We start from the raw sequence: 144,179 nt of genomic DNA on the forward strand, positions 1-144,179 counted from the left end.
AAGTACATTGTTCTATGAAAAAGTTGAGTCTTTTTTTTTAACATTTGTATGGAAATACTATTACTATATAATCTAAGCTTAAGACCTATTTTAGGCTCTAAATGTACATAATACAATTCGACCCAGCGGTTTGTACTAACATTGTTTTATTGCAGTTGCTTCAAACTTGGTTAACTAACTTCCATGCCAAGTGAATCATAAAGCGTCAGCCGAACGACTTTAATTATAACTGTTCGAACACTTAAACAACTTAATGAACTGTATATAAAATAGTAACTAACTTTAATAAATTACTTGTAAATTTTACGAACGTCACTGCAGTGCATGAAATATGGGCCATAAATTCTTCAAATTCGTTAAACTGACGGATCGACTGGGGTAATTCTAACTTATTTGATAAATGCGTAAGTTGGATGGATTTTTGTTAATATTTAAAAAAAAAAAAACTCCTTAATTGATTCGAATGACGTTTCGATCAAAGATAGATCATATCTTAATTCTTAATTTAACACATAGGATTCTCTATACTGATTCATATGAGAAAAGCCGCAAGAAATAGCCGGTAATTCATAAAAAGGGGTACTTCTGACTAATATTTTCTTATTTAGCATAGTTTCTAAAATTCTTAATTTGTTAATATGATGGAATTTTTTATAACAGATACCTGATGCGAAAAAATAATAAAACGCGTACTATATGGGATGGAAAAGAATATAGGCTACTATTTAATTATTTATTTATTTTTTGTCTCGGTTTGTAAACATATTCAGGTCACGCAAAATCGGGGGTAACAGCTACTTCCAAATACTTTTAGTTCCCAAATTCTACTCTAATGTTGGGGTACTTCTCAAGATAAGAAAAGAAAAGGTAAGATTATTTTAATCTACTTTGGAAAGTAATCTGATTAGCTAATATTAATTTTTGCAAATAACTTGTTTATTTTAACTTAAATTTTTTTCAAATCGATTAAAAGGTATTGAAATCGAAATTTTGTAAAAGTAACAAAATTAAAGATTTTTAATTACCAGAAAATTCCCTTCCCTTATGATTTCCGTTTTATCTTTGGTCCCGACGGTTTCTGCCATCCCCGCTCATTGGCCACTTTTCCGGCCGTCAAAGAATTTTATAAATTAAGTGAAAGGTTTTGATTACAAAAAAAAAAAATGTAAAAAATTTTGCTTTCTTTTACATGACTGTCAAAAAAAGCAATGTAATCCTATTATAATTATAAACGTGAAAGTATGTAACTGTGGATAGATGCATGCATGGATGGACGGACAGACGAATGGAGTTAGTTTTTCATGCAAAAAATTTTTAACTGATTTGAATGAAAATTGGTGTACAAGTAGGTTATGTCCTAACTTAGTATACAGAATGCTTTATATAGTTACTGATTCATCAGGCAAAGCGGGATATAGCTAGTGTTTTCTAATCCCATACATATTTACTGTTAGTACCGCACGGGGAACCAATACAAGGCTTGTAATGAACGTACTGTGGTCTGGTTCAGATTTTTTTTAAGTAATTTAGAATGACAAACAAGCTAATGGCCCACCTGATGGAAAGTGGTAACCGTCGCCTATAGAGATGCGCAGTACTATGGACATAACAGGGTATACTGTTACGCCCTGTATCATGGGCATGCGTTGCCATTCCTGAGGACTCGGCTGTTATTCCTCTGTACCCTGTAAATCCACTGCCATATGTTACCTTTCAAATCGAAACACAGCCATGCAGAAACAACTGCTTTATGGTAGAAACACGGATGGGATAGAGGTGCCCATGCAAACGACTTTTGTACAAAATCTCCCTCTGGTAAGATTCGCAATTCGGTTGTACTTTTTAGGTTTATTACCTCATAACATCGTCAGTTATAAACCGAATTGGATTGAAAAAGATATACTTACAAATTGGCCCCATAGAAATTTTGTCAATTTTTACTTTTATTTATTTTTGAAGACTCAATATCCAATGTAGTCTCTAAGGAAAATTTACGCGATTGAAAATCTTGAATCCTAAATATAGATTAAGACCTTAACAATTTTATATTTTAAATTAGCGACCCGCCCCGGCTTCGCACGGGTGCACATTACATCACATCACATTAAGAACCTTTAAAATCACCAGTGTTTCTCTACTATATTATGCATGTATTATACATATAAACTTTCCTCTTGAATCACTCTATCTATTAAAACCGCTTTAAAATCCGTTACGTAGATTTAAAGATTTAAGCATACATATGGACGAACAGACACCGACAATGTCTTTGTTTTATACTATGTAGTGATGAAGACCCAATACCCAATGTAGTCTCTAAGGAAAATCTACGCGATTGAAAATCTTGAATCCTAAATATAGATTAAGGCCTTAACAATTTTATATTTTAAATTTGACGAGCTCCCAGTAAGCTAGAGAGGCAATAATCTTCTAATCTTTCACTTTTTAACTGGGAGGGTGGCTTGGAAATTATTCGCTTCGTATCACAATAAAGAATCCGGGGCAAATTATTTTTTTTCCTCGAGCAAAGAAAAAAAAAAGGATAAATTGCGTACTTGGTCTTGACAGAGCAGTCATTATGGGCAAGTTTTATGTTCAACACTTTATCATTGGATGAACGAAGGTACGCTTAGCTTACTACGGTTTCCTCTTGTTTTTTTTTTTTACAACACAGGGGGCAAGTGAGCGTGCAGCTTACCTGATGGTATCATGGGCGAAACAGTATACTCTGTTATGTCCATGGTACTGCTCATGTCTATAGGCGACGGTTACCACTCTCCATCAGGTGTGCTGTCAGCTTGTTTGCCATTCTAAATTGTATAACAAAAAAAAATGGTAAGTGACTACCGCCACCCATGATCACCCGCAACACCAATGGCATTGCAGGTGTGCTTCCGGCCTTTTAAAAAGAAATGTGCTCTTTTCTTGAAGGTTATGATGTCGTATCGGTTCGGAAATCTTGTATTAAACAAGTTCATATTCTGCTGTTTTGTTTGTTTGAAATTAAAGTATATTATACTAGCGAATCGCCCTGGTTTTGTATGATGATTATATCAGTCTTTAACTGTCCATTGCTGAATATAAGCCCCCCTAGGTGGTTCTTGCCAGTAGTTGCCTTGGCAGACGGATTGGCAACCGCAGTTAAGTTCTGGAGATGTTTTAAGAGGAACGCTGCTAGTCACCTTACGACACCCACGGGAAAGAATGGGGTGGCCTATTCTATACTGGGACCACACGGCTTAGGTATAGGTAGATAGTATAGGTATAGGTAGATAGTAAAACTGGCGGGGCACCAGTGAGGGATGATAGGTGACGATGCATAGACAGGTCAGTTAGCCCATCGTGATGAATACACTTGGAATTCAGCACGATGGTTTCCATTGGGAACTACGTGAAGGTCGACCTGGTTAAGTATATTGCTAGCAATGGGGTCCTTAGTCTCCATTGTTAAAAATCCCTTCCCACCTGGTGAGAGATGACAGGTGAGGATGAAGTTAGATCACTTGATTTATCGTGATGAATTCACCAGGAATTAGCAAATGTCGAGTTATAAATAGTAGGGGCTGTCCAACTGGTATCTTGAAAGGAAAAATTTTGCAGATCAATTTTCTTTTTAATGCCTTAGTAAATAAGGGAGATTTTACCGTTGCAAAATAATAAGAGACTTTGGAGAAAGAAGAATATTATGATAAACACATTGAAGGAATTCTTTGCATGTCGTTCGAATTTAAATATCACGTATGTGTCTTAATACGTCGCTTGTCTTTGAAGATTTTGCTTCGCCACGAGGAAAAAGAAACACAATGTGTTGTTTTAAGTAAATTAATGCATAATATGAGTAATGTTATTTTATAAGGAAATAAAATGAGAAAAAATCTCTTTTATTAGGAAAATTCGCAGTGTACTTTTCAAAGTACAGGAAGAATAATTGTAATAGACATTGCGTTTAATCAACTTAATTTTTTTTTATGCAACTTAGAATGGCTAACAAGCTGACGGCCCACCTGATGGAAAGTGGTAACCGTCGCCTGTAGACATGAGTAGTACTATGGACATAACAGAGTATACTGTTTCGCCCATGATGCCATGATACCCCCCATGCGTTGCCATTACTGAGGAGTCAGGTGTTATTCCTCTGTATCCTGTAAATTCACTGCCATATTCCATCCTTCAAATCGAAATAGAGGCATGCAAACACAACTGTTTCACGGTAGAAACACGAATGGGACAGAGGTGCTCGAGCAAACGACTTTTGTACAAAGTCTCCCTCTGGTGTGGTGGGGGTGTTTGTTATTTCTTGCGCCGTAATAGCTTAACAAAGCACTATGAAATTTGATATATTATTTCCATATATATATATATATATATATATATATATATATATATATATATATATATATATATATATATATATATATATATATATATATATATATATATACTATGGACAAAAATATGTCTGCGGCCACGCAAACGAAGTCTCTTGTAAAAGCTAGTATTCATATAACGCTCCGATTTCTACGGCTGAAATTAGTCTTAGAAGCTTACTATGCTTAATTTTATATTTAGTCCTTTGCTGTTTCTTTGAATTTGAACCTTATTACTACAATCATAAAGAGCCAATTCCAATGATGTTGATCGGAGCATAAAATCAACATATACGGATTATTGACGGGACTATCAAGGACGTCGCTTACAGAGGATTTGCCTAATTCATAGTGCAAGTGTCGTCGATACAGTGACGCGTGGAGATTCAACCCTGGCATCTTTTACACCGAGCTGTAATTTTGTATGAATTATTTATTTTATTTATTTATTTCCTTATTATCGTGTCTTTATTAGACAGATTCCAAATCGACAAGGTACAACAAACGACACTGGTTTGGATTTTACAATAAGGTTGTGGAATGAGCTCCCTGCCGAGGTTTTCCCAAGAGACTACAGCATGGGGTTCTTCAAATGGGCGGTAAAGAGGTTTCTTCAGGGTCGGCAACGCACGCGTAATACCTCTGGTATTGCAGGTGTTCATAGTCTACGGTAACCACTTACCATCAGGTGAGCCGTATGCTTGTTTGCCACCTCAGTGGTATAAAAAAAAACATAAAATAGACATTCCAGCTTTTGTGAATTCTGTCAGAGAACATTAAAAAGAGATCAGTAGCTGCATTAGAAATGTTATTTGATAGAACAGGTGCTCGAATGAAAGGTGTATGTAGTTTTTTTTCTAAATCCCAAATCTATACGAACACACGGGAATATTCTGATGGTTAATTTCGGCCACAAAATACACTGCTATTCAAAAAAAGTATATAAAAGTAGTATAAATTAAGTTGTGTTGTTATATAATAAAAATGAATTAACTTGGTAAAACTGATCATGTTTCGGTAATTCAGCTTATGTAGAAACAGTTATATACGCACAGATTATAAAAAAAAAAAACTTAAATTAGCAGTTACAAAAAGCCGGAACATCGTATGTTTCCGTGGAAAAGCACAAAGCTCAACTCTTCTTTCTCAGCTCTTCACTCTCGAGGGCCGGTTTATTTAACAAGTTCCACGACTGGGATTGTAGTTCTTTTTAACCAACTTCAAAAAGACGGTCATTTTCAACTATTCTACATCGGGACCACACGGCAATTTCAAATTTTAGAACAAAAGTATTTATCCTAAATCCTATCCTTATTTGTATATAATAATTACTCACATGAGATAAATTTATTTAAATAATTAAAATGTCGAAATATATTGGAGAAACATTTAGTTTTACTTATAGAACACTCCCTTAATGTGTATATTATTACTTCTCCTTAAGTTGCCATCTCCTACCGAAAAGGGCGATCATTATGTCAATCTTTACTATATCCACTGCTATCCTGAAAAGGGATCTGGTGTTAATTCCGAACCACTGTCTTAGATATTTTAACCAGCCATCTTGGATGTTTCCCTGTATTATAAGTTGCAGAAGACTGTATTTTCTATTATGTGTCTTAAGTCTGTACCTAGGCGACTAACATTACAGTGTTTTACAATATTTATTAATTCTGCCTTTTTGTCTATTCTCTGTAGAACATTCTCTTTACGTATATTTTTACACTACGGTGTGATTTGTGTACGAAAACACCATATTGACGTGAGTGGATTAATTCGGCGTGTCGAACACATAGAGCTATGTACTTAATACAGTACATTGTTGTTGGTACCATTTGTCATGGATGAATGGTTATTGCATAGCTTGTTACCCTGCATTTCATGTGCTTACTATGCCATGAATAATGAGCTTTTTATATCTAAGTATAGAAGGAAGTTATAATTATATTGTTCCATATAAAAAATACCGACTTAACCCTTAAAAAAGCCTGATTTTTTAAATCAAATTTAAAAATATATAAGTGTACCCGTTACTGTGTTTACTAATGGGGAAAAATAGTAAAAAAAAAAAACAAAACGATATTTTTATATATTTATTTTGAAAAAAACATTTGGTAACATGTAAACTGCCAAATATTAAAATAAAATCGATTGTAGGCGCCCAATGCGATTTATAACTCTGGTATCAAATTTGAAACTTCTGGTATTTAAGGATTAAATCGAGATAAAACCAGTTATTTTGATTTTTAAACTAAAGTACTGAACCGATTTCGATAAAATTTGTATAAGACTGAAAGCGTATTCTTTCAGATAATTTTTTAAAGGAGAATAGATAAATATATAGTAGGTGTTTTTTTTTTAATGATATAATAATTGTAACCCCGCCAGAGTTATCGGTATACGTTGGCGGGGTACCAGTGAGAGGTAATAGGTGAGGATGAAAACAGGTCAGTTAGCCCATCGTGACGAATTCAACAAGAACTGTTCACGATGGTTTCCAGGGGGAACCACGTGGCGGTTGACCTGATATATATTGCTAGCAATGGGGCTGTCAAACTCCAGTTCTAACAAACCCTTTCCCCCCTAGTATAGGTGGTGTTATAGGCCGTATGGTCCCGGTATAGAACAGGCTACCCCTTCCTTTTCCGTGGTGTAGGTGTCGTAAGAGGCGACAAAGGAAGGCTGAGGGATAGGCAGCAGCGCCCCTCTTACATCTCCAAAGTCTAACTGCGGTTGCTAATCCGCCTGTCAAGTCTAGCAACTACGGGCAAAACCCCCCAAAAGGGAGGCTTATATTCAAAAGTGGACAGATGATGATGATGATGATGATGATGATACTTGATGTTGTCGATGCATGAATTGTTCAGTTCCTAGCAAAATGGCGACATTTGCATGCTATTCTGTAAATGGCTAAATATGCTCGAAATTTTATGTAAAACTAGCTGTTGCCCGCGACTTCGACCGCGTTTCCGTCGTTTTTCGTAAAATAAGTAGCCTACGTCCTTCCTCGCGGTTCAGTGGTTTTGATGTAACACACACATTTCCCTTCACTGCTCTGCTCCTATTGATAGTAGCGTGACGAAAAGTATACTATAACCTGCCCAGGAGTATGGAGAATAATTGTACCAAGTTTCGTTAAAATCCGTCGAGTAGTTTTTGTTTCTGTAACGAACATACAGACAGACAGATAAAAATTTTACTGATTGCATTTCTGGCATCAGTATCGATCACTAATCACCCCCCGATAGTTATTTTGGAAATATATTTCATGTACAGAATCGACCTCTCTACAGATTTATTATAAGTATAAATAAGACCACCGACACTTACTCTGTTTAACATAAATAAATTTATTATTACCTACTTAAAAAATGTAATGTTTCAAATTGCTTTATAAATGACGGAGTACTGAGGTAACAAACAAAAAACTAAATGAAGAACCTCTTCTTTTTAAGTCGGTAGAAAAATAAATAAATCTTAAAACAAAAAAAAAAACCTTAAAAAGCGAAACCGGTCAAGTGTTTATTATAATAATTTATAGAATGTTTATAAATATATATATATATATATATATATATATATATATATATATATATATATATATATATATATATATATATATATATATATATATATATATATATATATATGTTTATGCAATGATATCTATATTATTTTGTCTCTGGTCGTTTGTTTTGTCTATTTATTAAAACAGTAACCCTCGACGCAAAAAGTCATAAGTTTGACGTGTCTGAGTATTGTTTTTATACCATGAATGTCGCAAACGTACTGGCTGTTGGTAAACTGTCACTGTGGCGATAGGGGGGGGAGCTGTTCGTAATGCGGACTACAAGTCCCATTATCAGCAATATACCCTGTCAGGTTGACCTCCACGCGGTTCCCTTTGGAAACCATCGTGTGATTTTTTTTTATACAACTTAGAATGGCAAACAAGCTGACGTCCCACCTGATGGAAAGTGGTAACCGTCGCCTATGGACATGTGATTCAACAAAACTTTGTTACTACCTGATTAATTACATTTCATGACTTCATCGCGACACTAAACTCTGTCTATTCCAAAAAAGTAATATCAAAATTGGTTCAACATGCGTAAAGATGTGCCACCTTTACAAAAAACACAGATGAATCGAGAAATCCCTCCTTTTTAAATTTTATTATATGTAATAACTAGTATCAGATTGTGATAATTAACATGTTTATATCAAACTCATATTTGATAATAAGAATTACGTATGCATATGCAAAGACTTGTTTGGTTTTATTTTTTTCAACCGGTTTTCCTCGTCGGTTCAATGTTGCAGTAAATTAATATAAATCGTCTTTTTGCTGCATGACTAATATTTGTTTTAACATTGTTCACTTAATTATTTGTTATGCGCTATTGCGACGTAGAGAAAGTATTTATTTATTAATTTTTTTAGAATGAAAATGATTGGTATGTTCAGATGACTGATTGTCTATGGTAATGGTAGACAAAAGCAAGGCATCAGTGGTGGATGAAATGAAGAAGTTAGGTTAGTAGGCCAATTGTGGTAAATTTACTGGGAATTAACCATGTTTTTCAGAGGGAACCGCTTGGAGGTCTAGCTGTCAGGATAAGTACCATTCCTCTCTCCGACAATAACTGACTATTTATACACCTTGTTGTATCAGTTTTTTTTATGGTATATACATATAAACTAAGGTCGAATAAAATACGAAAATATGGTTTCACCATGTATGTCGTAGTAGCCCAAATAGGCTACAGCAGAGTGATAGTTTTGCCTAAAAGCAAAGCACTGATTTTCAGCTGCAGCCTAAAGTTAGGCTACACGGACGCGTACAACAAACCCAGTGTATGTGACCCTATGTGACCAATTTAACAGCCAAAGATAAAATTGTATTATATAGATACATACTTACATAAATGATGTATAAATAATATATTTTATTAATTAATTAATCATACAATATAAATAATATACCAAAATAATTATATAGAAAGCAAACCTTTTTTTAAAAGGATTATATAGATTTGTTTAAAGTTGGTTAAATAGACATTTCTAACAATGACTTAATATTCAATATTGCATGCAACATTCATACGTCAGAAATTTTAAGATGGTAGTCAGAATCGACATACTGCAGTGAACTGATTGTTTAAATCCTTCGTCAGTTCTAAATAAAAATAAATTATATATATAAATATTATTTCCATAGCATTTATACTTTAGTGTTGTGTATTATAATATTTATTCTGTTTTATTTTTAGTGTTGTTATAAAATTAGTGTAGTGTATAAATTGTGTTTAAACATGAATATGTTACTATTACATATTGTAGTTCTTAGTAACATACTAAAATATGGACAAACACAGATTGCCTTAAATGCTCCTATAGTAAGAGAATACCCTTGCAAAGCAAGTCAGAAATTTGACGCAGTATTTGAAGTGGGTTTGCCCAAGGATCAAAATAAATATTACTTAAATATTTATGAGGAATTTCCTGCTCAATCCCGTATCGGAATTAAGTTCGATTCCGAAGCTATAATAACTACATTGGTGAATAAGAAAACACTATTTTATATATTGCTAAGTATAATAATATTATATTATACTTATATTACAATAATAAATATAGTATAAGTATAATATCAGCGGGTAATGTAGTTCAGGAAAGTTGAGTATGACATAAAAAGGAACTTAGCAAAGGAATTTAATTTTTTTTTATGAAATTTAGAATGGCTAACAAGCTGACGGCCCACCTGATGGAAAGTGGTAACCGTCACCTATAGACATGAGCAGTACCATGGACATAACAGAGTATACTGTCTCGCCCATGATACCCACCATTCGTTGTCATATATAAGAATAAACATACTCGTACATTCATGTATAAAAAAATATGTACACATGCACACACGCACACACGCACACACGCACACACGCACACCCGCACACCCGTACTCACGCACACACGCACACACGCACGCACGCACGCACGCACTCACGCACGCACGCACGCACGCACGCACACACACACACACACACACACACACACACACACACACACACATTTTTTTTACATTCTTTTCGTATCAGTGTGTAATGATAAAGTAATAATATATAATATTATAACTAAACGTTATTGATAAGATTTTTTTCATTTCAGTTTGAAAAGCCTTACCTTGGACAGCTTTCAAATAGGGTGAGTAATTCTATATGTTGATAAATGTATATATTTTTTTATATACTGTGAAATCGTGTGAGTGGTCACGTGACATAATAGTGGTAAAAAGTGTGGACTTTTTACCACTATTGTGGCCCAAAATAAGAAATTAATAAGTGTACTATGTCCACAATAATAGCTACTGCATATCTACTATGTATGAGAAATGCAATAAACATTTTAACTTATATTTTATATATCAAAGTATACAATCAATTCTCAGCAGCAGTATTTTTTTATACAACTTAGAATGGCAAACAAGCTGACGGCCCACCTGATGGAAAGTGGTAACCGTCACCTACAGACATGAGCAGTGCCATGGACATAACAGAGTTTCCTCCCACGAACACTCAGGTTATGGAATGAGCTCCCTGTCTTGGTTTTCCCAAGAGCTTACAGCATGGGGTACTTCAAAAGGGGGGTAAAGAGGTTTCTTTAGGGTCAGCAATGCACGCGTAATACCTCTGGTATTGTAGGTGTTCATAGGCTACGGTAACCACTTACCATCAGGTGGGCCATATGTTTGTTTGCCACCTCAGTGGAAAAAAAATACTGTTTCGCTCATAATACTCCCACGCGTTGCCTTCCCTAACGACTCAGGTGTTATTCTCCTGTATCCTGTAAATTCAAATTTCCGAATAGATATAACATTGAAACCTTTAAGAAATGAGCATATTCCTTCCTAAAAAGTTGGTAACATACCTGCAAATTCTCTGATGTTGCAAGTACCTATGGGCGACTATAATTACTTGTCATCAGGTGAGCCGCATGCTCGTTTGCTCCCTATGTTATAAAAAAAATATTTATAGAACAAACCTCACTTTGTTTTAAATATTTTTCAGATCGGTGACACTGCAGCTAGAATAGGAACATTTGCATCGGATTATGAAGTTTTTATAACGATTTCAAATCCAATGTCCGAGATGAGTATTCTTGTTAGAGGACCTGATATAGGAACAGTGCCATATCCTATGTCTATTATTATAAACTCGGTAGAATACTGTGAGAATCCAAATCCAGTAAGTATTACTTACAAGTAGATTTAGTTCCAAAAAAACCGACTTCAATCGTGGCAAACTCAGATGTTTTGTTATAAAATCAAATTACTAAATCAATTTTGACGAAATTTTTATGAGATCTACCTGTAAGTACATCCTTTCAAGTGAAAAAAGAATTTTTCAAATCGGTTTATAATTGACAAAGTTATGAGGTAACAAATATAAAAAAAAATACATTCAAATTTCAAATATTCGACTTTTTGAAGTCGATTGAAAATAAGCTATTTTTTTTATATACCACTGAGGTAGCAAACAAGCATACGGCCCACCTGATTGTAAGTGGTTACCGTAGTCTATCAACACCTGCAATACCAGATTATTACGCGCGCGTTGCCGAACCTGAAGAAACCTCTTCACCCCCCTTTTGAAGAACCCCAAACTGTAGTCTCTTGGGAAAACCTCGGCAGGGAGCTCATTCCATAACCTGAGTGTTCGTGGGACTAGATATCTGCATCCTAATAGTTTTCACACACTGTGAAGACTGATGAGAAATCGGAATCCACGGAACACTTGATGTGCAACTGCGATTCGTTGGCAAGTATGCGTATCAGTCTCTGGGAACGGCTTATCCAGAGCCGGGGGACTACAGATATTTTAAACCGCGGTATATCGTTAAGGTAACACATAGGACCTATGAAATGATGGTAAAAGGCAGGGGAAAGCACAAAAGGTCCTGATGGGTGGCCGTGCAATGGATTAGCTGACCCTATATGCGAAAATAAAATAAAATAAGATCTTAATAGTCTATTATTATTTTAATGGGTGAAAATGGAATAGTAACCCCGTTTGGGCCATGTTTTATATTTATTATCTCATAGCTCCCTCAGTTCTAAACCGATTTGGAAAATCCTTCTTTCATCTGAAAGTATATACTTACAAATTCGTTTAATAGAAATTATATCAAAATCGGTTAACTAATTCAGTTTTTAAATCAAAATATCTAGATTTATCACAATTAAATTAGACTTTTTTGTAGTTTTATATCCTTTAACTGTCATATATAAACCCCTAAAGGTTTGTTGACAGATTCATTGAAGGATACAAAGGATCCGCGATTGCGGCTCTATCAGTACCGTCCAGTTCCTGTGGGAGACGTAAAGTGCAGCATACAGAGCTAATTGTCAATGGCCGACCAACCAAGCCTGGAGACTGGCCATGGCACGGAGCCATTTACAGACTGGAAAAGTCCAATGTGAAATACATTTGTGGTGGAACACTTATATCAAAAAGTTTTGTTATAACAGGTTAGCAATAGTATTGAGCTAGCTCCAGTACTGTACGAATTATCGTCATCATTATATCAGCCATTACTTGTCCACTGCTGGACATAGGCCTCCTCCCTAGACTGTCATAAGGAATGGTCTTGAGTCACCTGCATCCACTGACTCCCTGAAATTTATTGGTTAAATTTATGAAAAAGTGTAAACACGTTATTATTATAGAGCAAACTAAAACGCAATGCATTTCAGGTTGTCACTCCATACTGCATATTAGCATACACAGTACGGAGTACGGAGTCGACAATCAAGACCCTTTCTTTTGTCGGGTTTTCGACCTATGTGACCAGGCCATTGCCACTTCAGCTTGTTTATCATTCAGGCTATTTCGGTCACTTTGGTCCTTTTGCGGATATCTTCATTTTGGATTCTGTCACGCAAAGAAACTCTATAGGTCTTTTAGTAATTTGGCATACGTATAGGATCATATTTCGGGTCATCACTGGCAACACACACTCTATGTACACAGTATGTTAATTAACGTACGTACGTACGTATTTCCTTTCCCGTGGGTGTTGTAATAGGCGACTAAGGGAACTTAATAGCTCGACCATTACAATGGCAGCAGCGTCCCTTTTAAAAAATCAAAGACTAACGACTATTGATTACCAGTTTGCCTAGCGTGGCAATTACTGGCAACACCTCCCAATACGAGAGGCCTATGGGCTCAAAAGGACTTGTATCCAGAGCCGTAAAACATATTAATGAAAAAAAAAGAGAGGCCTATATTCAGCAGTGGACAGTTTGCTGATATGATGCTGATTGTACATTTACCAATTTTTAAAAGTAATATTTTCCACGTTTTAAATTCAAATATTTTTAAATTTAATGATTTTTTTTTTAGTATTAAATTTGGGTGGCAATCTAACTATATTTTATTATTACAATGAGATAAATAAATCTGTAATTGTACTCTGAGATTTAACAACCATATCCCATCTGTTCTAGAAGATTTTTCATTTAAAATGTACTTGGTAATAGAATATCATTTACTAGATTGCATCTCATTATTGAATTGGATTGAATTTTGAAGCAATTTCAATTCATACAAAATTCTGTTTTAATTTAAATAGTTGAATTCGTTTAAAACATTTCAGCTGCACATTGTTCGACAATCAATGGCGGGCCTGTGTTGCCAGAGATAATGAGCGTCATTTTTGGAAAGTACAATTTGATTGGTGGCGATATTGCAATACAAGAGCGAGAGGTGAATTTGGTTAATGCAACTTTGTATTAAAATTAAATTTATGTCATGATGTAACGCACACATTGGCTTTTTAAATTTTATTTCATTCTAATACCAAAAGATGTTATTTTTTTTTTTTCATTTGTCTATGGAACAGGTTAGCTTTTTTTGTTTATCATGCGTCCTTTTGACCAATGTCGAGCGCGTTCTTTTTTTAAATGTTTTAAATAATGTTTACAGTTGAATCAATAAGGTTAGAATCAAACATACATACATACATACCTGTCACGCCTGTCTCCCATTAGGGTAGGCAGAAACAATGGAACGCCAAATGCTTCGATTCAAACAAACCTCTTTCGCTTCTTCCACATTCATTTATCTTTTTATACACGCTCGCCGGTTACGGGTACTTTTAATTTGGCCCTTCTTCAGCACGTCGCCTATTTGGTCAACATACGTCCGTCTAGGGCGGCCCCTACCGACATCTCCATTCATATACAACATAATACACTAAATCTCGCCTCGTCGCCTAAGTTGAAGCAAGATAAATTTATCTCTTGAGTTATATTAAATAGAAATTTAATCTATACTAATATATAATGGAAAAAAGTTTGTTTGCACTAATTTTGCTATTGACTGCTGTTAGTCGAATTTGAAAAATTCATTTTGCTTTTAATAGTTAATTTCTTGTGAAAGGTTATTCAATAACATGATATGTGTTTGCATGGCTGTGTTTCGGTTTGAATGGTGGGATATGGCAGTGAATTTACAGGGTACAGAGGAATAACACCCGAGTCCTCAGAAATGGCAACGCATGGGGGGTATCGTGGGCGAAACAGTATACTCTGTTATGTCTATGGTACTGTTCATGTCTATAGGCGACGTTCACCACTTTCCATCACGTGGGCCGTTGGCTTGTTTGCCATTCTAAGTTGCATAAAAACAAATCAAGGAAAGAAATAACAAAAATTGTGACAAAACCATTTAATATGGTTTTAAAACTTAACAGAACAGATTTTGATAAAATTTCGATGAGACTAGTCTAGTCTATCTAATCGGTATTTATTTTTTTATTTTATTTATTCATTAGTACGAATATGTGTAGGTACACGGCGGACTTAATGCTAAAAGCATTCTCTCCCAGTCAACCATAGGGAAGTGTCAGAATACACGAATGCGGTACTAGTATATATTGATATACATACATACTAAAATTACATATATAAACGAATAAATATATATGAATAACAAATATACTTACACATATATGACATATACTATATTATACACGAAATTGAGAATAATATAAAGTACTTGCTGTATTATAAGTATTATTCTTTTAAATAAAAATATGGGAAATTGGACTTTGAATCAATAAAACAACCTCTCCAATATTATTTTATATTGGTCTTCTCTACTGTGCTACTAGGAAGTCAATGCAAGTCTGCTCTCTAGCTCATAGAAGTATCGCTCGATAAGTAGTGGGGCGGTGACGTAGGAAAGTGAAAGTTAAATACATGAGTCATTCAATATCGGTCTTTAGTCAAATGAGACATTAATTATTGCACATTAATTTAAACAATATCAACAAAAAAAATCCAGATCGGTTTATAACTGATAGAGTTATGAGGTAAAATACATAAAAAAAAAATATAACCGAATTGATTCAGAACGTTCTTTTTTTTGAAGTCGATTGAAAGTTCAAGTCAATATCCAAACAATACAATTATTAATAACGTTAATGAATTTACTATTATTTTGTTTCAAATTATGAAAATTTTAATATCCATTATATTATTGAAATTTGATAATACTTTTACATCGTTAAATATTTAACACAAATTAAATTAATTTTAATATTTATTTACTCTTAATTGTTAATGGATCTTTAGTGATTGTGAATTCAAGTACTTTTATAGTCATAAAAGGGATGTCTGGAAAATAGGATTTAAATAATTAAGCATACCTATTTTGTCTATTTCTATCTATCTATCTATTTAAGAGCTGCGCTCTTGTCGGTGGAGTTCTTGCCACTCACTACGATTTTCAGCGAGTCTCTTCACCTCTTGATACGACATGACACCAACTCCTTCTTGATCTGCCTGATGTAACTATGTCTCGGTCTCCCTCTCCCCCTCCTTCCTTCTATCTTACCTTCTATTATAATGTTCATAAGTTCGTCGTGTCGTATCAAGTGTCCCAACGTTTTTCCCCTTCTGTCCTCAATAGTTCTAATAATTTGTCTTTTCTCCTTAACCCTAAGCAGGACCTCCTCATTGCTAATTCGATCCCTCCAGCTAACTTTCTCCATCCTTCTCCAGCACCACATTTCAAAAGCTCTAAGTTTATCCATTTCCTTCTGAGTTAATGTCCACGTCTCACATCGATACAGAGCTATACTCCAGATATAGGTTTTGATAAGCCGCTTTCTAATATCTTTTGTTATGTTAGTCTGTAAAAGGTGTTTTTTGTTATTGAAGGCTTATTTGGCCATGGCTATTCTCGTGACTACATCCGGAGTACATCTGGAATCAAATCTGTCTATTTATACAAATGTATTATTTTAGTATTTATTAAAAACTAGCTATCCGGCCCGGCTTCGCACGGATGAATGAAAAAATGAAAAAATTGACACATTTATATAATTGCCAGTGCATTTTGCTCCACTAACAAACTGATTGTTTATTTTTATACAACTTAGAATGGCAAACAAGCTAACGGCCCACCTGATGGAAAGTGGTAACCGTCGCCTATAGACATGAGCAGTATCATGGACATAACAGAGTATACTGTTTCGCCCATGATACCTCATGCGTTGCCATTCCTGAGGACTAATGTGTTATTCCTTTGTACCCTGTAAATTCACTGCCGTATCCCATCCTTCAAACCGAAAAACACAGCCATGCAAACACAACTGCTTCACGGTAGAAACACGAATAGGACAGAGGTGCCCAAGCAAACGACTTTTGTACAAAGTCTCCCTCTGGTAAAAAAGATGTCGCTGAATATTACCTATTCCTAATACTGTTTAAATAAAACATAATAAAACCCTTTTAACAGATATATCAAAACATAGTGCATGAAGATTATAATCCAAAAAGATTGGACAATGACATCGCACTGTTAAAAATGAAGACTGAAGTAAAGTTTGATGATTATGTGCAGCCAGCTTGCTTATGGCATTTAAATGCTTATAAAAAGGTACCAAAAGGAACCATTAAAGGAACAGTGAGTATTCTTTTTTTTTATTTACCAGTTTCCTTTTTTCGGGGCAACTAATTCGTGTACTCTCTTTCAGCAAGCGGAAGGCTATTTCCAGGCTATATCCATGTCCATGTTCATGGCCATGTCCATGGTACTGCTTATGTCTATAGGCGACGGTTACCACTTTCCATCAGGTGGACCGTCAGCTTGTTTGCCATTCTAAGTTGTATATATATATATATATATATATATATATATATATATATATATATATATGTGTGTGTATAAAAAAATATATATATATATATTTTTCAACTTTCTATCTCTCGGCTTGACAGCTTGTGTTTCCTTTATCTGTCCCATGTAGTTATTTTTCCGTCTTCCCTTTCTTCTTCAGTCCTCTATCTTTCCTTCTAGTAAACTAAAATTATAATTTAATCATATTTAATTTAATAAATTCATCATATTGTACAAGTTTTTTTTTATACAACTTAGAATGGTAAACAAGCTGACGGCCCACCTGTTGGAAAGTGGTAACCGTCGCCTATAAACATAAGCAGTACCATGGACATAACAGAGTTGTCCCAGTATTTTGCCTCTTCTATTCTATATTGTTTTAGTGAGATTAACAAATGGTGATTTATTTTTTATATATATAGATTTATGACCAGAGAAGGATTTTGTATAAAAATCGTCTGGGCGTCGTCTTTTTTTTTATACAGGTAACACAGCGGGCAAACGAGCATGTGAATCACTTGATGCTAAGTGACTACCGCCGCCCATGGTCACCCACAACACCAGAGGTATTGTAAGTGTGCTACCGGCCTTTTAAAAAGGAATATGCTCTTTTATTGAAGGCAATGATGTTGTTTCGGTTCAGAAATACTGCTGCTGGAATTTGATTTCAAATAGTGGTTGTGCATAGAAGAAAGTAAAGGGAAAACGCACCTTAGAGGACACTCTGTCTCACTCTTGTTTCTGCCGTGAAGCAGCTGTACTAGTGTTTCGGTTTGCAGGAATCACCCATGGCAGTTAAATTTCAGTGTATTTCATTATTATTTCAGCCGCTAACTGTCCACTGCTGAACATTAGTCTTCCCCATAAGAGGAACATAGGCCTCCTCCTGAGGGAGTTTTGCCACTAGTTGCCACGCTTGGCAGGCGGGTTGGCAACCGCAGTTAGACTTTTACAGATGTTTTAAGAGGGACGCTGCTGCCCATCCCTCCACCATATGCTCCCTTATTCGCCTCATACGACACCCACGGGAAAGGAAGGGGTGGTTCATTCTATGCCGGAACCTACATGGCTAAATCACAGAGTATAGAAGCATTATATTATAGTCCAGAGGAATGGGATAGCATAAGGCGTACCATTGACATTATCAACAGAGTATTTGTTGTTATATCCATGTTACTTTTTATGTATTTATACGACGGTTGCCACTTTCCATCAGGTAGCTATCAGCTTGTTTGACTAATAAATATTGTATAATTTAAGACTGTGTTCCATATAAAAAGGCCCCAGTTTTTTTCTTTAGAAACAAACCAACAAAACCGATGTTGTAATATTTCCATAGAACTAATCTAAAAGTACATCTTTTCAAATAAATGAATAATTTTCCAAATTGGTTCATTAATGACAAATAAAAAAAAAATGTACAATCGAATTTAGAACCTGCTTCCTTTTTTGAAGTAACTTGAAAATAATATCACATTATTTTTGTCAAACAACTATCGTTATTTTAAATAGTCGATTATCATGTTTTATTTTCAGGTAGTTGGATGGGGGTTCAATCACAACGATACACTGGCAACCACCCTTCATCAGGTGGTTCTACCGAAAATATTGGACAGCGTTTGCGTCAAAAGTAACATAGACTTTTTTGGAAAAATATTGAATGATAGAAAATTTTGCGCAGGATACAGAAATGGTATGATTTTGTATGGACGAAAATCGATATTAATAATTAAGGGGCTAATGATTAGGTTAAAAGTAACCATTGTTTCTTGCAATGAATAATAGTCAATGAGCTGACTATAAAATGTTCCAGGTACCTCAGCATGCAACGGAGATAGTGGCGGAGCTTATCAAGTATTTGTCCCCGATACACCTGGTGATACATCAGTCAACGCGTCTGGCTCTTGGCATGTCCACGGCATAGTATCACTGGCTTTGTCGCGACCCAACGAAGCTATATGCGATAACACACAATACTCAATATTTACTGATATCAATTCGTTTGCTGGATGGATTTATAAACATTTTAAACCTGATTACTAATGTTATCGATGTATATAAATAAAACAAATTTATCACAATGCTTTTGTATTATTGCCAGTGCACTTTGCTCCACTAACAAACAGATTGTTTTTATTTTTTTATGCAACTTAGAACGGTAAACAAGCTAACGGCCCTCCCGATGAAAAGTGGTAACCGTCGCCTACAGACATGAGCGGTACCATGGATGTAACAGAGTATACTGTACTTATTCATTAAAACTAAAATGTTCTACAAAGCTATTTTAAATATTAGAGTATTATGTCATTATGTTTGAATTTGTTTTATACCACAATGATGGCAAACAAGCATACAGCCCGTCTGATGGTAAACGGTCACTGTAGCCTATGGACGCGTGTAATAATAGGGGTGTCACGTGCGCGTTGCCGACTCTGAAGAAACATAAATATACCCTTTTTTAAAAATCATATACTGTAGTCTCTAGGGAAAACCTCGGCAGGATATTTTCCTTAGCGAAAATTGACAACTAATTTTTGACAACTAATTATATTGAAAATTGAATGACAAATTATCGCAAAAAACAAAGCTAAAAGAAATCTTTAAGATATTTGTCATTTTTATGAATAAGATTATATAGATATATCAATAAGATATATCGAGAGTCAAAAATAGGTCAAAATTTTGTCAACTAAATGCCACTTAGACGCATATTTTAATTAAATAACAACGATACAGGCAATTTTATCAATGTTCCAAGTAATTGGTTTAAAAATTTTACAGATTTGATTGTTTATTTAAATTAGATTTTTCTGTTTTTTTTTTCTGTACGTATTGTTTACAATTTAATATACATTAATTATAATAACAACTATTTTCAATTAATCATAAACAAAATTATATTTTAATCTATGTTCAGAAATAAATCTTTTAGTTTAATTAATTGAAAACGGGTAATTTAATTAATGATACTTAAGAATATTTAATTAACAAGAAAACAACTTTATTATTGCTTAAATCTCTTTAAAATTCGATTAATTATAACCAGTTTCAAAATAGAAAAATACATGTATATGTTCAAATATTAATAATAAATAAAATTGACATTGATGCTCCTTTCCACTTTGGGTGTTGCTGGAGGAGAACTCTTTTAGAGTTAAGCTCGCCTTTGTACATTTGATTACCTCTGTCATATCCTTATAACAGGTGTGTACAATAAAGAATTAAATAAAAAAATACATACAATAAAAAAAGACCAATTTCAGTTCCAGATATAGTTTATTTTATAGCCCATATTACTCGCTGATGAGGTACCTTTTTATACGTGAAAGAGTTTTTAATATCGGTTTAGTATTTTGGTGTTTATTCATTACAATAAAAAAAAAAAAGTTTAAGAGAAATTAATGGTCGAGGAAAAGGCAGCAGTGTCTCTCTTAAAATATCTCTAAAAGCCTAACTGCAGTTGCCAAGTGTCTTAACGTGGCAACTAATTGCTAAACCCCCCAATAGGGGGAGGTTTATGTTCAGCAGTGGACAGTTAACGGCTGGTATGATAATATGATAACTACCATATATTTTTGTATATATATATATATATATATATATATATATATATATATATATATATATATATATATATATATATATATATATATATATATATATATATATATATTTTTTTTTTTTTTTTTTTCTGAATGTGTTTGCTGTTGGCCGTGTGTGGCCTTTACAGCTTCACCGGACGCGAATGCAGGGGCGAGTGCTGATGGCACTCCAAGCCCGCGAGAGGGGAGCGACAGAGGTGTCGACTCTTTCTTATGGACTGCGGTGTGTGTGTAACACTTCGACCCCCGTCGAGGGACGGCGAAGGGTCGGTACGTCTGGGTGGGTGAGATTGCGACGCGGTTGTTATGCGCTCGGGCGCAAACCTGATCGCGCGCGGACCGTGTAGGGTTCTTCGCCCCCGCCGGCGGGGGCGGTGTGTGCGATGTGTGGGTGTGTTTGTAGGGGCTCTTGTCGAGGGTTCCGCGGTAGGTAGGGAGGGAGACGCGTTTGCCGTCGTAGTTGGATCATCGGGGTCCAAGAGTGCGTGCCTCGGGCGACGACGTTTTGGAGCGACGTTCTCTATGGGGGGTTTGTATTTGACCGCTCTTACTATGAGCGGATTTGAATGGGACTCGGCTGAGGCGAAGTAGCGTCGAGACGCTTGCTTCATAAATTGCCTTATAGTGGGTATTTTGAGGTCGCGGTGTAGATCCACGTTGCGCACGTACCACGGGGCGCCCGTGGCCCGTCGCAGAAATTTATTTTGCACCACCTGAAGGGGGTGAAGTAATGAAGGAAGGGCGTGGGCGAAGACGACACTAGCGTACGTCATCACCGGTCTTATACATGCTTTATAGAGCGTCAGCTTTGCGTTAAGCGACAATTGGCTGCGCTTGTTAATAAAGGGATGGAGGCGTCCCAGTATAAAATTGGCCAGGCCTCGGACGCGCTTAAGATGAGATGCGAAACTCAACTTGGAATCTAGTGTCACGCCTAGGTATTTGGCTTCGTTCGTCCAGGGGACGGGCGTGCCAAACAGCTGAATAGAGGCGGGAAGGGATGGTTTTCTTTTGGCCGTGAAAAGCACGGCGGCGCTTTTATCTGGGTTGACTTCGATGCGCCATTTTCTGAACCAGTAGGCCAGCTCGTCCACCGCCCGTTGAAGCCTGTTGGCTGCACAGGCGGCCGACGTGCTGTCCACATATAGGGCTGTATCATCAGCAAAGAGGGCGATTTGCACTCGGGGCTGACGCGGGATGTCGTTGGTGTACAACGAGAAGAGGGTGGGGGAGAGGACAGCGCCTTGAGGGACGCCGGCTCTAATCGGTCGTGCGCTGGAACGCACTCCATTGACGCGATAGCGATATGACCTATTGGACAAGAAGGCTCGTATGATGTGCACGAGCCTGTCTGGCACTCCCATCTTGTGCAGTTTGAAAATCAAGCCGCTGTGCCAGACTTTGTCAAAGGCCTTCGCTACGTCGAGAAACAGGGCACATGTGACCCCGTTGGATTTCAGGTGTCGGGCGTTGAGGACGTGTTCTACTACACGATGTACTTGATGAACAGCTGAGTGCTTGGCTCTAAAGCCGAACTGCTCATCGATCAGGATGCCTTTGGACTGTAGCCAGTCTTTCAGGCGTGCGAGTATTAGCTTCTCATACAGCTTCCCCAGCGAGCTGAGGAGACTGATGGGGCGAAAACTGGTGGGAAGGGACTTATCTTTCCCAGGTTTGGGAAAGCCTACGACATCGGCTTCTTTCCAAGCATCTGGAAAGATGGCATTGGTAATTGCCGCATTGAAAATCGCTACTAGAAGTAGCAGAATGGTTTCTGGCAGACTCTTAAGGAGTCTGTTAGAGATACCGTCGGCACCGGGTGCCTTTCGGTTGGGGGTTCCTTTGATGAGTGTTCGCACCTCATCCAGTGTAACGGGGGGGAGTGACTCTACTGGAGGGATCGACAGGATTCGCTCCACCTCGGATTCTACCTTCTCTAGATGATCATCGGGCACCGGAAGGGTGCTCGGCATGCATTGGGCCTCTAGGCTGTCTGCTAGGCATTCAGCCTTTTCTTCATCAAATAAGGCCGGACTGTTGTTTGTTCGGACTAAGGGCGGAAGGTCGGAGTAACACTGGTCTGTTTTGAGGGTTTTGGCTACTCGCCAGTACGCGGTATGGCAGGGGGTGAGTTCTTTGGTGAACTTATCCCATCTGTCTCGCCGAAGTTCCGCTATGCGACTCTTTACTTCGCGCTGTAAAGCTCGCAGGCGGGTTCGGTTCTCTTCTGAGGGATAGCGGTCATACGCTCGTGTGGCTGCATTCTTAGTGCGCAGCAGAGCCCTTACATCATCAGGCAGGTTCCATCTACGGTCGCCCGTATCCGGAACCTCCCTGGAGCAGTCCTTGACTGCCGACTGCAGGTGCTCTGTTAGCGCGTCAATGGCTGTAGTCGTCTCCTCGATAGATTCGACTACGTCCGGGATGCGGTCCAGTACCGGAGAGTTAGTCGACTCGAGGACTTTCTCGAGCCGGCTCCAGTCCGTGACCGTTTTAAATTGAGGCGCCCCGTCTGCAGGTGGGCCTAGCGAGAATGTGACGGGGCGGTGGTCGGAGATGAGTTCGGCATGGACCTCCATAGAACTCAGCCTTAAGGCTACGTTCTTTAGTAGGGCCATGTCGAGGATGGAGGGCTGATGAGCAGTGTTTGCCGGATAGTGCGTGAAGTGCACTGGGGGAAGGATGTCGAAACCCATGGAGAGCAGGCGTTCCAGGGTGAGACCGTTTGGGTTCGGATAAGCACAGCTCCAAAGGCTGTGCTTGCAATTTAGATCTCCGGCAATAATTACCGAATCCCCCAGGTCCATGAGAGCTTGGAGGTCGGCCCGGAGTAGCTTTTTGGAGGGAGAGAGATATGCCGATGCTATATAGATCGGTCGGTGGTCTGTCATCGCGAGGAGGCATATCGAGGCTTCCATGTTTACGAGCGGAGGCGTGTCGATCGGAATGCACTGAAGGGACCTTCGGTAATAAATTAACGTACCGCCGCCGCGACTGATGAGGTCATTGCGTACGATATTGTAGTTTGCGATTCTTGGACCGCGTGTTGAAGGCTTGAGGAAGGTCTCCTGTAGTAGGAGAACGTCCACCTGATGGACGGTGAGAAACTCACGGACTTCGTCTCTTTGCCCTTGTAGTCCGTTAGCGTTGAAAAACGCTAACTTAACGGACCGAGGTTTGCATCTTTTCGCCCTTAGATCCATAATTAATTGTTAAAATTGAGGATGGCGACTAGTACGCCGATGTGCTCGCAGACGGCTGCGAGTCTTTCTTGTGGGTCGTTTTTTTTCTCGCCAGCGTCGATGGAGCTGGCGAGTTTGCTACCAGTGCGAAGTCGGCTGCGAAGCTTGAGCCTACGTTCGTTCCAGTTTGCGGGGCGGGGCGCGGAGGAGCGGGCGATGCCACAATCTTGGCAAGCGTGGGAGCGGTTGCAGATGGCATGGTGGGTGAGGGGGTCGCCTTGACGACCGGAGGTCGCACCCAAGCATTTTTTGGCGGGGGAGGTGGTGCAGCTGAGGGCTGCGGGATAGTAGGGGGCGCGGGGCGTGCTTTGAGCCTTTGTGGCTTTTGCGGAGGCCTTGTTTTGGCCGGGACGGGGAGCGCGGGGACATCCGCGGTAGTTAGCTGTGTGGCCCTGTGTGCCACAGAACACAGCTAGGTGGGGTTGCCACTCACGCGAGTATTGCTTGGTGCCGTGGTCTCCCAGGCACTTGACGCAATCGCGCGCGTAGCAGTTTTGCCCATAATTTTGGCAGCGGTGGCACTGCCCGGGGTAGGTCCGCTTATTTGGCGGTTAACTGATAGGCCTGAGATCAGGCAGACACTTCGGATGTTGAAGATAGATTTCCCCTCTGGGGAGAGATCTAGTACCACTAGTACCATGTCTAGTGGCGTTTTGGCCCTGCTGCGGTACATCCTGTGTACCTCGTGGACGGGGTAGTTTTGAGAGCGGATATCTGCGAGGATGTCCTGGCAGTCCAGCTCCTTAGGGACGCCGCGTATTACTACGCGCAGTCGTTTCTCCTCCTCGAGGGCATAATTAACCCACACTGTTTGTCCTGAGGAAGGAAGTTAACGGGCGATGATCCGCCGATGTGGGAACCACTACTCTGATTCCTAGTGAGGTTACCCTTGCATGGGTAAAGGATAAGCGCAGCTGACACCCTGTTCCAGGCTGTCTTGTCCTGGATGATTATAGGAGGAGGAGGCCTCACTTTCCCCGCGTGATCGCGGTCGGTTTTATCGGCGTTAGCCGGAACGGGTGCGCCATCGTTGGCACGTTGGGTTTTTGGCGGGGGAAGATCGCGCGCCCGCTTCGCGCGTTTGGTGCGCTTGGCACCCACAATTTGAAATTCCTCTTCCGAGGAGGAGGCAGTGTCGGAGGAGTCGCCTGTTTCAGCGACGACGTTGGGAGCGTCTAGCTCCATTTCCGTTTCAGAGGAGGGGCGGTTGGGAGCAACCTCCTGAGGGGACATCGGCTCCGGGGTACTCACTAGGTGGTCCCCGGGGGAAGGTGGGTTTGAGGACAGCTCGTCGTTGGCCTCCTGAAGGGAGGCCGCCGGCGAGGCAGGGGCGTCGTCATGTATCACATGTGCGCCCCTGCGCTCATCGAAAAATGCCTTTAAGAGGCCAGGACATTTGGCCTTTAAAAAGGCCACGAATTGTGGAATGTCATCCTGGGACAGCGATATGTTGTCCCAGGAAACACTCCTCTTATAAATTAGCAATGCACCCGACTCTTAAGTCGGGTGCCAATACCTAAAAATAATTTAAATTTATAATACGGACAATGCGCTACTATAAAAGTGGACACAAAAAATAAGCCGCTACAAGCCGCGTATATAAGGGCCTGTTGGGACCTGTCCAGGTATGAGTCGCCCTTTATACAAGGATTAGTCACCGGCCGGGCGACGGTTACCCGGCCGCTTTGTGTACAGTTAACCGCCCCGCCGAGTACGGCGGGGGGGTGTGTGCCTATTGTTAATGTAACAATGGAATGTAGTCACCGGAGTGACTTGTGTACCTGTTGCCGATACTTGGCCGGGGTGTCGAAGGCGGCGCGGGTCGCCGGGAAGGAGAGTGCTGGTCTCTGGCACCGGCTCCGGAGCTGGTGCGCTGCGCTTATGGCGCAGTACACCACCCTAACACTTGTTAGTCCGATGCACTAGAGTTCACAACACTACACAATTGTCACTTGTAACTGTTCACATGCACTCACTGCACTCGCGACGCGACAGGTGGCAGCGCGTGCCGTGTACGCGAACGGACGGCCGTTAAAAAGCGCGCGAAACTAAGGCGACGAACGAGAACCTCGTGCCCAAGTTGTTCTCTACTTTTCTTCGTGTCCGACGTGTTTGCGTATCCGCTGACTCCGTGCAACAAGGCAGCGCTACACAACGGAGTATTGATGCCAGTAGTGACGCGTGCGTCACCAAAGGCTATCGAATGAGCAATGTATATATATATATATATATATATATATATATATATATATATATATATATATATATATATATATATATATATATACATATATATATATATATATATATATATATATATATATATATATATATATATATATATATATATGTATGTATGTTTGTATGTATTTATTTAAAATGTGCGCTAATTTCTTTTTTATCTTATATACAATTTTTATACACTACATTACTTGCTAATCGTTTTTACTCTCACTGCATTGGGTTGGCTGGAAGAGATCTCTTCTCTTAGAGATAAATCCTCCCTTGCTAACAAGTTGTTAAACTAATCGCTGTATCTTTTTTCACAAATAATAATAATAATAATAATAAATCTCTTTATTTTCAGGTATATACCCATAGTTAACATTTTTATATTATTAATTAAATAAATTGTTATTATTATTTTGCAATATTTAATGCAATAATGAATATATATATATATAGATAGATAGACAGATAGATGGATATTCATTCATTAATTCATTCATTCGATTATATTTTATTGACCACATTACAAAAAATGTCTGGTACAAAAGGCGGACTTAATACTATATAGCATACTCTCGCAATCAACCTTTGGCAAAACAGAAATTTAATTATGCGGTGAAAAAATTGAAAATTGTTGCAGATAAACTATTACATGTACGTATCTATATATTTACAAATCAAAACATACAATGGAGAACTACTGCACATTATGATTATATAAATATACATACATACATATAAAATACATAAAACACCACGAACAATACATACACTACTAAGAATACATTAAACAAATATTGCATAAATATACATACATACTTATAAATTGACGTCAGGCAGGCGGCCGGTCGTAAAACTAAAAAAAACAAATCTTTTTGTGATACGGATATATATATATATATATAGGAAGATATATATATTATATATATATATATACCCTTTATATATATATCCCTTTATATATATATATATATATATATATTTATACAGCTTAGAATGGCAAACAAGCTGTAAAAGTGATAACCGTCGCCTATAGACATGAGCAGTACCATGGACATAACAGAGTATACTGTTTCGCCCATGATACCCCCCATGCTTTGCCATTCCTGAGGACTCAGGTGTTATGCCTCTGTACCCTGTAAATTCACGCCATATCCCACCCTTCAAACCGAAACACAGCCATGCAAACACAACTGCTTCAAGGTTGAAACACGAATGGTATCAGTTAAGAGAGCTTTACAGTTTCCCAATAAGCTTACTTAGGAAAGCATCACTACAGTAATACATACGTATAATTAAATATTTTCATATTAATTACATTTAAATCTTGTCAGCTCTTGCCAACAATAATGATAATATATAAAATATTATAACAAGTATCAAGTGTCCGTATTTTCCCCTTCTGTTCTCAATATCTAATAATTTGTCTTTTTTCCTTCTAAGCAGGACCTCCTCATTGCTAATTTAAATTACATAACAATATTATGATATGAAAAATAATGCAATAAACAGTTGTATCAATAACTGAGTTGTACTTGTAGATATATACATACAAGACAGGATTTACCTCTTTGACCGGTTTTCCTTGTTGATGCAATGTCGCAGTCAAATGTATGCAGTGGATTCTTTGTCAAATAACTAACATTTTTTTTTTATTTAAGCCTTTTTCATAAGTGGAGTTTTACCAGTCATTGCCACGCTTGACAGGCAGATTGGCAACCGCAGCCAGACCCTGCAGATGTTTCAAGAGAGACGCTGTTGCTCATCCTTCGTCCTCCCTTAGTTACCTCTTACAACACCTACGAAAAAGGAAGGAGTATAACCTATTCTATGGCGGGTCTACACGGCCATATAATGTAGTGTGTTGTGATAAATAAAGTGCATAACAGACATTTACAAAATTGCTTATATTTTAGACATTACATGTAACATTTATGCATGAGATGTTTTTAATTTGTAGTCAGTCTTAATACACTGAAGTAAACAGACCAGTGATCGACCCATTAGTTTTTTAAAAAAATATGAACAAAATATTTTTTATAATATAATTTAATATACATTTAAAATAATGAATTCACAATTACATTTAAAAATTAAATTATTATTTATCATTGTTATAAATATACTAAAATACGTAGAGGCATCTAATTTGACAAGCGGATGGGGCATAGTCGGGAATCCCATAGCAAGGGCATACCCTTGCAAAGGCAATCAAGTTCTGGAAGCAATTTTCGAACCAGGATTGAGCCCTGATGAAGAAAATAAATACGAATTGGCCATTTATGAGAAGTTTCCTGCACATTCTCGTGTTACAATTAAGTTTGATTCTGAAGCAACAGTGACATTGGTGAGTAATTTTTTATACCACGAATGTGGCAAACAGACATAGACCACCAGAGGGCGACTTTGTACAATGGCAAACAAGCTGACGGCCTACCTAATGGAAACTGGTAAACCATATAATGGAAACTGGTAAACCATATAATGGAAACTGGTAAACCATATAATGGAAACTGGTCGCCTGTAAATATGAGCAGTACCATGGACATAACAGAGTATACTGTTTCGCCCATGATACCCTCCATGCGTTGTCGTTCCTGAGAACTCAGGTGTTATACCTCTGTACCATGTAAATTCATTGCCATATCCCATCCTTCAAACCGAAATACAGCCATGCAAACACAATTGATTCACAGCAGAAATACGAATGGGACAGAGGTGTTAAAGCAAACGACTTTTGTACAAAATCTCCTGTCTCGCTTTACTTCTGCAACAGTTTGTTTAAAGACTGCTTATTAAATTCTTAAAAGAAGCTATATGTAATTAATTATTTTTATTTATTAAATGATATACACGGTGAAATGAAATAAAAAAAATATATATATTGGAAATGTGACAAATAATTATGAAACAAGTTCTTTTTTTAATGGTAAAACACTTTGATGTTTTCGTTTAAATAAATGTTCACATTTGTACAAATTCGTTTTGTGATCTTGTTGATATCAAAAAATGTAGTCTTTTAACAATGATATACTGTGTCGCTCCCTGACGGTCGTCGATTCGATATCCGTACAATACAACATTTGTATTCATGACTATTTCTGTTTGTATTCACATCTTGTGCTTATTTGTAGTCCGGGTGCTGTCTGCGTTTATATTTATATTAAGTAGTAGGCCGTCTGCTTATAGTCTGTTTCTAGTAGAATTAACAAGATTTTGTTTTGCAAAAAATATAATAATATCAATTTAAACATAATAAATATTATCTAATTTTATATTATAAAGGGAACAGATTCGATTTTTTTTTTGTTTACAATGAATAAACTCAAAAAATAATTAAGCATAATTACTTAATAAAAATTCTTGCAATTGTAACATAAACATAGCAATAGAGCTACATACATAAAGGAATGACATGGGCTACAGTTTATTTCAAAATAATGTAAGATAGTGTTCCAAAAAGAAAGAATATATTATATAAACTAGCTTTTACACGCGACTTCGTCCGCGTGACTAGGATACACATACTAGTCACTGATCACCATAAAAAGTAGTCTATAAGTTTCTCCATATATTCTTAATACCTTAACCAATACTACATGAGGTGAAGTAGGACATAGGATTCTTTTTATCTCTGTCTGTAAATATATCCTATTTATGCAGACGAAGTCACGGGGAAAAGTTTATTAGAAATAAAAACAGGATACAAAATAAAAATTAAGTGAATTGAAAATCCTCCTCTTATGAAAGTCACTTAAAAATAAATAGTACTTATTAAGGAAAATGCGTCGTAAAATTTTACATTATTAGCCGTAATTTCCATAGCCGTGCAAGCGCCACGTGTAAAGGACTTTAGCAGATATACGTAGAGCGAAATTATTGCATATAATTATACCAGACCGGCTTCTAACAAGTGTACTTCGGTAGAACTGTCTTCTATCTACAATGTAGATAGATAGATACTCTTTATTGTTTCCTCCAAAAGATTACAATATTATACTTATTCTAAATATAAACAATTACAAGAAATAATCACAATAAAAAAACAATGGGCAACTTTATCGCTAAAGGCGATCTCTTCCAGGCAACCTTTGGATGGAGAGGAGTAATTATAAACAGTTTGATCGGAGGCACGATGAAATTCATTAATTTCATGATGTTTTGTTTTTATGTAAACGACGTGATACACGTAATAAACGATATATACAATCTATCTATATGTATATAAAAATTAATGCCATTTTTCGTTGTAATTTTATAACTCAAGAACGGGCTCACCTACCCAAACTAAATGCTTAGGTTTTGTTCGGACTATTTAGTAGATGGTTTATGTGAAGTTTGCACAAAATCGCTCGAGCGGTTCTTCATTTATCACATTTTTTGTAACAAATGAATTCAATAAATAGCGGATTATTTTGTTAATGGGGATTTTATGTGTCAAATTCAAACTTTTTTAAAATGGGGATTGTGCTGTCAATATTACTCATGCCTATTGTTAAGGGGGCAAGAAATAAATAAACCCACTTTCATGTTTATGAAATCAGTAAGAAATTATTTATGTGTTATTTAATTTACAGGCAGATGACACTGTGGCACGAATAAAATCTGACTTATCAGATTTAGAGGTTTCAATAAGATTTTTCAAATCAGCGTCCCGTTTGATTGTCACTGTCAAAGGACCACAGACGGGAACAGTGCCGTATCCTACTTCTATCGACGTAAATACGGTTGAATATTGTAAGGAACCAGATCCAGTAAGTGACCAATACTTGTACATACATATTTGCCATGCCTCCCATTAGGGTAGACATAAACAATACAGCACTAAATGTTTAGATTCAAGCAGACCTCTATCGCTTCCTCCACATTTACCAATCTTTTCATACATTCTCGCCGGTTACGAGTACATTTGTTTTGTCCCTTCTTCAATACGTCGTCTATTTGGTCAACATACGTCCTTCCTAAAGCAGCTTCTGCCTACATCTCCATTAATTTTTGCTCAGTAAATCTCTTTCGTAATTCTTTTCTCATCCATCCTCTCCAAATATTAACAAAATTTGTAATTATTAATCGATAAAAACCTATAATTACTAATTTATTAAAAAATAACTATCAAAATTAATTCAGAATTGGCGATATGCGTAACGTAGACCGCAAAGGAGCTTTCTTTTTGAAATTGATATAGTTGTTAAACTTCGAACTGGCCATCTGTAAACTGTAGAATATTAATGATTTAAAAAAATATAGTGTTGGTCATTGGAAAGCTCAAAGAGTTGGTGTTTTATTTTGTTTACTGATTGCGTTTATAAATAATATATACGCCCTTCGAACCTTCATTACCAATATTTTTAGTGTCTGTTGTGATGTGGTCTCGCCAAAGAATGGGCCACCCCTTTCTTTCCTGTGGGTGTCGTAAGAGACTAAGGGAAAAGAGTCAAGGGATAAGTAGTAACGTCTCTTTTAAAACATCACCAAAAACCTAACAGCGGTAGCTAACCCATTTGCCAAGTATAGGAACTAATGGCAAAACTCCCAAAAGAGGAGGACAATGTTCAGCAACGAACAGATAATGGTGGATATGATGACGATGATGATAGTGTCTGTACTATTATATTACAAAACCACGCAATTTCAGCTTTCTGCTTTGTTTGTTTTAATTGTAATATTGAAACTCTCAGTATTGATCATGGTTTTATTCCTATAAGTAAAAAATTCTAGTCTGTACCTAGGCTTCAATTGAAATTTCATTGTCTTAACTGACTTGTTATAAAAAATGTATGTACACTGGCAAATAAAATTTATTTGCTTTTTTTTTATATTACTTAGAATGGCAAACAAGCTTATGGCCCACCTGATGAAAAGTGGTAACCATCGCCTATAGACATGAGCAGTACCATGGACATAACAGAGTATATTGTTTCGCCCATGATACCCCCCATGCGTTGCCATTCCTTAGGGATTCAGGTGTTATTCCTCTGTACCCAGTAAATTCATGCTTGTATTTTTTATTGTCAGGGATTTCTTGATAATCATCTTCAAGGATATAAAGGAACAGCGCACGTGGCTCTTTCAGTACCTACTGGTTCATGTGGGAGACGTAAAGTGCAGCATACAGAGCTAATTGTCAATGGCCAGCCTACTAAGCCTGGAGACTGGCCCTGGCACGGAGCCATTTACAGACTGGAACAGTCTTCTGTGAAATACGTTTGTGGTGGAACACTTCTGTCAAAAATCTTTGTACTAACTGGTTAGTAAGGACAATGTACATTGTTAAAAAATGTTATATACAAAATTGTCCGAATTTGTATTTCTGTCTCTACTCATCAACTCGTCAGTCACTTAATTGAATAAATGAATGAAAACTCTTAATTTGTTCCCTGCAACGAATGATACCGATTATAAAATTAATAATATATACACAAACGAAATGAATAATTATATATATAAACTTAACTACATGAACGCAAGATAAAAAGGCAACGCTCTTGGACGGATGGACAAACTTATTACTAAATAGCGGTTTCTTCCAGAACTCATTGAACTCCATCTTTGATTTATTAAACCATATGTGATGTGTAGAAAATACTGCCTTAGAGTTTCATCTATTTTTGGGAACAAGATCTTTTTTACGGTAAACAAACTAACGGCTCTCTTGATGCTCATAACTGATCATAACTGCTGTCTACAGTACGACAAACATAATAAAATGCTCTATCACATTTATGGTATCCACCATGCGTTGCCATTCCAAAGAACTAAGGTTTTATCCTTTGTAATTTTACTGGCCTTCAAATAGAATCATAGTTCTACAAGCACAGTTGTATCACGACGACAGCGAAGACTATTTTTAAGCAAATTCCTTGGAGAATTGTGGCAAAGTTAAAAGCTTTGGAATGGGAGATGTTAAGACTTAATTTAATTATGATAGTAAATTTTAGTTCTTGAAATATTTCAGCTGCTCATTGTTCAACAATCAATGGGAAGCCAGTTCTGCCAGAGATATTAAGTGTCATTTTTGGAAAGTATCAGTTGATTGGTGGCGATGTTGCGACGCAGGAGAGAGAGGTAAATATGGTCAAAATATTGCATTCTAATCACAAATGTTAAAACTCTGACCTCTAAAATTGTAGACATTGTTCCCATACAGAATAATCAGTTTGGTATAGGGCTTTATTAAATGACCTCAAAAAAGAATGTGCTTCTCAATTTGGTTATTCACTTTTTATCTCCGTCATTAATGAACCGATTCGGAAATTATTTTTTTTCATCTGAAAGGGAATGCTTTTAGATTAGTTCCTATAGAATTAAAAATAAAATCGGTTGTAGTTTTTAAAAATTAACTAATTTGACCACGATTGAAGTCGATTTTTTTTAGGAAGCCAATTATAAATTATTGTTTTGAGGGGTTTTTTCCTTAAATTTGTTTGCACAATCACGACTTATCAAAAGATCAAAGAAAGTGGTAGGGCCTCCAATTTTTTCCTTTCACCATACCCAGTAAATACATTTTACAATATTGTACTATAATTGTCTCAATAGATACATCAAGTTATAGTGCATGAGGAATATAAACCTAAGAGACTGGATAACGATATCTCGCTGTTGAAAATGAAGACTGAAATAACATACGACGATTATGTTCAGCCAGCTTGTTTATGGAATGTGAACGCTTATAAAAAATTGCCAGTAGGGACTATCATGGGAACTGTAAGTATTTAAATAAAGCTTTTACCGATAGATGGAGTGATAATCTCAAATGTATTGCAGGAAGTTTGTAGATGCAGACTGCAGGTGATATAGGATCGTTGTTTGTAATAGTGGGCAATTGGAAGCTAATATGATGATCACTACAAATGTACTTAAAAACATTATAAATTATATATTATTATATTTAAGAAAATTGCACAGAAGATCTAAAGATACTAAGTCTAACGTTACAAACTTTGGACATACTGGCAGATAAGAAGTTGAGACGTATTTGAAATCTGGCTTGTGCAATGGTGTTTTTAGCAGTCATGCTGTTCCAGTAGTCATGTCCGCTCCATGAACATCACAATGTTTTCCATGATGCTGTTCATGTTATCAGTTATTTACCATCCGAGCAGCATAAACAAATATCAATTGATGTAGATGTATCCCGAAAATTAGCAAGTTAAAATGGTAATGTACCGGCCATATAACTGAGCTAAAAAGCTTCCTTTTGTTACTCCATCATCATATCGCTGCAAATACTGCATTTTAATGTTTTTAAATTATTACTTCACTTCCAGGTAGTTGGATGGGGGTTCAATCATAACGATAAGCTGGCAAGTACTTTACATCAAGTAGTTCTGCCCAAAATATTAGAAGCGCCTTGCATCAAAAGTAACGTTGCCTTTTTCGGAAAGTTGTTAAATGCTAAAAAATTCTGCGCTGGATACAGAAATGGTACGACTTATTTATACACCATTTAAATATTGCTGTAATTGACAAGCAAATTTAAACTAATGTAATAAGTATAGGTAAAGTAGTTTGGGTAATATTTCAACTAAGCATTCGCTTCGGTAGGGCATAGAAGATTCGAGTTTCAATTGTGCTCGCTGCGAAATTTATTTCATCACATAGTTTCAATATGATTTTTATATTTTAACAAAATTTCTATATCATTGGCTATAACAGTTTATTCTATTACGCCAATAGAGCTTCGTGTCTTTATGCGAAGTACCGTTTATAAAAGGAGACGAGTTTCTTTTGTCATTCTCGGACTGTCTGAAACGCACAACATTCGAGCATGTTCTTTTGATTTTTATAAAGTTATTTTTCATTATAAGCGTTTACTATTATTAGATTTTTGCCGTGATGTAGCTGTGTTAGCAAAGCTGCTTCGGTTTGAAGCATGAGATATGGCAATGAAATTACAGGGTACAAAGACATAACACCTTAGTCTTCAGGAGTGGCAACGCATGAACGATATCAAAGGTGCCATAATATACTGCCTTATGTCTATGGTACTGTTTATGTCTAAAGGTGACGCTGATCTATTTTCATCAGGTGGCCCGTCAGCTTATTTGCCTTTTTCATTCGCATAAAAGAAAATAAGTTACGGGTTTATTTTTATACCTTGAAGCATAAAAAAACTGAAAAGTATCAATTATACTTTTTTGAAAGTTTCAGTTTTGTTATAAATATTATAGGTACCTCAGCATGCAATGGAGACAGCGGTGGTGCTTACCAAGTGTTCGTTCCTGATATTACTGGTGATTCATCAGCTAACGCTACTGGCGCTTGGCATGTCCATGGCATAGTCTCTATCGCCTTATCGCGACCCAACCAGCCTATATGTGACCATACACAGTACTCTTTATTCACTGATGTCGGTTCTTTTGTTGGATGGATAAATAGCCATATCAAGACTGATAATTAATATTATAATTATTTGATTAAAACAAAGTTTAATATGGAGTTTTATATTACTAGCTTTTATCCCGATACCGTTCACGTGACTAGGATAAAAATGTAGTCTATATCTATGTTTAATAGAGGGAGACTTTGTACAAAAGTCGATTGCTTGGGTACCTACAGAGGTAGCCCATTCGTGTTTCAACCGTGAAGCAGTTGTGTTTGCATGGCTGTGTTTCGGTTTGAAGGGTGGGATATGGCGTGAATTTACAGGGTACAGAGGAATAACATCTGAGTCCTCAGGAATGGCAACGCATGGGGGGTATCATGGGCGAAACAGTATACTCTGTTATGTCCATGGTACTGCTCATGTCTATAGGCGACGGTTACCACTTTCCATCAGGTGGGCCGTCAGCTTGTTTGCCATTCTAAGTTGTATAAAAAAAAATAGTATATAATATATAAATCAAATTGCATAGTGATTGGTTAAGCCGTTAAGGTACTGTAAGGTGAACAAACAAATTTACTTTCACATTTTTTTTTTTTTTTTTTTTTTTTTTTTTTTTTTTTTTTTTTTTACAACACAGGGGGCAAACGAGCATGCGGCTCACCTGATGGTAAGTGACTACCGCCGCCCATAATCACCCACAACACCTACGGCATTGCAGGTGTGCTGCCGGCCTTTTAAAAAGGAATATGCTCTTTTCTTGAAGGTTATGTTGTCGTATCGGTTCGGAAATACTGCTGCTGGAAGTTGATTCCAAAGAGTGGTTGTGCGTGGGAGAAAGTGCCTTGAAAAACGCACGGTGGAGGACCGCCACTCGTCCAGATGGTTGGGATGAAATTTTAGTTTATGGCGGGTTGTACGATGGTGAAAATCAGCAGCAGGTATCAATCCGAACAATTCTTCAGAGCACTCCCCATGATAAATTCGGTAGAAGATGCACAGAGATGCAACATCTCTACGCAGTTTCAGTGGGTCGAGCCGGACAGTAAGACGCCGATCGTCAACAATTCGAGCTGCCCGACTTTGAATGCGGTCTAATGGAAGGAGTTGGTACTGTGGCGCTCCTGCCCACAGGTGAGAACAGTATTCCATGTGTGGCCTCACTTGAGCTTTATACAGTTTCAGGCGGTTTTCTGGCGTGAAATACCGTCTCACCCTATTGAGCACCCCCAACTTTTTGGAAGCTATCTTAGCTTTTTCCTCCAGATGACCGCAAAACTGGACGTCGCTAGATATATCGACGCCAAGAATCCCCAGACTCGACTTATTATCAAGGGAAGTGCCCTGAAAGTGAGGAGATACGACAAACGGTGTCTTTTTTGCGGTGAACGCGCAGACTTGTGTCTTTTTAGGGTTAAAGTGAACAAGATTGCGTTCACCCCAGATCGAAACTTTATCGAGTGAAGTTTCGATTTCAGACACAAGTCTGTTCCGGAGCTCATCGGTATGTGCCCGCGAGATCTTTGCATGACCAGTGTATAATGCATCTCCTGTACTGTCGTCCGCATAACAATGAATATCACTGATCTGTAACATATCATTGATATGCAGAAGAAACAGTGTCGGAGATAGTACACAGCCTTGCGGGACACCAGCATTCACAGGTTTTAAGTCAGAGCATGCTCCGTCGACTACGACCTTAATGCTACGTTCCTTAAGAAAGCTGGCGACCCAACTGCACAATCTCGCGGGCAACCCAAACGAAGGTAGTTTCGAGATTAGTGCCCTATGCCACACCCGATCAAAGGCTTTCGCAATATCCAGACTAACAGCTAAGGCCTCTCCCTTATTCTCGATTGCCACCGCCCATCGGTGTGTTAAATAAATTAAAAGATCACCAGCCGAGCGTCCTCGTCGAAAGCCGTACTGGCGGTCTGAGATCAGCTGGCGATCCTCTAGGTACCGGAGCAGTTGATCGTTAATAACTGATTCCATGACTTTCGAGAATAAGGAAGTAATAGCTATGGGCCTATAGTTAGCTGGATCTGAGCGGTCTCCTTTTTAGGGATCGGATGCACCAAAGCAGTCTTCCAAAACTTTGGGACTATACCTGATGAGTAACAGAGCCGAAAAAGACGCGTAAGAACCGGAGCCAACTCTGGTGCGCACGTCCTAAGCACAATTGGAGGAATGCCATCGGGCCCACTCGACTTATGGATTTCAAGGGAGAGAAGTGCTCTACGCACTGATCTTTGCGTGAATTTAACATTCGGCATAGAGCTCTTACAACGCGGAATGGTCGGCGGTAGTTTCTCTCCGTCATCCAACGTCGAGTTTGATGCAAAGAGAGATCCAAGGAGATCGGCCTTCTCTTTGGCGTTCAGAGCCAACGAGTTATCCTCCCTGCGCAATGGTGGAAAAGATGACTGACAGAAATTCCCTTGTGCAGCTTTGGCAAGAGACCAGAAAGCTCGAGATCCCGAAGGTAAACTGGCCAATCTCTTGCCAATTCTACCAATATGCTCTGACTTCGCTGTGGCCAAAACTCTTTTGAAGGACCTAGAGGCAAAGTTATAGAATAGAATAGAATAGAATAGAATAGAAATCATTTATTCAAATAAACTTACATTGAAGCACTTTTGAAAAGTCATTACATTTTTTTTAATTTACCGCTCGTTCGGAAAGCTGTCTCATCACAAGAAGAACGAGCAAGAAACTTGCGTGATGCTCTTTTAAATAATTTTATTATTATTTTACATTTTTAAGTTTAATTGTGTGAATACAAACCACCAATTAGCACTAATTCAATTAAATACTCAAAAAGAAAAAAAAAATTGAATACATAACCAACTGGTTAAACAATTAATAAGAGGAAATCAGTCATAGTGATTAGAGCAGACCAGTCCCTACAAGCAGCACCCGTTCACGAGTATGACGGATGAGCCAGCCATCACTGCGCTCGACCATATTTTAGGGAGCCCAATGACCCGGCCCACCACGCCGCCACAAGTCTGGACATTTTAGTGAGCATGACTACTCAAAACACTAGACCACGTCAAAGCTACTCACAATTGCCATCTGATAGTTATAGTATTCACATTTTACATAAGAATGCATGCGGCAATTAATACAAAAAACCGCTACGCTTTCATATTTCTAAAATTAATCAATTAAATCAAGAAAGCAATGAGAAAATAAAATTATAACGTTGTATGCTAATAAACTAATTATTTACTTGATATGTTGTCATCTATGAATTCGTCTATCCTGTAATAGGCTTTCTTACATAAAAATTGTTTAATATAAGATTTGAATTGCCTCTCTGTCAGATTTAATGCAGATTCCGGCAGTTTATTATAAAATCTTATGCAATTACCATAGAATGAATTACTGATTTTGTGCAGACGGCATTTAGGTAAAATAAGCTTATTTATATTGCGTAAGTTTCTACTTGTACAGTCTTTGAGTTTTTTAAAACTCGCTAAGTTCTTCCGTGTATACATAATATTTTCATAAATGTATTGTGAAGTAACTGTGAGGATATTTGAGTCTTTAAAGCACTGACGTAATGACTCTCTTGAACCCATACCATAAATAGAACGTATGGCTCTCTTTTGTAAAACAAATATAGTATTTATATCGGCTGCTTTACCCCACAGCAGTATGCCATAAGACATTATGCTATGGAAATAACTAAAATATACAAGTTTAGCCGTCGCCACGTCTGTTAATTGCCTAATTCTTCTAATTGCATATGCAGCAGAACTGAGTCTACTGGCCAATTTTGAAATATGGGGCCCCCATTGTAATTTCGAGTCCACTGTTATACCTAAAAAAACTGTATCATTAACAAAATTTACTATTTCGTCATTAAGCAATAACTGTGTATTTATTAGTCTTACATTAGGAAGTGTAAATTTTATACACTTTGTTTTGCTGGAATTTAATAATAGGTTATTACATGTAAACCAATTTAATATTGCAGACATAGCACAATTTACATCGTCTAATTGATTACTTTGACGTCCAATTTTAAACACTAACGAAGTATCATCCGCAAACAGCACTATATCTGCAATTTTCTCTACCATAAAGGGAAGGTCATTTATGTAGATTAAAAAGAGAAAGGGGCCTAAGATTGACCCTTGTGGAACGCCCATCTTAATATTAGCTCCCTTAGATTTTACACCGTCAATATCTACAGTTTGAACCCTATCCTCTAAATAAGTTCTCATTAATTTAACCTTAAAAAGAAGTATAAATTAATTTAATTTATACTTCTTTTTAAGGGCACTGATGTTAGGATCTCGCGACGCCACACCTTTGGCCCAGGCTAGGAAGCACTCCTGTTTCAGGCGAGATGCTATTCTACAAGAGGCTCCATACCAGGGCTGGGATTTCCCACCGACAGGTACCACAGAGTTAGGAATAAATAATTCCATTCCCTGAAGCACCACATCGGCGATGGAATTGACGATGGCGTCGGGATCCACCAGTGCGAAGCAAACCTGCCTCCATGGATAAGATGCGAAAAAAATCCGCATCTCATCCCAGTCTGCCGACTTGTAGTGCCAAACACGACGTCTACCCGTAGAACGTGGTGGAATCGGACTCATGAGAGGCACCTCGCTCCGCACCAGACAGTGATCCGACGATCCAAGCGGAGCTTCGACGGAAATCACATAGTTGTCTGGGTGGGTGGTCAGCAGAAGGTCCAGCAGTGAAGGTGAATGGTCCAACACATCAGGTATTCGCGTGGGCGAGGAAACAAGTTGCGTCAGACCATAAGCCAAAGCAAAGTCATGAACAGATCTTCCCGCATAGTCGGTTGTACGTGAACCAAGCCATTCGGTATGGTGGGCATTAAAGTCGCCAAGAATCACGACTTCAGCGGAAGGAATCTGTTCGAGCAGGGAATCTGTAGCCATTTGGACGTGCTCAATGAGTTGGTCGGTTTCGATGTTACCGCTGTGGGACCTGTATAGGCATGCATAGACGCGAGGATGGTCATTGCAGTCTACGCGCAGCCATAAAATAGACAGGTCCGTTCCTTCAAGAATTCCAAGGCGGCGACAGCAGATATCCTCTCTGACATACGCGCATACACCGGCACGCGAAACAAAACAATGTTCAAGTTTATAGCCCGGGTACGTCAGGTATGAAGTTTCGTTTGGAGAGGATATCTGTGTCTCCGTTAGAAAAAGCAATGCCGGCCGCGCCGTTTCTAGGTGGTGGTGGACAGCGTTTAGGTTAGAATGTAATCCCCTGATGTTGCAGAAGCTCACATTGAGCGAAGGGGATGCCGTAGAAATCTTGCTCCGTTTGCCCTTGGTTCCAAAGAGCGGAATTTTGCCCCCCCCAGAATACGCAGGGCAGCCCGAGCGTGGTTGCTCGAGGGAGGATTCTCCAGCAACATGGTTACTGGTACCTCCCTGGGGTATGTTATTTTTTTTTAATTCCACTGCCATGGTTGCGTGTTGTAAGATAGGGGGACGGGGTTGGGGAAAGGATTTTAGGAATAGGAAAGGGATGGGTATGGGATGGGAATGGGATGGGCCTCCGGACTCCCTCACTCACCATACGGAATGTGATCGCACTAAAAGTACAACCACTTAGCGTCGGTATTCTGTGAGGGTGTGGTACTTCCCCGGTCGAGCCGGCCCATTCATGCTGCAATACCATATAGGATTACAGCGTGGCTCTACCACAGTAAAGTTAGTAAGGATTTACCTTTACCCACGATTTCATATAACGGGGATATTCGTATATCCCGAATCTCTGAGGAATTGTTCGGATTGATACCTGCTGCTGATTTTCACCACCGTACCGTAACTCGCCACAAACTAAAGTTGCATCCCAATCATCTGGACGAGTGGCGGTCTTCCACCGTGCGTTTTTCAAGGCACTTTCTTCCACACACAACCATTCTTTGGAATCAACTTCCAGCAGCAGTATTTCCGAACCGATACGACAACATAACCTTCAAGAAAAGAGTATATTCCTTTTTAAAAGGCCGGCAGCACGTCTGCAATGCCGCTGGTGTTGTGGGTGATCATAGGCGGCGGTAGTCACTTACCATTAGGTGAGCCGCATGATCGTTTACCCCCTGTGTTGTAAAAAAAAATTAATTGATTGGGTAAAGAATAGTCTGTTTTATTCTTTACCTTAAGTACTATCATCATATATCAGCCATTTACTGTCCACTATTGAACCTAGGTTTTCCTGGTAAAGGGTGTTTTTTTTTAATAAGTGATAATGGTATGGTAACCCCGTCTGCGCTATCGGTATACACTGGCGGGGCACCAGTGATAGATGACTGATGAGGATGAAAGCTGGCCAGTTAGCCCATTCTGACGAATTCAACTAGAATTAGCCATGATGGTTTCCAGATGGAACCACGTGGAGGTCGACTTGACTATAAGGGATTGTTGGTAATGGGGCTATTTGACCCCATTACTGCCAATCCCTTTTCCCCCCGTAAAGGGTGTTTTGCCAGTAGTTGCCACACTTGACGGACTGATTTTGATGATGTTTTAAGAGAGACACTGCTGCCTATCCCTTGATTATTAAGTTCCATTAGTCGCCTCTTACGACATCCATGGAAAAGGAAGGGGTGGCCTATTCTAATTTATTATATTTTAATTCAATAATTACCGGTGTAACTTACGTGCAATTAGATCAAGCCTATTCTACGCTGTGACCACACAGCATGTGAAGTACTGTAGTATACACCAAATTCCATGACGATCGGTAAAGCCGTTAAGGTAACAGGATATATCAAACAAACATTTGATTCAAAGTTAGCGACAAAATCGAGTAACATGATAAAAAAAAAAAAAAGAATTGAAAGTCTTCTCCTCGTTTAAGAATATTAGGAAAGTTTGCAATTAGTATCGAGAAATGACCTCAAAACTTGTATATCCTTATTAATTTAATAAATTTGAAAGTGAGTTTGTTCGTTTCTTAGCTCATAGAGACCCAAGAAACTGACGAAACCTTGTGCGATCTACCAATTACAAACTTCTTGAAATCACAAATCAAACAACACAGTTCAGTACACAATTATTTATTTATTACATCCACTGGTTGAGCCTTACAGTCTTCCAATACGCTCACCCAGGAAAGCATGAGTACAATAACATATAGAATAGGAATATTACACATATATAACAAGAATAATATAAAAAGATCAAACAAAAACTGAACACACTCTGTTCGACGAAACTCCAGCAAGTTGGTGGCAATACATCCAATTGCGGATACTGGCTTAAAATGTCAGATTTGCAGTACTTTTTTTTATTTCGTTAAGTAGGGAAAACATAAAATTGAAAATTATTCTTAGTAATTACTTATTTATATTAGCGTGAGCATTGCATCTGTGCATTTTCCGTTAGTTAAGCAAGATATTATATTTTTTGCCTAAAAGCGATTGACCGGCTAGCCATCCCTGTCATAGGGGCTCAACAGCTTTACCAGCCAGTAAACAAAGTAATTCCTGTAATATTGGTGAAATAAAGTGTAGAATAAATAAATAAATAAACATATCTCGGTGGCGCAAAGGAAATTGCGAGTAAAAGATAGTTGCTTACGCTAAAAAAACAAAATGTGTTAATTTCTCTCTATCTAAAAGTTTTAATACTAATTGCAATATTAAAAAATGACTGAATCTCTCAATTTATAGAATCTACTGTCTTTCTAGGAATCACACTAGATAATAAAACACAATGGGGTGCACAAATTCAAAGCCTTGCAGCGAAACTAAGTTCGGCAGCTTTTGCCGTGCGTAAAGTTAGACAGTACACTGATACTGATACTGCTAGATTAGTCTATTTTAGTTATTTTCATAGTTTACTCTCTTATGGAATATTACTATGCAGATATTAAGAATATATTCATATTACAAAAACGTGCCGTTCGAGCGATCTACTGTATGAAGAGTCGTGACTCATTAAGAGATAAATTCAAAGAGGCAAATATTATCACCGTTGCTTCTAAATTTATATATTCAAATATAAAATATGATCAAAAAAATCTTGAATTAATTCCAAAAAACAGCAATATTCATAATATTAATACTAGATTTAAAGACAAACTTGCTGTCCCAAGTATCGTTTAGAAAAAGTTAATAGGTCTTTTATGGGAATAGATATTATAATTTGTTGGCTTAAATAAATTCAAAACATCTGTTAAATCATATTTGTCTGAGCAAAGCCTATTACTCACTAAACGATTACTTGAATGACGAGTGTGCATGGCAATAGTTGTTCATGCACTGAATTTTCATTTAATGTTAGACATGACACCTATATAAATATACATTGTAAATAAAGCTTTAAAAAAAAAAAGTAATTCAATTGAGTTTCTTGCCAGTTCTTCTCAAATCTATATACCGAACTGGAAGGGTAAATATAAAATTATAATGTAAAAATTTGACGTTCATAAGCGGCTAAAATGTCCTACATGAATAAATGATTTTTGAATTTGAATTTGAATTTGAATTTGAATTTGCTTAATAACTTACCTACCATTGGACGATAATGACCTCAGAGGTCATTATTATTATAGGTTACGAAGATAATTAAGTTATATATACAAAATGTCTGTGGGATTTACCATTTGAGACCGGTTTCTTCAATGATTTAATGTAACTGTAAAATAGAATAGTTAGGTTTTTCTTCATATGTCTAGATTAATTTACCTGATGGTAAATACATACTCATGTGTTGATTCGTATGAATATATATCTATAGTTCACTGCCGATAGAAGCTTTTCGTATATTACTCTGTATTTTATACCCTTGAGATGATAAGCGGTATAACGTCTGCAATACCAGGACATTACGCTCGCGTTGTCAACCCTGAATAAACTTTTTTACCTAATTTTTTAACAACCCCAATTTAATTTATAATAAACATAAAAAATATCAAAGTTCGCCGTGTAGACCCGGCATAGAATAGGCCATTCCTTCTTTTCCTGTGAATGTAAGAAGCGATTAAGGGAACTTAATGGTCAAGGGATGAGCAGCAGCGTCCCTCTTTAAACATCTCCACGGCATAACTGTCTGCCAACCCGTCTATCAAGTGTGGCAACTACAGGTAAATTCTGCAGTCGACAATTAACGGTTGGTAAAAAATCAAAATTATTTCAGTTTGAAGGGTGGGATACGGCGTGAATTTACTGGGTACGGAGGCGTAATATCTGAGTCCTCAGGAATGGCAACGCATGGGGGGTATCATGGGCGAAACAGTATACTCTGTTATGTCCATGGTACTGCTCATGTTTATAGGCGACGGTTACCACCTTCCATCAGGTGGGCCGTCAGCTTATTTGTTATTCTAAGTTGTATAAAAAAAAAAAAAAACTCGTATCGCTTAATCAATTCTAATAGTATGGAAATTATGTCACGACTGATTATTTGTCATCATCATCATCTTCCTACCCTTATCCCAATTATTATATGGGGTCGGCGTAATGTTTTTATTCATATAACAAAAAGATTTGGCTTAGTTTTACGACCGGTTGCCTGCCTGACGTCAATCCTCTTTGGGAAATTATTTGTCATCGTTGAGTTGAAAGAACAAAAATTCTCAAAATCTTAATATTTTTATTTACATTAACAATTACGTCTCATTATAGGCAAAGATTTTATAAGAAGATGATGAAGCTATGCTGGCCAAGTGGCTTGGAATAGGTTTTCTTTTCGAGTTTTTATTCTCTCTAAACTGCCTCTTACTATATGAAGCGTAGGAATGAAAAAGAGGCCACACACTATTCGGTTAGTACGTGTTTTGATCATAGAAACGAGCCTTCTTATTCGTCTTTCTGATATGTGATAAGAATATTTAATAATGCTAAAAATAGAAAAGACATCATATCGGAATCAAAAGGGAATAAAAAGTATGTATAAATGATATAGAATATATAAAATAAATGGGCATTTATAAAATTGACTACGTTTTAAGCTTTGCATGTAACATTGGAATAAAGTACAATATTCAACAGTCAGTATCGATGTTCCGATGCAAACTGACCGCTTACTGACATTTCGTAAAATTTTATTCAATTTTTTTTTTACAATTAATATTGTTTGTGTTTTTAACTAGATATAAAAAAAAATGTATTTGTTATTGTAATTTAGTGTTTTTATTTGGCGCGTCGAATTTTTGTTTTGCGTTCGAATTTTAAAATGAAGACAGTGGTTAAGATTCTAGTTATTTTTAATATACTAAGTTGCGGGCAAACGTCCGATCTAGTGAAGAAATGGGGGATTGTCGGTACACCTTTGGGAAGAGCTCGGCCTTGCAAAGGAAATGACGTCGTTGATGCATCCTTCGAAGCAGGTTTGAGTCCCGAGGAAGAAAATATGTATCATTTGAACATTTATGAAGTATTTCCTGCACAATCTCGTATTATAATTAAGTTTGACTCTGAAGCAACCGTAACATTGGTAAGTGTGTTATGTTCGCCAAATGTAGGTACGTAGAATTTTACTGTGCTTTGAAGTTACCAGAGGGACTTGAATTTAGTCTATGTTCCATTGCATGAATATTGTTTTATAAATTTTTACAAGTCTTATAAATAAATAAAAATATAAAATTAAATTATGAAGTATCATATTAAGATCATATTAAAAAAAAAAACCTGTGTACTGCTCGTATTTTTGTAATAAATTCTTGATTAGTTTCGGCCTTTTGAAGTCCTTCATTTATGGTTTAATATTGGATCTCCGAATAAGAAATAAACATTGAGTAACAAAATATTTAATTTAATTGACTAGTGTATATATATATATATATATATATATATATATATATATATATTATTATATATTATATATATATATATATATATATATATATATATATATATATATATATATATTAAACGATTTTAAAGTGCTTGTAAACAAGTCTATTTGAATTCGAATGCATTGATGAGGGTTAACTGAATGATTCATAGATACTTTAGATTTTTTTTTTAATGGATGATAATGGAATCGTAACCCCGCCCGCACTATCGGTATACACCGGATGATAGGCGAGTATGAAGCAGGTCAGTTAGCCCATCGTGACGAATTCAACAAGAATTGTTCACGATGGTTTCCAGGGGGAACCACGTGGAGGTCGACCTAATGAGGCATATTGCTAGCAATGGGGCTGTCAAACTCCATTGCTAACAATCCCCTTCCCCCCAGATACTTTAGATTTAAAATAATATTTTATTGGAATTATCTAATATATAAAATTCTCGTGTCGCGGTGTTTGTTACCAAACTCCTCCGAAACGGCTTTATCAATTTTTATGATATTTTGTGTGCATATCGGGTAGATCTGAGAATCGGCTAACATCTATTTTTCATACCTCAATGATGAGGGTATTTTTTTGACAAATTTTTTTATTTTTATTTGATTATGATTTAGCATTTACAAAAATATATACAAATTAAAATTTTCACGCTTTTACGATCAACCCCTGTTTTTTAATCGCGATTTTTATATGCCGCAATAGGATTGCAAGATGGCAATCCAATATAATAATTGTAGTAGGATAAATTTTCATGTATAGTTCTCGAAACGATGTATATGGTAAAATAACGTTTGCCGAGTCACCTAGTATTACATATAACTTTATAACAATTTGCAGGTTAACGATACTGTGGCAAGAATAAGAACTATCAAATCAGATTTAGAAGTTTTTATAAGTTTCTTCAAACCGGCGTCGTATTTCAGTGTCATTGTTAAGGGACCCCAAACAGGAACGGTGCCATATCCCACTTCAATCGTTGTAAACACCGTAGAGTACTGTGAACATCCAGCGCCTGTAAGTGAATAATCATTTATTATTACATATGAGTATTATTATTACGTATTATACAAACAGTGTTTCCATAAAAATGTTTCGAGAACCCAATAAATTCAATATTAGATAAGTGTCTCTCCACATCTCTCACAGAGGATATAAACTACTGCTGCTATGCAAGCCAGGTGGCTTGGTATAGGGATTTGTTCAGAATTTCTAATTATATATATTTTTTATTTAATTACATTTTATTGTACATAAAAATTTTATTGTTATAAATTATTTTGAACAGGTTAGCTTAACTGTATAAGAGTTCTCTCTTCCAGCAAACTCTAAGGGGATAGGATCATTAAAAACTATAGTTATACATTAAAGGGAGACTTTGTACAAAAGTCGATTACATGGATACCTCTGTCCCATTCGTGTTTCAACCGTAAAGCAGTTGTGTTTGCATGGCTGTGTTTCGGTTTGAAGGGTGGGATATGGCGTGAATTTACTGGGTACAGAGGAATAACACCTGAGTCCTCAGGAATGGCAACGCATGGTGGGTATCATGGGCGAAATAGTATACTCTGTCATATCTATGGTACTGCTCATGTCTATAGGCGACGGTTACCACTTACCATCAGGTGGGCCGTCAGCTTGTTTGCCATTCTATGTTGTATAAAAAAAACTATATATATATATATATATATATATATATATATATATATATATATATATATATATATATATATATATGTTGTGTTATAATTTTTGCATCTTTTTAAAGCGTTAAAATTTATTTTATTTATTAACCCTTTGCCAGTAATCCAGCCTAGTAATTCATAGTGGATACCAATAACTTATTAACTTATCAATAACTTATTATAATGTAAACAAAATAAACATATTATGAACACTAGGAGATAAACACAGAGGATTTCGCTTACCTAAGTATTAAGTGCGCTGAGTCAGTAAAACAACCGTGTCGCTGTAGCCGCGACAGTGGATTTAATGTTAGCATTTTAATGTCGCAAATACGGCGACAACGGAGTGCAAAGGGTTAAATAATTAAATATAGATACATAAATAGACATTAATGTGTGTAAGTATATAGAATACATAAAAAAACGAGTCAGCTAATAGCTGACAAAAAGTTGACTCGTTTTTGAGAGTCGATGCTCTATCTATATAACATAAGACTATATATTTTACATTTTATTATCTGGTTGACAATTAGCTTACAAAAAGTTGATTCATTTTTCGGACAGGTCAGTTCAACGATAAATTAGTCACGATGGTTTCCAGGGGGAACCGCGTGGAGGTCGACCTGATACATTGATAGCAATGGGAACTAACGGTCTCATTACTAACAATCCTTTCCCCCCAATGATACAGATTATACAGATTTCTTACGTTAGGTTTAAAATGTTAAAACGAAAGACAATTTCTTGTTCAGATATTACTTGGGGACAAGACTCCTTTTTTGTTAATATCAAAATGTAATTGTTTAGGGATTTCTTGACGGTGTCATCGAGGGATATAAAGGAACAGCGCACGTGGCTCTTACAGTACCCACTGGTTCCTGTGGGAGACGTAAAGTAACGCACACCGAGCTGATCGTGAATGGCCAGCCTACCAAGCCTGGAGACTGGCCCTGGCACGGAGCCATTTACAGACTGGAGCAATATTCTGTAAAATACATCTGTGGAGGAACACTTATATCGAAAACTTTTGTTTTAACAGGTAGGTAAAATTTTATGACACGTTGTAAAGAGTTCTTTCTGTTTGCACTAATATTATCTCTTTATATACTTATATCTATAATAAAACAGTATGTTCTTCTGCCACAAGAAAATAAAACTAAAAATATCATTTACGCAGAAGTATTTTGAAATATATTCTTTTAAAAATTTCTTAATTGCGATCATGTTAACAGAATTTGACGCGGGCGAAGTCGCGGGCAACAGCTAGTCTGTAATAAGTAGTCACTTATAACTTATTATAACATTATTAAATAATTACTTTATTTGATATTTTAACGAAGTGTTTTCATTAATTTTTAATTATCATTAGATAAATAGATAGGTTGCTGTGTGGTCCTAGCAGAGAATAGGCCATCCCTTACTTTCCCGTGGGTGCAGTAAGAGGCGACTTAGGGAGATTGAGGGATGGGCAGAAGCGTCCCTTTTAAAATATCTCCATAGCTTAACTGCGGTTGCCAATCCGCCTGCCAAGCGTGGTAACTACTAGAAAAACCCTCCAAGAGGGAGGCTTATGTTCAGCAGTGGACAGGTGAAGGAAGAATGAGATAAATAGATGTATAATTTATTTGTATTACTTACTTACACACAAATAACATTACAATTGATATAAAGTATGGAATATCTACCTATCTATCATTTTACATAAGCTCGTATCAAAGAATACTAACTCTCAATAAATAAAATTAAATGAAAACATTCATCTTACTAAAATCACATTTACAGTAACTTTTAACAAAAAATATTTATGTGGAATTTTGTATGAAGGTCCTTTTTCGTGCAATCCACTTGATAAAAAGTGGTAACCGTCACTTATAGACTCGAACAACGTTATAGACGTCACAGAATATTCTGGTGGTCTACCATGAAATGAAATTCCTAAATTTCGGGCTCAATTTCTTGTTTTTGTTCGTATCAAAATCGACCCAGTAAATGGAGCTTAATATTTCGTTCATCATAAATCCTATCCTAATAGTCCAAAGGAACGAATATTTTAACATTTTTAATAATTTTAAACATGAATTATGTAATTTTAACATCAAATTTCTATTTCGTTTGTCCCCGAAATTTCGGAAAATACTTCATGGTAGGCCCTCTGTTATTGGAACTGGAATATCTCTCAAGCCTGCATACCTTGTAATCTCACTTCTATATCTAACAGTTCAAGAAATACAGTCGTACAAGCATAGATGCTTTACAGCAGAGGCACGAGTGAGAAGTACACGACTTAAGTAGATGACTATATAATATAAAGCCTTCTCTTTTAATAACATAAATCAGAATATATTTAAGAATTTGTATGAAGATGTGGTCAAAACGTGGAAATGATTTTCTTTGCACAAAAGTCGATTGCTTGGGTACCTCTGTCTCATTCGTGTTTCAACCGTGAAGCAGTTGTGTTTGCATGGCTGTGTTTCGGTTTGAAGGGTGGGTACAGAGGAATAACACCTGAGTCCTCAGGAATGGTAACGCATAGGGGGTATCATGGGCGAAACAGTATACTCTGCTATGTCCATGGTACTGCTCATGTCTATAGGTGACGGTTACCACTTTCCATCAGTTGGGCCGTCAGCTTGTTTGCCATTCTAAGTTGTATAAAAAAAAATACAAAAATGTTTTAGCCGCTCATTGCACGACAATCAATGGAGAGCCAGTATTGGCTGAGTTATTGAGTATCATTTTTGGGAAGTACCACCTGACTGGTGGCGATGTTGCAACTCAAGAGAGAGAGGTATGTATGAGTGTATTAGATTAATAAAATTTAATATTAAGTGTTTGTACAAAATATAAAAAGATAAACGATTGATTAAGTTTCCATACAATTTAAAAATACTCAAAAAGCATTTATTTATTTATTACATCCACTGGTTGAGCCTTACAGTCTTCCAATACGCTCACCCAGGAAAGCATGAGTACAATAACATATAGAATAGGAATATTACACATATATAACAAGAATAATATAAAAAGACTTAAACAAAAACGTCTGAACACAAATACTCTGTGGTCACTCGATGAAACTCCAGCAAGTTGGAGGCAAATACATCCAATTGCGGATACTGGCTCAAAATGTCATTGAGTAGTTTCAATGCAAGAGATAGGGGAGCCTGCTTAGCGAATTTATAACTATCACACTAGAGTTATATACTAAAATGAAACCGTAATAGTATCTTGCGATTACAGATACGAAGGTAACTACTAAGAGTATGACTCATCTTTGTAACTATGTAATTCTTCTGTAATATCTGAGTAAATGCATATGTATAGCACAGAAGGATATATATCCTTTAAAATTGAAGGATTGTAAAATTGCAAATAAAAGCAAATAATAATTGCAATGTAATTTATTTATTTATTTACAAGAAACATGATAAGTGTATAGATGTTACAATAAGTATAAGTCCTCATATTTCGCCATAATTAGGCGTGCAAATATTAAAACTTAAAAAGAATAAATGTTAAATAAGTCATTAAAATTGGAAATGTTATATGAAAAAAAAATACATCAAAAATATTAGACACTTGACAACGATAAAAAAGAAAGAAATGTCACTGTCAAATCATGGACTATTGACAACAGCTGCATTGTAACACGATAGGTAATTCAAGTAGGTTGTTTACATTTTTGTATCAAAAACTCTTGCACACTGTAAAAGGACTCCTCAACAAGCCAATGTTTTATTGAATCTTTAAAATTTTCTAAATAGGAGACTTTTTGGTATTTTATTATAAGTTTAAATTGTCATTAAATAAAAATAGTAAGTAAAGAGCAACAAACTTGAAGGTAGATAAAAAAACAAAGAACATCACAAAACAAAGAAATCTGATTAATAAAAAGTTTGACTTACTTAAGCTATTGATTTATTGAAACAGGTACATCAAGTTATAGTGCATGAGGAATATAACGCAAGAAAACTAGACAACGATATCGCACTGTTGAAGTTAAAGACCGAAGTAACATACGACGATTACGTCCAGCCGGCTTGTTTGTGGCATGCGAATGCTTATAAGAAATTACCAACTGGAACCATCAAGGGGACTGTAAGTTATTAAAATTGTAAGTTAGGTAAAGACTGCGCGGTTTCAGAGATGTTTCCTCCCACGAACACTCAGGTTGTGGAATGAGCTCCTTGCCGAGGTTTTCCCAAGAGACTACAGCATGGGGTTCTTCAAAAGGGGGGTAAAGAGGTTTCTTCGGGGTCGGCAATGCACGCGTAATACCCTGGTATTGCAGGTGTTCATAGGCTACGGTAACCACTTACCATCAGGTGGGCCGTATGCTTATTTGCTACCTCAGTGGTATAAAAAAAAGTATATTACTGTCCAAAGTAAGGTTAATTATTGTAATTTATTTTCAACGTTATTATAGATAGGACTTTTTATTTCCCTCCAATATTTTCTTTTTTCAAAATCATTTTACGATTTTCTGCACTTCACACAAACTTTTGTCTTTTTTACAAGACGTTATTTATCTCCAAAATTTTTACAATAAAATGTTTTTAGCTTAAATTATTTATTTTTATTATGTAATTAATCGTTTTACATCATCACTGTAACAGTAATAATATATTTTTGTCAATTATTATAAAATAAAATAAAATTAGATATTTAACTTCTTTCCGCACGGCCATCCTGTTCATTCTTGAGAGAGAAAGAGTTTTGATTGGTTTAAAATCAGGTTATAGTTTTTTCTTTTCAGGTAGTCGGTTGGGGATTTAATCACAACGACCAACTCTCCAGTACCCTCCATCAAGTGACTCTACCAAAAATATTAGATGGCCCATGCATTAAAAGTAATACCGCCTTTTTCGGAAGGCTCTTAAATAATAGGAAATTCTGCGCTGGATACAGGAATGGTATGTTTAATTTATAAAAAAAGACGATGAAACTAATTGTTGTTTTGGGTATTGCAGCAGATATTTTCCAGTGATTGTTTGATTTTATTACTCATATTTTTTGTACGTTTGATATAAATTTATGAACAAATTTAAATACTCTCTCCACGATATACACAATGCTGTTCATATTTTTTTTTGATGGGTGAAAATGTTATGGTAACCCGCCTGCGCTAACGGGATACGCTGGCGGAGCACCAGTGAAGGGTGATAGATGAGAATGATAACAGGTCAGTTAGCCCATCATGATGAATTCATCAGGAATTAACCATGATAGTTTCCAGGGAGAACCGCGAGGAGGTCGACCTGGTTGGGTATATTGCTAGCAATGGGATTCTCAGTCTCCATTATTAACAATGCCCTTCCCCCCTGCTGTTCATATTATCTGATACTACTTAATGTAGTAATATTATGTTCAATTAATTATGTTCTTTTAGGTACCTCAGCTTGCAACGGTGACAGCGGTGGTGCATACCAAGTGTTTGTTCCTGACGTTACTGGAGAGTCATCAGCTAATGCTACTGGCGCCTGGCATGTCCGTGGCATCGTTTCCCTCGCCTTATCGCGCCCCAATGAACCAATTTGTGATAACACCCAATACACATTATTTACCGATGTCGCTTCGTTCGTTGGCTGGATAAAGAGGCACACTGAGGCTAATAATTAGCGTCATCGATGTACTGATTAAAATTATTTGTTAAAATTACTATATTTTAATATTGTATCCTTATTAATTAATATGGTATTTAATATGTTATCCTTATTAATGTTATAAATATGAAAAGAAACTTTTTTGCTTGTTTGTTATTTCTTTTTGTTTTAAAGGCTTAGTTAATATTCTTCAGATACTCTTAACTTAATACTCTTAAGGTTTAACTAAAAGAATTCATGATACTCTTAAAGGCTTAACTAATAGACTTAATGATACTCTTATATATAACTTAGAATGGCAAACAAGCTGACGGCCCACCTGATGGAAAGTGGTAACAGTCGCCTATAGACATCAGCAGTACCATGGACATAACAGAGTATACTGTTTCGCCCATGATACCCCCCATGCGTTGCCATTCCTGAGGACCCAGGTGTTATTCCTCTGTACCCTATAAATTCACTGCCAATCCCATCCTTCAAACCGAAACACAGCCATGCAAACACAACTGTTTTTCCACTCCGGGTAGCAAACCCGGAGAAGGAACCCGGAAGAGAAATCTTATACAATTAAGCTCGCCTGTTTAAAATAAAGTATAACGAACTAATTTTTCCGTACAATAAAGTGTAAATAAATAAATAAAAAAATATATATATATATATATATATATATATATATATATATATATATATATATATATATATATATATATATATATATATATATAATTGTTGAATGAATCCCTATACCAAGCCACCTGGCTTGCATAGTAGCAGTAGTCTTCTGTGAGAGAAGTGAAGAGACACTTAACTAATATTTTTTTTTAATGGGTGAAAATGGAATAGTCACCCTGCCGCGCCGGCGCTATCGGTATACACCAGCGGGGCGCCAATGGGAGATGATAAGTGAGAATGAATGTAGGTCAGTTGGCCCACCAAGATCAATTCGACAAGAATTAACCATGATGGTTTCCAGGGCGAAACTCGTGGAGGTTGACCTGACAGGGTATATTGCTAGCAATGGAGCTATTAGACCTCATTACTAACAATACCTTTCTCCCTCTAATATTGGGTTAAGAAAAAGTACTCAAACAAGCTTACTATATAATCCCAACATCTTTACTAATAAGGTGAAAGTGACCATTTGTGTTTTGTTGTGAAGCAGTTGTGTTTGCATGGCTGTGTTTCGGTTTGAAGGGTGGGATATGGCGTGAATTTACTCGGTACAAAGGAATATCACCTGAGTCCTCAGGAATGGCAACGCATGGGGGTATCATGGGCGAAACAGTATACTCTGTTATGTCTATAAGCGACTATTACCACTTTCCATCAGTTGGACCGTCAGCTTGTTTGCCATTCTAAGTTGTATAAAAAAATAACTATAAAACTTGCTATCTACTTCCTATATTGGATGATGATGATAATGATGATGAAGGGAGATATGTCACTTTTGATTCAGATCAGTGAACTAGCTAGTTATAATAAAAAATAAAGGTAAAAAAAACACGTTTGGTCAGTTTAGAAGTCATGTTAGATCATTAAATTTATATATAAATTGAAGTTATGTATAAAAAATGTATATATGCATAATTAAAATGCTTGTTTCTTTGTCCGTTGTTGGCGGTGATTATAAAAAGTACACGCACGAGTATCCGTTTTCCTTAATCATGTTACAGTCAATTGCTGATTTTGTTCTATCCGTTTAATTTACACTTTTCTATCGTGTGAAGTTTTTTGGCAAAAAAGTAGGTAAAAATATAGATAAAGACACTGTTTCATAAAAAAAAAGCAGACTTCAATTATAGCAAAACCAGTTACATTGATTTTTAATTATTGAACCGATTTTGATAAAAATTTACGACACCAATCTATAATGATTTTGTTCTGTCCGTTTTATTTATTTACAGTCTTCTGCATTGAGATGTTTCTGGTAAATGGGCATGTAAAACAATAATATAAGAGTCTATTTCATAAAAAAAAACAGACTTCATTTGTGGAATCAGACTTTGTACAAAAGTCAATTGCTCGGGTACCTCTGTCCCATTCGTGTTTCAACCGTGAAGCAGTTGTGTTTGCATGACTGTGTTTCGGTATGAAGGGTGGGATATAGCGTGAATTTACTGGGTACAGAGGGGCATGTAAACATCATTCATCTGAACATTACTAATATTCTAGCAAAATAAATTAATTTCATTCCATTTATGAGTAAATATACATTAAAAATATTTTGATTAATTTACAAAAATATATTAAAATGACGTATGGTATTTACATAGTTATCTGCAACATTTACAAGCACGACGTACAAATGCACTTAGATATATCAGTGGACAGTTGATATCATAGTTGACCTCACGTATAAATATTGACATTGATATAAATATCAAATCTAAATTAACAAAGTATAAATTTATTAAATTGTGTCAAATTTCACAAGAAAATGATTCGAATGACAATAGTATTTTTTTTACTAGCAGCAGTGAATAGTGTACCACAAGATAGAAGAAATTGGACTCTTCTTGTTAATCCGTTGGTTTCTGCACCACCATGTAAAGGATATACAAATATGTACATGGAATTCGAGCCTGGTCTGCCACCGGATGAAGAGAACTCGTATAAAGTTTATGTAAACGAGGAACTGCCCCTGTACAGTCAAATCAAATTAAAATTTGATTCTGAAGCTACAATTATATTAGTAAGTTATAATGTAATTAATTTAATTATGTCCGTTTAAAAATTGTTACAATATTGTACACTGCTATATCTGCTGACATTGATGTTCCTTTCCACTTTGGGTGTTGCTGGAAGAAAACTCTATTAGAGTTAAGCTCGCCTTTGTACATTTGATTACCTCTGTCATATTCTTATAACTGGTGTGTACAATAAAGAATTAAAATAATAAATAAATAAGTCAATTATTTGATAATAATCTTTGTTTGTTGATAATGTTATTATATATATATAGATTTATAACTGTCCAGAACTTAAATTGTAAAAACTAAATACATAGTTTTAATAGGACAACGTGGAATTAAATACTTAAAGTAAATGAGAAACTTTAAGGCCAGACACGATGTTTCACGATAATGTTTCAAAAAATTCGTATCATCATCATCATCATCATCATTTCAGCCATTATCCGTCCACTGCTGGACATAAGCCTCCACCATAGACTGCCATAAAGAACGGTCCTGAGCCACTTGCATCCACTGACTCCCTGCAACGCGTTTCAGGTCGTCACTCCATCTAGTGGGGGGTCGTCCTACTCAACGTTTGTCCGTACGGGGTCCTCATTCAAGAACTTTTCTTCCTCATCGATTGTCGGTTCTTCGAGCTATGTGACCAGCCTATTGCTACTTTAGCTTGCTTATCCTTCAGGCTATGTCGGATACGTTGGTTCTTTTGCAGATATCTTAGTTTTGGATTCTATCACGCAAAGAGACTCCGAACATAGCTTTCTCCATAAAAATTTCTATGCATGACTTGAATTACAAATTTTTACAAAAAGATTATAAAAGAATGCACAATTCAAATAACTACGCTTTATTTTCAGTGTATCTTTTTAGTCTCTGATTTTTAATTTATTCATCCATGCTCATAATCTAAATATATTCATATCGGTTTATGGTACGATTCCGTACAATTAATTTCAAATATACAATGACCCAATTTTCTTTGTCTTCATGTCGAATTCGAAATATAATTGGTTTTGTTATAAACTCATTTTTTTTTTATATGCATCGTTAATAATTTGCTGAATTTACAAGATGATTGGAGAGTGTACAGATATGTCATTCTATTCTCTTATTGCGTTATTTCATATGTAATTCTTTGTTTTTAAAATTTGTAGTTTTTGAAAACTTCTTTTGGAACATTTTCTAAGGAAAATTGATAGTCTAATTGCTTATCGCTAAGAACTTTCATGCAAACACAACTGCTTTAGCGTAAAGCAGTTGTGTTTGCATGGCTGTGTTTCGGTTTGAACGGTGGGATATGGCGTGAATTTATAGGGTACATCTGAAGTCTAATAACACCTGAGTCCTCAGGAATGGCAACGCATGGGGGGTATCATGGGCGAAACAGTATACTCTGTTATGTCCATGGTACTGCTCATGTCTATAGGCGACGGTTACCACTTTCCATCAGGTGGACCGTCAGCTTGTTTTCCATTCTAAGTTGTATAAAAAAATCTAAATAGACCTAAATTCAAATATTATCAATCTAAGGTAGATACCTTAAACATATCATCAATCATCAACGTAACTGTGTTTAGTCATGAATAACATTATTTTTTTTTATATGATGTAAATTACATTAAAAGATAGAGTAAGAAACAGTGTGATTAGAGAGAAGTGTGGACTAAAAGACGATGTAGTGACAAAAATCGAAAAAGGAATTGTTGCGTTGCGTTGGTTTGGTCAATTGGAGAGGATGGATGAAAGATGAATTACGAAAGAGATTTATCGAGCAAGAATGAATGGAGATGTCGGTAGGGGCCGCCCTAGACGGACGTATGTTGACCAAATAGGCGACGTGCTGAAGAAGAGCCAAATTAAAAGTACCCGTAACCGGCGAGCGTGTATGAAAAGATAAATGAATGTGGAAGAAGCGAAAGAGATTTGTTTGAATCGAAGCATTTGGCGTTCCATTGTTTCTGCGTACCCTAATGGGAGACAGGCGTGACAGATATGTATGTATGTATGTATGCAAATTGTAAGTTGTAATAGCATGGTGTGAGTAACAACCGTTGATTCAACATTATATAGTATGACCCAAAGAGTTACGTACCAAATCGGGACATATTGCTGTCGAGACGCGTCTTTTAGACGATTAATAGAAAATAGTTCTTTAAACTGCCGTTATTATGTTGGTAGCTCTTTTTAACATGTCAATCTATAGGCTGTCTTCACTGTATATCCAGTGAGAGTTCCATGAATTTACGTTTCTATAACGTTAGTATTTAGTTCGATATTGTATTGACATCGGTCCAATAGCTAATTGGTAAATATATGATTTTCTTAGAATTATATCAACTTATTTTCCTTTTGGTGACGAAATAAGAACTACTCTCTTGAGATGTCTTAATACGAATTATTAATGTAAATACAAATGTAATGTGTAAATAATATGTTAAACTCACACTTGGGGCAACTACCAGAGGGAGTCTTTATACAAAAGTAAATTTGACTTGATTTTATTTTTATTTATTTGTTTAAACTGATATACACAAATTTTTATGTAAGTATACATATGGCGGATTTAATATCTAAAGACGTACCTCTACCAGTCAAACATAAATCAAAAAATAAAATAAGAACAAATTAAGTTACAACATCGAAAATAAATGTGACTACAAATTAAATAATATAAAAATATTGTCACTAATATAATATATACCTATACATGCATAAATACATACATATATACTTACACAAATACATACACATAATATACAACTATAATTCTAATGATGATAAATCAAAAAATAGATAAAAAAGACAGAAAATTAATAAAAAAGGCATCTGCTCAGGTATTTAACTATAACCCATTCGTATTGGGGGGAAAGGGATTGTTAGTATTGGAGACTGAGAATTCCATTGCTAGCAATATACCCAACCAGGTCGACCTCCTCGCGGTTCTCCCTGGAAACTGTTATGGTTAATTCCTGATGAATTCATCATGACTGGCCTGTTTTCATTCTCATCTATCACCCTTCACTGGTGCCCCGCCAGCGTATCCCGTTAGCGCAGGCGGGGTTACTATACCATTTTCACTCATAAAAAAAACCCATTCTTATTTCTATCGCGAAGTAGTTGTTGTTGAAATTACACGATTCAGAGAAATAGCAGATTAGGCCTCAGAAGCGACAATGAGTGAGGAATAACAAGGGCATTCATATACTTTCTATCAGATGGGTCGATATTTTCTTTGCCATTTCAAGTCGCAAAAAATATACCTATTTTCTTTATACCACTGAAGTGGTAAACAAGCATACGGCCCACTCGATGGTAAGTGGTTGCCGTAGCCTATGAACACCTGCAATACCAGAGGTATTACGCGCGCGTTGCCGACCATGAAAAAAACTCTTTACACCCCTTTTGAAGAACCCCATGCTGTAGACTCTTGGGAAAACCTCGGCAGGGAGCTCATTCCATAACCTGAGTGTTCGTGGGAGGAAACATCTCTGAAAACGCGCTGTACGCGACCATTGAGGCTGTAGGATATGAGGATGAACTCACTATCGATGGCGAGCCGTACGATGCTAGAAAGTGGCTGTGGGCATCATATTGAACAATTCCTCTGAGCACAATCCGTTATACAAGCGGTAAAACACGCAAAGTGAGGCAAAATCTCTCCTAAGACTTAAGGGTTCGATACCGCTTGTAAGCCTGGGATCAGCGACAATTCTCATAGCTCGTCGTTGCAACGAGTCGAAGGATTTTTAGGATAGGTTTTTTGGGAAGCTGGTATTTAGGATTTATTTACCTATGCCTATATTAACATTATAATAACTATATTATACCATTTCAGAGCAACGAAACTGAAAATTTTGCTAGAGTGCATGCTTTCGAAATGCGTTTTAGTATTCAGTTTTTCAAAAAGGCCGACCGAGCAGTGTTCCGTGTCAAGGGACCGCCCACAGGGACAATCCCATATATGACAAGTGTCGACATCAATTATGTAGAATACTGTAAAGAGCCACTAACAGTAAGTAAAGGGTATCTCTATAATTTAAGACTCCTTCTCTGTTTACATAATTTGTATTTAAACACACTATCGCGACTTAGCGCGATGACAATTTTTTGCAGGTAAATAGTACCTAGATACCTACTTCTTTATTGCCGACATTTCGACATTTGAGCTGCATGACCTGAAACAGTATGGAACCCAGTGATTGTTATGTTAAAAACCCGCGATAAATTATTTAAATGTAGTGAGAATGCCGTGAGTGTGTTGTGTAGGGTAAATCTAGACAATAATAGTAACAGAGTGAGGGTACCCGAAGAGATTGCGCGGGCTGCCACACGAAGACGCCGCTCAGTCCAGTCCTGTCGTGACCACGACGTGGTGCAATCTAAGTCGAAATGTCGGCAATAAAAAACCAGGTATGTAGGTACTATTTGCCTGGAAAATTTGTTCATTGTACAAAGTCCCAAAAATTTATTTAAATATGTGTAAACAAAGTTTATAATTAATACATAAGTCATGTCGTAGCAGTAAACTTACTGGGAACGTAGCAGATACTCCGTCACCGGTTAATTATTTTGTGTAATTCCACTACCATTAGTATGTGTCTGTGAACGTTTAAGGAATTACTATTATTATTATTAGTACTTTGTATAAAAGTCGTTTGCTTGGGAACCTCTGTCCCATTCGTGTTTCTACCGTGAAGCAGTTGTGTTTGCATGGCTGTGATTCGGTTTGAGGGGTAGGATATGGCAGTGAATTTACAGGGTACAGAGGAATAACACCTGAGTCCTCAGGAATGGGAACACATAGGGATAGGATGAGCGAAACAATATACTCTGTTATGTCCATGGTACTGCTCATGTTAAAGACATTTCCACTTTCCATCAGGTGGGCCGTCAGCTTGTTTGCCATTCTAAGTTGCAAAACAAATGTATTAAGTTTTTTAGAGGAATAGAAATTGAGCAAGTTATCGTATATCTTTATTAGGTTGAGGATCTAATACTTCGTAGTTAGGTTTTGTAAATGGGAGATAATCAACTACCTGGATCCAATTTAACTTTCAGGCTGTTTTTGATAATTACCTTGTCGGGCGTAAAGGTACAGCTCATATTGGGCTGTCAACTCCTGATGATGGTTGTGGCAGACGGAAGGTTGTCCACACAGAGCTGATCGTCAACGGACAGCCTACCAAACATGGAGACTGGCCATGGCATGGAGCTATTTATCGACTGGACAGTTCGAGTCTTCGCTATATATGCGGAGGAACATTAGTTTCTAAAACTTATGTCTTGACTGGTAATGTGACATTTATTTATTATACAATAAATAAAGAACTTGACATTTAATCCACATATGGGCATGGGCATCTAAAATAAAAATTAGAAGATTATAATTGCCATGTGGACCCGGCATAGAATGGTCCTGTTCTTATCCGGTGGCGTCGTAAGAGGAGTTTAATAACCTAGTGATAAGTAGCAGAACCCCTTTTAAAACAATACCAAAGACCTAATTGCGATTGCCAACGCGCCTGTCAATCATAGCAAAATCCCTCCAATGGCAAATTGCCATAGGAAACGCATCGTTTCCTTATGACGGTCTATGAGGGAGACCTATGGATTGAAACGGCTAAAACATTGATGATGATGACGATAAAAAATTCTGGATATATTAGACAGTATTACTCAGTTTTAAATTATGCAGAATTTGCACTAACTGTTTGAAATACTTAAATATTTTTTTTGTAAACGGGTATACTTTTAGTAAATATAAATGTTTGCAAAATATGGAAAAGTAACCTACGACTATTGAAAGGAGATGCAGTCTTTTAAGACCCTTAATAGTATAGTGATTTATCACTATACTATTAAGGGTCATCAAAAATTAAGAAATTGTTACAAAATGAAATAAAAATAAAAGGTTTTAAGCGTAGCCTTCTGTGCTCATTTCGGTAAACGGTGTTTATAAAGTGCTAAATTTACCAGCTATTTAGTTCGTTCGTTAGTGTAATTGGTATTTGATGACCTAAACAGTATGTGTATATCAGCTGAGCTGTTAAGGTGATAAGAGGTAACAAACGAACTCAATTTGTACAAAAGTCGATTGCTTGGGTACCTCTGTCCCATTTGTGTTTCAACCGTGAAGTAGTTGTGTTTGCATGGCTGTGTTTCATGAAGGGTGTGATATGGCGCGAATTTACTGGGTACGGAGGAATAACACCTGAGTCCTCAGGAATGGCAACACATGGGGGGTATCATGGGCGAAACAGTATACTCTGTTATATCCATGGTACTGCTCATGTCTATAGGCGACGGTTACCACTTTCCATCAGGTGGGCCGTCAGCTTGTTTGCCATTCTAAGTTGTATAAAAAATATATATAATATTAGTAAAGAATATGTTAAAATAACAATAAAGTGAATTTTTACACATTTAACTTCAGCTGCCCATTGTACCACCATTAACGGCGTTGCTGTATTACCTGAAATATTGAGTATTATATTTGGGAAGTACAATTTGATCGGCGGTGATACAGACACACAAGAAAGAAAGGTAATATATTTTTATGTATTTTAGAATATCAAATGGTTGACGATCTATTTGATGGGGTGTAATAACCGTAGATATAGATGTGAGCAGCACCTCAGATTTCTTACTTTTTTTTTATACCACTGAGGCGGCAAACAAGCATGCATACAAGCCCACCTGATGGTAAGCGGTTACCGTAGCCTATGAATGCCTGCAATACCAGAGGTATTACGCGCGCGTTGCCGACCCTGAAGAAATCTCTTTACCCCCCTTTTGAAGAACCCCATGCTGTAGTCTCTTGGGAAAACGTCGGCAGGGAGTTCATTCCATAACCTGAGTGTTCGTGGCGACCATTTAGGCTGTAAGGTACTTTGCCGTTCTTGAGATCTAAGGCGTTATACTTCTTTATTTGGTCATTTTATTGACATAAAAATAACATTAATACAAATGCAGGCATCTAAAACTAAAAACTGATGTGAGACATAAAAGTATCTTAAACAAAAAGGAATATGAGTAGGAAGATTAGTTCTGGTATATCTATTTTTTTTTTCATTAAGTAGCTATCTAAAAGGTAGTTATATCCTAAAATGTAGTAAAAAACCAATGCGTAATTTTATTTTAAATACCTATTGAGAGTAGAATATTTTTTGATACTCGAAAAAAAAAATCATGAAAAACTACCTCAAAGTAGGAGAGAGAAGACTTCATCCCAAAAAAACTCTTGTAAAACGAGCAAAGACAGCTTCGTAAATACGAGTAAAAGGATTAATATTAAAACGGATAGAATTTGTAAATATAATTTTACTATTTCATATTTCAGGCATCGAATATAATATTAAATTCCAACTATAAATAAGTAATATCCATTATGATATTTTAATAATCTGGTTTTGTCAATAATAAATATATGGGAGATATTATAGAACAAAAATGGGCTGTTGGAATTTTATGGTTTAAAAATTTTGTACTGTGGTAATTTGGTATGTTCGTAGTCAGAAATAGTTATTTCTTTTTAATTGATAATTGAATAGTTACACAGAAATACATATCGTACATAACATCATGTTTATAATATAAATACATGTTCATAATAACCTTCAACTTATGCTATCTCATAGTAATTCTTGATAATTTTCGATATTTTTCCTGTGAACACAACATTTATAACATGCTTTATATAATTACGAGCTAGTAATCAACTTCCAGCAGCGTTCCGAACCAATACGACATAATAACCTTTAAGAAAAGAGCATATTCCTTTTTAAAAGGCCGGCAGCACACCTGCAATGCCGCTGGTGTTGTGGGTGATCATGGGCGGCGGTAGTCACTTACCATCAGGTGAGCCGCATGCTCGTTTGCCCCTGTGTTGTAAAAAAAAAATAGCTATCTGGTCTAGCTTCACACAGATTTATTTTATTATAAAGTATTCAATTAGTTTATTAGTACAAAAATATAATTAATATATAGTTTACTCATTTTTATACAACTTAAAATGACAAACAAGTTAACGGCCCACCTGATGTAAAGTAGTAACCGTCGCCTATAGACATGAGCAGTATCATGGTCATAACAGAGTATACTGTTTCGCCCATAATACCCCCCATGCGTTGCCATTCCTGAGGACTCAGGTGTTATATGGTAAGTTAAGTGGTAACTGTCGCCTATAAACATGATCAGTACCATGGACATAACAGAGTTTACTGTTTCGCCACTGATACCTCTCATGCGTTGCTATTTCTGAGGATTAAGGTGTTATTCCTCTGTACCCAGTAAATTCACGCTATATCCCACCCTTTAAACCTAAACACAGCCATGAAATTACAACTGCTTCACGGCAGAACCATGAATGAGACAGAGGTGCTCAAGCAATCGATTTTTGTTAAATGCAGTTGGTATGGATGTCATCTTCCTGCCCTTATACTCTTTCATTCTTCTTTATTTGTAGTCCTTTCAGCATTCACACTTTTTCTACCCTATCTATATTTCTATTCATATTTTTTTTCCTAATAATAATAATACATAAAAATTATATATAATACATAACATACTTCAATTTATGGTAAGTTAATAAAGATACTTGTGTATGTTAAGTGATTAAGAGACTTGTGTAACACTTTGTTACAATGTTAGTAAAACTTACAAATTGTGACAAAGTGGCTTGTAAATTACGAATAGCTTAGAAAACGAGGCTGCTAGTTAGTAAGGAATATTGTCACAGATGTTATTATAGTCATGTATATAATTATGGATTCTAATAATAAAATCCCCGCTTTATCATAGAAAGATATAGTAGAAATGTCTTTTACATAGACAGCTGTCTATAGCTGTATTTCGTTCTGATAGGTGCAATAAAAATTTTATTTTGAAAAATTTTATGGTAGTGAAATTACTCGATAAGGAAACATAATATCTAACAATGGATGTCACAGTGTATTTTATTTTATGAAACAATAGTACTGTTCTTATTGGTGACGGTTTATCGATAAAAAAATTAAAACGAACTAAGAACTTCATTAGACGACGTACTTCAAATTGATACCACTTTTATAATTCCACTAGTGTTTTTATATTTACTTACAAATTAAATTTATAGTCTTTAAGCATTATATATAGGTGTTATGTCATTTTTTTTTTTTTTTTATAGAACTTAGAATGGCAAACAAGCTGACGGCCCACCTGATGGAAAGTGGTAACCGTCGCCTATAGACATGAGCAGTACCATGGACATAACAGAGTATACTGTTTCGCCCATGATACCCCCCATGTTGCCATTCCTGAGGACTCAGGTGTTATTCCTCTGTACCCAGTAAATTCACGCCATATCCCACCCTTCAAACCGAAACACAGCCATGCAAACACAACTGCTTCACGGTTGAAACACGAATGGGACAGAGGTAGGTGTCATATAGGAAGGTCAAGGATATAAATCAAAGATATGGAGGTCAAGGATAGGGATAGAGCTGGTTGGAAGAAGATGCATGAATTAGTTGCACTGACAAGAGGAAACTCTCAAATGAAAAAAGCATTATATTAAGAGATGCAAGAATGGTATATCAAAATTCAATTTTTTTTTCTTTTTTTAAATATACTATATGGCTTGTTTCCATCCATTACCACTCATATTCATTTGAAAATGGAATCTTCATCATTTTTTTAAACGATGAATACAATGGGGAGACCCAATGATAAATGAAGCGATGGGAATATTATTAGGCCAGTTGGCCAATGGTGGCAGGATTTCTAGGCGAGCCTCGTGAATGTCGACTTGACAGCAATGGAGGCTAATATTTCCATTAAAGCCAATTTCTTCCTATAAAACATTATTTCGAAATTATCTTTTCGAATATATCTGTGCACGCAAATGGTGTCTGAATGTGGGCAAATGCAGTTTTGATGGCTTGGTAAATGAAACTGAAATTTAATGAATTCACCTTCTGATTTAATTTCTCGTGACACACTACCAAGTTACTGACTGTACAATATCAAAATGCATTCTCTCTTTTCATTTAAGAGTTTCTTCTTGTCGGTGCAACTAATTCATACATCTTCTTCCAGCCAGCTCTATCCCAGGCCATATCCTTGACCTCCCTATATGACATGACACCTAGTGTTTCTTTTTTCTGTCCCGTGTAATTATTCCTCGGTCTTCCTCTTTTATCAAAATGCATTATAATTTTATAATTTATTGGTTAATTGAAATACAGTCGCAGAGACACGTTCGCTTTCTCGAATGGGAAACGGAAAAGAGTTGAATCATAGACAATCCTAGTTACATTTGTTACTGGATCATAGACTACTAGAAACTGAGTTTCTGCTCATTAAGAATAAATCATATTTGTTACTGCTAAATGTGAAAATGAGAGAGATAGACATGTTGAAACATATGATTTTGCGTAAACAGCATCTGACACTGAATTCAGTTAACAAATATTGGCCAAGGTGACAACTTATTCCCCGGTGCTAGGTTATTATAAATTTTACATCCTACATCATAATATTAAATAGCGACTGACACAAATAAAGCCTACCAATTATCTCAAATTTTCTAAACTTACCTTTTCAGATACACGAGATAATAGTGCACGCTGAGTTCAACCATAGAAAACTTCACAACGATATATCACTGTTGAAATTGAAGAGTGAAGTGACATTTAATGATTTCGTTCAACCGGCTTGCCTGTGGCATCTTAATGCTTACAAGAATTTACCATTTAGCACTGTTTACGGCGCTGTAAGTTTTTCTACTTTGAAATCTAGAAAAAATATCTATATATACTTTTAATATAAAGAAAAAAAGATTTGATTATTCGTTTGCTTCATCATCATCATCATTCCAGCCATTATCCGTCCACTGCTGGACATAAGCCTCCCCATAGACTGCCACAAGGAACGGTCCTGAGCCACCTGCAACCACTGACTTCCTGTAATGCATTTGTGGTCGTCACTCCATCAAGTCGGGGATGCCACTCAAGAACCCTCCTTCTCAGTTATTTATTTATTTGTAATGGATGTACTCAAAAACTATTAATCAATCAATCATTTTATTTGCTTAAATATAGGTATTTACATATACCAGGGAGAGACTTTGTACAAAAGTCGTTTACTTGGGTACTTCTGTTCTGTAAAGCAGTTGTGTTTGCATGGCTGTGTTTCGGTTTGAAGGGTGGGATATGGTAGTTAATTTACAGGGGACTCGTACAGAGGAATAACACCTGAGTCCTCAGGAATGGCAACGCATGGGGGGTATCATGGCATCATGGGCGAAACAGTATACTCTGTTATGTCCATGGTACTGCTCATGTCTATAGGCGACGGTTACTACTTTCCATCAGGTGGGCCATCAGTTTCAAAATCTTCCTCTGTTAAATGTACATCAAATATGACGATTGTTGAGTTGTTAAAGATATTAAAAGGTAACAAACAAACACACTTTCACATTTATAATATTAGTGAAGAATTAAAGATCAGATAAAATTAGTCTGATGTTGTTTGGGTACACACACACACATACATGAATATAAAACACAATTTGCATGCCAATTTCTTTTGCAAATTAAAAAATGTTATAAAGAAATAACAAAACCTATTTGACCTTTAGTTAATTTTCGGTTCGAAGATCTTGCTCAACATTTTTAGTAAGGAAAGTTTTAGTGAATTAGAAAAACAACATTACAGGTGGAATTTTCTAAAGGGAAGGGGATTTATCATCAATAAAACTTATTATTTAATAATTTTGTAATCTAAATTTGTAACATTACATATTTATAGGTAGAATAAATTATGAAGCACTCTTGATCTTCTTGTATGTAGGGGTATATATGTCACCTATTTGCATCTAAGCCTTTGATATTAGCTGCCTTTTCATTATTGAATTATTATTATTATTTCAACCGTTAACTGCCCACTGTTGGACATAAGCTTTCCCTATAAAGGGAATTTTAGCAATAGTTGCCATGTTTGGGGCTGGCAACCGCAGTTAGAAATTTTAAGAGGGAGGCTACTGGATATTTTTTGCCCTCCCTATTATTATTGCATATGGTTTAAGTAATGTACAAATAAGTGCATTGTTATAACTATCAGAAAATCCCCGAGATGAATCAATTTAATTGTATATAACTGACAATTGCTATTCTGTTTGAGTAAAATGGTTTCAGAAATCAGATCAAATTTTGGAATCAGAAATTGTCGCTAGATCCCGGCATAGAATTGGCACTTCTTTTATTATCGTAGGTGTCGTAAGAGGCAACTAAAGGAATTTAACGGTCGAAAGATGGACAGCAGCGTCCCTCTTTAAACACCACCAAAGTTTAACTGCGGTTTGCAATCCACCTGCCAAGCGTGAGAATTATTAGCAAAACTCTCCAATAAGAGAGGTTCTAAGTTTAATCGTGGACAGTTAAAAGCTGATACGATGAGGATGAATTGACAATTGCGTTTGATAGAATGAATTTGATCGTAAATTTATTTAAAGATGTTTGTATGAAAATCGACTTAATTCGAAACCACTTACAATTACTTTCAGGTTGTAGGCTGGGGATTTGATCACACAGACAAACTATCGCCTGAACTACGCCAAACCATAATACCAATGGTTAGTGATTCTAAATGTATAAAAAGCAACCCTGATTTTTTTGGAAAGATATTGAATAATCAAAAATTCTGCGCAGGTTATAGAAATGGTGAGTGTATTTAAAATATTTACTATTTTACTATTTATAATAAAAAAAAAAAATTAAGCGAACTCCTTTTAAAATATATTTTTTACAAAATCTCAAATTGTTAAATTATTTGGTATTATTTAGAGTTTGATGCAAAAGTTGCTATTCATGCTCTTTGTTGTTAGTGTTTTTGTTGTAAAATGATCATATTTACATAGTTGTGTTATGATAGTAAAATAAAATCTGAGGAACTTTTTGTTATAAAACTACTTGCGTGTACAATAAGCCACTATTGGTAATTAATTTACTTGATTCTTTATCCTCTATTTTGAGGTATATGATGTAAATTGCTGTCAAGCGTACATACAATAATTTGCGTTGATAGATGAATGTTTATTACTCTTTCACGCAAAACCTACTGGATAGATTTGAATAAATACAGATAGGTTATATCCTAACTAAGACAGGATACTCTATAAATTGCTTTGATCAGGCGAAGTCACGATATATAGCTAGTAATAAATACATAAATAATTATGCCATTTCAGGTACATCAGCATGCAATGGCGATAGTGGTGGTGGATTCGTAATATTCGTACCTGATATACAAGGGGATTACTCTGCAAATGCAACGGGCTCTTGGTTCGTTCGAGGAATAGTGTCATTGGCCATTGCTAGACGAGATGCTGCAATATGTGACAATACAGAATACACCTTGTTCACAGATATTGCTAAATATGGCGAATGGATAGAAAATCATATGTCATAAATAATATTCATGAATGAAGACTGTGATTATTATATAATTATAATACGTTTTTTTTTTTATATTTAGACAACAAAATTATGTTGAATTTGTAGCCTATATCATTTTCCAACTCAAATACTATATGGTTTTTTTATGCAACTTTGAACGGCAAACAAGTTGATGGCCCACCTGATGGAAAGTGGTAACCGTCGCCTATAGACATGAAGTACCATGGACATAACAGAGTATAATGTTTCGCCCATGATACCCCCATGCGTTGCCATTCCTAAGGACTCAGATGTTATTCCTCTGTACCCAGTAAATTCACGCCATATCCCACCCTTCAAACCGAAATACGGCCATGCAAACACAACTGCTTCACGGTAAAAACACGAATGGGACAAAGACAAAGAGGTACCCAAGCAATCGACTTTTGTACAAAGTCTCCCTCTGGTAAGGTTAATATGATGGACGATTTTGATGAATAAAACAGCAAAATTTTTTATTACTTTTTATTAAAAACTTAAAACCAAAAAGTACCTAATTACATATATCACATATTTACATTGTCCATAAAAATGTGTATACAAAGTCAATAAAGTAAATTACGATATATTTACAGCAATAGATCTCATGAAGTACACTAAAAGCAAAAGTAATTTCAATTCATTATAATAAAATTCATATAATAGTGGAAGTTGTACCTATATATATATATATATATATATATATATATATATATATACGGAGAAATAACTACATATATATATATATATGAAATATAATATATATATATATATATATATATATATATATATATATATATATATATATATATATATATATATACAAATATATGACAATCTTGATATTTGACTGTACACATCGTTTCACTTTCGGACGATTCGAATCTTGCACTGTACAAACATTCTGTATTGTTTGTATTGGTCCGAGCATTTTATATGTATTTACAAAAACAAGTATATATAAAAATTGTCTAATATATTACAAGCTCTTCTTGGTTCGATACTTAAAAGAGATTGAATGCTATTTATATATCCATCTATTTACTTACATTTACGTTAATATTTTTCTCTGCTTCGTCTTAAAAGCTCTGGCATAAGTATAAATAAAAGTATATATTCGTATGATTGGGAAACTTATTTATTGTCAGTAAGCGTTTCAAATAAAATTTTAATATAAAATTAAATAATAATTAAAGCAATAAATTGATATTTTAATTCCATTCAATGCATTATTAATTTATATTCCAGTATAAGGTACATAGACTCAGTATTGTTTTGGTCCTTCAAGTCGGATCTTATTTGGTCCTTCGAGTCGGATCGTGAGTGAGCTATCTATAGGTACTTACATGAATGTATGAAACGTATTTATTATCTACTTACCTATAAAGTTAAATGATACATTTAAACATATAAACATTTAAGAATATACTGTGTTATCACTCCTTGTCTCCAGGATATAGTAATAGTTATTTAAAAGAATAAAGCACTTTACATAAATGCAATTAAGAGAAAGCTTGAAATAAAACCCTGAACCAATCCAGACGGGCAGTTTGCTAATAATAAACTAATATTTATTTATTTTTACTTACACAGCGTAAAAGGCTTTAATATTTTTAACTCTATTATAAATCATCATAATAAATTCCCATCATAAAGAATTTGTTCCTATTTTTTTGCTACACGAAAAAAAAATCTGCTACAATCGTGGCAAAATTAGTCTATTCTGATTAAAAAACTATTTGACTTTATTCACGTTCCTAAAATTTGTTAATTTTATTTATTGAAGCAGATAATTCGAGGTAAAATGAAATTTCAATTTATTAATATCTTCGCTATTTGAATGCATCTTGTAAATATATTTTATTATAAAATATATCGTATTTTCTATCACGTCTTTCAAGAAATAATAAGGTACATAAACTCTGAGTATTGGTTTTTAAAGCTACGCTTTGTGAGTAGGTATTTTTTAATATCATTAAGTTTTAAAATCATCAGTATTTTTTTTTTATTTTAGAAAAATAAAATTCTCGTGTATCTGATTTAATATTATGTTACTACGGAATATAAAGGTTGGAGTCCATAATAATTCTAGATCCTCACGCCACGAGATCTGGCAATTCGCGAGATAATTACGTCTTGTGTTGCCAACGGTCACCAATAACGGCCGCTTATCAGGCGAGCCGTATGCTTGATTGCCATTAAAAGCAGGTTCATAATATTTAATATAACAAAAAAAGAAATCTTTTGTATGTAACGTAAAATCCTTCTCATCCTTTTGTTTAATATTTTAAGAGGCGATAAGTAAAACAATGTCTTTCGAAGAACAAGGGAAGTGAAGGAAGCCGCGATAATAAACTATACTAAGCTTGGTAACCAGTAATAATAGCTTAATCCTTCTCTTTTAATTGAGAGAGGAAGATGTCCAATAGTGGTATGTTAATAGCATGTCATATTTGAGAAAATAGAAAAAAAAATACCAAAAATATCATGATACGCTTATGCGTTGCCATTCCTGAGGACTCAGATGTTATTCCTCTGTACCCTGTAAATTCACGCCACATCCCACCCTTCAAACCGAAACACAGCCATGCAAACACAACTGTTTCACGGTAGAAACACGAATAGGACAGAGGTGCCCAAGCAATCGACTTTTGTACAAAGTCTAAATTTATTTCTTAACCTCACATTTTAATTTGTTAATTTCACGAAATTACTGTTTTATGGACCAACATTAATTAAAATTATAACAATTTTTACTTAAATCTAAATTACTTTATATTAGTTCTTATAATGTTTGTGCTGTGATATTGAATTGAAATTTTTAGAGATAGGATTTAGAGGAGTGGCCTCTCAATATTGAACCTAATGTTATTTAAATAAGGTTCGATTCTGAGAGTAGTCTCCGCATCGAATGACAAAATATGACTTACTGCATACATTCTCGAATATGTGTAAACGACAAAAATTTAATTATGTCATAAAAGTGCAAATATTATGTATTAGACCAATACGTTTTTGTTATATTTATTCAACAATCTCAGTATGTTTGTTCATTGACATAACAAAGTATGTACGTAATCTGTAAAATGTTAGGATAATAATTAAAGACTGTGTCCCAAAAAAAGGATCGATCAATTTCAATTGTGACAAAACAAGTCATTTTGGTCTAACAATAAACTATTGGACCGATTTTGATGAAACTTTATGGGACTAATTCAAATTCAAATGTTATTTATTCAAATATACTTTTTTACAAGCACTTTTAAAACGTCATTTTTTTTATCTACTGCACGGTTCGGAAGGTTGTTATCTGTTGTGAAAAGTCCGCAAATAATCATATAATCTGTAAGTATACCCCTTGAGATAAAAAAGAAATTCCAAAATCAGTTTAGAACTGACGGAATTACGAGGTAACAAACATAAGAAAAAATACAACCGAATTGAAAGCCCCTTATTTTTTTAAGTCGGTTAAAAAAAGATTTGTCTTAAATGACCATTTTTGTCAGTAATATATTCTTTGTTTTTAAGCATCTAATTATTAAAAAAAAATACATATTAAAATGGTTATCAAATATGGTAACAAGAACCAAGATATATATTAATTTGTGTTTTAAATAACACAATAGTTTGTTTAAATATAATTTAATAAAAAAAAATAATGAAGTTTTGTTAAAACTAAAAAAGAAGTTTAGAAAGCCTTTCTAAATGAAATTAAAAAAGAATCAGCGTATTCAATTAATTAATCAATATTCAAAAATTAATAATCTGTCTTTTGCTCTGGTCAATTATTTGTTTGTTTATATTTTTGTTAACTTCTATTAAAATATACCTACTATAATCAGTATTACATAAGAAACACTAGCCCTTGGACTACTTTATGTTCTTTTCAGCAAATGTTGTCGATAATGAGACCCTGTGTATGCTGTCTCGTTCTATCTCATGCGCGCAACAGCGTAAACGTATCTACAATCAAATTCCTTTTAACTAGTTTGGATGAGTTATAATGAAACCACTTTGTGATGATTACGTCAATGCATTAATATCCCACTGCTGGTCATAGATTTATCTGTACTTCTAATACTGATTACAAATTAGATATGAGTGGAAACTGTAGAAACAGAAACTGTGGATATACCAGGTTTGACTTGATTGGCATTGATATCATCCTGGTCCTTCCTAGGTCTTCTCTTCGGTCCTAGAAGGAGTTTTTGCAGTTGGCAAGCTGGAGCCTCGACAAGTAGGTAGAGGGGAAGAGCGCACAGGTATGTCGTGCACACGATTCCAGCGAACAGCATAATCTGAATGAAAAAATTAGAAAAGAATGTGAGTGAGTAATTTTGCTCTATATAAGCGAACACACACACATACACGTACACGCACGTTCACGTACACGCACGTGTACGCGCACGCGTGCACACATATTTAATTACTGACCCACGAACGCACACATGCACGCACCTCATGGATGCACAGCCATAAACAATGTGTTGTTGACAATAAATTGACAAAAAATTTAAAAAAAGAACGCCAAATCTCGTATCTATAAGAAGTTTTTCTTTCAATCGCCAGAAAATGAACGCTAGAATATTTTTGGGGTTAAAATGAAATTAGACCCTTTCAATTGAAAAAGGAATAAATCTGTCTAGAATCGGCAATATAATCATATAATATGGTCACAAAAAAAAAAAAAATAGCTTGTGGACGAAATAGCATCATATGTATTTACAAAAAAAAAAAAAACTTATACTTACAGCTGTATAGTCTGTAGCGTAGAAAGATCTCCTCATCTGACCACCATAAGTTCTCAAGACGGTGGCGTGGAGCAACATAGCGCAGTATGACAGCCTACCGAGGGGCTGTAAGGGGCCCCATTCAGTAGCACCCACGTAGACTTCTGTAGAAACAAAATAAAAATGCTTATATTTTTCAATGATATTTGGAATAGCAAAAAACATGGATAGACTGTGTGAAAGATAATTATGGCTTGAATGGGAGTGAATGCAAAAATGACTGTGAATGAAGAAAAAAAGAAGATTTTTGGTTTTATATATATATATATATATATATATATATATATATATATATATATATATATATATATATATATATTTTTATGTAACTCGGTAGATAGGGTTGTTCATAGAGGACTTATCTTGTTTTACCATCCATTGTTATGTACTGTTACCTATGTATCACAAAATAATTAAATGAAATGAAATATTTTACGCCGATTCCAAACAAAAATTGATTTAAGGGTAGGTAGATTATGATTCAGAATGGCAAATAAGCTGACGGTCCACCTGATAGAAAGTGGCGACCGTCGTTTTTAAACATAAATAGCACAGAGACTTCAAAATACTGTTTATGTCCATGATACCCCCATGGGTTGTCATTCTGAGAACTCATGATGTTATTCCTCTGTACCTGTAATTCACTGGCAGCTTCAATATCTATTCAAGCACTGCTATTTCAGAATCGTGTGTGGAAACACAGCCATGTAAAACACAACTGCTTCACGTAAAGAAACACAGAATTGTATGGACAGTTTGAGTCTAGTCAATCGTTTACTTTGTAATTTTTTGGAGGAAACAATAAAAAGTCTATCCCTCAATCTTCATTTATCATCATATGTGTTAACATTATCTCTCTAGGAGGGTCTTGCCAATATTTGCTACGTTTGCCAGGCGGGTTGGCAACCACAGATAGGTTTTTGGTGATGTTTTTTTTTTTTCTTATATATAGGAGCCTACGGGGAAGGTACATTCTCTGCCGAGATCACACGGCCATCTTTTTTAGTCTAACTTTAATTCTGTATTAATATTTTTCAAGTAAATATAAAAAAAACTGGTTTGAAAAGAGTAATTGCTAAGTTTTTTGCCGGATATTTCTTGGCAGTAGAATTATAAAACAGTAATATTTTTAAAGAGCGTGTATAAAGCCTTTTTAAATAAAGTTGATTTATTTTACAACAAATACACTAACGTTGACCCCAAATTTATATAAGAGAAAGGCGAAAAGAAGAAAGATATATTGAAATTTTTTTCTAAAAAAAATGTTTTATTAACTTCTGAGCATTATTATTGACAATGTTGCTGTAGTTTTCAATAGTATTTTTTTGTTTAATTTTGTTTATATTTGTTTAATTTTGTTTATATTTGTTTAATTTTGTTTATTTTTTTACTTTTTTTTTTTATATTTGATTTAATCGTTCGTCGTTTAATTTAGTATTGTCTCATCTTGTGTTTCGTTTACTTATATTTTATTTTGTGCAAATTCTAGTGGCTGCCAAATTACTATTTAAGTATATAATTATGTATTGTTTTAGCTGTTTGTTTGCTTTAAATAAATAAATAAAAAAAAATTACTTACTGATACACCTGTAGAAGCATCCAACGATGAAAATGCACATGGCCAAAGCGAAGAAGTTTTGGTTCAAAGCGTTGAACACGGCCGCTTCAAAGGTAGAAGCAATACGGTGATGGAGGTCCCAACCCATCAGCACTGTTCCCAGCGCTACAGGTACTGATATTAGGGTCAGCAGCTTATAAAGCTGAAAATGATTATGTAACAATTTATTCAATCAATGAATTTCATTATTCGATTGATGGGTAAAATAGTCATTGATATAAAAAAGTCTAGATGCACACATAGAGAATAAAGAAACAATGTTGAATATAGAACGCATTTTATTAAATTTTGCACTCATGGGACAGAGATACCCAAGCAATCGACTTTTATACAAAGTCTCCCTCTGGTAAATTTAATTAGACCTCATTACTAACAATCCCTTTCACCCCTGTTGTAATGATTTGTACCCACAATACGTACGTTCTATATATTTTATTTTGCGCATAGCTTAAATATCTCAATGTAGGTAAGATAATTATGAACTTACTCGGGATTCAGCCAAATTCCATTTCTCAGTCTGTGCCCTGTGATAGAAGTACGCTGTCAGTACGCCAAGGTGGTAGCCAGTCCAGTTGCCCTGTGCTGATACATACGCGTAGTAGAACGTGTCGTTGTATCCAAAAATGTTCCTTATTGATCTGGACAATTGAAATGTTCACTCAGTTTTTTTTTTTAATGGGTGATAATGGAATAGTAACCCCGCCCGCGCTATCGGTATACACCGGTGGGGCACCAATGAAGGATGATAGATGAGGATGACGCATGTCAGTTAGCCCATTGTGACGAATTCAACAAGAATTGTTCACGATGGTTTCCAGGGGGAACCACGTGGAGGTCGACCTGATAGTGTATTGCTAGCAATGGGTTCATTAGACCCCATTACTAACGATCCCTTCCCCCCATGTTTACTCAGTTTCATGGATGTAAAAAAAGGTCAAGATACACAATCAGACACTAAAATGAACGACTAAAAAATAGAGGGCGTTTAATCAAATTGTGCACGCATTTAGAGATATCCAGTGGTATTTGTAATCGAACTTTTTTATACTATTGTGGTGAGAAATACAGTCATATTGTGCGTTTGTGGTACTGCTCATGTCTATAGGCGACGGCTACCACTTTCCATCAGGTGGGCCGTCAGCTTGTTTGCCATTCTAATTTGTATAAAAAAATTGCATAAAAATACAGTCTATGAATATCTTTTTTTTTTATACAACTTAGAATGGCAAACAAGCTGACGGTCCACTTGATGGATAGTGGTAACAGTCGCCTAATAGACATGGGCAATACCATGGACATAACAGAGTATACTGTTTCGCCCATGATACTCCCCATGCGTTGCCATTCCTGAGGACTCAGGTGTTATTCCTCTGTACCCTGTAAATTCATGTCATATCCCACCCTTCTAACTGAAACACAGCCATGCAAACACAACTGCTGCACGGTAGAAACACGAATGGGACAGAGGTACCCAAGCAATCGACTTTTGTACAAAGTCTCCCTCTGGTGAATATCTCTGGTACTAGGGGTGTCAGGCACTATTTTTTTATATTCTTATTTTTGTTATAATTAATATCGAAATTTGGAGATACCACAGCGCCATTGGAATTTTATAAAAGTGTATACTTTAGAATTTTTATTTTCATGCAACTGGGAACATAAAAAAAAACGAATCGTAATCGTCTAGCTGAACACCATTATGGGCGTCGTAAAATATACTGTGACGCCAACCACTTATACATTGTTATTTCTGAGGATAATGTGTTATATTACGTGTTACACTTCCGTACCCTGTAATTTTACTGTCATATACTTCAAATGACATGAAATATGAGTAAGACAGAAGTACCCATGCTAACGACTTTGTCATAAAAAGTGAATTAAAGAAAAGAAAAAAAAAAATGTTTATTTATATTATGAATGTGAAAGTGTGTTTGTTTGTTACTTCATAAAGCCTTAAAGGCTTAATCAATCACCATGACATTTTGTATACACGAATAACATGGAGTGAAGAAAGATACAGACTATTTCGTATCCTGGTTACGTGGGCGAAATCGCGAGCTAGTATAAAATAGTAAATATTCGTGTTTCAACCGTGAAGCAGGTGTGTTTGCATGGCCGTGTTTCGGTTTGAAGGGTGGGATATGGCGTGAAGTTACTGGGTACAGAGGAATAACACCTGAGTCCTCAGGAATGGCAACGCATGGGGGGTATCATGGGCGAAACAGTATACTCTGTTATGTCCATGGTACTGCTCATGTTTATAGGCGACGGTTACCACTTTCCATCAGGTGGGCCGTCAGCTTGTTTGCCATTCTAAGTTGTATAAAAAAAAAATGATAAAATTATTTACAGACAGAGACTGAGAGCTGGTTAATGGATTGGCCTCATCATATATTGACAAGATTTAAATCTGACATCCAAACAGCAGATTGGATTATTGTTCTATAAGGAACAGAGGGCCTACCACGAAATGTTTTTCGAAATTTCGGAGCCAAACGAAACACGAATTTGATGTTAAAATTACATAATACATGCCGTTTGGAAATATTAAAAATGTTAAAATATTGTTCCTTTGGACTTTTGTGATAGGATGTATGACGAACGAAAAAAAAAAAGATTAAATTAGTCGTATAAATTCATTTACAATTTAAATTCATTTATATTTTTTTTTTCTTGCCATCAAGCGTGAGTGTAATCGTATATTTCTTTACTATGGTTCTTTTAAAAAAAAAATACTTACTCCGGAAAGATGCCAACCCTGATTGGCAGTAAATCCATGAAATAGCTCTGCAAGAATGGTATCAGCAAACTGACGACCAGCACAATGCTCAGCACCGGAACTCCGCTCTTAGGCCATCTCCAGATGATAAGCATCATCACTAAGGTGATGAGAAACAGTTGGGTATCAGTTCCAAGGTACCTGAAAAGAACAGAATACATATATTGATCCGTAAAATAACTAACTTCTATTTTGATAAAACCAGTTATTTAGTTTTGTAAACTTTATGAACCAGAGGGAGACTGTACAAAAGTCGATTGCTTGGGTACCTCTATCCCATTCGTGTTTCAACCGTGAAGCAGTTGTGTTTGCATGGCTGTGTTTCGGTTTGAAGGGTGGGATATGGTGTGAATTTACTGGGTACAGAGGAATAACACCTGAGTCCTCAGGAATGGCAACGCATGGGGGGTATCATGGGCGAAACAGTATACTCTGTTATGTCCATGGTGCTGCTCATGTCTATAGGCGACGGCTACCACTTTCCATCAGGTGGGCCGTCAGCTTGTTTGCCATTCTAAATTGTATAAAAAAAAACAAATAAATACAACAGAATTTAGTACCTCCTTCTGAAGTCTATTGGAAAAGACTACAATAGTCTATATACTGTTAAACGGTGACATGTTTTTTAACTACCCTACATTATAAATAATGCTGTGTGGCCCCGGTATAGAATAGGCCATCCCTTCCTTTCCCGTGGGTGTCGTAAAAGTCGACTAAGGGAAGGCGAGGGATGAGCAGCAGCGTCCCTCTTAAAACATTCCTAAAGCCTAACTGCGGTTACCAACCCGTCTGCCAAGCAACCCTTCAAACCGAAATACAGCCATGCAAACACAACTGCTTCAAGGTAGAAACACAAATGGTACAGAGGTGCCCGAGCAAATGATTTTTGTACAGTCTCCCTCTGGTGAAAGGTATTTAAGAAAAATGATATGAGGGTTATATATTTATAATATATAATAGAGGAATAATACCCGAGTCCTCAGGAACGGCAACGCATGGGGGGTATCATGGGCGAAACAGTATACTCTGTTATGTCCATGGTACTGCTCATGTCTATAGGCGATGGTTACCACTTTCTATCAGGTGGGCCGTCAGCTTGTTTGCCATTCAAAGTTGTATAAAAACATTATTATAATTATATGATTAATATGAGAGGTCTTAATAAGAGAAATAGATGTCAAAACAAAATCTTTTCGACAGGTCGTCGTAGTTAGGTCGTCTGTCTGACCGTTCCGGTACTACGCAAACACTACAGTCGATAAATATTTGTACCTACCTCATCAAGACTTAAGTATATTTATTTACTTTTATTTGCAACTAGCTTTTACCCGCGGCTTCGTTCGACCGCAATACCTTTACTGACTGGTATATAAATAGAGTGTACTGTTCTTCATCCCATGTATGTATCTCATTTCATAGTGATTGGCCAATCCATTAAGGCTCTAAAAGGTTATTATATAAACTAATTTTTACAATATAACTAACATTAAGTAAGGTTGTAATCATGAGTACCCCGTATGAGCAATTGGAGTATTGAACGACCCCCCCATTAGATGGAGTGACGACCTCAAATGCATTGCAGGGAGTCAGTGGATGCAGGTGGCTCAGGAACGTTCTTAATGGCAGTCTATAGGGGAGGCCTATGTTCAGCAGTGGACGGATAATGACTGGCATGATGAAGTATGTTTTACTTATATATATACATATATATATATATATATATATATATATATATATATATATATATATATATAAAAGTATATATATTTCATCGTGCCTCCCACTAAATTGTTTATAATTACTCCTCTCCATCTAAAGGTTGCTTGGAAAAGATCGCTCTTAGCGATAAGGTCGCGCATTGTTTTCTCACTGTGATTATTTCTTGTAATTGTTTATATTTATAATAAGTTTACTATTGTAATCTTTTGGAGGAAACAATAAAGGGTATCTATCTATCTATCTATACCATCATTATCATTTAAACTTTTAACTCTCCAGTGCTAAATATAAGTCTCTCCCTAGGAAGGTTTTGCCAGTAGTTGCCATAATTAGCAAGCGGATTGGCGACCGTAGTTTAAAGATGTTTTAAGAGGGACGCTGCTGCCCATCCCTGGCACTGCCTTAGTTTTCTCTTACGACACCCACGGTAAAGGTAGGGGTGGCCTATTCTATGCCGGGACCACTCCCTTATATATTCGTACATTCTGTTTGTAACACAAAATTAAACTTCGGTATTTAACAGTGTTTATTGTTGAGAAATATGCACTTTAAAGGTAAAGGAAACGCATTTGTGTCAATAAATGATAGTGTTAGGGCTGTCACTAACAAATGTTTTTAGTTCATATGAGACAGAAGCCGATGATCTATGGCAGTGAATTTACAGGGTACAGAGGAATAACACTTGAGTCCTCAGGAATGGCAACGCATGGGGGGTATCATGGGTGAAACAGTATACGCTGTTATGTCCATGGTACTGCTCATGTCTATAGGCGACGGTTACCACTTTCTATCAGGTGGGCCATCTGATTGTTTGCCATTCTAAGTTGCATAAAAAAATACGTGCTAGCGCACACACACATACACACGTGTGCTCACACAAATACACTGGATTTGATATCATGATCATATCGGCCGTTAAATGTGAACTTTTGAACATGGGTCTCTTCCATGGGGGAAGGGGGGGGGGGGTTGCTAGTAATTGCCACGCTTGGCAGGAAGATTGACAACAGCAGGCTTTTAGAGGTGTTTTAAGAGAGACACCGTTGCCTATCCTTCAATAATTAAGTTCCCTTAGTCACCTCTTATATATATACCCATTGGTAAGAAATGGGTGGTCCATTCTATGCCAGGACCATATGGCCAATTGGAATTGATATACTCTTTTTTAATTAAATTTCTTAATAAGATATTAATTACAAATTTTATTTATTTATTTGTTTATTTAATGAGACATAATAAAATTATACGATATATTATAGAACAAAAGTATGGGAAATGGGAAACAAGTTCACATAATATAAAAATCTTAAATATATTTAATACAATAAGTTCACCCTCATGACACATGGTCGCGTTGGTTTCAGATATGTTTCCTACGAAATAAGGTTGTGGAATGAGCTCCCTGCCGAGGTTTTCCCAAGAGACTACAGCATGGGGTTCTTCAAAAGGGGGGTAAAGAGGTTTCTTCAGGGTCGGCAACGAGCGCGTAATACCTCTGGTATTGCAGGTGTTCATAGGCTACGGTAACCACTTACCATCAGGTGGGTGTATGCTTGTTTGCCACCTTAATAGTATAATAAAATCTCTACTGAATAATTAAAGTATTGTTTTACTCCAGTCCATAAACGTTCGTTAATTCCATTGCATTGGCCAATATTAAAATCCAAAATGTAGCGAAAGTTAAAGTTTGCGTTAATGCTTAAGAAACCGAAATATTTTTAAAGTTTAATAAGTTTTATTCTAGAGTTTTTGATAGTTCACTGCCACCGTAAATCGGTTTAGAAAGTGTAATTGAGCTGGGTTTGAGAATATATAAAATATTAAAAGTTCTAAAATAAATTTGCATTTATAGCGAGTGACAACCCTATACATTTGCACGTACACAGAAATATTGCTACTGCAATCATTGCCTGCAATAGCTGTGAAATTGTAGGTTCATGATGGAATACGTTGTAAGGAGGTCATTGGCCTTTGATCATCCTTTTCAACTAAAGTGATCATTAATATTCGAGGAGTGACGACCTCAAATGCATTGCAGGGAGTCAGTATATGCAGGTGGCTCTGGACCGTTCTTTATGACAGTCTATGGTGGGGGCCTATGTCCAGCAGTGGACGGATAATGGATGAACTGGTGATGATGATGATGATGATCATTAATATCTTCGACTTTGATTCTTGAATGTATACGTTATAACCAGACTGTAAAAGAATAAGTGGATATGGTACCACATAAGATCGTCTTCAATCGTGGAAAAACCAATCTTCGATAAACGAGTAAACTATATGGTTTAAATTTATTTATTTACTAACGACCTGTCCCGACTTCGCAGGAGTAGATAGAATTATCGAAAATCAATATGTATGACAAAAAAAGTTTCTGTCCATTCAACTAATCGGTAATTTTATAGCATTTTATATATGTTTTTTTAGACTGGTATAACTTTTTGATTTATGACTCGATTGAAATAAAACAAACACTAAATGTTAAGTGGAGCAAACCGCAATCAAATCTATTAAGCCAATTCTGAGATTAAGGCGTACAAACGTACAGAAAATCAGACATACATACAGACAAACAGAGAAAAATTTAAAAAATAATTCTTTTGGGTTTAATTGCGTTCATAAAGCTTTCCTATAATAGTTTTTCTTATATATCTTCCATGTACAGACAGCGACAGAGTTAATATTTTTCTAGCAAAATTCTATGCAATAATAAAATATAATAGATTTAGTTTAAATAAAAAAAAAAAACCAGTTATTTTGATTAAAAAAAAGAAAAATTTATCACATCGGTTTATAAATTACTGAAATTCTGAGGTAACAAACATAAAAAAATTTCCAAACGTATCGAGAACCTTCTTTTCATTTGAAGTTAGTTAAAAAACAAACGAATAAAGCACTGAAATAAGACGAAATGTCCTCAATTCCCCCGTCTGTTTGACCAAACGTCGTTATGACAATGTGGCCATGCACGAGATCTTTCGAAACTTATTGCAAAAATTAAGATGACATCGTAGTGGGCTATTCAAATAATCATTATAAACGAAACCAAGGTTTGTGTGCTGTGGTTGTTTAAATATACACATACACACACACACACACATTTACACCTGTGATAGGTTCGTAATCATCAAATATCTACACATTGATTACGTAAATGGTACACGAACTAAGGAATTTTATGTTTGGAATGCCCTAATCTGGTTTGCCAGGGGAAAGAGATTGTGACGTAATGGGTTCGAACTGACCCATTGCTAGCAATACACCCTATCAAGTTGACCTCCACGCAGTTCCCCCTCGTGGTTAATTCTAGTGGAATTCATCATGATGGGCTAATTGACCTGCTTTCATCGTCTTCTATCATCCCTCACTGGTGCGTATACTGTTGGCTCAGGCGGGGTTATAATTTCTTTATCAGCCATTTAAAAAGAGACCGGGTTTGCTAGGTGCGAATTTCTTTCCAAATTTATACGAGTCTTTTCACGCACAGTTTTTGGAGTCAGTTAATGAAAGACAAAAAGAAAAGTACGCTCTTTACTCACCAAGCCTGCGGTAGACACAAATGCTCGAACGGGAACAAATTTGGCATCAATATAACCAACTGCCACCAATTGCTTCTACACATGTCGCGCTCACGCTTGACCACGGCGTCCCACATGGGCCCGGAGCCCATATGTGGTACCCAGGTCATAGCAAGTCCCATCACTACTAGCACAGCGGGAATTAATCTGAAATATAAACAGAGTATTTGAATACACACACACACACACACACACACACACACACACACACACACACACACATACACACACACAGTTTCTTAAATACCTTATCATCATCATTATTAACATATCAGCCTTAAACTGTTCACTGCTGAACATAAGCCTCCCCCTTGGGGGAGGGGGGAGGGGGAATTGCTAGTAGTTGCCACGTTTAGCAGGCGGATTGGCAACCGCAGTTAGGCTTTGAAGGTGTTTTAAGAGGGACGCTGCTGCCCATTCCTTGCCCTCCCTTAGTTGCCTTTTACGACACCCACGGGAAAGGAAGCGGTGGCCTATTCTATGCCGGGTTACCTTACGTGAATAATGCAAGCTAAATTCAAAAATTTAGAAAGAGAAATAATATATTAGATTCAATTAAAATTAAAATTAATATGACATGGAAATAAACCCTATAAATTGTAATATTGTAAAAAACCAGTTAAAAATTGCTGAAGTAAGTAGTTATAAAAATATAGTGGCAAAAAAAAAGAAAAACAAAAATTCTGGCTTCTTCATTGAAAGACGCTTAAAAATAAATTTGCAGAGTTCTTTTGGTCTGAAAGGTCTTTGGGTCTAAGAGACCAATTAGCGAGAGTTTATATGTTAAAAGAATTTTATAGCATACCTAACTATTTCCCGCGACTTTGTGTGTAAATATAAAGTACCTCGTTTGTGTAGTGTAACTCTTTAAAATCAGCCATTTAAAAGTAATTCAATAATAAAAAATACACATCAATACAAACATACAGTACAATGCAATAAGTTGGGATTGTTAGTGATGGAGACTGAGAATCCCATTGCTAGCAATATAGCCAACCAGGTCGACCTTCTCGCGGTTCTCCCTGGAAAATATCATGGTTAATTCCTGATGAATTCATCATGATGGGCTAACTGGCCTGTTTTCATTCTCATCTATCACCCTTCACTGGTGCTCTGCCAGCGTATACCGTTAGCGCAGGCCATACCATACCATTTTCACCCATCAAAAAAAAATGCAATATGTTGTTAAAAATTAAATTAATATATGTAAATTCGGTGAACAACTTTTTTTAATGGATGACAATGAAATGGTAACCCTGCCTACGCTAACGGTGTACACTGGCGGGGCACCAGTGAGGAATGATAGACAAGAATGAAAAAGCAGGTCAGTTAGTCCATCGTGATAATTGCACCTGGAAATCAGCACGATAGTTTCCAGAGGGGACCGCGTGGAGGTCGATCTAATAAGGTATATTGCTTGCAATGGGACTAGTAGTCCTCATTACTAACAGTTCCTTCCTCCCCCCATGATGTTTTTTATTTATACAACTTAGAATGGCAAACAGGCTGACGGCCCACCTGATGGAAAGTGGTAACCGTCGCCTATAGACATAAGCAGTATCATGGACATAACAGAGTATACTTGACGTGGCTTGGACATCTTGTAAACTTGACAAATGCAACATTATATCTATTTATATATGTATATAAATTTTATTTTATTACATTACAAATTTATAATGTTAGTAGGAAGAAGCCAGTGTGAATTTAAATATCTTTTAACTTCAATTACTAGACTTATAAATTGTTATTTCTCGATTACTCTATTACCTCCACAGTCATTATTGTAATTGAAGCCCATATGTAATTTATTACATTAAAAATTAATGGAATCCTAGACAATTTTATAATAAATTGCCTTCTAACAACATCTGCGAATGTCCTTGATGTCAAGTTTATTCATTTAGAGATAATAATCTCGGTGCATTTGTGATTACGAAGCTCCAAAATACATTTATAATATTATGTTTATCATCATCATATCAGCCGTTAATTGTCCACTGCTGGACATAGGCCTATGGGAAATAAGTAAGTAAAATATTCAATATTTAATCCAATGTTTAAACGTCTACATATTTAAAAAGAATGACAATTTTCAATTTATTTTGCGCGCGCAACCTCGCATGCGCTCTGTTATTCATTATTTATTTTTCTACAGAAACTCAAAAGGTTTAGTTATATATAAAGGTTTGTTATATATACAATATATATACGCCACAAGCCTCTACTTCGGGGAGGGGGGATTTGTCAGTAGTTGCCATGCTCGGCAGGCAGCAGGCAACCGCAGTTAGATTTTGGAGATTCTTTTCTACAACACAGAGGGCAAACGAGCATGCGGCTCACCCGATGGTAAGTGACTACCGCCGCCCATAATCACCCACAACACTAACGGCATTGCAGGTGTGCTGCCGGCCTTTTAAAAAGGAATATGCTCTTTTTTTGAGAGTTATGTTGTTGTATCGGTTCGGAAATACTGTTGTTGGAAGTTGATTCCAAGAAGTGGTTGTGCTGAGATGTTTTAAAAGGGATGCTGCTGCCGATCCCTCGGCCATTAAGTTTCCTTAGTCACCTCTTACGTCACCCAAACGTCAAACACCATGTTATACCCGTAATACTTGGGACTCCCGAAGAAGAAGATGCTAAGTCTAGGTATTCAGATATTTCACGAAAAAAGCACGTCTGGGAGTCATTCTCACACATACACTTTACAGACTTTCACAGAAAACTTAGCTATTGTTTTGAGGATAATTAAGAATTCTTACCTGACCCATCTGTTAATTAGAGCCATAGGAACAGTCTTCAATGTAAATGGATGTGTTTCAGCGTACACGAACATCTTGTACGCCATGAGGAATCCACCCATTACGAAGAAGATCTGGACTATCACACGGGCATTGAACAGGAGAGCTTTGAAGAAGTCGTCGTAGGACTGTAAGAGAAAGAATCAGCATTTAGAATCAGTAGTTAGCTGATTATCGAATAAAGTCATTATTAGTAGATATATTTTTTTAAATCTCCATCATGCCAGCTGTCGAATATAAGCCTCCCCCTTGGGGGGTTGTGCCAGTAGTTACCTCGTTTGGCAGGTGGATCGGTAACTGCAGTAAGGCTTTGAAGATGTTTTAAAAGGGACGCTGTTGCCCATTCCTCGACCATTAAGAAAAATTGATATAATTGTTGTCAATTTTAAATCTGTAATTGGTTATGTGTACTAAACATAATACTATAATAGTTTTAAGATATATATATCTTATACTACGTTTATTACGTACATATGGTAACACGTACTTATTAATTAAGTACTAAATTATGTAATCACTGGTAAGTGACGACCTATGGAACCGAAACATGGTCCTACACGATTGCCCGTATGCAAAAGCTTCAAGTTACTAAGCGAGCTATAGAGAAGGCTATATTCGGAGTTTCTTTGCGTGCTGATCTGCGTGCGTGCGTGCATCTGAAACGAGGATATCCGCAAAAGAATCAAAGTAACCGACATAGACTGAAGGATAAGCAAGCTGAAGTAGCAATTGATTGGTCACATAGGTCGAAGAACCGACAACCGATGGGGAAGAAGGTTTTTGAATAGCGATCGTTCCTTATGGCAGTGTATTTTTTTTATACTACTTACAATGCCAAACAAGTTGACGGCCCACCTGATGGAAAGTGGTAACCGTCGCCTATAGACATGAGCAGTACCATGGACATAACAGAGTATACTGTTTCGCCCATGATACCCCCCATGTGTTGCCATTCCTGAGGACTCAGGTATTATTCCTCTGTACCCTGTAAATTCACGCCATATCCCACCCTTCAAACCGAAACACAGCCATGCAAACACAACTGCTTTACGGTTGAAACATGAGTGGGACAGGAGTACCCAAGCAATCGACTTTTGTACAAAGTCTCCCTCTGGTATGGGGGAGGCCTATGTTCAGCAGTGGACAGATAATGGATGATGATGATGATGATGTTATATAATAGTGGGAATCATTTATTTTAGTTATTTACCAATAATAAGAAATTCTGTTTAAAATAATTACAAACATTGTATTTCAATTAAATCTATTACTCAGTTACAAGAGTTTTAGGAACTTTAATAAAGAAACCACGAATTGTGGTGGCGGGGTCAATGACACGATAGGTCACGACACTTTTCATCAGTGTCGAATTATGCGGGTTTGCGTACCTATTTACACTGAGCGTTGAACAATTAACATTAAAGTACTATGAAGCATTTAGAATATTTCGTTCTAATTGACCTCGGATAGAATTAGGGTTGTCGAATTGAATTTATTTTATTAATTCAGGGGTTTTTTTTGATGACACAAAATATTTACATAGACATATAAGTAACATAAAAATCAGAGAAATTTCCAGAAGTAAATCTAATTAATGAATGAATGAATGAGTATACTTTATTTGCATCATACAATATAGGAAATAAGCAAGACAATTTACAAACACAACGATACAATTGTATAAGTACCGTAAGGCGGTCTTGTTGCTGAGAGCAATCTTTTCAAGACAACCTTAAGGTAATGGACTAATTGTTGTACAAGTAGGTATGATAGTACTGTATAATTAATATTGAATGGACAGAAATAAATATACTAAATATATACTATGTTAAAATTTAAATTTCCCATAATAAATTCAAAACGCCGATAAGTCGAGAGTGAATAATGAACACTGTGATTTTATCGTTTTTGCCAAATTGGGGATGTTGGACAAAAGCACTGAATTTTAATTAGTCCTTGAATACTGATTAGTGGAATGTAAATTTGATATTATTGAGTTCGTATTTTACGGTGTAACAGTGGCGAAGTTTTAGTCCTGGATAACTTTGCCTATTTACCAAATCTCGGCGGCGGAGTGTGATTTTACCTGTTTTAACTTTTTTCTTTTTGTATACGCGACTGTTCAATTGTCAATTTTAATTTAATTTAATTTATTTTAGACTACTGGGATCCATTTTTGTTAGCACGTGTATTTAAAAAGTGTGTTAATACTTAATCACTAATTATAATAATTAATAATCATTATTATTTATTTAGACAACATAAGGCCCATTTTGTTAGTTATAAATTTACTTAACATATTTTAGTAAATGAGCGGTCATGATATCTCTTGCATTGATAACCTGTCCCACCCGGAGGGGAAAGGGATTGTTAGTAATGGAGACTAAAAATCCCATTACTAACAATATACCCAACCAGGTCGACCTCCTCGTGGTTCCCCCTGGAAACTATCATGGTTAATTCCTGATGAATTCATCATGATAGGCTAATTGGTCTGTTTTCATTATCATCGATCACCCTTCACTGGTGCTCCGCCAGCGTATCCCATTAGCGCAGGCGGGGTTACCATTCCATTTTCATTCACCAAAAAAAAAAAAAGAAAAACCTGTCCCACTCAATATTTTAGGATGGGACAGTCCATTTTATCAGCAATTGTCTTCAGAACACTGTTTGAGCTAACACGCACCTTACCCAACAGCGAAACAATTTGTTTGCGTCGTATTGCGTAAAAATCATCTGTACGCTTTCGTGCAAACATGTATGACGCACTACAGTGACGGGGTAGCCCCAACAGTGCCCTGAAGGCATTATTCTATTGGACTCGAAGAGCATTGTAAGTTTTTTATTATACGAGGTCTGTCCGGAAAGTTCGTATAAAAGTGTTCTGGAATGCGAGAAAGAGGAGTGGGGAGGCCAGGTAAGCGCAGAACCCCTTCCTTATGTCCCTAACAATGCTTCAGTTCTGGTCTGACCGCCGTGCGGTGCGAACTGGCTTGTCACGCCATCTGTGAAGTTACCTCTTAACGAAACCCCGTCGGCATGGAGCCCGCTTCCGTTGAAGAGCAGCGCGTCGTAATCAAGTTTCTCTCGAAACTCGGCAAGAATGGCCGTGAAATTTTTGCCGATCTCAGAACAGTTTATGGGGATGATGCTGTGAAGGAACCAACCGTCCACAAGTGGCTAAAAAGATTCAGAGAGGGCCGAGAAAGCGTTCAAGATGACCCACGTTCAGGACGTCCTTCCACTTCACATTCCGACGAAAACGTGGAAAGAATTCGAACTTGTGTTAATGGGGACCGTCGTTTAACGGTCAGACAGTCGTGTGGCACGAGTTCGTCCAGAATTGGCGCGAGAGGGGCGTTGGATTCTTCACCACGACAATGCCCCTGCCCACACCTCTCTTGTTGTCCGTGAGTTTTTGAGTAAAAATTCCATTACGGTGACCGAACACCCCCTATTCGCCGGATTTGGCCCCGTGTGACTTCTTCTTGTTCCCAAAAACCAAATTGGTACTTCGGGGGCGGCATTTGGGGGACATAAATGAGATAAAAAAAGCTACGACGGGGCAGCTGAGAAACCTACAACCAGAGGACTTTCAAGGAGCCTTCTCACAGTGGAAACGGCGTTGGCACAAGTGCATTATGTCACAGGGGGAGTACTTTGAAGGGGATAAAATTGATTTACCTGAATAATTGTAAAATAAAATTTTTAAAAAACTTTTATACGTACTTTCCGGACAAACCTCGTAGTTGACTCACAAGCTACTCGTGTAGAATACCTGACAAAAAGCTTTAAACAGGGTTAACAGATAATGTTCTAGTCCTCCAGGCAAGCATTCTCACGAGAGGACTGTCTAATTTATTTATAAACATGTTTATTATTAATTTAATTTTGGCACAATGTAATACATAATCCTTAATAACAACCGCACGATACCACATAAGCCGTTAACTGTCTACTGCTGAACATAGGTCTCCCCTATAAGGGAGGGTTTTGCCCGTAGTCGCCATGCTTGGTAGGCGGGTTGGCAACCGCAGTTATGGCTTTGTTGATATTGTAAGATTGACGCTGTTGCCCATTCATCGATCATTAAGTTTTTTTCAGTAACCTCTTACGACACCCATGGGAAAGGTGTGGTTTATTCTACCACATGTCAAATAAATTGAGGTAGCAAACAAACATATGGCTCCCCTGATGGTAAGCGGTTGCCATAGTTACATGTTAGGGTATAAGTTACTCATTTACCAAATTTCACTCAATACCGTTTAACAGTTTTTGTGTAAAAGAGAAACAAACATTCATATATATATATATATATATATATATATATATATATATATATATATATATATATATATATATATATATATATATATATATATATATATATATATATATATATATATATATATATATATATATATATATATATATATATATAGATAATACAAATAACAGATAATATTAAATGAATGATACTGATTATATTAATAAAATAAAATTAAATAAATAAATTACAAATATTTACTCTATGTATACAAAGAAACTATATATAAATAATCTAATCCAATCTAATCCAATGGCCCATATAACCACTAGTAGATATATAGTACAAATATACATATATCGGAAGTCGATCTCGGAACCTCTGGTGATGCAACCGCGTTCCGGAGGCCGAACATGATGTTATAGTAAAAGTCTAACGGTCGAATCGAGTTGCGTACAAGGTCACTGGCAATGGCCCCGTTTGTTTACGAAACGCACACATTTCGCAGTTAATTTTTTTTTTATATATTCGTATATTTTGATGCAAATTTTAATAACACTGTAGTTGTAATGTGTTTATACTGTTGACGTACGTTTTCGAAATAAATAAATAAATTATAGAAGTACTTTAAATAATGTCAACATGAAATGAAACCCGTACGCTGTGAAATTTGTTTTATATTCGTATAGTTTATTGCAAATTTTAATATCACTGTAGTTGTAATGTGTTTATACTGTTGATCTACGTTTTCGAAATAAACAAATAAATTATAGAAGTACTTTAAATAATGTCAACATGAAATGAAACCTGTACGCTGTGAAATTTGTTTTATATTCGTATAGTTTATTGCAAATTTTAATATCACTGTAGTTGTAATGTGTTTATACTATTGACGTACGTTTTAGAAATTAAAAAAATATTATAGAAGGACTTTAAACAATGTCAACATGAAATGAAACACGTTCGCAAGGAAAATTTTGGACAGCGCCATCTAGTTACAGAGTAAGAAAGATTATGGTGTGAGAATTAATCAAGTCATAAATATAGTTAAATATATTTTTGTTAATACATATACTTTTTTTTTAATGGGTGATTATGAAGTGGTAACCTCGTTTGCGCTGTCGGTATACACTATCTTTTCATCCTTACCTATGTCACCTATACCTCCTATGTGCTGGGCTCACAGGAACGTAAAAAAAAACATATAAATAAATAAATAAAAAATGATAATTATGTTTAAATATATTTCTAACAATTAAGGTAATTGTGTTCGATTGTGTAAAGCCTTTAATATTGCAAATACGCCGTCTCGCCCTAAATACTATTAAATCGCATAGTGCATAATGTAGAAATCACAGATTACGACACAGTTTACTGGTTACCTAGATTTATAGATCCCAAAGGTCCTATTTGAATCCAGTCTATACCAAGAATTTGGTCATCATCACTACATAGTATAAAACAAAGTCGTTTACCGTTTGTCTGTCCCTATGTATGCTTAGATCTGTAAAACTACGCAACGGATTTTGATATTTTTTTTATAGATAGAATGATTGAAGAGGTTTATATGTATAAAACATGCATAATATTGTAGAGAAACATTGATAATTTTAAAGGTTTCTAATGTGATGTCGTAATATAATTGGGGGCCGGGGACGCTATTTAATATCAGCATTGCATCTGTGCGAAACCGGGTCGGGTCGCTAGTTTTTAATATTTGACTACATTTTGGGTTGCTATTAAATATTCAAACACCTTAACTACTATAAGGGTGTAATTTCATAAAGTCCCGGCATAGAATAGGCCACCCCTTCCTTTTTCATGGGTGTTGTAAGAGGTGACTAAGGGATGGCGAGGGATGGCAGTGGCGTCCTTCTTGAAACATCTCTAAAATCTGACTGTGGTTGCTAGTCCGTTTGCCGAACGTGGCGACTACTGGCAAAACTTCCCAAGGGGAAGGCTTATGTTCAGCAACAATTATTTTAGTATCGTATTTATATAATAAAATTGTAACTTAACAATTTGTGGATATGGGAGATTTCTCTTTACATTTAAGAGTTTCCTCTTGTCGGTGCAACTAATTTATGCATCTTCTTCCAGTCAGCTCTATCCCACGCCATATCCTTGACCTTCCTATACGACATGACATCTAGTGTTTCTTTTATCTATCCCATATAGCTATTCCTCGGTCTTCCTCTTCCTCTTTTGCTCTCCTTTTTTCCATCTACTGTGCTCTTTAAAAATCGTCATATCGTATAAGATGGCCCAGCATTTTGCCTCTTCTATCCTCTATTAAGATGAGATATTTGAGAAAAAATATTATGAGGGGTCTTAATAAGACTAAAAGACGACAAAACAATGTACTTACTGTACTTATACAATTGTATCGTTGCATTTATTAATTGTCTTGCTTATTCTCCATATTTTACGAGTATCATGCAAATATAGTCAGTCATTTATTCATTCAAAACAATATTTTTTTTTAGAAATTTTTCCAATTTGTGTGGGTTATATGTTGGGTGTATATTTATATGTTTATCCTCACGCAAAACCTACTGTACCAAATTAGATACGGTTTTCACAATTGTATTCCTGAAGATCTAACATAAAATCTGTTGTATGTTTTATTTTGACAACGTATCTAGAAGTGATCTACTTCATTGAATTTTCTACTTTCGAAACTACACGAACGAAGTAACGGGCAAAAAGCTAGTTATAAATGTTTGTGTTTATAGTTCATTTATTTATTTTTCACCTTTTATTGTCTAACGGTTCATTTAAACATTGATTAGATATTTGACTAGATTCAATGAAAAAAGAAAAAAATAATACAATCACAATTAGTGAATACATAAATAAACAAATCCACTGGCTGGATGCGCAATCAGGTTAACGCTTGTGTCACGGTCGCTCATGACTAAGGGTCCTGGACGGTCCCGAAACCAGTATTCTTGACTAAAATAAACGTAAGTTAATTCGGGTGTCCTTACATTAAAATAATCTGTCTATTATTATGTTAACTACGTGAAGGTTTAGCTTCTCAAAAGCTAACATGGTCTAGCATTCAAGTTTCATAACAAACACAAGGTCATATAACAGGTTCTCACAAGCTTATAATGGATGTATAATAAGGTATTCACTTTCTTTATATTCGTATAATGAAATCGTAATAAACATGAAGTTTTATAATTAATATTAAAATCATATTCAAATAATTATAAATAATAAAAAAAGTATTTATTTATAATAGTTATTATAAATTATTAACACATATTTTAATTTATTAATTATTATAATAAATTTTAAAATAATTTTAATATTTAAATATTATTTCCATTTCAATTTGCAATTGTGTAATAAATTGCAAAATGCTTAATCTTAAACAAACTTTATAATAATAACAATTCTATATTAAAATTCGAATGTCGTAATTCTAAATTCAAATTACAATAAATTTTCCCGTTATATATACGACAATATCTTCGTTAATTTTAATTGATTAATGATAACATATTAATTTATTACTCTTTTAACTAATTTTATAATATAAGGGGTTCTCAGTTCAAATATATAGATAGAGCATTGAGTCTCAAAAACGAATCAACTTTGTGTCAACTAATTGTCAAATTATCTGACTGGTTTCTTATTAGTGTTCTATATATTTACGCATAAAATGTATCTTGACGTATTATTTAATAAATAAAATGAGTGTTTACGTATAAAAAAATTCAATAATTATAAAACAAAATAAATACAAAAGTTATAAAGGAAACATTCATAACTATTTATCACGCAAAATAGTATGAAAATGTTGACCCGCTTTTTCTAAGCATTTGTACACTCTATCAATATAATCTAAACATTACCGTAATTTGCTGAAGATTGAATTCTGTATGTACACATACATTGTCACATTTACAGTCGTTACTTGTTTCTGTAGTTGTGACAAGCGTGTCAAATTATGGCGTTTCTGTTTGAAGTGTCTGAGGTATGCTAATATAAATGGCAAAGAAGCTGACGGTCCACCTGATTATAAGTACAACTATACAACTGTCATGATTAATAGAGTATCTTTCATAATGAATTTCTGGTGAGTTCATAACGATGGGTAAAATGTCCGGATTTTGTTCTAACCTATTATACCTCACTGGTATTTAGTCGCATAAACAAATAGTACAAGTGGGGTTATTGTTCACTTCTACCATAAAAAAATCCATACTATATCATAGTTTAAAGAACTGCTTTTAATACATTTATTTTATTAATTTAAAAATTACAATGTTAATATTAACTTTCCAAAGTGTGACAAATAGTGTAAGTGTGATAATATAATACATTTATATACACAAAACCATTATTTTAACCTCACTTCCGTAGAGAGGAGAGTAATGTTTTTCTACTATACATACATACGGCTAATATATTTACTACTAAACAGTATTAATTTGAATTTAGAATTTCGAATTGACTTCAAATTTTATAATAATAACAATTCTATATTCAAATTCCAATAACGATATTTGATTTGAATATAGAATTGTAACTATTATCAAATTTGTTTAAGGTTAAGCATTTCGCAACTTACTACACAGCGTCATCTAGTTTCAAATTAAGCAATAGGTGGATACCGACCCAATATCTGCATATGTATATATATATATATATATATATATATATATATATATATATATATATATATATATATATATATATATATATATATATTGGGTTATCTTAATATTGATGGCAGAAAAAAGATCCTATATCGATATCACTCATATCGGTTGGATATCTATTTTCAAATATATTAAATGATTAATTTAATAACTTTTTAAATTAATTAATTTTGTTATTTAATATTATTTTTTGGATAACACATTTTAACATATTTTTTATTGGACTAATATATAGCTCATCATCTTCATCATATCAGCCTTTAACTGTCCACTGCTAAACATAAGCCTCCTTTGGGAGCTTTGCTAGTAGTTGCCACGCTTGGCAGGCGGATTGGCAACCGCAGTCGGGCTTTAGAAATGTTTTAAGAAGGACGCTGCTGCCTAGCCCTCGCCCTCTCTTAGTCGGCTTTTACGACACCCACGGGAATGGAAGGGGTGGCCTATTCCATAGAATAGGCCACGGGACCACACAGCCATATAGTCATAGTTGTAGAATACTGACCGATCTATATATGTAATATTCGTCAGATCCGTCAGTATTTTACGACTATGACGATATACACATATTGCTATATACTGCCCATCCCTAATAAGCAAAAGCAATGTATAGGTACTAGACAACTGAAAAACATACTTATAAATAAACAAACTAATTAAAAATCTCATAAATACAAACGTTTGTATTGCACGGGAATCGAAGCCACATCCGTCGGATGGTGAGGAAATACACTGCCACACCACCAAGGTTATTCATGGACTATTAATAACCTTGTATTTAACCATTCTCGTTGACTAAGTAATATTGCTCAACATATTTTAATTTATAAAAGCTAAGAGTGAGTTGGCACATACGTTTATATCACTGTTAGGCAATGGTGGCTTATAGAGCTTCAAACAGCGTAGTCATTTTATAACTGGAAAATCTAGAATAACTCATATAATATTTGCAAAGCCATTAAGATACTTTGACAGATCATTATTGATATAAGAGTCATTAGATAGAAAATATTTATATACCTTTGTACATTACGTATCTAAATATTAATCTCCAAAATCGCTTGACCGATTTTAATAAAATTTTGTTAATGTATATTCATTGCCCCAATTTGAGATATATATATATATATATATATATATATATATATATATATATATATATATATATATATATATATATATACATATCTTACAAATTATACAGTAGAGATTATATCATGATAAATGGAGCAAAATTGTTAAGTTTACCCATCACGACAGATTCACCAGGAATTACATAATAATTAATTATATAGTAATTAATTATATATTAATTATTAAATTGACTTAATTGTTAATTTAATTATTAATAATTATTAATTAAATAATCTATTTAAAAATAATTTTAATATAATTGATGCAAACAGTTTATTTATTAATTTAATAATGGACTTAATCATTATTTTAATAAATAAATAATTTTAATAATTTAACAATTTAATAATTATATTGATTAAAAATTTAAGAATTAAACTAATTATTGATTTTAATTAATTTAATGATAGATTGAATAATTAATTTAGTTATGATTATTATTATTTTTTTGTCATTAATTTAATAATTTATTTGACATTGACAGCGCGGTTTCATACGAACGCTCAGACTATGCAACAATCTCCATGTCCAGATTTTTCCTAAAATTTCTCTTTATTTATTTATTTCAAGTAAACAGTTACATAGAGAATACATATTCTAAGTGCCGTGAATCTGTTTTGCAATTTGTCTGCAGTTTTAAAAAGGGTTTTTTATATTTTCTTCAGAGTTGGCAAAGCGCACGTGATATCCCTGGTATTGCAGGTGTGCATAGGCTACAGTGACCGTATACCATCAGACGGGCTGTATGCTGTTGGCCACCTTCGTGGTATAAAAAAAAATATCATTACTTTCCTGATGAAAAAATATATGCTCACTTACATGTTCGATGAACTCTGGGTTAGCAGTGTAGCCATATCCGATGAAGATCATGGAATGTAGCCCGAGGATCATCACCATTGTGTAAAACCTATGGATAACATAAATATTTTAGATAAAGAACCTCTAGAGACGAGTTGGGATTGTTGGACATAGGCCTCCTCCATAGACTGCCATAAGTAACGGCCCTGAGACTCCCTGCAATGCATTTTACTCCATTTAGTGAGGGGGGGAGGGGCGGTCGCCCTACATTGCATTTGCCCGTACGAGGTCGCCACTCAAGAAGTTTTCTTTCTCATTGGTTGTCGGTTTTTCGAGCTACGTTACCAGCTCATTGACACTTAACACAAGACATTGTGTTTTGATAAAAAAAAAATACTTAAATTTTTTATACATATTGTTCTCTATAATTAGTTCATTTCGCAAAAAAATTATAACCGAATTTATTTACATTTAAAACCTAAACTACTGAAACAATTACGATAAAGGTTTCTATGGGCTCAATCTGAAAATATACCTCTTTCAGAGAAAAATAAGAATTCTCCGAATCGGTCTATAAATGACGGAGTTACTCGGAAGAGGTAACAAATATATATATAAAAAAAAAATACGATATCGACAATCCTTTGTCGAAGTCGATTGTAAATTGTATTAATGTCGTCATCGTTACTTTGTATCACCAGTATCTTACCAGAGGGAGACTTTGTACAAAAGTCGATTGCTTGGGTACCTCTGTCCTATTCGTGTTTCTACCGTGAAGCAGTTGTGTTTGCATGGCTGTGTTTCGGTATGAAGGGTGGGATATGGCGTGAATTTACTAGGTACAGAGGAATAACACCTAAGTCTTCAGGGATGGCAACGCATGGGAGGTATCATGGGCGAAACAGTATACTCTGTTATGTCCATGGTACTGCTCATGTCTATAGGCGACGGTTACCACTTTCCATCAGGTGGGCCGTCAGCTTGCTTGCTATTCTAAGATGATAGAAGATGAAAGCAGGTCAGTTAGCCCATTGTGAAGAATTCCAGAAGAATTAACTACAATGATTTCCAAGGGGGAGCGCGTGGAGGTCGACATGGGGTACATTGCCAGCAATGGAGCTGTTAGACTCCATTATTAACAATCCCTTCCCCCTTTCACCTTGTGATTGTTTGCCATTTTATATTCAATGAAAAAAAAAATACAAACTTACCGTAAGGACTGGAAACATTTGAAGAGTCCTCCCTCGGCGCTGCCGCCGTGTTTAAGAGCTTTCCAGTTCTTCTGAATTGTGAAGGCCAACATGAATTTGTTACCTGCAAATGAAAATCTGTTAGATAAATTGTATAATTATTTATTTATTTAATTATCATGCAAATACATACAAAAAATTACGGATTTTCATTTATTTATGTATTTGGAAGACCAACAGTGTTTTAAACAATAACAATAAATATAAATTATAATAAGAAATATATCAATAATAGGTCTCCACGAATAGTTAAACGCGTGAGATGGCATGGCGTAATAAAAAAACAAAGAAAATTAAGTCATGCTTAAAAGCTAATACTAGAAATGTATATAACAATGACCATTTAAACCTCTTGAGCTTGTGTGTGGCACTTTTTTTTATGCAACTTAGAATAGCAAACAATCTGACGGCCCACCTGATGGAAAGTGGTAAATGTCGCCTATAGACATGAGCAGTACTGTGCACATAACAGAGTATATTCTTTCGCCCATTATACTCTTTATGTGTTGCCATTCCAGAGGAGTATGTTATTCCTTTGTACCCTGCTGCACGGTAAAAAGCCGAATGGAACAGAAGTACTTGGGTACTTCATTTTCATTTGGGTTTAAAATTCTTGTAATTATTTGTATTTATAATAAGTTTACTATTGTAATCTTCTGGAGGAAGCAATAAGGAGTATCTTTATTTGTTTCTTTCTATCTATCTTTTAATTTTTAATTATTTTTATACGTTCCTTAGATACGTCAGTCTTATTATTTATTTATAAAATAAAATTCATATAAGAGAAGGTATTTATGTATAAAATAAATAAGCTTGAATTGACATCATCACTTTCAGAGTACAAGGACTAAAGTAGAAAAGAGAAAACAAATCGTACCTTCTCCTTTTTCACTGGGCCAAAAGAAGTAATAAGCAGTACAAGCCATATTGACTCCTAACAGCGCTAGTAATATGACTCCAATTATATAATCAAGAGTATCGGGAGGTACGTAATCGCCTGGGGTCTTGCAATAACGGACAGACAGCGTTTCAACCTGAAAGAAACGAGCATTATATCACTATGTAGAAAATAGAAGTAACGTCTAGAGATGGATTGGGTTCATTGATCCTGCTGATTCTCAGAAATTGATTGATTGATCTATGCAGATTTTCAGAGTCTCAGATAGTTCTAAGATTCTTGGGGAAGTACTCTTAACCGATTTTCATCATATATCATCATATTAGCCCTTAATTGTCCACTGCTGGACATAGGTCTTCTTCATCTTCTATTGCCTCATGGCATACTTCCTCATGGAATGATCTTAGCCACCTGCATTCACTGACTCTCTGCAGTTTTAAGTAGTCACTCCGTCTAGTTGAGGGTCGTCTTACACCGCGTTTGTTTGTTCGGTATCACAATTCAAGAATCTTTCTTTCATCTTGTATCGGTCCTTTATGCTTATAATTAAACATTTAATTTACTCCAAAAACGAGGAAAATCTCAATTCGGTTGTATTTTTTGTTTGTTTTTACCTCGTAACTCTGTCAAAACTAAACCGATTAGGAATTTTTTTTATTTTTATTTGAAAGGATATACTTTCCTATATATATATATATATATATATATATACTTTCTGTTTGATCCTATAAAAATTTTATCAAAATAGTTTCTAAACTTTGGTTTTTAAATCAAAATAACTGCTTTTACAACATTTGAAGTCGTTATTTTTCGGTGAAATAAACATACATACATGTGTCACGTCTGTCAAATTCAAACAAACCCCTTTTCCTTCTTTCACATTCACCAATCTTTGCATACAAGATCGCCGGTTACAGGTACTTTTAATTTGTAATTTGGACTTACTTCAGCACTTGTGTAACAAAATCAGCTTATTTTACCTGTAATCCATATCCTTGATAAATAGAAGCGTTGAAACACTCTCTAAGAGCGGTTACAGTCGCATCGGAAACATTCCAGTGGCCTAGATTAAGACCACAGTGTTTGGATCCGCACACACCTCGATGCAATTTAGAGTGCTCATAGTTTTTATATGTGAGCGAGGAGAAATTCTGCAAAAAGAAAATTGTATAAATATTGCAATTTTTTTTATACAACTTAGAATGGCAAACAAGCTGACGGCCCACCTGATGGAAAGTGGTAACCGTCACCTATAGACATGAGCAGTACCATGGATGTAACAGAGTATACTGTTTCGCCCATGATACTCCTCATGCGTTGCCATTTCTGAGGACTCAGGTGTTATTCCTCTGTACCCAGTAAATTCACGCTATATCCCATCCTTCAAACCGAAACACAGCCATGCAAACACAACTGCTTCACGGTAGGAACACGAATGGGACTGAGGTACCCAAGCAATCGACTTTTGTACAAAGTCTCCCTCTCCATTACCAGAAGAAGACGGTATAACAGTTAATACTAGTAGCGTATTCGAGTATTCTAACACATCTCTTAAGTTGACTAGGAGAGAATGCTTTCAGTATTAAGTTCGCCTTCTACACATAACATGTACTAATACTTGGGTACTGGGGGAATGGGATTGTTAGTAATGGCGTCTAACAACCCCTTTGCTAGCAATACAGGATATGTTGCTTGCAAAGGGGTAACGACTGGTTTTTGGCAAAACATGAGTAGGATGGGTGTCGTAAGAGACGACTGAGGGACCTTTATAGTTGAGAAATGTATAGCCGTGTCTCTTTTATAAAACCTCTAAAGCCTGACTGCAGTTTCCAGTCTGCCTGCCACGCGTAGTAACTACTAGCGAAGCCAAATAAGGGGAGACCTATGTTGAGCAGTGACGGCTGACGTAATCCTGAGTAGGATAACAGTACCCAAGTTTTTTTTTTATGGATGAAAATAAAATGGTGACTCCGCCTGCGCTATCGGTATACTAGCGGGACACCAGTGATAGATGATAGGTGAGGATGAAAGCAGGTCAGTTAGCCCATCGTGACAAATCCACAAGAATTTACCACTATGGTTTCCAAGGTAACTACGGGGAGATCGACCTGATAAGGTATATTACTTGCAATGTTACTTTTAAACCCCATTGCTAACAAGCCCTTTCTCTCCTAACTAAGCAGTTATCCAGTAAGCCACGTCATAGCTCTTCGAGTTTAACAAAGATGATTGAGGAACGTTTCATACTAAACGAGTACAGTCCTGGTATTAGAAAGTAGTACTGACCTTGATGTACTGGTACAATGGAGTATCATCATCTAGTAACTCCAAATCAGCTATGCAGTAGACCGCTTCAGGGTCTCTCATGCATAGGTCGAAGTCGTCCAGCTCTGATAAAGCCGGCATGGAGTAGTAGTCGAATACCGGTTGCGGTGTTTCATCTGAAAATAAGATTGTTTGTTAGTTATTTAGTAGGTGATTCGACAGACGAGACGACACTCTGTCAAATCAATTAGGAACAGTTTACATAGAAAAAAGGGATTTTGTAGTTTTGTTCGGGTCATTTTTCTAATTTTTTTCTTCACATAATTCTTTCTCGGATTTTTTTTTATATAACTTAGAATGGTAAACAAGCTGACGGCCCACCTGATGGAAAGTAGTAACCGTCGCCTATATACATGAGCAGTACCATGGACATAACAGAGTATACTGTTTTGCCCATGATACCCCCCATGCGTTACCGTTTCGGAGGACTCAGGTGTTATTCCTTTGTACCCAGTAAATTCACGTCATATCCCACCCTTCAAACCGAAACACAGTCATTCAAACACAACTGCTTTACGGTTGAAACACGAATGGGACAGAGGTACCCAAACAATCGACTTTTGTACAAAGTCTCCCTCTGGTAAAATTTTTCGAATAATAAAAAAAAATAGTGTAACTGATACAGACGTTTCCAAGTTTTGCGTTTAGCAGTAAATTTTATGGTATACTACATTTTTACACCGTGACCAGGATTTGTTTTTTTTTTATGGGTGAAAGTGGAATGGTAACCCAGCCTGCGCTAACGGGATACGCTGGCGGAGAACCAGTGAAGTGTGATAGATGAGAATGAAAACAGGCCAGTTAACCCATCATGATGAATTCATCAAGAATTAACCATGATAGTTTCCAGGTGGAACCGCGAGGAAGTCGACCTGGTTGGGTATATTGCTAGCAATGGGATTATCAGTCTCCGTTACTAACAATCCCTTTCCCCCCGACCAGGATATGTTTACTGTCCGGAATAAAAAGTAGCCTATACTCGTATCCTTCTTCTTCCCTCTTCCTATATAATACGTGTATACTAATTTCATAGTGATTGATTAAGCCGTTTAACAATATAAAAAAATGTACTCGTTTGTGTCCGTATGTTAGGCGACATCTCCGATTACACCGTCACAACACCACATAGAGATAACTATAATAATGTCTCGATGCCAATTACCCAAAACCGCAGATTGGTTCACGTCAGTACAGAGTGGGTCACGGCCAATAAATTTGTTATAAACGCCCTTCACGACGCACGGCGCTGTTTTGTAACTGATAGTTGCATAAAAATTGCTCTTGAGGAAATATTAAATCATTTAAATAATTATTAAAATCATAGTTTAAAAAAAATATGTAATTTTTAAGCAACCTAGAATGGCAAACAAGCTGACGGCCCACCTGTTGGAAAGTCTCCCTCTGGTACGTAAAAGCTTTCCACAACTTTTTATACAAATAAATGACCGGTTTTGATTTTAAGTTATTATTATTTCAAATTAGTGATCCATCAGGGTATCACATGATTTTTTTTTTTAAATAAAGTACAGTCTATATTATTTGTAGATATTTTGTTTAACCGAAATAATTTTTAAATTAATAATCTTACAAACGATTTTTTTATGTTCGTGACCTCATAACTCCGCCAGTTTTAAATTGATTTGAAAATTTCTTTTTTATCTAAAAGGATATACTTGCAGATTGGTGCTACAGAAATTTTATCTAAATTGTTTTATTCTTTTTTGGACCAAAATAATTAGTTTTGTCAAAATTGAAGTTGTTTTCTTTATGCAACTTAGAATGGCAAACAAGCTGACGGCTACGTACATGAGCAGATGTACATAAATATACTATGTAATAAACTAATATTTCGCTCATGATGCCCTCCACGCGTTGCCATTCCTGAGAACTCAGGTGTTATCCCTCTGTATTATATCCTGTGAATTCACTGCCACATCCCACCCTTTAAGCCGAAACACAACCGTGCAAACAACTGCTTCACGGTAGAAACACGAATGGTACAGAGGTGTCCAAGCGAAAGACTTTTGTCAAAGTCTCCCTTTCGTAAATTTTTGTAGGATAAAGTCTTTAGTTATGTTGTGCGACTGGTAAAAAAAGAATGTATGTATGTATGTATACATATATACATGACATTCTTTGATGAGTATGTATCACTAGCATAACTTCTAAATGCCTGAGCAGATAAGGTTTTATGGCATCATTGAAATCTTTACATCTCAACATTAGCTAAAATTTTTTTGTAAACAGTTTCACATTTGGCAGTGCCATCGTAATTTTTTTTTTATTTGCGGAGCTAAATGTGCATGGACTTGAATACTCTGGTCTGAATACCATTCAAGGCTGTTAAAATGAACTATTTTAACCAATTTAAAAAAATGAGGAGGTTTTTAATTCGGGTGTTTTTTGTTTGTTTTCTCTCAATTCTGTCATTTAATTGCGGATTTAGATTTTTGTATCAAAAAGGATATACTTTTAGATTAGTTTAATAGAAATTTTATCAAAATCGGCTCAATTTTTAAATTGAAATAACTAGTTTTACTACGACTTATTTTTTTTAAAGTAAATCTATTAGTACTAGTTTCGGGATCAAACCGTGTTCCTTAGTCATAAGCGGCTAAGATGCAAGCATGAGTCTGACTAATTTCTTTCTAATTACATGTAAGTTAAACCGCTAGTTATTACATTAAAATATAATGTATGTTTAGAAAGCATTTAAAAATAGAATCTGTTAGCTTATTAATTAAATGGAATTTTGCTTGAAACATATTAGTATACATAGAGAAAAGGTTCTGTCTTCGGTTAGTTTTAAACTGTAACTCGCAATTTAAACCGTACAGTTTACTCGTATGTCCAAGTTTGATTACGAAAGTGTTTTGCACAAGTGCGGAGAAAATTCAAGAATGCAGTTTATTGCAAATCCTTGTCAAGTGTCCGCTTTATAGAACTTGCAACTAAATACGTCCCACCAATTGTGGACTTTATTGTATAACGAATAAGGACGAGTGTGGATTGTTAAATAGACCATTCAACATTGGATGCAGTTGCGTCTAGCGCTATGTTAAATGCTAGACTTGGAGGTACTTGTATGTATCTTACGACCTGTTTGCTAAGAAGTTTAGTAATGCTTATAAAGATGTAGATTCAGTCTCTATGGCAAAATATTTAGTAGGTAACTATGTGAATATTTAATTTCAATTATATATATAAAATTATATAAATAATGATTTGTAATTTATGTAAATATTTCTGCTTTGCACTACTACTGCCCACTCACTATTTCCTATGCCACTGTTTTTTTTTTTTAATGGGTGAAAATGGTATGGTAACCCCGCCTGCGCTAACGGGATACGCTGGCGGAGCACCAGTGAAGGGTGATAGACGAGAATGAATACAGGCCAGTTAGCCCATCATGATGAATTCATCAGGAATTAACCATGATAGTTTCCAGGGAGAACCGCGAGGAGGTCGACCTGGTTGGGTATATAGCTAGCAATGGGATTCTCAGTCTCCATTACTAACAATCCCTTTCCGCCCTATGCCACTGTGTTAGGTTGATTGGAAGAGATCTCTTTTAGAGATAAGTTCGCCATTATATATATATATATATATATATATATATATATATATATATATATATATATATATATATATATATTCATCATCATCATTACTTCAGCTGTTAACTATCCACTACTGAATGTAGATCTCCTTTTTACAGAAGCTTTGCCCGTAGTTGCAACGCTATATCTTCATTCCATATATTGGAGGTGTACTGTCGTGATTTTAAAAAGAAGTATCGATAAAAATCTGAACCCAACTGCCAAACAAAACTTGCAACAAACATACGGGCGCATTAGGAAGGCGCCCAGTTCATTTCAGTCAGAATTAAAGACGGTTGACCCTATTTCAGCGGACGTTATAAGGGATCGAAACGACCCCGAGACAGGCAGGTAAACGTCGTCGCTCATAGGGCCTTACGAGCTATGATTTTATACAATACTGGTGATCAGATCCGGTAGAGTAGATATCTTTTTCGAAATTTATACCTAGTCTATGTTCATCATCGTCATCATCAGCCGTTAACTGTCCACTGCTGAATAGACCTCCTCCTATTTAGGGTTTTTTAATGGGTGATAATGGAATTGTATCCCCGCCCGTGCTATCGGTATACACTAGCGGGACACCAGTGAGAGATGATAGGTGAGGATGAAACAAGTTAGTTAGCCCATCGTGACGAATTCAACAAGAATTGTTCACGATGGTTTCCAGGGGGAACCACGTGGAGGTGGACTTAATAGGGTATATTGCTAGAAATGGGGCTGTCAACTCCATTGTTAACAATCCCTTTCCCCCCTGTCCAGGGGTTTTGGCAGTAGTTGTCATTCTTGGCAGGCGATTGGCAATCGCAGTTAGGCTTTGGTGATGTTTTAATAGAGAAACTGCTGTTTATCCTTCTACCATTAAGTTCCCTTAATCGTCTCTTTCGATACATGTGGGAAAAGACCCCTTCTTTTTGGGGGGGGGGGGAGATATTTTTTTAATAGGTTAAGATGGAATAGTAACCCTGCTATAGATATATATTGAGAGGTGTCAGAGTATGAATGACTGAGTATACTTTATTTGCATTATACAATATAGGAAATAAGCAAGACAATTTACAAACTCAACGATACAGTTGTACTCGTATAAGTACAGTAAGGCGGTCTTATTGCTGAGAGTAATCTTTCCAAGCAATCTTTTTAGAGATGATGTAGGTGAGAATGAAAATAAGTCAATGGACACATCGTGATGAATTTGATAAGAAATAACTACGATAGTTTCAAGGAGGAATCGTGTGGAGGTCGACCTAATAAGGTTGTTTAATGGGTGAAAATGAAATGGTAACTAGTCTGGAATGGTAACACGTTATTATTAGGCAAATATAGTCGTGAGTCAGTGAATTTACAGGGTACAGAGGAATAACACCTGAGTCCTCAGGAATGGCAACGCATGGGGGTATCATGGGCGAAACAGTATACTCTGTTCTGCCCATGGTACTGCTCATGTCTATAGGCGACGGTTACCATTTCTCATCAGGTGGGTCGACAGCTTGTTTGCCATTCTAAGTTGCATAAAAAAAAGTCGATTCATTATATATCCGCATTTCATAGGAATTTTTTTTTATTGTCAAGTTATTGTTTATTTACATTGAAAGTATAAAATTTTCCTTATTTTTTTTAAAGGCCAAGTGAACGCATTGCAATGACGATTTTTATATTACGTCCAAAAGAGGTCACTGCCCGTTAAAAGGTCACCAGTTTAATTCTCACCTCTGTATGTACCTTACTTACATACTCACCTATATATTTTGATTCAATATAACTTAATAAAAGTTAACTAGGTTTATTTTTTAAATTGTTACAGAAACATTATAGAATGGAATAGAAAAGAATAGAATAGAATAGAAATAATAATTATTAAAATACTTGTTTACAAGCGATTTTGATCGTAATTTTTTTGTAATTGTATTACTGGATTCGGTATGTTATCTTTTGAGAAGAATCACCAGAGGGAGATTTTGTACAAAAGTCAATTGCTTGGGTACCTCTGTCCCATTCGTGTTTCAACCGCGAAGTATTTGTGTTTGTACAGAGGAATAACACCCGAGTCCTCAGGAATGGCAACGCATGGGGGTATCATGGGCGAAACAGTATACTCTGTTATGTCCATGGTACTGCTCATGTGTACAGGCGACGGTTACCACTTTCCATCAGGTGGACCGTCAGCTTGTTTGCCATTCTAAGTTGCATAAAAAAAAAAAGAATCCGCCAGAAACTCAACAGTTAATTTTGTTAAATTATTATGTACAAGATAATTTTACATTTGCATTGGTACTCTGTGTGATTATAATTAGCGTTATGTTCTATTTATATGTATTATTAAATGGAAAATAAATAAGTAAACACGAGCAGGCCGGTCCCGACAAACAGCACCTGTTCACGAGTATGACGGATGAGCCAATCAGGACCTTATAGTGGAGCATGACTAGTTTTAAATTACTTGAATACATCGTGAGTGCAAACTACGTCAATACACTAACCATGCGATTATCGCAATACGCATACATTATAAGAATTATATTGATATTTAAGTGAGAATAACTAATATAATAACGTCAATAAGTTAATAATTAAAAATTACATATTTTATTATAAATTCCCAGAGGGAGACTTTGTACAAAAGTCGATTGCTTGGGTACCTCTGTCTCATTCGTGATTCAACCGTGAAGCAGTTGTGTTTGCATGGCTGTGTATCGGATTGAAGGGTGGGATATGGCGTGAATTTATTGGGTACAGAGGAATAATACCTGAGTCCTCAGGAATGGCAACGCATGGGGGGTATCATGGGCGAAACAGTATACTCTGTTATGTCCCTGGTACTGCTCATGTCTATAGGCGACGGTTACCACTTTCTATCAGATGGGCCGTCAGCTTGTTTGCCATTCTAAGTTGTATAAAAAAAAAAATATAATACTTTACGTGGGTTTTGTCCTTCAAATAAAAAGTGCTCTTTTTTTACAAAATTTGAAATTGTCTGTGCACTAAATTTGAAAAAAAAAAATATATAAAAAAAGACGTCTTATTTCCAAAATATTTATTGTTTTTAATTGATTTGTGGTCCGAAATAATATCTTCTCTAGTTTCGCCTCAGAAAGATAAGGGGAAAAAGAGCATAAATGTTCAAAGGCTACACTAGTTTTGGTCTAAAGTCTCGACAAAATTTTTCACCAAACCTATTTTTGTATAAAGCGGTAGTAGAACAATTTTTTTAGAGATATTAGGCATTTTTATTTTATATTTAGTTTTCCAGGGACGTATTCTTCTCTAAGTAGCCGGATTATTTTTTTAAATTATCTTTTTATCTTGGTGAGACACCAATATTTTGATATAATAAAAATACGCTTCTTTTATTCGATTCCGTTATAGGATATCCTTTCTTAGTATTCTTAGTAGTCTTTCTTAATATTTAAATATTCAATGCTATAAAGGAACTGAATGCTCTCTTTATACCATACAGAGAGTTCATTTTGGATGTTCCGCGGAATGGTTTTTTTTTTATACACACAGAGCGATCTAAACCTGGTGGAATATGGTGGCGGGCGTGATTATTGTTAATACTTGGAATTATATACCTGTATATAATAAATTCGTGCCTCTTTTATGTTTTAAAATTTTAATTATTACTTTTAATTCTATGGTTTATCTGTTCTTGTATGGGGGAAAGGGATTATTAGTAATGGGGTTTAACTGCCCCATTGCTAGCAATACAACCTATGAGGTCGACCTCCACGCGATTCCCCATGGAAACCCTCGTGGTTAATTCCAGTGGAATTCGTCACGATGGGCTAACTGACCTGCCTTTTTTGCCTTTTCAACCTCACCTGTCATCCCTCACTGGTGTCCCGCCAGCGTATCCCGATAGGGTAGACGGGAAGACCATTTTATCACCCATTAAAAAAAATTGTTCTTGTATAGCCAGGAGCCAAGTGTTGTGACCGTAACACAGGATATCCTAGGATGGATTCTGTCCACTTCCAATGGCAAACTATGTATTATCTATTTTGTAAAATGTGTTAAAACGAAGTGTTATTGTGATAGAAATAAATATGTATATATATGTATATATATATATATATATATAAATGTACAAAAGCATATAATACAAAAGCAGTCGCTCTGTCCGTCCCTATATATGCTAAAATCTTTAAAACGTGGATTTTGAAGCGTTTAATAGAGTGATTCAAGAGGAAGGTTTATATATATAATACATGCATAATATAGTAGAGAAATACTGATAATTTTAGAGATTTCTAATGTGATGTGATGTAATGTACACTCGTGCGAAGCCGGGGCGGGTCGCTAGTAAATAAATAAAGTTTAAATTGCTTTGCCACAAGTTTTGTATGCGATGATTTGGGTCGAAACTTTAAAAGTTTTTGGACTTTACGCATCTTATCGAATGTGAATACTTATAATTTTATATATGTAAAAGTAGTAACTCGCTTATAGGAGGGGATCATTTGACCTTGTCTATTTCCGTTTAACATACAGTAAATCTAATAATATTTACATTTAAGATTTAGGGTTTGTTTACTTTTTCTTTATACAACTTAGAATGAAAAACAAGCTGACAGCCCACCTGATGGAAGGTAGTAACCGTCACCTATAGACATGAATAGTATCATGAACATAAAAGAGTATACTGTGTCGCCCATGATACCTTTCATGCATTGATAAAATCAATACTGACAATTTTTAATATTTAATTACTCGTAGGCAGTTTTTGAAAAAATGCACCTAGCAGTTCAGACTACTGGATATGTTTACCTGTATTACGACCTAGTCCAGACTTCAAACTTTCACAAAGCTTAAAGTTTACAGAATTATGTAAATAGTTTAATATTTCTATTGTTTTATGTGTGAAAAGTACCTATATATTATTATTTTATTTTATCTACATTAATATTTTAAGGAGAGAAGTTTCGATATTTTGTTTATAATGGATTAATAGAAAATAATAACAACATAAAAGAATTTTAATAAATTTAACCGATTTTAATAATTATTCAATTTATATAGCGAGTAAAATAGGCTATATTTAAAAAAATCTACCCTTTTAATCGTACTAAGCCGATTTTTTTCTTTATACCCAGGATTTTATATTTTCCCAAGAGTTGACGTCAGGCAGATCGCCGCTCATAAAACCGAATAAGTAAAATTTAGCTTTTATTTAATTACTAAAAGTAAAATATGAATAAAAATAAAATTTTTGTATAAATAGGATAATGCGAGGAAGATTATAATAATACAGGATTCTGCATTTTATTTAACAAATATCCAAAAACAACAAGTAAATAACGATTAAGAACAATTTCCCTATTTTTCGACAAATCTTTCTTCTAAAATTTCATTTTAGCCCGACCACCTAACACTTAGTTGGCAACACTGATATGGGGAACACAGTGGAACATCTCACCTTCATCAGTTGAATTCAGCGCGAACACAACGTTCACAAATAACACAAAACACAACCACCGCATTATTGCAACCGTTAACCGACTGGTACACGTATAAAAGTGGACTGTCTGTCTGTGCGGTGAAGTGGCGGTGTTGGGCAAGATATTGCAATCGGAAGTTCGTTGGTGGTAGCCAGGGGCGTAGCGTTTCGACGGACGATAGGACACGCGTGCGCTCACTGGTAAATGTGTGTAAATAGTTAATTTAGTGTTTTCGAATTTCGGGGGAAAAACATCGATTTGAATCGGAAAGATCTAATAAGAAAATCAATACCACCAAACATCGATCTCCTCCTGTATAGTCTGATGATGACAAAAAAAGGGAAGATGAACTATTTTCACAAGATATACGTTGAAACCTTCAAGAAAAGACATTTGCCTTGAACGTTTCCATTTCCTTCCTAAAAGGTCGGCACCACACCTTTTTTTTTTATACAACTTAGAATGGCAAACAAACTGACGGCCCACCTGATGGAAAGTGGTAACTGTCGCCTATAGTCATGAGCAGTACCATGGACATAACAGAGTATACTGTTTCGCCCATGATACCCCCCATGCGTTGCCATTCCTGAGGACTCAGGTGTTATTTCTTTGTACCCAGTAAATTCACGCCATATCCCACCCTTCAAACCGAAACACAACCATGCAAACACAACTGCTTCACGGTTGAAACACGAATGGGACAGAGGTACCCAAGCAATCGACTTTTGTACAAAGTCTCCCTCTGGTAAAACCTGTAGTTCTTCTGATGTTATGGGTGCCTATTTTTCTATCAGCCATTAATCGTCCACTGGAGAACGTAACATTCCCCACAACAAGGGGTTTGCCAGTAATTACCATGTTTGGCAAGTGGATTGGTAACTGCAGTTAGGTTTTGGTGGTGTTTTAAGAAGGACGCTGCTGCCCATCCCTCGATCGTTAAGTTCTCTTAATTGTCTCTTACGACACCCACGGTGTGGCCCATCCTAAGGTGGGACCACACGGCGGGTGCCTCTAGATGGCGATTACTTATCATCAGAAATTTTTTAGATAATAAAATAAATAAAACAGAAATAAGTATATTGGCTATATTGTAAATGATGCAGATAATGTACAAAATGTAGCGTTGCACAAAACTTGCACCAATTTGGATGCGATTTTTCACTGTTTTTTTTTTGCTGGATGATGATGGAATGGCAACCTGGCCTGCGCTATCGGTATACACCGGCGGAGCACCAGTGTGGGATGATAGATTAGGATGAAAAGCCTTCAGTTAGTCTATCGGGATGAATACGCCTGGAATACAGCACGATGGTTTCCAGGGGGACTACGTGGAGGTCGACTTGACAGGGTATATTGCTAGCAATGGGACTGGTAATCCACATTACTAACAATCCCTTCCCCCTTCTTTTTCATTGTTGTATTCCTGAAGGTCTAATTTAAAATTATGTAGTATGCTTCATTTTGATACATCATCTAGAATTTGTCTATTGATTTTCTTATTTTTGAAATCCACTCGTACAAAGTAAGAAAGGAAGAAAGAAAGAAAGAAGAAAGAAAAAAAGAAAGAAAGAGAGAAAAAAGAGAGAGAGAAAGAAAGAAAGAAAGAAAGAAAGAAAAAAGAAAGAAAAAAGAAAGAGAAAGAAAAAAGAAAGAAAGAAAGAAAGAAAGAAAGAAAAAAGAAAGAAGGAAAGAAAAAAGAAAGAAAGAAATATTTTTATTCCACTAAACATAGATTTAAGCATTAACGAAGTCATTTTTTTATTACAGCCTATTCGGAACGCAATATCAGCCAAGAAGAACGTTCAAGTAACTCAGCTGTTGCATTTATCAAAAACTTTAACTATATAAATAATGAATTTGTGTGAATACAAACAACTAAGCAGTACCAGATCATAAGTAGCGTGCAAAAAGCTAGCCAGTGAAGTGATGGTAGTTGAGCAAATTGACGACAGTGAGGTGCGATTATGTACCACCAGCTGAGCTGTGGCTTGCGTAAGAATTACGAATGCCCACCCAAAATAATGGAGCAAGTTTATATTGAGGCAACCGAAGTGTGACGTCAGTGTATCGTGTGATATTTTAATTCTTATTGACTTAAATTCGCTTTATAGGTCATCATCATAATTTTTTTTTAAATGGCTCCCTCTGGAAGGAGCCTGCATTTGCCCGGATATTAAGTTCCAAGTTTATACTCTTTGTGCTTGGTAAACTTTCATATATTGTTTATTCATATACCCGCGGGTTGGCGAGGCTCATGCTGAAAATCAGCGCTGTAGTATCCCTGACACTACAGCATAATGCTGAGCACGGACCTCATTTTGCAGGTATTGCGACGCACGCACACATACACTCATTTTTGATGAAATTGTTATATTACGAATTGTTTTATTTTTCTTTTTTAATTTTATATTTCTATATATATATATATATATATATATATATATATATATAAATATTTTTTGTGTTGTTTCTTTATTATAATTCTTAATATATGGATTTTTTTAACCCCTGTGTGGGTGTCGTCGCATATTTCTTGTAAAATAAAGTTTCTTTCTTTCTTTCTTTCTTTATTACTTTCCATCCTTCTCTTACTTTCATTTCATTTATTTATTTAAACTGTAATGCACAGTAAAATTCTATACACATTTGGCGGACTTAACACCGGACGGTGTTCTCTACCAGTCAATTATTGGGCAAACCGAGAAATAAATAGGCGATGCATTATTGAATAGAGGATAAATCATCATCATCATCATCATCATATCTTATTATATATTATATCATCAAGTGAAGCATTTGTTTGCATGATTCTGTTTCTGTTTGAAGGGTGAGATATGGCAGTGAATTTACAGGGTACAGAGGAATAACACCTGAGTCCTCAGGAATGGCAACGCATGGGAGGTATCATGGGCGAAACAGTTTACTTTGTTATGTCCATGGTACTCCTCATGTCTATAGGCGACGGTTACCACTTTCTATTAGGTGGGCCGTCAGTTTGTTTGCCATTCTAAGGTGCATAAAAAAAGTTTACACACAATACATTGTGTTGCCCATGGTGTCCCTGATACATTATCATTTCTGTAGACTATGGTGTTGTCTCCGTACTGTATAAGTTTACTGTCATATTCCATCTAAATAAGTAGAATAAAAACTTTGCTTTAAATTTCTAACAGGCGTTTAATACAACAAAAACATTTACTAATGATCCGGCTCAGCTTTGTACGAGTACATATAATTTTTTAAAATAATATATAGCCCAATAGCTTATATATACTTACTGTAATTGGTCTAATAATCTTTCGAGTTTATTACAAAGAAAGAAAGAAAGAAAAAAATAATTTAATCGAAGAAGCATGCGGCCCACACAGTAGCGCACAAAACAAAAACAAAAGAAATCAAAAACAAAACAAACAAAAGAAAATAATAATTATATACAAATAGAAAACAATTAAATTATAACAATAATCAATAAACAAACAAACAAACATAATTTCTCTTTATAATGTTAGTATATAATCTGTGTTTATACTAAGATGATAATATAGTAGTAATGGATACAGATTGTGTTGTAAATAGTTACTAATTTGTCAATTTATTTATATATTTATATATATTATGTCAATAATTATTTAGATAGATAGATAGATAAACTTTTTATTTGAGCCATTTATGACACACGTAAATTTACAAATGAATTTATACAATAAAATTATTTACACTTTTTAAAATATACAACAAAAGATAAAATATGGTTTCGCCATGTGTGTCGCAGTGACCCAAATAGGGTACAGCTCAGTGATAGTTTTGCTTAGAAGCAAAGCACTGATTTTCAGCTGCAGCCTGAAGTTAGGCTACGCGGACGCGTACAACAAACCCAGAGTGTAACCTGTGTAACAGCCAAAGATAAAATTGTATTATATAGATACATACTTATATAAATGATGCATAAATAATATATTTTATTAATTAATAAAACATACAATATAAATAATTTACCACAATAATTATTATGTAGTATTTATTTATTTAACACTTTTTCCACTAACATTACAAGATTTGTTGAACAATTTTCGATAAGTATAGTGTAGTACAAAAGGCGGTCTTATTGCTAAACAATCTCTTCCAGACAACCATACACTACAATTTAATAGACGATTTTTAAAATTTGTAATTTACCTTTTTAATTCGATAAACAAAATAATTCGGATTCGCGCATCGCTAACTACAATCTGTATTAAGTATTGGAGTGTTTTATCACTTTCTCTCAAATTGGAAAATTAACGCAAAAGTAAATGACAAAATATTTTATGAATTAAAATAGGTTTTGGAGACGTTCGACTTTTTTTATTAATGAGGTGATAGTTAAGATTTTGTTCCACTATAGTGACCGTAAGTTTACGATCATATTTCAAGTAATATAAATCTAATGAGGAAGAAAAAAAAGGAGTATAAACTGCAAAAAAGTAATAATAATAATAAACTCTTTATTGCGCACAGTAGAGATGTAAACAAGGACTATTTATACAGAATGTGCATATACAAAAGGCGGCCTTATCGCTAAAAGCAATCTCTTACAGACAACCTGGCATAAAGAATGGATAAGTATGGAGAGAAAGGTAGATGGCGCAAGTCAGACACAGTAAATGCATAAAAGGAATCAAACAAAATGCAAAATATTCTAAATATAAAAATAAGATTACATAACATAAACATACATATATAATATAAATAATAATACATACACATACATATATAATATAAATAATAATACATAAACATACATATATAATATAAATAATAATACATAAACATAAATATACTAAATAGATCAAGATAAATCACACATAGTAAACGTCAAAGCGAATTAGAGAGATAGGTAATGAGATGTTACCCGCCTCTTGAACGAAGCAAGAGATCACCTTATCAGTTCGTGTAAAGCTATAAAAATACATTGATACAAAAAAATATATATAAAACCACTGTCTTTTAAGTTGATTAAAAATATTCCCCGCTCCCCGCTCCCTCACCCCACCTATCCCCATCATGGAACAAGAACGATGACACACCCAATTTGGTCCCCGCTTCAGATTAACGCAACTTTTTAAAACTCCAAACTAACTGTAAGTAACATTAGAGATCAGCCAATCTTGGGGAAGTTTTAATTCCTCCTTTTCCCGTTACGTTATCGTGTGTCCGCATAAGTTTGGACTTAGGGTCTTAACTCCAAAACTCTTCTAAGTCTTTACCCCTCCCTTTTATTTGAGTAACTGAAGAAGTTAAAGTGAGGAGAATATTTATTATTAATATTATAAACTAGCGGCCCGTCCCGGCGTCGCACGGGTGGACATTTTTACATTTTAAAAAGTGCCCATTGAGGCTGCACACGCGACGGAAGCTTAAAAATGGAGTAACTTCTCCCGTTTTCCCAACGTTTTCCTTCATTGCTCTGCTCCTTTTGATCGTGGCGTGATGAAAAATATACTATAACCTGCCCAGGAGTATGAAGAATAATTGTACTAAGTTTCGTTAAAATCCGTCGAGTAGTTTTTGTTTCTATAACGAACATACACACAGACAGACAGATAAAAATTATATTGATTGCATTTTTGGCATCAGTATCGATCACTAATCACCCCCTGATAGTTATTTTGGAAATATATATCATTTACAGAATTGATCTTTCTACAGATTTATTATAAGTATAGATAGATGTGAAACTATGTTTGTTTGTTAACTCATAGCTCGTTAACGGCTCAATCAGTTATCATGGATTTTTTTAATGGATGATAATAGAATGGTGACCACGCTTGCGCTAACGGTAGGTGGCAGGCACCAGTGAAAGATGATAGGTGAGAATAAAAAGGCAGGCCAGTTAACCCACCGCGATGGATACACTTGGAAATCAACACGATGGAAGGGGGGAAAGGATTGTTAGTAATACTGACTCCCATTGCTAGCAATACACTCTGGCAGGTCAACCTCTACGTGGTCCCCCCTTTTCATTCTCACTTGTCATTCCTCGTATACATACATACATACATACAAGAAATGCACATATAATACATAAACATTACTTTTAATATATATATCAAAACAACACCTTTTCTACAATGTTTCTAGCAAATAAATTTCATTTCATTTCATTTCATTTCATTTCAGAAAGGATTATAAGATACAGTATCTATTGAGTGACTTGTAACTAGAGCTGGTTTTGTTGACTCAACAAATAATTGAAACGTTTTCTTTTATCAATAATTTGTTAACACGGAGCCTTTACTTTTAAAATTAAGTTAATTACTAACTAGACAGTTTACTAGCTAATCCTGTAATCTAATATGCCACTAAGTATATCATACCTCAAGGATGATTATGAAATTGTCTGTCTGTTCTCTAGCGACGAATTCACTGAAGTGCTCATAACGTATATAGATACCTAATCATCATTATATAATGGTAGATCTCTGTTTACCTGATTAGTCAATATCGGATAATCGAATCAACTAATCGGATGAACCGGTCATTGGTAATTGGATTATTATTTCTGTTTTTTTGTGTACATTTTAGAATGGCAAACAAGCTGACGGCCCACCTGATGGAAAGTGGTAACCGTCGGTAACATGAGCAGTACCATGGACATAACAGAGTGTACTGTTTCGCCCATGATACCCCCCATGCGTTGCCGTTCCCGAGGACTCAGGTGTTACTCCTCTGTACCCAGTAAATTCACGCCATATCCCACCTTTCAAACCGAAACACAGTCATGCAAACACAACTGCTTCACGGTAGAAACACGAATGGGACAGAGGTACCCAAGCTATCGACTTTTGTACAAAGTCTCCCTCTGTTTACTGTCCACTGCTAAACATAAGCTTTCTCTAAAAGGGGACTTTTGGCACTAGTTGTTACTTTCAAATTGTTTTCATATGAAATTACATCAAAATGGATTCAGTGGTTTAATATTATTTTAAAATAACTTTTTTTTTGTGTAATTTACTTATTTGTTCATCTCAGTATAGATGAAAGAGTGCATATTACGCGATATTGCTGAACAAATATCTGCAGGCGACCTACAGTATTGTGAATCTAATAGAATTAAATTGCAAACCAAATGTACATATCCTCTCTACATGATACAAATAGCTACCGAATTCTTTTGAATATTAGCAAACCATTTTAATTTGTATTGTTATCGTTTTGTATTTTTTTTATACAACTTAGAATGGCAAACAAGCTGACGGCCCACCTGATGGAAAGCGGTAACCGTCGCCTATACACATGAGCAGTACCATGGACATAACAGAGTATACTGTTTCGCCCGTGATACCCCCCATGCGTTGCCATTCCTGAGGACTCAGATGTTATTCCTTTGTACCCTGTAAATTCACGCCATATCCCATTCTTCAAAGCGAGACACAGCCATGCAAACACAACTGATTAACGGTAGAAACACGAATGGGACAGAGGTACCCAAGCAATCGACTTTTGTACAAAGTATATGCGGTTATTTGTAACCGTAGTTAGTCTTTGGTGATGTTTTAGAGGGACGCTGCTGCCTGTCCTTCAACTATTAAGTTCCCTCAGTCGCCACTTATAATACTCACGGGAGGGGGAAGGGATTGTTAGCAATGGAGTTTGACAGCCCCATTGCAAGCCATATGCCCTATCAGGTCAACCTCCGCGTGGCTCCCCCTGGAAACCACCGTGAACAATTCTCGTTAAATTCATCACGATGGGCTAACTAACCTGTTTCATCCTCGTCTATCATCCTTCACTGGTGCCCTATCAGCGTATACCGATAGCGCGGGTGGGGTTGCTATTTCATTATCACCTATAAAAAAAAACACTCACGGGAAAGAGAGGGGTGGCTTATTCTATGCCAGGACTATACGGTGAACAAACTCAATTGAATTTATAATATTACTAAGAATTTAATATTCATATAAATTTATGTAATTCATAATTCATCTCTAATTCAGTGGATTCAATTTGTTCAATCTAATTAATATAATATATTACTACTAATTGTTTGAAAGTTAACGTATATAATTACCAAAACACAATCTCAAAAGATCAATCCCTGTGTGATCCCTAAAACAGCGATTAGCATTCCACATTAAAGGGTACCCCGAGGACGGTGCGAGGTGACCCGGCATTCCGCCTGTCGCTTTTAATTGACCTTCTGGGAAATCTGTCCCGTTTTTGTGTCGTTACACTTTAATTCGTGTTTTTGAACGCATCTGGGATTTGAAACCGTTTATTGGCCCGCCCCGGACGTGAATCAGGTATGTGCTCTGTTGGGGTAGCAGAAATAGTTTATCTCGTATCTCCCTAAAGGCTTTCACCTTATTTTCTCTTGCCTTATTCTGTTTGGCTTTTGAAGTGCTTTTGTACAGTTGATGACCTATATGGTGTAGTGGCAGAGCTGAATTCGTTTTCTATAAATAAAGTTGCAAGTTTTATTCCCGGTCGAGTCAATGTAGAAATCAAACATGTTTTCTGAATAGCCTCAGTGCTGGGATTTTCTGGGTATCCTAGTCTGAAGACCAGTCGATCAGATATGACTACTGTACGGCACAAATTTTATTATCATTATTGAAATGCAAGCTTCTATAGGTTGCAGTAATCGCTTACATTACTAACCTTGATGGACTCTAGAAAGGATTACAAGGGCGTAATGAAATGTGAATGGAAAAGAAATCCTGCCTACATTATCTGTACACGCTGGTGGGGCTCCAGTGAAAGATGATAGGTGAGGATGTAGGCAAGTCACTTAGCCAATTGTGACGAATTCATTAAGAACTAATCATGACGATTTGCAGGGGAAACCACGTGGAGATCAACCTGATAGGGTTTATTCCATGCAATATTGCTAGTGGTAAGTTCTCATTAGTTATTCCTTTCTCCTTTTTTCCTTATTTCCTTCCTGTGTATAATGGGGCCGCAATTACGAGCAATGTCAGATGGATCTCTATGCGGTCTCTCTAGGAACTATCGCAACTAACTCCTAGCAAATTAATTACTAAAGGCCAACTGACCTAATTTCATAGTCACCCATCCTCATTAGTACCCTGCTAGCGTAAACCATAGGCGAAGTATTATAATATGCATATTTGTAATAACTAAATAAATAAATAACCAAAGAGACAAAGATATTGCCACAGGGCGCACGGATTTAATTAAATTACTGTATAAACTCTCCTTATAATATTTTGCTGGGGGAACGGTTAGCAATAGGGAAAAACAGTTCCATTGCCAGCAATATACTCTATTGGTTCGACCTTTACGTAGCCCCTTGGTAATTATAGTGATTAATTCCTGGTAAATTTGTCATGATGTGCTGACTGCCTTCATCCTCACCTATTATCCATCACTAGTGCCCCGCCAGCGTATACTAATAACGCAGGCGAGTTTATAATTCTATTAACATTCATTAAAGATATATTTTGCTCCCGTAAACAATAAATTCACAACTGTAACAGTACTAGATGGGCATATATAAAACAAATAGGCAATGTGTAGAAGAAGGGACGAATTAAAAGAATACCTTCTCTTATATCAATTTTATTTTATAAATAAATAATTGGTTTGGTTTGGTCATTTGGAGAGGATGGATGAAAGAAGAATTACGAAAGAGATTACTGAGCAAGAATGAATGGAGATGTCGGTAGGGGCCGCCCTAGATGGACATATGTTGACCAAATAGGTGACGTGTTGAAGAAGGGCCAAATTAAAAGTACCCGTATTCGGCGAGAGTGTAAGAAAATATTGGTGAATGTGGAGCAAGCAAAAGAGGTTTGTTTGAATCGAAGCATTTGGCGTTCCATTGTTTCTGCCTACCCTAATGGGAGGCAGACGTGACAGATATGTATGTATGAATGTAAAATCTATTTTTTTCCTGTAATGATATTAATATTATAAAAGTGAAAGATTGTAAAGACGGAAGGATGTTTGGCACTCTGTCACGTAAAAACTATTGGATTTTGAAAATTTGAATGAAATTTGATACACGGGTATGTTATTTTCTTAGCATATAGTGCATTTTATGTACTGATTCATGCGGACGCAGTCACGGGATACAACTGATGGAGTAATAAAGTTTATATCGAACAAAACAACATTCGTAGAAGACGGATATCTCGAAACTTCGCCAAAGTTCCAGAACTTCAGTGTTCTAATGCAAGTGCTGTGGAACTGATTAAAACTGAATATTCTATTTATTGTTTCGTGTTATTTATAGATTGGATTGTTTATTAAAATTAGCCATTTTACGACTGGTAAGTATACTCGTATATGGTAAGTATAGCCCTAGTATAGAATGAGCCATCTCTTCCTTTTCCTTGGGTATTGTTAGAGGTGATTAAAGGAATCTAACGGTTAGGCATATATACCAAGCATGTATTACCCCTTTTTAACAGTCGGTTAAAAAGTAATATCAAATAACGAATATTCACAGAAGCTTATTACATTAAACCACAATCTTCACTCTACATAGTAAGTTGGAAACTATACTTAGCCAACTTTGAAAGAACTTCAGCCATAACAAGTACGCGCACTTCGCCTTTAGCGGATTATATATTTAAATCTACCTGGATTAAGATATTCCAGCGCAATATCTCGGTTCAAGATAGTCTTGTATATATTATGGTTATTAGTACTAAGAATTTAAACGAAGTTCCTTTTTTCAAAAATGGCTGAGTTTTTTCATTTAGCTTTTTTATACCACGAAGGTGGCAAACAAGCACACAGCCCGTCTGATGGTAAACAATTATTGTAGTCTATGGACGCCTGCGACAATAGGAGTGACCCTGAAGAAACCTTAATACAGCCTTTCTGAATAACCTCATATTGTAGTCTCTATTAGTATATATTTCTTACGTTATTTATTTATTTATTTTTAATTATAAGTGCAGCAGATTTTAATATTATTTTATTATAATTATTATATCTGCCTTTAATTGTCCATTGCTGAACATAGGCCTTGAATGAATGATTGACTGAATGAATGAATGAATGATTAAATGATAATGATAACTTTATTTTTACCAATTGAACTTGAGACTTCTCCATAAAAGGACTTTTGCTAATAGTTGTCACGCTTGGCAAGCGGGTTGGCAACCGCAGTTAGGCTTTGATAATGTTTCAAGAGGGACACTGCTATTCATCCCTGGCTTTCCTTTACTCGTCTTTTGCGATACACTCGAGAATGAAAGGGGTGGCCCATTCTATGCCGAACCACACAGCGTTCTCTTAATGTGAAGTGACATACATATCAATCAGCTGGACTTCAAGTTAGGATACACTGTGTTATGAGAGACCAGGCTATATAGGTACATCTGGGGACACAATCCAGTATAATAGACCTGAAGCAATTCAAGTCAATTTCCTAAATTAGCCCGATCGGGAATTGAACGTGAGACCTCATTCACGCAAACGTGCCCATCATTGTGGCAATGAGGTCGTCAAACCGGTGTAGTTCATATAATAAAAATAACAATAACTTATTTAATTATCTTAACTGATAACAGAGCTACACATTTCGCTTTATCTTAAGACATGTAAATTTTATCTCCGTACATGTTAATAATTTTTAGTGATATATTCATTAAATTATATTTTTTTTAAGCTTCAAACTCTTTTCTCCTACATTCTTCACGACTCTGGAACGCGCTTTCTGATGCCATTAAGAGACTACCGACTAAACCGTCTTTCAAAAAAAAACGTTCACGCTCACTTTTTCACTTTATTCGAGCAGTAAGTGCTTTATATTATTCTCAATTTCGTGTATAATATAGTATATGTCATATATGTGTAAGTATATTTGTTATTCATATATATTTATTCGTTTATACATATATGTAATTTTAGTATGTATGTATATCAATAATTACTAGTACCGCATTCGAGTATTCTGACACTTCCCTATGGTTGACTGGGAGAGAATGCTTTTAGCATTAAGTCCGCCATGTACACATATTTGTACTAATGAAAAATAAATAAATAAATAAAAACAATAATAATTTATTTAATGATCTCAAATGATAATAGAGCTACACATTTCGCCTTATCTAAAGACATGTAAATTTTATCTCTGCACATGTTAGTAATTTTTAATGAGTTATATTTTTAAAGTATATATTCATTAATTATATTTTTTTATGCAATTTCGATAATTCTATCTACTCTACTTGTGCGAAGCTTGGGTAAAACGCTTGTCTAATTATATATTAACAAGGGGAAAGGGATTGTTAGTAGTGGAGACTGATAATCCCATTGCTAGCAATATACCCAACCAGGTCGACCTCCTCGCGGTTCCCCCTGGAAACTATCATGGTTAATTCCCGATGAATTCATCATGATGGGCTAACTGGCCTGTTTTCATTCTCATCTATCAGCATTCACTGGTGCTCCGCCAGCGTATACCGTTAGCGCAGGCGGGGTTACCATACCATTTTCACCCATTAAAAAAAAATTGTATATTAATAATATGTTATTTGTATTTACTTGTAGATATGTCAGTTAAAAGTCACTGTTTACCGTTTCTAAACACTTTCTACTATGGGAACAACCAGTCCCATTGCTAGTAATATGCCCTGTGAGGTCTGCCTCCACGCGGTTCCTCCTGGAAACTATCATGGTTAATTTTTTATGGAGTTGATTACGATGAACTGATCTGCTTTCATCTTCACCTATCATCTATCACTGGTGCCTCGTCCGCGTGTACCGATAGCGTAGGCGGGGTTACCATTTCATTATCCTTAAAAAAAATCTTTTCAACTCCATCTAGACGTATATAATCTATGTCACCTTCTTGTTGACGACATCTGTTGTTGCCTGTTCTGTTGTTGGGTCGTGCACTCACGGGAGACTTTATTGAAAGGAATTAAGCCTTTAAATTATTAATTAGCGTGCGTCAGAATTTTAATACGGCATTAACATAACAATGGTAAGAGTTGATAATTACGTTATAAAATGGCTGCCTAACTTGGAAATAAGTACATGTCTACACAACGAAATTATGTTTGGGATAAGTTAATGACTTTCTCGTCTTATTGTAATCGCTATTATAATTATTATAAATAGGGGAGAAGGGATTGTTAGTAATGCGGACTACCTTCTACGACTATCTTCACTTGAAACCCTTTGGAAACCAACGTACTGAATTTCAGGTGTGTTCATCACGATGGGCTAACTGACGTGCCTTTTAATTCTCACCTATCATCTCTCACTGGTGCCCTGCCAGCGTATACCGTTAGCACCGGCGGGGTTACCATTCTATTATCATCCATTAAAAAAATCATAATAATAACGATAGAATTAATAATAATAGTAGTAAATAAAAAAAAATAAACGTCTTTGTACAAAAGTCGATTACTTGGGTACTTCTGTCCCATTCGTGTTTCTACCGTGTTTCGGTTTGAAGGGTGGGATATGGCAGTGAATTTACAGGGTACAGAGGAATAACACCTGAGTCCTCAGGAATGGCAACGCATGGGTGGTAGCATGGGCGAGAACATAGATATAACAGTATACTCTGTTATGTCCATGGTACTGCTCATGTGTATAGGCGACGGTTACCACTTTCCATCAGGTGGGCCGTCAGCTTGTTTGCCATTCTAAGTGGTATAAAAAAAATGGTTTCCAGTAGACCAGCGAAGTAGTCGACCTGTCAGCCTATCTAATCATGAACGAAACATAGGCCCGCTGTATTTTGTAACTTAATACACAGAAAAAGGGAGACGCAGGGGAGATAAGCCGACTTCCTTTTCCTCAATTTCCGTAGAAATGAGTCTTCTGTGAGCCTGTACATCATGACTATTTGCTTACTAATTCTGCTTTATTAATTCAAGTGTGTGAAATTAATTCGATGGTTACCATAAAATTTTCCCATCGTTATAATGAAATCTTTGTAATATTGATTGTTAGATGACTGGTAAAGTTGGAAAGATAATGAGTAAACGAATGGGAACATTATGGATTAGTAGCCCCGCCTCCGTCAGCGTATACCGTTAACGCTGACGGGGCACCAGTGAGGGATGATAGGTGAGAATGAGAAGGCATCGTGATGCATATATCTGGAACTCAACACGATGATTTCCAGGGGGACTACGAGGAGGTCGATCTGACATAATAGTGAATGAAGTAATATACCCATTACTAGCAATGGAGTTGTTTGACCCCATTACTAACAATCCCTTCCTCCATGTAAGTTAATGAGTATCCATTATTAGAGGTAATGTTTTTTTACTGACATAATTTTTTTTTTATTTTTAGCATAAAAACTAATATTAATGAATTTTATGTTATGGGGCATCGTTACATTCAAAACGAGTTCCCTACCGAGATTTCTCTAGGCATTACAGTATGGAGTTTTTCCAAAAGGGTATATTAAGATTCCTTCAGGGTCGACAACGCGCACGTGACACCCCTAGTGTTGCAGGCGTCCATAGGCTACAGTGACCGTTTTTAATCAGACGGACTGTATGCTTATTTGTCGTTATCGTGGTATAAAAAAAACCTGCAGCTGAAACAATTATCGGCAGTTAATAATAATACTTATAACCTATTAAATTCATAAATTAATATTTATTTAACTTTCTTTATGTTTACGTTTCTTTTTATGTTTATTTTTTTTCACTAATAGTTGCAACCGAATGGCTTTGTTGCAGTCGCATTTATTATTGGATCATGCTGCGTGCACATGTTGTGGCAAGTTTACCCGATCAATACATTAATGTACTTGCATGTTATAATTTAAGTTTGTATTTGTAAACTTCTATTATGTGCGCCTAATAAATAAAATAAAATAAAATATAATTAGAATAGAAATTCATTTTATCCAAATTTATTGTTTACGAACTGTTTTAAATCGTTTTTTTTATAATATTACTGCTACCATAAATTCTCAAACTCAGCTCTATTACACTTTCCAAACCGATTTACGGTGGCAGTGAACTATCAAAAACTCTAGAATAAAACTTATTAAACTTTAAAAACATTTCGGTTTCTTAAGCTTTAACGCAAACTTTAACTTTCGCTACATTTTGGATTTTAATATTGGCCAATGCAATGGAATTAACGAACGTTTATGGACTGGAGTAAAAACAACTCTTTAATTATTGAGTAGAGATTTTTTTATACTATTAAGGTGGCAAACAAGCATATGGCCCACCTGATGGTAAGCGATTACCCCAGCCTATGAACGCCTGTAATATCAGATGCATTATATGCGCGTTGCTGATCCTGAAAAAACCTCTTTACCCCTTTTTTGAAGAAGCCTATGCTGTAATCTCTTGGTAAAACATCGATAGGAACATTATTCCGTAACCTGAGTATTCTTCGGAGAAAACATCTCTGATAGAGATAAAAATTTCACAAACAACTCTTTTTTTTATTTTTTTTTATACAACTTAGAATGGCACACAAGCTAACGGCTCACCTGATGGAAAGTGGTAACCGTCGCCTATACACATGAGCAGTACCATGGACATAACAGAGCATACTGTCTCGGCCATGATACCCCCCATGCATTGCCATTCCTGAAGACTCAAGTGTTATTCCTCTGTACCCAGTAAGTTCACGCCATATCCCACCTTTCAAACCGAAACACAGCCATGCAAACACAACTGCTTTATGGATGAAACGCGAATGGGAAGTCTCCCTCTTTCACTTCATGTTACATTTAAGTTAAGAAACCTTAATACGTCTTTTTTGAAGAACCCTATGCAGTCTCTAGGGAAAGCCTCGGCAGGAAGATCATTCTATAACCTGAGTGTTCGCATGAGGTGGTTCCTCTGAAATCGTACTAAGGTGTGAGTATGAATGTTTATTAATGTAACAATATATCTTATTAAGACTATAAACGAGAAAATTGTATGACATTTGTATGTTTGATAATCAGCCATGCTTGAAATTTACCACAATTTACTCTCACATAGTGATTATTGAAATATAATTAATAGACAATTTCCAATTAGCAAATTGCCAAGTGTATAATAATAATTAAATGTATAACCGTTATTTATATGTGACCTTTTATGCTTGTATTCGTTTTATATGATATAATTAAATAAATATAAATGGATGAATAGATTTTAATAAAATTCGACACATTGTTCGATAATTTTCAAAAAGAAATAATAAGAAATAAATAAAAAAAATCTAAATAAAACAAGAATTACAGTAAGAACATATTAATTATTATAACCTATTTGTGGGCGAAAGGACTTTATGCTGGTATGGACACGGTGTTTTAGAAAGATAATATAATAATATAAAAAATATACAAAGCAAATCAACGGAGCAAAAAAAGCGAACGAGACCAAAAAGAACTGACACAGATTTCAAATTATAAACAAAACATCTTTTTAATAAAATTAAAAAAGAAACTAAAAAGGTACGTCGTGCACACTATTATTATTTACTTATGATCTCGTAAGAAAGGCTTCTGAGTCGGATATATAATAATTTAAATATAATCCACATGAATAAAAGTGAGAAATACAGTAAGGAATTACTAGTTTTAATCCACGGTTCTGTCCATATAGTTACTTCTAGTAACCTATTACTATTTACTTATCATCTCGTAAAAAAGGACACTGAGTCAGATATAGAATAATTTAAATATAATCCACATGAATAAAAGTGAGAAATACAGTAAGGAATTACTAGTTTTAATCCACGGTTCTGTCCATATAGTTACTTCTAGTAACCTATTATTATTTACTTATCATCTCGTAAAAAAGGACACTGAGTCAGATATAGAATAATTTAAACATAATCCACATAAATAAAAGTGAGAAATACAGTAAGGAATTACTAGTTTTAATCCACGGTTCTGTCCATATAGTTACTTCTAGTAACCTATTATTATTTACTTATCATCTCGTAAAAAAGGACACTGAGTCAGATATAGAATAATTTAAACATAATCCACATAAATAAAAGTGAGAAATACAGTAAGGAATTACAAGTTTTAATCCATGATTTTGTCCTTATAGTTACTTTTAGTAACCTATTATTATTTCCTCAAGATGTCGAAATAAAGGCCCCTGAGTTAGACATAAATAAAAGTCGACAAGGCTTCATCTCGTCTTATAACTTAGGCGAACGAAATAATGGAATGACATGTTACTTCTATTCGTTTGGTAACACGAATTTATTATGTATTTTTACGTAAGTTTTATTTATAAGTTTTCTAACTTACATCTACGCTTAGGTCTCTCCACCATCTAGGCAATAAAAGAAAACAACATTTGTTCCAAAACAATAATATAAATAATGAAAGTTTTAATAAAATATGACAATATCTCTTATTTGAGATCACAATTCTAATATACTTCAAAGAGAATATTGTTAGCGAATGGCCGAAACAAATTCTTTACATTGTCATATTTATTTATTTCAATATTAGAATTCCAATTTGATATTTGCATTTCGTTTTTACGTTTTTGTAATGTATTTTTTTTAATATACTTCTATCGTTGTATTAGCCATTAACTGATCATTGTTAAACACAGGATTCCCCTATAGGGGAAGCCAGGAACTAGTGCCAGTAGTTGCCATGTTTGACAGGCAGTTTAACAACCGCAATTAGGTTTACTTTTTTATCTGAAAGGACATACTTACAGATTCGTCCCGTAGAAATATTATCAAAATAGGTTCTGTAGTTTAGATTTTAAATAGAAAAAAAAAACTGGTTTTACTACAATTGTGACTTTGTACATTAGTATAAATGTATATTGTCGTGTGGTTCCGGCATAGAATGGGCCACCCCTTCCTCTCTCGTGGGCGTCGTAAGAGTCGCTAAGGGATGGCGAGGGGTGGGCAGCAGCGTCCCTCTTTAAACATCTCTAAAGCCTAACTGCGGCTGCCAATCTATCTGCCAAGCATAGCAGCTACTGGAAAAACACCTCAAGAGGGAAGCTTCTGTTCAGCAGACGACTCTCTTAGAAGCAGCGACGAAGAGAACATAATGGTGAGGGATGGGCAGCAGCGTCCCTCTTAAAACATCACCAAAAGCCTTATTGCAGTTGCCAACTCGCCTGTTAAGGCAAAATTCCCTTATGATGGAGGCTTATCTTCAGCAGTGGACAGATAATTGCTGAAATAATAATAAAAATACCACATTTTGTTATGTTTATTAAAGTGTTTTGTTAAGCAATATCTTAGATTTTTGTACTGTATTACTACATCTCTGTAATACACTACCATGATTAAGATTAATCTACCGACCGTCAACAATTTAGGTTATATGTTCCAAACCCATTACCCCACTTTCATTAGCAGTCGGTTAAAAACCTCCGCTCGATGTCCATTCCACTATCTCTTCTACATTAAGAACCTGTCACACCGAAAGTTGATCTAAGCGTTAACTGTTTAACTTAACACACGTAACTCCGATATCATTTTATACTTCAATTTATACTGCGAACATAGCCAAGTAACTTAACTATCTAAGCTAAGTAACTCGCCAATGCCAGCTAAGTTAACCATTGATCTTTACGAGGGGATGAAGGAAATTATTGTTCTTACTTATTCTTTAAAATATTGCATGTTTAGAATACAGAATATATAACGCTTAACTGTGATTTTCCCAATATCGAATCTATAACTCAGAACTGTAGGAGAGAGGAAGTTTTAATAATGGAAACATTACTAACAATCCCTCTGAAAACACATACAGCTGTGTGGTCTCGGCATAGAATAGACCATCCCTTTCTTTCCCGTGGATGTTGTAAGAGGCGTCTAAGGAAAGGCGAGTGATGGACAGCAGCATCCCTCTTAAATAATCACCAAAGCTTGACTGCGGTTACCATTCCGCCTGCCAAGCGTAGCAACTATTGGCTAAACCCCCAAAGGGTACACATACATGTACTAATGAATAAATAAATAATATAATACTATACTATTAACTAAGCGAAGTTATTCTTAGCTCAGCTGTCAATGTGACAGGTACTTATAACACAGATGAAGGAAGAGGCGAGATAAGCCCGCTTCCTCTTCCGCAGCTTCCGCCGACTTGACGAGTTGATATGCGAGCGCGCCGTTTCAGAGTTCATTTTACTAGGTACACGTGTCACATTCTCCCATATGTGTTTATTATAATTTATGTTAGTTAATTTATTTGCGCCAAAAATAACTGCGGTATGATAATAATGATTATAGCCGATGCGAAACAGTATACTCTGTTATGTCCATGGTACTGCTCATGTCTATAGGTGACAGTTACCACTTTTCATCAGGTGGGCCGTCAGCTTGTTTGCCATTCTAAGTTGTATAAAAAAAAAAGAACTCGTAAAAAAACTTGTCAGACATGTTTTTATCAGTAACATTATATGCATGTTCTATTCAGACACGAAGTCCCGGTGAACGGTTCGAGAGATTTTTCGGAGAATAAAAAAAAAAGATAAACCCTTTACTTCCGGCTGGCCTGAGATATTTTTATCAGGGCCCAAATGCCCGGAAGATATATGACCTTTGGAATGCTTTTATCTGATTGAAATAACACGCATTTTTACAGTTTTTGTAAGTATTACATATATATTATTAAGCAAATTAGGTATAATACGACGATTTTGTGTTTTAACTGTGTCGCAGAATATTTTCTGATTAACCTACTTCAAAAAAGTAGGAGGTTCTTTATATAGTTACTTGGAAAGATAATTTTACCGTCACAAAGTAGATAAACAAATATAACACTTATAATTAGTTTCCTTAATGTTTTATTCTGTTTTCTTAATTATACATTACTTAATTGTACAACAATTAGTCCATTACCTTAAGGTTGTCTTGAAAAGATTGCTCTCAGCAATAAGACCGCCTTACTGTACTTATACAATTGTATCGTTATATTTATTTTTTATTTATTAATTGCCTTGCTTATTTCCTATATTGTATAATGAAAATAAAGTATACTCATTCATTCATAACATAAAAATAAAATAATAATAAAAAAAAAAAACTAGAAATTAAAGTAAATACTAGATTATATATTTTTACAGGGTGTGTTCGCTGTGTTTGTCCTGGTATAGAATAGGCCACCCCATACTTTTCCATGGGTGTCGTAAGAGGCGACTAAAGGAACTTATAGTCGAGGGGTAGGTAGCAGCGTTCCTCTTAAAATATCTCTAAAAGCCTAACTGTAGTTGCCAATTCACTTGTCCAGCGTAGTAACTATTGACATAACACCCCTTATGGGGAATGTTTATTTTTTTTATATAACTTAGAATGGTTAACAAACTGACGGCCCACCTGATGGAAAGTGGTAACCGTCGCCTATAGACATGAGCAGTATCATGGACATAACAGAGTATACTGTTTCGCCCATGGGGGGTATCCCCATACGTTGCCATTCCTGAGGACTCAGGTGTTATTCCTCTGTACCCAGTAAATTCACGCCATATCCCACCCTTCAAACTGAAACACAGCCATGCAAACACAAATATATTATTATTACATTCATCATCACCATCATAATCATCATCTATTAACTGTCCACTGATGAACACAGACCTTCTCCTATTGAAAGATTTTGCCAGTTGCTCGGTGGACGGGTTGGCAAGCGCAAGTTAAGCTTTGGAGATATTTTAAAGGGGACGCTGCTGTCTATCCTATTGCTGCTCCATATTTATTTACTTAGGCCGTATTTATTTAGGCCTATGTCGACAGACAACCTGACCAACATAATGGTTGCTAGTAAGCTAGCTTAGAAATAAGTAGTATGTAAGTTAAAGTAAAATTGTGGTCAGAGAATAAAGGCTTTATTATATTATATTATTATTATATATTTATTTACTATTTATACCAAGTTATTTGTAATAGATTGCTTTTAGCGATAAGGCCGCCTTTTGTATATGCACATTCTGTATAAATACTCCTTGTATACATCTCTACTATGCTATAATAAAGAGTTTATTATTATTATTCATCGACTGTTAAGTTCCCTTAGTTATGACACCCATAGAAAAAAAAGTGGATAGTTCATTCTATGCCGGGATTACACGGTGGATTATTACATCAGTATATTTATTGGTAAAATAAAATATCAATTGTTAAAATACAAATTCAATTGTTCTTCAAGCAATAACAAATCACTATGCAATAATTCAATACCTGTTTATTTAATTAGTGGCAAGATTTATGTTCCCCAACGTGGATGAGGGTTGCCTCACACCCACACCTTATGGGCTTATTTGGTGTAAATAAATTATTTTACAAAACAAACAAATGTGTCCAATATATTTCTCTTGGGTAAAAGAGGAATTTATTAAAAATAACACTTTTTTTTTATACAACTTAGAATGGCAAACAAGCTGACGGCCCACCTGATGGAAAGTGGTAACCGTCGCACATGGACATAACAGAGTATACTGTTTACTGTACCCTGTAAATTCACGCCATATCCCACCGTTCAAACCGAAACACAGCCATGCAAACACAATTGCTTCACGCTCTATCCAACAGATTTGTTCGCGTGAATTAGGCTAAGATATTGGCCTAAATGTATTGCAGGGAGTCAGTGGGTGCAGGTAGCTTAATACCATTCTTTATGGCAGGCTATGGGGGAGATCTATGTCCAGCAATGGACAGATAATTGTTGAGATGATAATTGGCCTAAATAACTTATATTTATATATAAAAACTAGCTGACCTCGCAAACGTCGTTTTGCCATATATACATTATTTCTAGAAAAATAAAAATATGTATTAAATATCATGTATACTAAGTTTCATTGATATTTGTTTAGCTATTATAATTAAAAAAAAAAAAATATTTGGGATAGTTTATGATGATTATGTACGTGTGATGATAGGATAGTAACCTTGGATTATATAGAAAGAGCATAGAGTCTTAAAAACGGGTCAAATTTTCGTCAACTAATTTGACAATTATTCGAATTGACTCGTTTTTTTTTATCAGTGTTCTATATACTTACGCACATAATGTATTTTGACGTATTTATATTTAATTATTTAATAAAGAAAAAGAATTGTTATGCATTAAAAAGGTGTAAAAAATATAAAACAAAATAAATATGGAAGTTATAAAAGAAACACGGTTCAAAACAGGTGATGAAGAGGACAGGGGGATGAAGAGGTTTCTTCTGGATCGGCAACGCGCGCGTAATACCTCTGGTATTGCAGGCGTTCATAGGCTACGGTAACCGCTTACCATCAGGTGGGCCGTATGCTTGTTTGCCACCTCAGTGGTATAAAAAAAACACTCGTAACTATTTATCAAGCAAAATTGTATGAAGAAGTTGACTCGTTTTTATCAAAACATTTGTATGGTGACAGAGTGTCTATATAGTCCAAGATGGTAACCTTAGCTGCGTTATGGTTTTTTTATGGGTGATAATGGTATGATAACCCCGTCTGCGCTATCGGTATACACTGGCAGGGCACCAGTGATAGATGACTGATGAGGATGAAAGCAGGACAGTTACCCCATCCTGACGAATTCAACGCGAATCAGCCACAATGGTTTCCAGGGGAAACCACGGAGATCGACCTGGTAAAGGTATATTGCTAGTAATGGGGCTATTCGACTCTATTACTAACAATCCCTTCCCCCCCTCCCTGCGCTATGGTCATGTGCTGGTACACCACCAGCTTCATATTTTCTTAAATATCTTCCATTTACAAACATGGTCTAGTGGAGGGAAAGGGATTGTAAGCAGTGGAGTTTGACAGCCCCATTGCTAGCAATATGCCCTATTAGGTCGACCTCCACGTGGCTCCCCTGGAAACAATCGTGAACAATCCTTGCTGAATTCGTCACGATGGGCCAACTGACCTGCTTTCATAGTCACCTATCATCCATCACTGGTGCCCCGCCAGCGTATCCCGATAGCGCAAGCGGAGTTACCATTCCATTATCATCCATTATAAAAAAAAAAACATGGTCTAGTTATATAAAATTTAATTATCACTGCTTAATGACACATTACATAAAAAATAATAAATACCACACTATCTATGCAAATGCAAAATTATCTTGTACATAATAATTTGAAAAGAGTAACTGTTGAGTCTCTTACGGGCTCTTCCCAAACCCAGCAGTACAGTCATAAAAAAATTTACGATTTAAACGAGCTTGTAAACAAGTCCATTTGAATAAAAAATATTTCTATTCTAATTTTATTGTATCAAGTAAAATAAAGGAATGCAGGTGGCTCGGGACCGTTCTTTATGACAGTCTATGGGGGATGTCTATGTCCAGCAGTGGGATGATAATGGCTGCAATGATGATGATAATATATATATATATATATATATATATATATATATATATATATATATATATATATATATATATATATGATATAACTTCTATATTATCTGCTCCTAGTAAAAAACAAATAGTACCAATAATAAAAACACAAGAGATCCGGTAGGCGTTTTGGTGATAAAGGTTTAATGACCTCCGTCGACATCCTCACATAATTTATTTCAGACAATAACCTCCAGGAGCAGCGTTTCAAAGGCGAATTCAAAATTAACTTTGCATTTTCAAAGGCTTCCCCGAAGGTTTTTGATTAAAACTTTTCGTCCTATCACAAGTAAACAATATATATATTTATAAAATTCAGAAATTTTCATAGACAATTTGTTGGGTATGATGACGCGTTTGGGTCAATTGTAAATTCCTTACAAAGTGGGTCACGTATACCTGTTTAATTTAATTCTACTTAGAGAAAAGTAAGGACATAACCTTTCTTTTATGAGGAAAGATATTAGCTTGTTATTGGACAAAACTGACCTTCGAAGGTGGCAAACAAACATAAAGCCCGTCTGATGGTACCTTTTACCTATGATTACGACTGAGTGACCGAGAAATATACATTGACCGGGTTAAAAATAACCTTATGTCCTTTTCTATTTCATTATTGCATGACGGCTTAACCAAACAAAATTTATAGATAGATATTTTTTTTTATACAACTTAGAATGGCAAACAAGCTGACGGCCTACCTGATGGAAAGTAGTAACCGTCGCCTATAGACATGAGCCATGGACATAACAGAGTATACTGTTTCGCCTATGATACCCCCCATGCGTTGCCATTCCTAAGGATTCAGATGTTATTCCTCTGTACCCTATAAATTCACGCCATATCCCACCCTTTAAACCGAAACGCAGCCATGCAAACACAACTGCTTCACGGTTGAAACACGAATGGGACAGAGGTACGCAAGCAATCCACTTTTGTACAAAGTCTCCCTCTTTATTGTTTCTTCCAAAAGATTACAATAGTAAACTTATTATAAATGTAAACAATTACAAGAAATAATCACTACTGATTCATGTAAGTGCGGGAAAAGACTAGTCATTAATATTTTTGCATATTAAATCAAATCAAACCCGAACCTTGCCGTGTGGTTCCGGCATAGAATAGACCACCCCTTCCTTTCCCGTGAATGTCGTGAGAGTCGACTAAGGGAGGGCAAAGGATGGGCAGCAGTGTCCCTATTAAAACATCTCGAAAGCCTAATTACGGTTGTCAACCCACCTGTCAAACGTGGCACCTACTGGCGAAACCCCCAAAGTGTAGTCTTATGTTTAGCAGTGGACAGTTAAAAGCTGATATGATGAAATCCGAACTGCAAAAAGAATTGCAAAGTCAATACTGAATTTAAGACCGAATTATGCAACCTATTTATAAGAAAATCAAACGAATTAAGAAAGATCCTTCTTCGGAAGTCTCCAACGATGTAGTTGAATTTGGAACCTCCTCCGTTCCGAAGCTACAAGTTTCCCCGTCACAAGAGTATCTTAATGGAAGTTCTCTTATCGAAAAATAAATTTCACACGACACACCTTTTCAATTTATATGCAAATACGTAAGTACTTTAAGTTCTTTATATACGCATTCTTATTAAAACTTCTCCAAAGAGAATGGTGCCTATATATGCTTTAATTTTTCTATAAAAAGATAATGTTCAGTGTCCAATCAAAATTCAAATATTTAGGCATATAGATAGATAGATAGATAGATAGATAGATAGATAGATAGATAGATAGATAGATACTCTTTATTGTTTCCTCCAAAAGATTACAATAGTAAACTTATTATAAATATAAACAATTACAAGAAATAATCACAATGAGAAAACAATGGGCAACCTTATCGCTAAAAGTGATCTCTTCCAGGCAACCTTTGAATGGAGAGGAGTAATTGTAAACAGTTTGATCGGAGGCACGATGAAATTCTATTATTTCTAAAATATAGCGTTGTGATACATGTAATAATGTAAATATATATCTCTCCTCCTTGGGGGCTTTTACCAGTAGTTGCCTTACTTGGCAGGTGGATTGGCGAGCGCAGTTAGGCTTTAGAAATGTTTTAAGAGGGACGCTACTGTCCATCCCTCGCCCTCCCTTAGTCGCATCTTACGATACCTACGGGAAAGTAAGGAGTGGCTTAAATAATCAAAATTATCAAATATACAAAATATTAATTTCCACGGAACCTTAACTGTAATATACAAGACTAGTACTTGACGGAGACTTTGTTATTTATAATCCAGTGTGTGTAACACTGTTTTGGTTAAATTAAACGCACACTGCCTGTTAAATTGTTGAATAATATTATCTGATTTCACATTACAGTTTGTTGTCACAGTAAATATGTAGTCTGCCACTTGTATAATTAATTACTCCAATTTACAAGCGAGTTCCAAAAGAAATAGATTGAATTAATAATACAAATATTTATTTTTTACGACTATATTGCGCGAAAATAGAGTACAGAGGGTTTTTTTTTTTTGATGGGTGAAAATGGAATGGTAACGGGATACGCTGGCGGAGCACCAGTGAAGGGTGATCGATGAGAATGAAAACAGGCCAGTTAGCCCATCATGATGAATTCATCAGGAATTAACAATGGTAGTTTCCAGGGGGAACCACGAGGAGGTCGACCTGGTTGGGTATATTGCTAGCAGAGTACAGAGGGTAGTTGTGTTTGCATGGCTGTGTTTGGTTTTAAAGTGTGGGATATGTCAGTGAATTTTCAGGATACAGAGGAATAACAGGTGTTAGTTACTCAGGTGAGTCCTTAAGAATGGCAACGCATGGGAGGTATCATGAACGAAACAGTATACTCTGTTATGTCCATGTTGTGTTCCATCTGTTATGTTCCATCAGGTGGTCTGTCAGCTTGTTTGCCATTTTTAGATGTATAAAAAAATACTTCGATAATTCTGAACCGATATTTATGATTCTTCTTGCATTCGATAGTGTTCACATGCTTGTTGAGTACATTTTCCTTTGTGGCGATTGCAGCTACCATTTTAGTTTTTCTTTATGATCTAAAAAAATGTTGCACAATCCTCTTCTTTTTATTTAAGAGTTTCCTCTTGTCGGTGCTACTAATTCATGCATTCTCTTCCAGCCAGCTCTATTCCAGGCCATATCTTTAACCTCCCTATATGACGTGACATCTAGTGTTTCCTTTATCTGTCCCAAGTAGTTATTTCTCGAGCTTCACAATCTAATAATCTAATCCAATCTGCGCAATCCTATTAATGTATAAATATATATAGATAGCTAGACAGATACTCTTTATTGTTTCCTCCAAAAGATTACAATAGTAAACTTATTATAAATATAAATAATTACAAGAAATAATCATAATAAGAAAACAATGGGTGACCTTATCGCTAAGAGCGATCTCTTTCAGGCAACCTTTGGATGGTGAGGAGTAATTATAAACAGTTTGTCATCAACATATCAGCCGTTATCTGTCCATCGGTGAACATAGACCTTCATTATTGGGGGGGTTTGTTTGTAGTTACCACGTTTGGCAGGCAGGTTGACGACTGCAGTTAGGTTTTGATGATGTTTTAAAAGGAACACTGCTTTCCATCTCTCGACTATTCAGTTCCCTTTGAATGGAAGAGGATGGCCCATTCTATGCCGAAACTTTACAGTTTGCACAAACTTCGTTTAGTTGCGAATGTTATTAGATCAACAAGATTAATTCCATAGTACAGTAAATTAACATTAATTTACAAAAAATATATATATATATATATATATATATATATATATATATATATATATATATATATATATATATATATATATATATATATATACACAGATGTGTAAACTACTCATAGCTCAACATTTATATAATTTGACTATATATTAATCGTCATTCGGCTGTTTTCTTAAAAATAAGTAAATAAATGAACAACAATAAATGGCCTAGGTAATTTATTCGCAAAATCTGCCCAGGGCAGACTAAATTATATAAAGTCTTGAAAAAAGAATGACCTATGTAACGATGTAAGTAAAGGAAGGTTTCACGATCGTTCAAACTTTGCCAATTTTCTTTGTTGTGAGCGCGCGGTGAACTCACACCGTCTTTTCATCTATTTATTTTTATCCGACTTCAAAAAGAAGGATGTTCTCAATTCGGTTGTTTTTTTTATATATGTATGTTACCTCACAACTCCGTCAGTTGTGGACTGAGTTGGAATATTCTCTTTTTATCTGTATTTCTATAGGATCAATCTGTAAGCATATCTTATACTTATATATATAAAATAAATATATATATGTGGGATATAGCGTGAATTTACAGGGTACAGAGGTATAATACCTGAATCCTCAGGAATGGCAACGCATGGGGGGCATCATGGGCGAAACAATTATGTCAAAAGGCGACGGTTACCGCTTTCGATCAGGTGGGCCATCAATTTGTTTGCCATTCTAAGTTGTATAAAAATAAAAAAAATAAAAATATTAGAAAGATGAGAGATTTACAAAAACAATACATATAAAGTTACACGTCTGAGTTCCCCTCAACTCGCTTACGGCTACGCGAGAATGATGGCATTTTATAACTGTAGAGAGGAAAAATTATAACCTTATAACCATTTTCCAGTTGGGAGTCCTTGTCGAATTTCAGTAGATTAGTTATTATGGGGCACCTTATTCAGTTTTGTTTGTTTAATACATACAGAAATAAAGTAATAAAAAATTAAAACAAACTAAAGAAGTTTAATAAATTAAACACTGTCTTAATGAAAAATGTTATTATACAATACTGGAAGGTTTAATGTAGATAAAGGATAACTAGGAATATAAGGGATATAAGTAATATTATTATTCTACGTTCACTAATATCATTTTTGGTATAAAACATAATCTATTGTGTGTCACATAAATACAATAGGTAATAATGTAAATATAACGTATTGTGGTTGTTAAACCGCCTGCCGTGGCGATTGGCAGGCACTGGCAAAACCCCTGAAGGAAAAGACTGACCCCTCACGGAAAAGACTGACCCCTCAAGGAAAAGACTGACCCCCTTAAGGAAAGACTATGTTCAGCAGTAACCAGTTAATAGTTGATATAATGGTGACGATGATGACGTATATCTTGCAAGATTTAATCCTATTCATAAGAAAAACTTATTTAAAAACTTAAGGTTATATTTATAAATACAAATATCTCTTAATATCTTTTATGACGCAGCACATTTTTATTAAAATTGATATCGAGTTTGTTTCCATTTAAAATACAACATTATTTCGTCGGCGAAGTGTCAATATCTTCTAAATAATATCTGAAGTGATACAAAAAAATATTTCCTGGAAACATTATTCCTTATAAATGCTGCCGGAACATGCGATATTGGCTTCTAAACGTAAAGCCATAAGTGTCATTATAGAAGATATCGCAGTAGTCGCACGTCAATGTCGATTTGTTTTCGTCGTTAGGTTTATCTTGGGGATTTTCTTTAGTTACCTGTTACGTTTACATTAGGAAAATAGTTGTAAACAAGCACATTTTGCTGAGGGGAAAAATCACTGCCTTTATTTATTAGTAACTAAACATGAGCGTCGGTATTTTTTTATAAACACATACGATTGAAAATATTAGAATTTAAATCGTGTTTACAAGTGGATATTACTTTGTGCTGGAAAACAGCGCTGTAGCGCCACAAACGCTGTAGAAATATGCTGAGCATTCGAGTGAGTGACAAAATATATTTTGACAAATACTAACTTATTTATTTTCATCTTAAATGCAAATTGTTTGATTTTCAACATTTTACACCACCGTACAAGTCGCCACAAACTAAAGTTTCATCCCAATCATCTGGACGAGTGGCGGTCTTCCACCGTGCGTTTTTCAAGGCACTTTCTTCCACGCACAACCATTCTTTGGAATAAACTTCCAGCAGCAGTATTTTTGAAATGATACGACAACATAACCTTCAAGAATAGAGTATATTCCTTTTTAAAAGGCCGGCAGCACACCTGCAATGCCGCTGGTGTTGTGGGTGATCATGGGCGGCGGTAGTCACTTACCATCAGGTGAGCCGCATGCTCGTTTGCCCCTGTGTTGTAAAAAAAATATATTGGGCCAATTTATTATATATTTTCAAACTCATGCAGAATATGCTATATATTATTGTATATTGTTACATTTTGTGACTCGATTAATATTATTCGATCTAATATAATTAATTACAAAGGTCGACTGGTAAGTAATGCTACTAGCATTAAGTCCACCTTTTGTATCTTATTTAATTTTGGTCAATAAAGTTATTTAAATAAATGTCTTTTGCTTTTTAGTGTAAGATACCAGAGGAAGACTTTGTACAATTCAATTGCTTGGGTACCCCTGTCCCATTCGTGTTTCAACCGTAAAGCAGTTGTGTTTGCATGGCTGTGTTTCGGTTTGAAGGGCGGGATATGGCGTGAATTTACTGGGTACGGAGGAATAACACCTGAGTCCTCAGGAATGGCAACGCATGGGGGGTATCGTGGGCGAAACAGTATACTCTGTTATGTTCATGGTACTGCTCATGTCTATAGGCGACGGTTACCACTTTCCATCAGGTGGGTCGTCAGCTTGTTTGCTACTCTAAGTTGTATAAAAAAAAAGTTTTATAATTAGTAATATTAGTTCTTATTATAATTGCATCTTCATACTTATAAAACGAAGGGAGTGTCAGGATTTTTAGATACTTAAAATATGGTTTGCACGATTCTGTTTCATGTATATCACATATGGAATAAATACATACTTTTTTGGCTTTTACTAGATAAACTGTCATATCTGTCTGTTTACTGTTTACAGATATACAATCTGTCTATTAACTGTATGGATAATCTGGTAGTATTGTTTTACTGTTACCCTATACCCTTTGGCCGCAACAGAATCTCAGTGCTTTGCTCTTTTGAGGGCGAAGCAATAAACTGAGTTGTGACCATTTTGTATTGTTATGGCACACGCACAAACGAAAAATTGTATTTAGCTTTATGTATTTTTTTTTAATTGTTTATATTATCTCGCTTTTTATCTGTATCAATATATGTTGTAATTTGTGTGCTGTAAGTAATGCAAATAAATTATCTATCTTTGCATTAAAGATTGGAGAGTTTTGAAAATGAAACTTTATAATAATTTGTTGGAAAGGTGCATCTACTCAATTGATGAATTTTAAAATACTCTTTTATTATTTTATGCCTTATTAATGACATTTGTAAATTGATTGTAATGTTATTTTTGACAATTATTATTGGTTATTTTGTTGCTTCATATTTTTTTTGTTTTGTTATATTTTATGATATCTTCTTGTCACTTGTAAAAATATTCAATACAGTGCAATATTGTAACGAATAAAATAAATTGAATTAAATTGAATTGAATTTGAAATGCTTTTTCTCTGCCTGAGGAATTTCCCCAGTAGAGAATTCCATATTTAAATGTAGAGCATGTGATGGCATGGTGAACACTAGTGGTAACATGTATGGGTTGAAATGACAATAACTTTGACAGTAGACTGTAGTTTTATTTTGTGTTATAGTCACGTCTGGCATGAACATAGTTAAAAGACTTTTCCCCATCATTATCTAGTAAAACTTTTAATGCTCCCAGCTCGTTGCTCCAGTAGCCTGGAGACGATTGTGGGACGGTGGTCACATAACAATCGCTGCTATTTGACATTAACGAGCAAACTTGAACCATTATACGAGATTACGGCACAGTTAAAATACTTAGCCGGTAAAGGATTCGAGCCAAAGAAAGAGTTCTAAACTTGGTGTGTTTGTGGGATTTTTTAATGGGCGATTCGTTTGATTGACCGGTTAAGTTGGTACTTTATTGCAGTGGCGATGGTAAGTTTTAATTGGTACCTTCAATATAATGGCCTATTATCATTATTTCAGTCATTAATTTGTTCGCTGATGAATGTAGGTCTTTCTTATACGTATAAATTAAAGAAATTGTCATTATTTGTTAATCATTAGCCACACTTGGCAACTACTGACAAAGCCCTTCAACAGGGTGATGCCTATGTTCAGCAGTAGACTGTTAATGACTGATATGATGTAGTTGTCAATCCGCTTGCTAAGCGTAGCAATTACTGGCAAAACTGTCCAATAGGGGGAGGACTACGTTTAGCAATGGCCAGTTAACAGCTAAATGACGATGATGATGAAGTCACGCCCAATACACTAACATGGGGGGAAAGAAATTGTTAGCAATGGAGTTTGACAGCTCCATTGCTAGCAATATGCCTTATTAGGTCGACCTCCACGTGGTTCCCCCTGGAAACCATCGTGAACAATTCTTGTTGAATTCGTCACGATGGGCTAACTGACCTACTTCATTCTCACCTATCATCCTCCACTGGTGCCTTGCCGGTGTATACCAATAGCGCGGGCGGGGTTACCATTCCATTATCATCCATTAAAAAAGAAAATACACTAACATAATAGACGGTCCAGATTCACCTGAAACTCCCTCTCCCAGATATTTTCAGAAATTCCTAGTGGAACGCGTTTAATAGATAAAAGATTCTACGTAAGCAAATCAGCATGTAAGAGCTAGTCTAATCTAAGAATAACAACAATATAATAGCAAATACTTTGATCAAAATTAGATTATCTTATAAATTCATTGGTAAACTTCGAAGAAACCTCTTTTATATAAACAAATTTATTAATAGAACCAAACAAAGAGAATTCATTAGAAAGCAAAGCAAACAAGATGTTCTATATATTTCTTAGACTTGAAAGAATGAGGTAAATGTGTTAGTAGAGTATTTTTAGTTCAATTGTTGAAGTCGATCCATTTTTTATACAACTTAGAATGCAAACAAGCTGATGGAAAGTGGTAACCGTCATCTATAGACATAAGCAGTACCATGGACATAACAGAGTATAATGTTTCGCCCATGATACCCCCCATGCGTTGCTATTGCTTAGGACTCAGGTGTTATTCCTCTGTACCCTGTAAATTCACGCCATATCCCACCCTTCAAACCGAAACACAGCCATGCAAACACGACTG

At 35.7% G+C, this 144,179-nt stretch overlaps 5 protein-coding genes across 9 annotated transcripts; 4 read left to right on the top strand and 1 right to left on the bottom strand.

Annotated features, from left to right (window-relative positions):
* Positions 1-9,511: 9,511 nt before the first annotated feature.
* On the top strand, positions 9,512-19,638 carry LOC113520063 (limulus clotting factor C-like). 3 transcript variants are annotated; one of them, XM_052893525.1, is made up of 9 exons: positions 9,512-9,928; positions 10,539-10,574; positions 11,438-11,615; positions 12,667-12,897; positions 14,028-14,137; positions 17,177-17,344; positions 18,043-18,123; positions 19,094-19,250; positions 19,371-19,638. In XM_052893525.1, the coding sequence occupies exons 1-9, from the start codon at positions 9,683-9,685 to the stop codon at positions 19,598-19,600; spliced, it is 1,437 nt and encodes a 478-aa protein (XP_052749485.1). In that variant the 5' UTR covers positions 9,512-9,682; the 3' UTR covers positions 19,601-19,638. The 3 variants fall into 3 exon arrangements, with proteins under 3 accessions (XP_052749485.1, XP_052749486.1, XP_052749487.1); XM_052893526.1 differs by lacking the exon at positions 18,043-18,123 and having other exon boundaries at positions 9,513-9,928; positions 19,070-19,250; XM_052893527.1 differs by lacking the exon at positions 18,043-18,123 and having other exon boundaries at positions 9,515-9,928.
* Positions 19,639-28,574: 8,936 nt separating this feature from the next.
* Positions 28,575-36,071, top strand: LOC113512769 (chymotrypsin-like elastase family member 2A). Of its 2 annotated transcripts, none has more exons than XM_052893530.1 (7): positions 28,575-28,977; positions 31,208-31,384; positions 32,646-32,877; positions 33,586-33,695; positions 34,170-34,337; positions 34,641-34,790; positions 34,901-35,039. In XM_052893530.1, the coding sequence occupies exons 1-6, from the start codon at positions 28,699-28,701 to the stop codon at positions 34,758-34,760; spliced, it is 1,086 nt and encodes a 361-aa protein (XP_052749490.1). In that variant the 5' UTR covers positions 28,575-28,698; the 3' UTR covers positions 34,761-34,790; positions 34,901-35,039. The 2 variants fall into 2 exon arrangements, with proteins under 2 accessions (XP_052749490.1, XP_026752485.1); XM_026896684.3 differs by lacking the exon at positions 34,641-34,790 and adding an exon at positions 35,804-36,071 and having other exon boundaries at positions 28,576-28,977; positions 34,901-35,057.
* A 9,865-nt stretch (positions 36,072-45,936) lies between these two features.
* LOC113512770 (chymotrypsin-C-like) lies at positions 45,937-54,187 on the top strand. The gene is made up of 7 exons (XM_052893523.1): positions 45,937-46,403; positions 47,599-47,775; positions 49,251-49,482; positions 51,122-51,231; positions 52,374-52,541; positions 53,200-53,356; positions 53,833-54,187. The coding sequence occupies exons 1-7, from the start codon at positions 46,143-46,145 to the stop codon at positions 54,060-54,062; spliced, it is 1,335 nt and encodes a 444-aa protein (XP_052749483.1). The 5' UTR covers positions 45,937-46,142; the 3' UTR covers positions 54,063-54,187.
* Positions 54,188-56,356: 2,169 nt separating this feature from the next.
* On the top strand, positions 56,357-70,667 carry LOC113509958 (chymotrypsin-like elastase family member 2A). 2 transcript variants are annotated; one of them, XM_052893531.1, is made up of 7 exons: positions 56,358-56,738; positions 60,575-60,751; positions 61,798-62,029; positions 63,173-63,282; positions 67,322-67,489; positions 69,281-69,437; positions 69,965-70,667. In XM_052893531.1, the coding sequence occupies exons 1-7, from the start codon at positions 56,484-56,486 to the stop codon at positions 70,183-70,185; spliced, it is 1,320 nt and encodes a 439-aa protein (XP_052749491.1). In that variant the 5' UTR covers positions 56,358-56,483; the 3' UTR covers positions 70,186-70,667. The 2 variants fall into 2 exon arrangements, with proteins under 2 accessions (XP_052749492.1, XP_052749491.1); XM_052893532.1 differs by lacking the exon at positions 60,575-60,751 and having other exon boundaries at positions 56,357-56,738.
* Positions 70,668-70,995: 328 nt separating this feature from the next.
* On the bottom strand, positions 70,996-111,997 carry LOC116413173 (regulator of hypoxia-inducible factor 1-like). Its single transcript, XM_052893524.1, has 13 exons — positions 111,842-111,997; positions 102,788-102,942; positions 101,482-101,652; positions 100,481-100,637; positions 99,565-99,667; positions 98,375-98,462; positions 87,443-87,609; positions 84,642-84,827; positions 79,342-79,521; positions 77,086-77,236; positions 76,560-76,740; positions 74,942-75,084; positions 70,996-74,488 (listed from the first exon to the last, which is right to left on the bottom strand). The coding sequence occupies exons 1-13, from the start codon at positions 111,903-111,905 to the stop codon at positions 74,282-74,284; spliced, it is 1,953 nt and encodes a 650-aa protein (XP_052749484.1). The 5' UTR covers positions 111,906-111,997; the 3' UTR covers positions 70,996-74,281.
* Between the last annotated feature and the right edge of the window lie 32,182 nt (positions 111,998-144,179).

Source organism: Galleria mellonella, unplaced genomic scaffold (assembly GCF_026898425.1).
Source record: "Galleria mellonella isolate WM207_F2 unplaced genomic scaffold, CSIRO_AGI_GalMel_v1 utg176, whole genome shotgun sequence".
NCBI classification, from domain to species: domain Eukaryota; kingdom Metazoa; phylum Arthropoda; class Insecta; order Lepidoptera; family Pyralidae; genus Galleria; species Galleria mellonella.

What these genes read in the sequence shown, in the direction of transcription:
- LOC113520063 (XM_052893525.1), top strand. Translation starts at nt 9,683, where the DNA reads ATGAATATGTTACTATTACATATTGTAGTTCTTAGTAACATACTAAAA. An exon ending in TTGCAATACAAGAGCGAGAG is followed by an intron (nt 14,138 to 17,176) that starts GTGAATTTGGTT and finishes CCCTTTTAACAG; the next exon opens with ATATATCAAAACATAGTGCA. An exon ending in GGTCACCCACAACACCAGAG is followed by an intron (nt 18,124 to 19,093) that starts GTATTGTAAGTG and finishes TTTTATTTTCAG; the next exon opens with GTAGTTGGATGGGGGTTCAA.
- LOC113512769 (XM_026896684.3), top strand. Translation starts at nt 28,699, where the DNA reads ATGAATTCACAATTACATTTAAAAATTAAATTATTATTTATCATTGTT. An exon ending in CTGAAGCAACAGTGACATTG is followed by an intron (nt 28,978 to 31,207) that starts GTGAGTAATTTT and finishes TTTAATTTACAG; the next exon opens with GCAGATGACACTGTGGCACG. An exon ending in ATTGTAAGGAACCAGATCCA is followed by an intron (nt 31,385 to 32,645) that starts GTAAGTGACCAA and finishes TTTTATTGTCAG; the next exon opens with GGATTTCTTGATAATCATCT.
- LOC113512770 (XM_052893523.1), top strand. Translation starts at nt 46,143, where the DNA reads ATGAAGACAGTGGTTAAGATTCTAGTTATTTTTAATATACTAAGTTGC. An exon ending in ACTGTGAACATCCAGCGCCT is followed by an intron (nt 47,776 to 49,250) that starts GTAAGTGAATAA and finishes GTAATTGTTTAG; the next exon opens with GGATTTCTTGACGGTGTCAT. An exon ending in TTGCAACTCAAGAGAGAGAG is followed by an intron (nt 51,232 to 52,373) that starts GTATGTATGAGT and finishes TTATTGAAACAG; the next exon opens with GTACATCAAGTTATAGTGCA.
- LOC113509958 (XM_052893531.1), top strand. Translation starts at nt 56,484, where the DNA reads ATGATTCGAATGACAATAGTATTTTTTTTACTAGCAGCAGTGAATAGT. An exon ending in TAAAACTTATGTCTTGACTG is followed by an intron (nt 62,030 to 63,172) that starts GTAATGTGACAT and finishes ATTTAACTTCAG; the next exon opens with CTGCCCATTGTACCACCATT. An exon ending in TTAGCACTGTTTACGGCGCT is followed by an intron (nt 67,490 to 69,280) that starts GTAAGTTTTTCT and finishes AATTACTTTCAG; the next exon opens with GTTGTAGGCTGGGGATTTGA.
- LOC116413173 (XM_052893524.1), bottom strand. Translation starts at nt 111,905, where the DNA reads ATGCGGTGGTTGTGTTTTGTGTTATTTGTGAACGTTGTGTTCGCGCTG. An exon ending in GCCCAGTGAAAAAGGAGAAG is followed by an intron (nt 99,668 to 100,480) that starts GTACGATTTGTT and finishes TTTCATTTGCAG; the next exon opens with GTAACAAATTCATGTTGGCC. An exon ending in GGAATTTGGCTGAATCCCGA is followed by an intron (nt 76,741 to 77,085) that starts GTAAGTTCATAA and finishes AATCATTTTCAG; the next exon opens with CTTTATAAGCTGCTGACCCT.